Source organism: Tetrao urogallus, assembly GCF_951394365.1.
Source record: "Tetrao urogallus genome assembly, chromosome: Z".
Lineage (NCBI taxonomy): Eukaryota > Metazoa > Chordata > Aves > Galliformes > Phasianidae > Tetrao > Tetrao urogallus.
This window is the reverse complement of record NC_136816.1, coordinates 64174643-64318821: the sequence shown is the minus strand read 5'-3', so window position 1 is coordinate 64318821 and position 144179 is coordinate 64174643. Positions and strand designations below refer to the sequence as shown.

General features: G+C 39.8%; 4 protein-coding genes across 5 annotated transcripts; 1 reads left to right on the top strand and 3 right to left on the bottom strand.

Annotated features, from left to right (window-relative positions):
• Positions 1 to 23704: 23704 nt before the first annotated feature.
• On the bottom strand, positions 23705 to 52161 carry LMBRD2 (LMBR1 domain containing 2; the record flags this gene model as incomplete). Its single annotated transcript, XM_079548073.1, has 17 exons — positions 23705 to 23765; positions 24936 to 25065; positions 26423 to 26525; positions 28271 to 28317; positions 29163 to 29266; positions 31129 to 31226; positions 31838 to 31943; positions 32254 to 32387; positions 34070 to 34251; positions 41745 to 41928; positions 43775 to 43888; positions 44471 to 44545; positions 47540 to 47750; positions 48196 to 48363; positions 49365 to 49460; positions 51478 to 51557; positions 51988 to 52161. The coding sequence occupies 17 exons, from the start codon at positions 52159 to 52161 to the stop codon at positions 23705 to 23707; spliced, it is 2067 nt and encodes a 688-aa protein (XP_079404199.1).
• Positions 52162 to 55739: 3578 nt separating this feature from the next.
• SKP2 (S-phase kinase associated protein 2) lies at positions 55740 to 65478 on the top strand (the record flags this gene model as incomplete). Its single annotated transcript, XM_079548316.1, has 12 exons — positions 55740 to 55948; positions 56521 to 56935; positions 57095 to 57279; positions 57770 to 58023; positions 58876 to 58987; positions 59262 to 59405; positions 59992 to 60126; positions 61540 to 61638; positions 63156 to 63283; positions 63865 to 63916; positions 64506 to 64613; positions 65268 to 65478. 12 exons carry the CDS (start codon positions 55740 to 55742, stop codon positions 65476 to 65478), a joined length of 2052 nt encoding a protein of 683 aa, XP_079404442.1.
• Positions 65479 to 70184: 4706 nt separating this feature from the next.
• NADK2 (NAD kinase 2, mitochondrial) lies at positions 70185 to 83712 on the bottom strand (the record flags this gene model as incomplete). Of its 2 annotated transcripts, none has more annotated exons than XM_079549037.1 (9): positions 70185 to 70323; positions 72557 to 72680; positions 73326 to 73379; positions 73466 to 73521; positions 75102 to 75268; positions 77325 to 77407; positions 78292 to 78428; positions 82232 to 82315; positions 83642 to 83712. In XM_079549037.1, 9 exons carry the CDS (start codon positions 83710 to 83712, stop codon positions 70185 to 70187), a joined length of 915 nt encoding a protein of 304 aa, XP_079405163.1. The 2 variants fall into 2 exon arrangements, with proteins under 2 accessions (XP_079405163.1, XP_079405164.1); XM_079549038.1 differs by having other exon boundaries at positions 75102 to 75197; positions 77329 to 77407.
• A 24034-nt stretch (positions 83713 to 107746) lies between these two features.
• On the bottom strand, positions 107747 to 140228 carry RANBP3L (RAN binding protein 3 like; the record flags this gene model as incomplete). The annotated part of the gene is given in 17 exon segments (XM_079548315.1): positions 107747 to 107814; positions 107817 to 107854; positions 107856 to 107871; positions 108807 to 108996; positions 111872 to 112014; positions 112520 to 112640; positions 113884 to 114014; positions 117833 to 117923; positions 118986 to 119070; positions 122607 to 122710; positions 123123 to 123247; positions 123945 to 124016; positions 127215 to 127289; positions 128341 to 128418; positions 129040 to 129076; positions 129346 to 129404; positions 140021 to 140228. Coding segments are annotated over 17 exon segments (1641 nt in total).
• Positions 140229 to 144179: the final 3951 nt, after the last annotated feature.

Sequence of the window (144179 nt, the reverse complement as noted above, 5' to 3'; positions counted from 1 at the left end):
TGCACAACTGTTTATAGTGTGAGGATGGTTAGACCCTGGAACAGGCTTCCCAAGACAACAGGCACTGAATTGTCAGTCAGAGTTCAAGAAGTGTCTGATTTTTGGGAAGTCTCATATGGAGTAAGGAGTTGGACTCAATGAGTCTTCTGTGTCTCTTCCAACTGAAGATACTCTATGCATATATATGTATGTATATATATATATATATATAATTGCTCACAGTCACTGGGTTTGGATTTTGTGTGGTCCTGTGTGGAGCCAGGGGTTAGACTTGATCCTTGTGGGTCCATTCCAACTCAGTGATACTCTATATATAAGTATAAAGATGTAAACATGAGTCTGATCCATAGTAGCATGTCTGCCACTTCCTTATTTCTGTTGGCAGCTGCTTTAATGCTAAAGATAAATTTTCTAAGACTGTTAAAAGATCATTTTAAGAATTACTGTAAGAAAAGAGCTCCTGAATCATGGCATGGATTGAACATTCACAGCAATTCACATGCTCTCTCCTCTGCTTTCATTCTGCTTTCCATATATACTACTTCTTCCAAGAAATCCTCTCTTTGCAGCCTGTCCTGTGAAATAAAGAGCGAGTGCAATATGTGATCATGTCTGTGCTAGACACAAGTGACAAAATCTACGTTATTCAGCAGGAGCAGGATCTGACCGCTGTCTCTGAGAGGACAAGAGTTACAGAGCCTACACACAATTAAGCACTGCAGTGCAAAGCCGGAGGTGCAGGTTGTTTTTTCCCTTCTTTGCAACAGCATCACATTATTGCTGGAGATGGAGATAGAATAAAACACTTAACTGCAATAAGAGATCAAAACAGCACAACTCTAGAGGGATTTGTCACCAGTGACACTGCTCTCCAGAGGGCAGAAGCCTCTTCCCAATCTATTCTCCTCTGTTTCTTTTTTGTTTACTAACTCCAAGCAGCTCTTCCTGCAGGTTGATTTTAACCTATCTATCTCTCCCAATGCACTGAACAAGAGAACTGATGTATATATATAGCACAGTGTGTGCCAGGGGCACACTACAGGGCATTTACAGAATAACCACTGCAAAAACAGGTTTTTTTATTAACTGAGGCCCTCTTTTGGCTCTAACATAAAAGAGTTATGCAGAGGGTCAGGATTTTTTGACTGTGACAATTCACCATGTACCTTCCAAATGTGTTATGCATTAATAATCACAAATAAAACAAGAAAACATATTAACTGCAATTTTATATATTTATAATTCCAATACTTTCTGAGATCATCAGACATATCCCACTGTGAAATGAAAAAGAGTCTGGTTAACTTAATTAAATGCTGGACAGTCCTGTTTTGCCACAGCTTGGCTACAAGCAGTCACAGAACTGAGCATTGTTTGTTTCCACGGGCAATGTTGTGTTGTGCATGCTGAACTACAGTGACTGCATTTCCTAACAGAAATGAAACCTGATATATTGGGTTCAGAAAACCTCAGGTTGTTCAGCACCCAGATCCTCTTACATCCCTTTTGCACCTGTAGCTTACATCTGGAAAGAGCCAGATGTAACCAAAATGACATTATGGCTCTGTGCCACTCATTTACACATCATCCTTCAGCTGAGCCTAAGAGCTTTCTTGGAAAATTCAAGCCTTATTTTCCCCAAGAAACACCTAAGCATGGCAGATACAAAGCCACATTGATCTCTGGATTTCTGTCATTCTGAAAGTGCCTGTCCTGGCCAAAATCCCAAGTTGCACACTACACTTGAGAAAAGATATCAGAGTCTGGTGATCAACTTAAGCAGTTTAAACTAATTGCATGTGTTTGGAATTTTTTCTAACAATTTCATTACATTATTACAAACATGAAAATTGCACAACTATTTGGTGACTACCCAAACACGAAACAAAAAATTGGTTTTCCTACCCCAGCAACCCTTCTGTAGCAAGCTGCAGCCTCCCCTCTGCCTCTGCCCGATTCCAGAAGCATCCAGTTCCCTTCTGGCAAGTTTGGCATTGCTATTCTGTGCACACATGTATGTATCTCTATATATATAAAATAAATATATGATGTATATATATGATACATATAGATCTGTATGTAAAATAAGTTGCTCTTGGCTGAGACCCAAGCTCTGCAGATCAGAGAAATTCATAATGAGCCAGCAAACAGAATAGAAAACTTTTTACCTGCAATGCTATCTTGCACGTGGGATACCACTTGGGTTTTGGGGCTGTGAATGCAAGGAACCCCGGCTGCTCCCAGGCTCTCACCCAACAAGCAGAGGGCACACAGGTCCAGGCTCACGGTAGAGCTTCCTCATCCATCTCATTTTACTTGTTTACACTGCCAGTTCCCCCCCCATTTCCCCCCCCCTTTTTGGGAGGCCTGGAGTTTACCAGCCAGTCTCCAGGGTGATAGTGGTGCTGCAGCAGGCCCAACCTGCAATGACGCTGCTTCCCCAGACAATTGCTGGCACCCCTTTACTTAACCTGATTTTAAATGGAAACCTTCATCCTCGTCCCTGCCCAGTAGTGCTGAGCAGGGGCTATCCAAAGGCTACAAGGTTGCTTAGAGCACCTTTCCATTGAAGAAAGGCTGAGGCAGCTTGACTTGCTCAGCCTAGAGAAAAGTAGGCTCTGGGAGATCGCATTGCAGCTTTCCAATACTTAAAGGGAGCTTATAAACGAGACAGAGAGTGTCTTTTACCTGCTTTGATAGTGATAGGACAAAGGGGGGCAGTTTTAAGCTAAAATAGGGAAGATTTAGATTCGATATAAGAAGGAAAGTCCTTACTTGCAACCATGGGTGGGATTTGGGCTGGGCATGCTTGTGCTCTCTCCCTCCCAGAAGCACAGGACATATGCTAAGGGTGCTGGGGAGATGGTGAGGTTTTGGTGACGTTTCTCTGCTCCATGGCTGATAGGGATAAGAGACTTGCTGGTTCAGTCTTTCACTCAATGTATAATAGGAGAAAGCGATTAATAGTCTGGAAGTTGTGTTTTGATATACAGAAATTTCCGCTTTTTTTTTTTTTTTTTTTTTTTTTTCTGGTTAATTGCCATTTTGGGAAACCAGACAGTGGCAAGAGGCCTTGGGGAGACTGCACTCATATGCAGGAAGAAGCAAATTGCAAAAGGTTAAACACCCAGCTAATGAGGGACAATTTATCTCCATCTTGACACCACTATTAACAATCCTGCCTGCAAAAGGTCACCAGCATTATCAGCAACAAACTGTGGCAGCTGCAGAAAGAGCTAGTATCTTGATAGAATCCTTAGGGGTGACAAAGCCTGTGTGTTTCCTCCTGGTATTCCCGGAGTTCATGGCTGGGGCGTAGGGTGAGGGCAGCTGAGCATGAATGCATGAGAAATGGGGAGAGAGCCCTGTGCTGCCCACAGACCAGAGCGAATAAGAGCAGGAAATTATTTTAGGCCACTACTAGAGTAATAACATTTGCATCCTGGCAGGCTGCTTATCTTTCATCGACAGGTACTTCCTGGTACTGAACTACAGCTTGTGCAGGGCTTCTTGTGCTCTTTATATCTCCCATCTGGCAACTGGCAGTATATCAGTGCACAACCAGGAAACAATGCATGTTTAATCAGTCACCGATTCATAAACCATAACTCCTGGCAACATGTCAGCACAGCCTGCCCACACTGCAGGAAAAGCGGGGGCTCGGGATGGAATGTTCTCCTAGCAACAGCTTGATCTTTGCAAGGCAGCATCCTTACAGAGGCAAACAGTTCTCTGTGTGCAGAATTTGCAGTGCTCCCGGATGCCTGTGTATTAGCACAGCAAGGCAGCCTCTGAAACACTGAGGGGCAAGTTGACACATGGATACTTGGTTGTTTCTATTGGAAGTAATTTATGTGTCTGAGCACACACTGGCAGGTGTTCAGCCTACCTTCAGCGCACCTCTCTGAACATGGGCTATTCTGTTTAATGAGACAGGAATCTGTATCTGAATAATGATTAATTTGCTTTCAGATGTCTCAGATAGCGTCAGTCTGGGATTAGCTTTATATGCTAATATCTGCTTACGGAAAGCAAAGCTGTAAGCAGAGCACAGATGATTCAGAGTTTATCAGAAAGGAGATAAAGTTTTCACCAAAACTCTGGAATTGTTCCTCCTCTGAACACTTAACCATTTGGTTTTTGTTCACGCCTGTTCATGCCAACAGCCTGTTCAGTTCATTCTGTCCAGTTTCTGGCTGAAAATGCGATTGAATTCAGCAATCTAGCAATCTAATGTAGTTGTCAAAGAAGACAAATCTTGCTGATGTTCAGTTTCAAAAAATTCAAACTTCTTGTTGAATTTCAGGTGGAGGGAAGACATAAGAAATATACGATGTCTCAAAGAAAAGAGAAAAGGCCCTGCATATTTTGCCATAGTTAGTTTACCTGCAGTAGTGTTGTTTCTTAGTGTGAATGCACTGTACTGATCCGTGAATATTGGTGCCAAGAAGTTCTCCAGCAGTAAAGAGTATGAGGTATGAACACAAGTGTGTCCATTTGTACTCGGTAGGAGAGTCAGCACAGGGATTAATTTTCGTGACAAGCTTGGAAAAAAAAATAATTATGAAGTATCAGAATACTGTACACCAAAGATGACTATTTATATGGTATAGACATTGGGGATTTTTCCTGCCATTAAATTCAGAAAGTTTCACACACACCAAAAAATAAACCCTTATGGTAGATGAACTGCCATGGGAAAAGTATTCCTAAATGGGAATTCTAAATGGAAGCAAACTATAAACGTATTGAATTGAATTCCCAACTTATAAAATATTTTTACGTCCCAAAATGCTGTGTCCATGTGGTTGGCAGCTATTCAGCTCTGTAAGTTGTGCTCATGATTGCTCTCTGGAGCTGAGGCTATTGTGTGTGCTGTGATGATCAGCTTCCACTACTGCCTGCCTGCATGCTCTCCCATGGAACACATCCTCAGCATTTCTCACCCTTCCTGTATCTTACTCCACATCTACATCTCACTCTGGAGAAGCACAAGCAGATGATATAGTTTGCTGTTAAAGGCATGTGTTGCTTGACAACTTTTGTAAGGTGATTTGCAGAAAAGACAGTTGTTAGGAAATCTTGTATTCCTTCTACTAAAAATCTTTTCTCATCTGGAAATACAAATTCAGGGTATTTCAGCTCTTTGAGAAGCTCAGCAACTAATGTTTACTGAAAATAAATTATTGTTAGCCCACAGTATAAAACAATGAAAATTTAAATTTTAAAGCTTTTATGTAAAAAGTCAGTGTGTGCCCTGGTCCTCTGAGATGAGCAGCTGGTAAGTGGGATTGTGCAGGCAAGATTTGTCCTGGGGATAAAAAGTGCTAAGGAAATGGTTTCATTAGTTATACAGGAGAGAGCTGGGGCTTTTTTCTCTGGGCCTGGGCAAAGTGTCAGCTTGACACTGCAGACAGGTGAAGCTGCTTTAACTGCCAGTGAGAGAATGTTTCACTGGTCAGTCCGTGCAGCAGGTCTGACAGAACCTCTTCAGTCTGTGTGACACAATTTTTAAAATGACAGATAAGATGCACGTTTTTGTTGTTGTTCTCTGGAGCTTTCTCTCCAAGTGCTAGAGAGGTTTTGGTGCCAGCAGTATGTGGCTCAAATGCTTTTTCCCTTGACATGGCAGAACAAGTGGAAAAAAAACTTGCCTGGGGGAGTTCAAAAGTCTACTGGCCCAATATCTTAATCTGTAGAGTGGCCATGGTTGGGGTATAAGTATTGGGTATGGGAATATAGATCTCCTCCCCTGTCTGCCTTCCAGCTACAGGCATTTCTCAGTATCCTAAGCAGGAAGCCACATCTAAAGAACCATTCTCCATGAGCTTTATAGTCCCTCCTCGAGCTCATTAGTGCATTTATCCTTCATGGGAACCTTACAGCAATGAATACCACTCGTGATGAGTTGTCTCATCCTGCATGTTACTTCTGGTGTTGCAAGTAGTTATTATGATTTTATGGCATTCTCACTGAGGAATGAGGACTAGAAGGTGAGAGGGGACGCCGTTGAAGAAGTCCAGCAAAAAGCATCCCTGCCAGTAATCACAAGGCCAACCTTGTGATTACGTCTTTGAGACAGTTTGTTGGGATGAGTGGCCAGAGCCACTCATCAATGCTGAAAGACAGGTGTGAAGTGGCTCAAACACTTTCCATCTGAAAGGAGCACTGATGGCAGCCAACTCAAGTACCTACATAGAAATGATGCATACACACAAGAATAGAAGAAATTACAAATCTAAGTGCTCTCCTCATCTTCTTGTTTCTTCTTGACTGTGTGATATAGGAATCACAACTGTGCATTTGTAATATCAGCCTTTGTCATCAGAGTTGACTTTTCAAGGATTCTATTTTATAGTTTTGGTGGAATTAAATCTGCTTGATGTAAGCATTTCATAAGCCTCTAGTTGTCAGTTTTCCAGTAGAATAGTTCTGAGAATAGGTGGCATTCCCTGCCTTGTTAATGGACACACATAGGTGCCTTTGGCACTCCAAGGTGAGCCCAAGGGAGTTCAGTGCCCCCGAGGCAACAGTGAGGCTCTGCAGACATTCCTATTGTTCAGCAAAAATACGCAGTGTGCAACCACAGCATGGAGTACTGACCTAATGAAATGCAAAGATGCTTCTCTTTCTCCATTAGCTTTTGGTAAGCAACATTTAAAATAAAACAAAATACCTACCCTATTTTTTTTTTATTCTGATTTTTCATGGTACTCATAGTGAAATGAAATTTGCAGAATTCCCTGCAATAGCTGCACACAATCACAGTCCCTAAGAGACTGTGCTTTCTCCCACTCAGAAGTTTTTGAAATCATTTTAATGTTGTTTTCTGTGCTGTTGTCTCTCATTCTCTGATGATGGTACCAACAGATCTTACTTAAGAAGTTCTTTTTTCTTTTAAGTAAATGCATGTGAAGGAGCGTGCATACATCTACCTGCACCTGATTACTACTCCCTGGGTTTTACAAACCCTGAAACACAGAAATTGTAGTGCTTAGGGGATTTCATTACAAGCACAATTTTCTGATGACTTTGATACACGGAAGATTCAAGAACTCAGTCACTCCTTTGATTCCAGCCTGGTAGCATAGTAATAGTAGTAGGAAAGGTCCTGGAATATATTTGTGCAACAAATGCTTAACCAGACACCTGTGGGTATGATGTCGGAGTGAAAAAAAAATTAAAAAAATATTTTCTGCTCAAAGCTATATATCTCTAAAGCTTCTAAAATCCGTATCCTCCATTTCATTGGTAAACAGTCAACTACACAGAAATGGATAGCAAGGACATAGCGCATCATAGGAATGTAGAGGAGGACCTAAAACTGGAGAATGTCTCATCCCCAAAGAGGCAGGCAAGAAATGCAGGGGTGTGCAGCTGTGCTGCCCAGTAGCCTGCCATTACTTCAGCCAGCAGCATGACAGCTTTGTGCTGAGCTTGCAAAGCCCCAGGGAGAGCCCTACCAGCCTTGCACTGTCTGAACTTTCCTCCATCTTCCTGTAGCTCTGTGTTACTTTTTCCTATGACAGCAGTTTCTCCAACTGACCAGCTGCCTATGGCTAATCGGTTTGAAGAATTTTTATTTGTATATGGTACAAACACAGTTTAATACAGATGGCAGTAACAAGTAGTAGCTCTGTGTGTAATGAGAAACTTACTGCAGTCAGGAAAGAGAAATGCCAACCTGATACAACTGCAGAGGCCTTGATAATTAAGGATGTGGAATACAGCACAGAGCAGTCCAGGGATGTAATACTAACAGCTGGGGCATGACCCTGGCAATAGAAATTCCATGGCTCTCATCAGTGTCCAGAGAAATGCATACCTGGAACTGTACAAGGCTGGGTTTGGCTTATGGAGCATGCACTGAAAAGCCTTTAACATGTTTGAAATACACCGTACAAAATAAATTCATCTGTAACATGTACCTACAGATGAATGAAAATTAGGAAGGTTTAATTGCATGTTAGGAAGTGCACACAAATAATATGAGTTTGAGTGTGGAAAAAGCCAGCATCATCAACACCAGTTTTCCTAACAAGGACATAAAGAGCTGAAGATATTACAGTGTTGTGTTACTGCAGTTTGAAGATGCAGTTTATGACCCAGAGGAACAACTGAGGAGTGAGCATAATCCCAAGAATACTGAAAAAAATTAATAAGTGTGTTACATTATTAACTGTATTATTATTATTGGCACTTTTCCCTACACTGAAGTATTTTAACTTCAGTTTCTTCCTGTTTTTTTTTTTTTTTCTTCCTGCTTTCTTGCTTTTATGTAACAATTAGATCTGGAATATAGTCTCAGTTATACTCTCAATAAGTTCTTGGCTTTACTTATATGTATGCTCTTCTTCTTCACCTTCTTTGCCTTTTTTTTTTGTTGAGAAGAACAGAAGAAGGGAGAGACGAGTATGCAGGCTTCTTCAAAGCCAGCACAGGGACAGAAGGCGCAGTGTAACACCACTCTGGCTCTTTATGAGCTGTGTATCACTTTGCAGTTTGCAAGTTGCATTAGCAGGAAATTGTATTGTTACCTTTTTTGTGGTTGCACTCGCATCACTGTGATTGTACAGACCTGAGGTTTGTTTCAGCAGTGAGATTGTTTTGATGCGCTACCTTTTTGCATGTTTCCCTTAGAATAGGATGGTAGGGAGTGCTTCTTACCTGGGAGCTAGTCAGGTGATATCTCTCTCCAAATTCCTTCTTCTTTTACCAGACTGTCTGCAGAGAAATGTTTTTGTGTTTTCCCCTCTCTTGACTGCTGATCCGTGTTTAGCATAGAACTGTAGAATCATAGAATGGACTGAGTTGAAAGAGACCTTAAAGATCTGCCCTGGGCTGGTTGGCCTTCACCAGATCGGGCTGCCCGTGGCCCCATCCAACCCAGCCTCCAACACCTTCAGGGATGTAGCATCCACAGCTTCTCTGGGCAGCTGTGTCAGGGCCTCACCGCCCTCTGAGTAAGGAGTTTCATTATAATTTCTAATTCAAATCTCCTCTCATTTAGTTTAAAGTGATTCCCCACTGTCCTATTGCTATCAGACTGTGTAAACTGTTGATCTCCCTCCTGCTTACAAGTTCTCTTCAAGTACTGGCAGGCAACAGTGATGTCTCCCCAGAGCCCTCTCCAGGCTGAACAGGCACAGCTCTCTCAGTATTTCTTCTCAGAAGTGTTCCAGCCCACTGATCATCTTTGTGGCCATCCTGGACCTGACACAACAGCTCCACATCCTTCTAGGTTTGGGGGCCAATCTGGGTGCAGTACTGACAAGGGCAGAGCAGGGGAGACAGTCCCCTCCCTCTCCTTGGTGACACCCCTCTTTTGATACAGCCCAGGATACTGCTAGCCTTCTGGGCTGTAATCACATACTGCTGTCTTGCATGCAGCTTTTTGTCCACATATAATAAAGAGTGATTTTAAATAGAGGTGAATGTATTGGCTATGTCCAACAGATTTGGTACTGGTTATCCCAGCGTTCCTGCTCTGAATAGTGACACAGTTCCCAGGACATGTGCTGGAGAGACATCTGACAGGGGACAGCAGAGAGGTAGGCATGCCCAGGGCTGCAGAAATGGTAGCATGATCCCCAATGCTTTCCTAGATCTATAGGCCAAACAGTATTATTATGTTATATACATATTATATATATACATATTATATATATATTGTATATATACAAATTATATACAGTCTCTTCTTTATTTCAGACCTTCTCCACTAATCAAATCTTCATATCAAACCGTAGTGGAGCTCCTGCTGATTAGAGAAATGCAGCATCTGACACATGCATCTTAGACTGATGTAATAGGAGTATAGAGTTCTGTCACCACACTTTTCTCTGGTGTCTGTCACCTGGGCCATGTCTATATTCACAGGCTGATGCTCTCAACAGAGGTCTCTCTTAAAATCTCCATTATGAGATTATTGGTACTGTTTGGGACCCTGCTGCTATGCAAACTGCTAGCAGGACCAGAAAGCAGCATTTACACAGCATCAGGCCTAGAATATTGGAAAGTGCCTGCTTGTAAGCACTTGTAAAATAAATTTTCTGCCAGAAGACATGTTCTATTTAAAAATAAATTGGCCAAACCATCTCATGTGGAATTATGGTGTAAAATGTAGTTCAGTCATATGAATAGGCAATTGGACTACAAATACTGTGTTTCTGATATACTGTTCCTGCATTTCAATCCAGATAATGCTAAAAAGAATTTTTTAACGTTATCTACCCAGAAATTGCATAATCTGGCCTGTTTGTTATCTATGGGAGGAAGTCAATATCTTCTGATGGATGAAACCTCACAAGTTTTTGTACAGTCATGCGATCCAGATGTCACCCAAGATGGCTGTTTTGATGATGCCAACCAAAAAGAAAAAAAAAAGGTACCAAAAAGACATGACTCACACAGTAACAACAAACACTAAATATTTCTCAGAATAAATCATTACAAAAATAATGCAAATTATACACTGCTAATTTGCATACTGCTGTGCATATTATGCAAAGCATAGTAAAAGTGTATTTGGTCCAGCACCCATTCTCTCTTGCAAGGACACTGGCTGCAGTACAGCACCAGCATGGCGTGGAGCATCAGGAAAGAAGGTGGGAGCAGAGTCCAGAGGCTACTGATGTTGCTTACAGCAGTGTTTCAATATGAATGCCAAGTAAATACTCCCAACTGCTTTATCACCCCAGTGCCTAGTTGCCTGTAAAGAATATGATTGACCAAAGGAAAACGGGGCTATGAAGCCTTGAAAAACTCCCAGCTTACTTTCAAGGACTTGTGATGGCATGGCACAAGTTTGGGCCTATTCCTTAGTTAGGGACAAAATGGGTAACAAGGATTTGCTCTCTGCTAGAGGATCTTTCTGAGAGGTTTGATTCCTGTTACCAAGCTGCCCTGTCATTGTCCAAATCTGGGATCCAAATCAAAACAAATAGTGAACTGTTTGCCTCAGTGCTGTGAAAGACCAAGTGTTAAACTCTGCTGAACTCATTTGTGAACACAAGGTAAATTTTAGCCTCTGAAGAGTTCAAGGACAAAGGAAAGAAGACTGAATTAAAAGCAATATGTTAAAAATGTCCTGTTTTGGAAAAAAAAGAAAATTTAATATAATGTGGGTTAAAATAGAACCAGGTAACCAGGTACAAAGTACTCTGTTGTGCAGGACTACACCAGTGAACACACAAAAAATATTTTCAAGTCACACAGATAAGTTTGTGAAGGAAAGGGACGGTCTGCAAAGCTCATCAGCATCTCATCATCCCAGCTAGGATCTTCTTAAATTCTAGGCATTAGATACAGATGTAGGAGTGCAAAGTACTTTCTCTCTCCCCCATGGCATACCATTATTTAACATATTATTGCTAGGCAAAGCAAATGCGGCTTAGAATTAAGTACCGCAGACCCTTGTTTCAAGTCTAGGGATTTCACCAGTGGATCTTATTCTTAGAATAAAATACAAAATAATTCTAGGCACGACACTGAGAAGAGTCAGTGTAGCTCCCAATTCGTTACCAACACTTCAGTGTAGAACTAAGACACAAACTGAGTAATATGAAAACAGAAGAAAACACAAGACACACAACGCATTTCTCATGCAGATAGTCTTATGCTTTCACTACTTGAGGCTTTTTGGTTGGAACATCCCTGGACATCAGCATCAGAAATCCTTGGCTGGCATGGGTGAGGCATCAGTCACTGACCTTAATGATCAACTCCTCAGAAATCAGACAGTCCACTGGGGGAACTTGCAGAGGATATGAGCTTTCCTTTCCAAAGTTTACAAAACGCTTAAATTCATAGACTTTTTAGCCCTTACCCGGGGACTTTCCTAGTACAGAAGCTTCCTGGAAAGAGACATTGTGTTGAGTCAGGGGTTACTGATACATGGATGTTCTTGAACTGTTGCAGCTTGGATTGAAAACAAACTCTTTCTGCCTAACGCTAAGAACTCAGTCCAGCCCTTTGTTATCATGAGATAGGGAAGGGGATAAATTCTCTTAATGAATTCTGTTTCACTTGTCCCCAAAGCTTGTTCCAGAGTTGGCGTCAGGTCTGAGAGACTGCTCTGGCGCAGGCTCTTCAGTTGCTGAGAAAGATGAAGGTTCATCACACCAAGCTTGGGGATTTGATATGTTTGGACCTATAATGAAGAACAAGCTTCCTTATAAGTATTTTGTCTGGTGTAGGTAGATAGACTCTTAGATTTTACCTACCAGCATAATCTGTTCTGTAGAATTTTTAAAGACTGCTAGTGATTTCCTGGGAGGCAGAACTTCACCTTACTTGAATGATGAGGCTATTTCAGGCACTGCAATGCTTATCTCAGCTCTAGTCTCTTGAAAACCAACACATGGTTTCCTGTCAACATGAGCAAAGTGGTAAGCAGACCAAAAGAGTTTGCTGTGGGGCAGGATGGAAGTGGCAGCTTATAAGTGGGCATACATATAGCTGGCAAGAGCACTAATTAAACATACTTTTTCTATTTAAGGATGCTCTGAAAGTAAGCCAACCTTACAACTATGGATTTCAGTGGTAAAAAGGACTGAGGGATCATTTTAAAGTAGAACTAGTAGGGCTTGGCTTTGTTTTGTTCTTTTGTTTGTTTTCTTAAATACAGTCGATTACACACTTTCCAGAGGACTCACTGAAAAGTTAACCAAATTTGCTAATTTCTAAACCATAAAAATCTACAGAATTCATGATTTATAGATCTCAGAAAGAAATAGTAGTTAAAATGCTTAAAAACAATAGAACCCAGATAAACAGTTTTGCTCTTCGTTCCATACAAACTTGATTCAAGAAGTCTGAATTTTAAATCAATTGCTAAACCAACAATATACTTAAAGACTTCAATTACTTGAAAGAGAAATTTGGCATAACTCAGCTCGTGCTTTTAATACTTCCTGCTCTGATGTAGAAAAATCAAGTCTGAAATCTTCTGCATAGTTTTCTATTGACAGCACTTCACAAGACTGAATCGCCATACACATCCAGTGTGCCAGCATTTCACTGTCGCTTAACTGCGTACTTCTGGAGCCATGTAGAGTTTTGTGCCTCTCTGGTCACTAGCAATAAATAGGCTAAATCCAAAAACATCAGGAAAGAAGAAAAAGTCAAATTCAAAGAAAAGCTGACTCTACATATAGAGACCTCTAAAAACATATTTCATGTTCTTTGAATCCAACTAGGGTAATAGCTACTATTCTGTCCTAATTGCATGGCAGAAGTCAAAGCGACAGAGACCTTTGGGAATCTCAGAATACAAAGATACGAAGAAATAGCTCTGAAAAAATATTCTCAGGCTTATTGCTGAAAATGCCCTTCTGGAAGTGTATTAACTTTGATTCTCTACCTTCAGGCACCTGGAATTATCATCTGTTCCTATGGCTGATGAGCTCAAATTGTCACATGATAAAAATCAGAGCTGGGATTCCTCAGGATGGTCACAGAATGGTTGAAGTTGGAAGGGAGATCTGGAGGTCATATTGTAGAATAGTAGAATCACAGAATGGCTTGGGTTGGAAGGGACCTCAAAGATAATCAACTCCCTTGCTGTGGGCAGGGCTGTCAGCCTCTACATCAGAGGAACCCATCAAGCCTGCCCTTCAGTGCCTCCAAGGCATCCTCCACTTACCTGGGCAGCTTGTGCCAGTGCCTCACTGCTTTCCAAGTGAAGAATTTCTTACTAACATGTAACCTTAACCTCCCGTCTTTCAGTTTAAATACATCCTGCCTTGTCCTCTTATTATTTACCAGTGTAAAAAGTCGATTCCCATTCTGCTTGTAAGCTCCTTTCATGTATTGGAAGATCACAATGAGATCTCCCCAGGACTTTGTCTTCACCATGCTAAACAATCACAACTCCCTCAACCTTTTTTCACAGAAGAAGTGTTCCAGCCCTCTGATCATCAAAGGTCACATAGTTCAACTTCCTGCTAAAGCAGAAACATCAAGAACAGGTTACTCAAGTTTGACTAGCTAAATAACACCCTAGCTATACTATAACCAAAGGATTGGTTTAATATTTTCTGGTGCAGAGCCTTTCCCCACCCCCAAGCCCTCCCCTGACGCAGCTCCATGCCGTTCCCTCGGGCCCTGTCGCTGTCACACAGAGCAAAGCTCAGTGCTGCCCTCTGCTCCCTGTGAGGAGCTGCAGCCACCATGAGGCTCCCCTCAGTTCCTCTGCACCCAAACCTGCCCAAAACTCAGTGCTGGAGGCAAGGCCCCACAGCGCAAAGCAGAGGGGACCCTTCCCTCACCCACTGTCAGTGCTGGACCAGTCTGATGTAATCCCATTAGTGTAACCCTTTGAAACTGACCCATCGGCCAAGTGTTCACCCATTCCATTGGGTTTTTTGTCAAGCTGCATGCTGGGAATTTTGCCCAGAAGAATGCCATGAAAAATAGTATGGAAAGCTTTGCTGAAAGCTTTGCCAGAAAGCAGACCTACTTGCTTCTCTTGGTCAGCTAAGTGTGTAACCTTGTCATAAAAGGAGATTAAGTTCCTTAAACAGGACTTTCCCCTCCTGAACTCATGTTGGCTGCGACCAGTAACTGCTTTGTCTTCCAGGTGTTTTTCAGTAATTCCCAAAACAATCTCTGTAATTACACAAGGCACTGAAGTTAGACTGACAGGCCTGAAATATGTTCAAATACATTAATGTGTTCAGATAATCTCTGTAACAGCTCCCAAACAAATAACCACATAAGATATGGCCAGATCTGCTAGTCCTGTTCATTTTGATGGGATTAGAACCAAGTTTATATCTCCTACGGCACAGCAGTGTTGATCCTGATAATCTGCATAGGGGTGAACTCGTAACAGCACTGCATGTGCATTGGCTAGATACCTGTAAGAAAAACAAAATCCCCAGGGAGTTTGCACAGTACTGAACCCAATATGTGCCTTCACAGCTGCTCTGCAATTGCAGAACTATGTATTCTTAAACCTCAGGGGTCAGTTGTCAGTGTTGATATCAGACTTCATCTTGAAAATTCTAGATGAGGCTGTGAGCACAGAAAGTTGTAAGATTACAAGAAGACTAGGCACAGCTTACATGTTAGTCATCACCTCCTGCAGCTCCCGAAGGCCTTGCTATACCTCTGCCATTGCCTCCTCTGTCCTTTCTCTCTGGCCATGGTTCCCCTTGCCTCACTCCTTTCCACATGCAGAATGATACACTGTTTTTGTACCTTGTCGATCTCCATAGATCTAAAAACCAAAATCCTCCAAAGTAAAAAGCTTAGAGTTTTTACCATATTAATGCTAACGGAAGGAGCCTCTGAGGGGCAAAAAGGCATGCAGGTTTTCACAGAGAATGTCTAGACACAAGCCTGAGTTTTTCTGTTGTGCTGACTGAGCTATTCAAGTCCACACCTTTAACAAGATAAGCTATTTGCGTGGATGGAACTCAAGAGCTTTTCTTAGGTTTGTGGATAACCTGACAACAGCACCAATCCCTGACCTCTGGTTCTGAACTAAATCACTCTCTGCGACTTGCCAAGAAGAAAGGTTGTCTGTTCAGAGTCTGGTCCTCACCAACTCAAAAATACTCTTGAAAAAACTCAATGGCAACGGTGTCTAGTGAACAAAAGCGCAAGATAATACAAATGATAAGATGTATACAAAGAAGAAAGATCAAGATTTCCATCACAGCATGCAGAGCAGACTGAGTAGACACAGCATGGCACGGTGCAGGCAGAGAGAAGTGAAGTGATACTAAGTCACAATTCATACAATTCACTGCCAGTTCAATGCTATTTCAAAAGGCACTCACTGAGTACACTAGATAGGTGTATTATCAAACACTGAGAATTAAACAACAGAATCAATATTGCTCTGGGACCACAGAAAAATCTGACAATGAACACTGACAAGATAGAAGATCACTCTGCTACTCCTATCTCTTTCCCAGTCAACGGAGGTAATGTCAACCCCTGGAATGTAATAAATGAGATGAACTTCATTACTATCTTTTCTAACATCTTCATGCATAGTTCACTTGCTGCATTGTCCTGAACTCACATATACATAAAATGGTAAACAAAAAAGATTTAAAGAAATGTGATAGTGCAGCAACAAAGAGAGATAATGGGTGACAGTCCAGAGAGGATGTGACAGGAGAAGTCTTTACCAACAGTCGGAGCCATTCCTACTGCAGTGATCATAGAATCATAGAATCACCAAGGTTGGAAAAGACCTAAGAGATCATCCAGTCCAACCGTTCACCTATTCCCAATAGCTCCCACTAAACCATGTCCCTCAACACAACATCCAGCCTTTCCTTGAACACCCCCAGGCTCGGTGACTCCACCACCTCCCTGGGCAGTCCATTCCAGTGCCTGACCACCCTTTCTGAAAAGTAATACTTCCTAATGTCCAGCCTGAATCTCCCCTGCCGTAGCTTGAAGCCATTCCCTCTGGTCCTATCACTAATGACACGAGAGAAGAGGCCGACCCCCACCTCACTACAACCTCCCTTCAGGAAGTTATAGAGAGCAATGAGGTCTCTCCTGAGCCTCCTCTTCTCCAGGCTGAACATTCCCAGCTCCTTCAGCCTCTCCTCATAAGCCCTGTGTTCCAGACCCCTCACCAGCTTTGTTGCCCTCCTCTGAACACGTTCCAGGGCCTCAATATCTTTCTTGCAGTGAGGGGCCCAAAACTGGACACAGTACTCGAGGTGCGGCCTCACTAGTGCTGAATAGAGGGGAACAATCACCTCTCTGCTCCTGCTTGCAACACTGTTTTTGATGCAAGCCAGGATGCCATTGGCCTTCTTGGCCACCTGGGCACACTGTGGGCTCATGTTCAGCCGAGCATCAATCAATACCCCCAGGTCCATTTCCTCTACGCAGTCCTCCAGCCACACCGCCCCAAGCCTGTAGCGTCGCCTGGGGTTGTTGTGGCCGAAGTGCAGGACCCGGCATTTGGCCTTGTTGAAACTCATCCCACTGGCTTCAGCCCAGCTCTCCAGCCTGTCCAGATCCCTCTGTAGGGCCTCGCCACCCCCAGGCAGATCCACGCTTCCAGCCAATTTGGTGTTATCTGCGAACTTACTGAGGGTGCACTCGATGCCCTCATCGAGGTCATCAATAAAGATATTGAAGAGGACAGGCCCCAGCACCGACCCCTGGGGAACACCACTCGTGACCGGTCGCCAGCTGGATTTGACTCCATTCACCACCACTCTCTGTGCCCGGCCCTCCAGCCAGCTCTTCACCCAGCCAAAAGTGTACCCATCCCATAAGCCTCGGGCTGCCAGCTTCTGCAGGAAGATGGTAGACACTAGTCTTGATAGGCCAAAACATGTCCTGCAACTAACTTGAAACAGCAGCTATAGATTAAATGTAGGAGACAACTAATGAAATACAGCAGTCATCCTAAACTTAGTTGTTGCAAACATCCTGATGTGCTAATAAAATGAGTAATTGCTTGCTCCAGGATTTTTAAGTTAGTACTTCCAAGAGATAATTCTGTAGTGAATTGACAATTGATAATTCCCAAGTGAAATGACGTTTCATTAGAATGAAAAAATGAAACCTAAATACATATCCCGCCACTGTAGCTGTATATAACATTTTTAAAAATTATTATTATTTTTAGGAAGGACAGAAAAACGTGATAAACATGCAAGCAGCGGAAGAGATGAGAGTTAACTCTTCCCTTCACCTTTCTCCTCACAGGAAACAGTCTTTTGCTTGTCACTAACAGCTGCATATATCTAGGACTTCTGTTCCAGTGTGATGATGGAAAAGGATGGAGCCATGCCCTTTGCCCATCTTTTGTCCCCCAAAAGCACCAAGGACCCCAGTCAGCTTCAGGAACATACAGGCTCTTTGCAGCATTTCAGTACGCACTGTGGGAAGCTTACAGTCTCCCTGCACCCACAGAAGCATGATGAGCTGTCAGTAAAGGGACTAGACCAAAAGCGCTGGTCCATGCCTCAGCTCTGGGCTCTGACAATGATATGTCAAGGCATGCAGGCTTCTGAGCAATTTCCCTTTCTAACCTGCTTTAAAGATGTAAAAAAGGTGACCACTATGTGGTTGTATTGTCTCATTGAATAAACTCTCTATCTGGAAAGAAGAAATAGGTAGAATTTCTCTGAAAGGTCATTATCACAAATATTTCAGAGAAGTCTGAGTATCTAAAATACACCAAGAAAAAAAATGTATTGCAGAAATTATTTATTTCATGCCAACTTAAGTCATTGACTAGATATTTTAACATACATTTCAAAAATATATCCAGTACATCAATAATTTAAATACTACACAGGAAAATTTATAACTCAGTGAATTTTAAAACAATGTTTTATGCACACGTACTTGTATCATAAGGCAAGAGAAGCTAGTCTATCCATGAGCAGCACTCCTACAGCCTACTCTTGATATACACTGGAGAATAAACATCTTCTGTTACTACAGCCAGATTTGAAAATGATTTCCCTTGTCTTCCAGACACTTCCATAGAAATTTAAAGTGATCTCTTAAAGAAAATAATTCCTACAGTGACAGTTAAGATATCACACTTGAACTACTATAATTCACAGGAATGTCAAATATAACAACACTATCCTGAAGAAATAATTGAAGTCGCATATTATTATTGCCTCTCAATTACATCTAAAACACACGCACACAAAATTAAGCATGCTGAGGAATACATTCCAGTGCATTTTAATGGAGACAAAGAACATACGTGATTGGCATTACCACACAACTGAAACAGAAGATACCAAATGTAATGCAATATAATCAATGACAGCAATCTATATACTAGAAAGGGATCTAGTTCAAGGTGCTATTCTGCAAGGGATGCTGTGTTTCTGTCAACATAATCAAATGGTGTAGGAGTGTCTCAGCTTCAGATTAGACTACTTAATTAGAGGCACAGATAATATCAAAAGAACTGCTGTGAAACAGCATATTCCTGCAGAGTTTATTAGGGAAAAGGAACATAAAAATTTCAAAACATTTACAAGATACACCAGTAAGTTGCTCTGTAAAAAAATCGCTCATTTTCCGAATGCTAAAACAAAAATTAAAAGCTAGGAGACAATATACGCAATGAGTGGCATTTCTTTTAATTATACATATGGAAACAATTCTGTTATGAATAGGCAGATTTCCTTAAGAAGCCTCACAGAAAGTTTCCATTCATAAAATGATCTCTATTTGGTACTGTAAATCCCCTCAAACTGCAAGTAATTAGCAGCAGTAATGAAATTTGGAAGAAATAATGTATTTTTCATTAAACATTGACAATATTCTGAGATAAATTTAGTAAAGTGAGAATTATCATCATTACTGAAAATCACAGTAACCATTGGTAATATTTCATATCTAAAAATCACCATGATTGTTTTAAAATAGTAAGAATAAATATTGAACAGATAGCAGCTTTCCACCATTCCCTTTAATACTGCTAATGACAATTTATTTTACAAGTGCTTGATTGCAAAGCAGAGACATATTGTATACTGTGATTTTTCCAGTAGTGTAAGTTACAGTAGTTTAAAGTTTGTTGCCGTACTCATATGATAGAATATACCACAGTATGCCCAAATTGTCACTTGCTAACACAGACTAGAAGCTCAGGTTTTTTTGTATTCCCTCATAAAAAAATTCCTTACTTTACATCACTAAGTGCTGTGCCTTAACATGCAGAGAGGGCTCATTTCCCAGTATGTGTAAGTTAGCAGAACATGTACATGCTTAAATGCCTGAAAATACAGAACTACAGTTCTAGCAGGAACAGTAAGACTAGACTAGAGCTTTTTGCTATCTGTACTGTTTAAGAAATCCAGCACTGACAGTGTTAAAATAGTTACTGTTTTCACTCCCACTTCGTAAAGTTTGTGACAATTTACTTTTCACTGGTTTACAATCTTGGGTGGTTGCTTGGTGCAATTTCTAAGTGTAAGCGGTGCTCACAGCATAAGTAGTACACTTTGGCTGCTTGGTAATTCAAAAAGTGGAATTGTAAATAAAGATATAATTGACATTCTTTAGTTGCAAATAAACATGACTATATACCAACAGAATTAATAAACATTCTGTTTCCTAAAGCAAACTTTGCAAGCTCGTTTTACTTCAAATTATCAAATCTGGAGCATCAAATGTGCTGCAAGAAAAACATTAACATACATTACAATCACAGCTTAAACATGCCAAAGCTGGTTTTAGTTTATTTACTTATATTTCTTTTAATATAGGCTATTTTTAGAGTACAATTACAGTAGCAAAGAACTCAGTACAGATGCCACAGTCAGGCACTTACTTAACCCCCAGGCAAGTTCTGCATTATTTTTGTAAGCAGTAACTGAAGTAGTCTGCAGTGAGCTCAAATACACAGCAAATGTTGTGCAGGTACATAGCTTGGTTCTGTAATGTTCTTTTATTGTAACCAGTCATCTTTAGTTAAAAGCTTTTCATATTTAGTCATAGGAACTTACAATTACTTTTTGAAACACTAATTAGCTACAAATTGCACTTAGAGCAAGAGTAATAACTGTTAGTCAGTAATGAATACATGGATGAAACATCACACGGATGACATCACTTATCCATCTCCTTATTTAAACCTTTAGAATCCAGCTGGTATGTGACACTGGGGATCTCTAAGCACTATCCAGAGAGAGCTGTTGAGCTATTTTAAAGCCCTCATGTCTGTGGTTTCAAAAAGCAGCCATTAGTTACTCTACTACTCCACTGCAACATATGACAAAAGGTCAGAAGATTCCCATCTAAATGACCTCATAATTTCAATACTAGCAGATGGATTCCCACAGCAATTAATTTACAGTAAAATCCTCATATTACTGTATCCTGAGGAAAACACACAGATGTCTTATGTCACAAACTAGTTAGCTTTTGTATATAAAACCCTCAGCAAGTTTCAATTGTAAATTCGTTAGCAACCATTCCACAGATGTCTGAGCAACTGAAGGAAGTGGAGCTGTTTAATCTGGGGAAAAGGAGGCTGAGGGGAGACCTTATTGCTCTCTTCAAATATCTGCAAGGTGCTTACAGCGAGAGCAAGGCTGGTCTCTTCTCACTGGTGACAGGATGAGGGGCAATGGCCTCAAGTTGCACCAAGGGAGGTTTAGGTTGGATATCAGGAAAAACTTCTTTACAGAAAGGGTTGTTAAGCACTGGAATTGGCTCCCCAGAGAGGTGGTTGAGTCACCATCCCTGGATGTGTTTAAAAAGCATTTGGATGGGGTGCTCAGGGACATGATTTAGTGGTGGGTTGTTAGAGTTAGGGCAGTATGGTTAGGTTGTGGTTGGACTTGATGATCTTTTAAGGTCTTTTCCAACCTGAGCAATTCTATGATTCTATGTGTCTATGAATGCAGAAAAATCATGCCCTGAGAAGGCTGATTCAATACTCTGAAGTCAACAGCAGCTAGATAGGAGTACTTCACAAGAGCTCTGAAAAATAAACATTCCTTTCATGATTTTTCCATTAGCACTGAATTAGATCCCTTTGTAGTGACATTTCAAGAGTTAAATAAAGAACTTACACCTTATTTCATCCATGTATTTTTACAAATACAAATTACAAATAAACTTTTGGGCAATTAAATGACATATAAGCTATAAAAATAGAAATATAAAGTCTAGAAATGTTAATTGTTGATGGATGTCCAAAAAACATATACAACCTCTTTCAGATCAGGCTGGACTAATAATCGCATTTCTAAGATTATCTAATAAAAATTAAATATGTAACATCACAAAGTTGCTATAGAACAGTCTGCATCCAGAAACAAGTATCCTATTTTCTTGACTTTCATTCCCTGATACAGCCATACTGTATCATGCTGATCAAGCTTTTATAAGACATAAAATACTCAAACTAAAATGTGTCCTCTTACATGCAACACAGAAATTACATGAGCTTGGGTACATTTGAGCATGGCTGTAATTCAGTGTATTCACCTCAGAAGTGAGGGTTACTTTATGTCTGCCCTTTTATTTACATAATCATTTCTACACAAGCATTTTTCCTCCTTCATAACAGAAATATAGTATTTTAAAACAGGCAGATCAAATTAATAATATAAGATCAATATATTATAAATACCACTACTGTTAGAACATACAATGTACTAAATTGCAGGAGGTAGAGTTAGATCCCCATTAACAGTTACTTCAGAAAAAGACTACTTCTAAAAATTAGTAGAACATGTAGTTCATGAAAGTTTACTTTTCAGACTATCTCAGTCTCAGGTGCTTTAATGGATGCTTATCTTTTTAAGCATGATAAAGAATTAATGACGGAAGCATGTTCTCTTTCCATTTTCATCATCATTTAGAAATACGTAAAAAGAAAACTCCCAAGTGCAAGAGTATATGACAAATTCCCATAAAGCAGCATTTTAAGTTAATCGTATTTCCCAAGATATCATGTGTGATCACGTCTTTTACCTTATGATTACACTTGAAAGTTCATTTGACAAACTACAGTTAAAATGCATCTACACCAATTAAATTAAATAGAAGCATTTCTACATAGTTAATAATTGGCATTTTTGAATGGCATTTAAATGAATATGCATTTAATCTTTTTGCAACAATTTACTGCAAAAATACAGGCACCTTAAGAACTGATACATAATGCAAACAGGACATGTGGGATATTAAAAGTGTTCATCATTATCTAGCTGTGCTATGTATTTCCCTTCTTCTAAAGAAACACTCAAAAATTTTAAGCTGTGTCTGAAATCTATGCAAATAATTTTTTTCCAAATTTAACTCATTATTCACATTAGATTTCTTTTATGCTTTAAAAAAAACAAGAACCCAAAACATTAGTCTGTCAATATTTTTCAACAGTTAGAACTGTAAAAATCTTAAGCAAACATCATGCCTTTGATAACATTTCCTTGCTATTGCACATACATTCATACGACAGTGAAACCTTCATCCATATTCATCTAGTCACACACACAATCTAGAATTGCTTGGGTTGGACCGTAAGGACAATCCAACACACTGCCCAGGCACAGCTGCAACTCACTTGCCCAGGGCCCCATCCAGCCTGGCCTTGAACACTGGAAAAGAAAATATTACCTTTCTTGACAAATACATATTCTAAATTTCATTAGTTCTAAAACTAATGCCAGCAAGATTTGTGAAAACAGACTGCCATTCAGTCCTTCTGCTTATTTAGGGTCTGATCTAAAGACTACTGAAGCCAAAAGAAGACTAACTTAAATCTGTAAATTTTGGACTAGTCATAAATGTTTAGACAGAAAATTTAGTAAGTGTCCACTATTGTAATCAATATAACTGCATTTTGGATGCATCAAGATTTTCTCATAGCATCTTTTTCTATACAAAAAAAAAAAACCCTTCCAGAAAATGTTCATTCTGAAGCTTAATATTGTAATTCAAGTTGAGCCTTTTTTATGAAATCAATCTCTAGTAATTTAATTACTAGTTCTCTCCTTTTGGTCATTATAAAAACTCATATGGATGCACAATAACATCTAAAATAGAAGAAGAATATTCTTGTTGTAACTGGTAGAGTTATCATACAGATACATTTCCAAAATATAGCTGTTTCTTCATTTTTTTAATAAAACAAAAATGATCTTTTCTGGTTCAGCAATAACCATAAATACAATGTTTTCCAAGCAGCGAATAGGAAATAGATTGCCAATGATTTTTCTTTAGATTTAGATTAGACATCCTCAAATATTCTGCTTCGAGACATTGACAGATATCTTCCACCAGGCTGGTACCTGCAGAATGAATTTTAAACATGAAAAGATATCACAGAAAAAGAAGAAAGACCTATGAATGAAGACTTCAGATATCACATCTGCTTCAGAACAATTATATATGCCTACTTCCATTTTTGTAGACTGTTACTTATTTCAAACACTGTATAGAAGTAGAAAACAGAATTACACTAGGCTGCTTCCTATTTAAACTTTGTGCTAAAAAGAAACCCAAAAAGAACTCCAGAAGCCAAAAATTTTCCAAATGTGGTGACATTAGATTAGACAATTTAGTTGTCAGTATTAACAAGTATTACTGAATTAACCTGTCGAACCTGCCATCATCATTTAAAAACATTCTTTATATGTTTATGAACTGGCATTTATTTGCTGAAGTTACAGACAGAAGTCAACACAAACAATTTCAGATGGATTTGATATGCTAATTTAAACTGAAAAACATACAAATTGTAACTTTTTGTAGAAAAATTTTAAACAATTTGTCATAGCAAGGTTCTAATACATAGCTGTCTAGATTAAAAAAGCACCATTAAACATTTTACTTCTTTCCTGAATGCAAGTAGAACTTAGCAGCTAATAATATATCCCATTTCATGATGGATATTGGAAACACACACAATTCCTTATTATTCACATAGCTACACTGCTCAGCCTAAGACTTTGCCCAATAGGTTCAGATTTGAATTTACTTTACTAGTCTCAAGATCTGATGCACAGGTGCACTCCTGCAACTACTGATCCTATAATACTCAGTTTCATTTCCTTCAATCTTTACAGATTTTCTTTTATACAAAAAATAATAAGCTCTCTGAAGTCTTGTAGGAAATTGAGAAAAATAAAATACCTATACTGAGCATATGTAAGTCATTATTCTGTACTTTCACTACTGTGTTTATATGCATAGTTTCCAGATTATGCTAACACATAGATTTATGGTCATCTCAAACCTTACTCAGACATTTCTATAAAAACTGATAAAACCCAGTGGTTTCAATTGGGTTGAAAACACTTTTGATATCATCAGAGAGAAGGAAGAAAAAAAAAAGCGATGTAAGAAGCAAATACTGTTTATAAAGGTATTATACAAAATCATCTGACAAAGCTGTTACAAGACAGGAGATAAAAGCTATTAAAATTTTTAAATTGTAAGTAAAACAGAGGATTCCTCACCTTCCAGAGTCCGATTCAAGAGGGTCATCATTAATTGAGTCTGCATTAAAATCCAAAGGTTCTGCATCCTGAAGAAGTTCTATTCTATCTCTTTCAGTCCTACCATTTGTTCGAGTGTACTTTGACAGTGCTGAATAGGTAAAAAGCAGGAAAAAGATCCATTTAATTCTATAAACACATCCCACTGTGTGAAAATATCAAACTTAAAAGACCAGTATAATAATTTGCTAGTAACTCATCTAAAGCATAATCATGAATATTTAGAGTAAATTCAGTATTAAATAAAATCTGACTGTATGCTCAAAGTTTGGGTCTTTTTAGATTTTTTGTTCTTATTTATCTGCAGAACGACATAACTGCAACAAGCAGATGAGATCCATTTTGCAAAGAGTCACAGAAAATTAAAAGTTATACAGAAACATTATTTACAAATAAATAAATTCTTGCCATTCTTGACATTTTTAACCAAGACAGACAAAAACGCTACGTGCAAAATTTAGCTGGAATTTTTTAAGTTCTTCTGTTTGTTTTGAAATGGAAAAACTCATGAATGAATGAAATACAGCTGTTTGACATTTCACTGCCAGCTTCAGGCCAGTGTCTACAGCTTGTTTTGGGCCTAGTTAATAGCAGAATATAATTGAATACAATTTCAGTTAGTCTTTATCTGAATACTTTGGTTTCCTACTGGTTTCCACTCTTAAAAAGAGTGGCAGTAAGACCTACTTTATTTTTTATTGAAAGCACTTGTCTTGAATCTTCTCCTTTTTATTTTCTAAACTTTAATCACTTTTCCATCATTTCATTCAACCTGTCACATTTAGCTGTTTAGTTTCATTTCTCACCTGTTGTTAGCTTACAAGAGTACATGAAATACACACTGAAAGTTAGCAAAAGGACAAAAAAAATCAGTGGACAATAAGAGGTTTGTTTACTTTTAAACATTTTCAACTCAACATTATACTTCTTCTACAAGCAAATACTGCTGTACATGTAACAATCTAAATTGGCTAGTTTAATGTGTTATTAAATGACATGCATGCACTCATGTATATTCTGGCTTTATATTTGTAAGTCATTACTCCAACCCAAATCAGTTCATTTGCATGCAGAAGAGGTACATTCCAATATTTAAAATTTCCAACTGCAAGGTATACCTCAAATATAGTTTTGTGGGTTTTTTTGTTAACAACTGCTACTCTAGTTGTATGTCCCATGAGAAAATCAAGTAATTTAGACCAGCCAGAATCTCCAGCCTCAAAAAGTCAAAATGTAAAAGATGAGAAGAAACATGGCACTTGTCTTGAATGGTCAAGATAGCACTATTTCCTTCCAAAAGAAGGAAATGTATCAATATATGATCTGAGACAAAAAGGAAACTATTTACTTTTACTTACAGTCAGTATTGCACAGACAGGACATTAAAAACCTAAAAGCAAGCAAACAAAAAATTTCCACACAGCACAAAAAAGCCCCACACAACTTACGTCTATTAGTATTGGCCTCTGAGAAGCTGGATTCTTTTTGCTCTGTGTGGACAACCCTGTTTCTAGTGGAATCCTCTCTATTTCCATACCGTTCTTTCCATTCCTGGAAAAAGACAAAAAAAGAAAAACATGAACTGTCAGAAAAGTAACACAACTAAAGCACACACAGGATCAACAGATACTGCAGTCTAGAGCTAACCGGTCAACCTTGCCACACAGTGAAAGAAAATACTTTGAAAATGTTACTGCTTGATATCTTGATACAAGAAGAGTTCTTGTTTTGTTTTTAGCTCAGTGTTTATGTACCTTTACAAAACCAATTTCAGTAACTGCTCTTTAGAAGAAAAATACTCAGAGGAAACAAACTACATATTAAATCTACAAAGTTCTTCAACTGCTACAGTGCAAAGGCAGATGCTGGTTGTTTGGTTTGTATTTCCATCTAGTGGCAGAATGGTAGAATACCCAGACAAAAAAAGAAAAACAGTTATTGTTATACTTCTATCACATAATCTTTTAGCATTTAATAATTTTAATATGAAGAATTATGAAGTATTAAAGAAGAAAACCTGCTCTTCTTAGGAGACAAGTTCATGACACAGTAGAAATCTTTCCTATTGCATCTGTAACTTCCATATTGATCAGATTCTTATATGGATCCTTGATAAACTCAAAAGTTACTATGCTAATTTATGCCAACAGATCTTACAGTTCAAGCTGTAGAGAAAGTATTTATCATGATGTAACAAAAGAATACTCTTATATCCTCTAAAAGTTTCAAGAATATATGTGCTACAGTGTAAAATGCAAACTCAAAAAACAGTTTTTTTCATATTCATACTTTTTTCTATTTCAAAAATAGAAAATGAGTTTTCTATTGAAAATAAAATTGCTGATTTATGTCAGTTCATTTCAGTGTGTAACAAAGGTATGATGCACTGACTGGTACTAGGTTTTGTATTAAGGGAAAGCCTTAAAACTATGGGATGGAAGGTGCAGAGCAGAGCATCAGAAGAAAGGTTTTTGCAGTACTAGCTGTTAACAAGAATTGAAGGCAAGTATTCCTGAGCTTGAAGAATCCAGAGGTTTTAGACCCCGTATTATCCTAGCTTTCTGCAAATAATACTTTTCCTTTTGGCAGTTTATTTTTCACATGTACTCCTTAGATATCCTTTTTTTCTATACTGAATTTGAAGTCAAAAACAAAAGCTCCAATTAACTGAACTTGCTGAAGCGAAACTCTCTGAATTATGTTTCAAAAATTATTTGAAACAAAGATTCTGTTTGTTACTCAGTGGCAACAGTACTCATTCCTTCCTGCTTATTTTCTTTGAAGAAGGGAACTACATTAAATGTTTTCCCTGCTCAGAAGGAAAAAATTAATCTCTGCCAATTACTAGCAATGACTACACAAAACAGCAGGGTAAGTCTGGGAAGAGCACTCAGTCCCCATTCCAAGAGAACAACCCAACACTGCAAGTCTGTTATTTCAAGCAAATCAGCATCAACAGAAGAGACTGAGAACAAACTCTTCCAGATTATTCTGAATCTTGTAGGTCAGGACTGGTTATCTTGACCTATGTTTATAGCCATAATTGATTCTAAGAATAGAGTGAGTAACAAGAGAGTACAAGTAGTATCACCACAATAACCCTCTTATCTTTTAAAAAGAAAATATAAATTATCTTTTTTCCTCAGCCAGGACTATTCTACAAGACAAAACTGTTTCCATCTGTGATTGCAGGACTTTTTTCTTGTAAAAAGTTAGGCTGAATTAAATAACAATGGCCATCCCCAGTAGATTTATTATTATATTAACATTGTGATTACATAAAATAAATCTTTTACCCTTCTTCTGTTTTCACCTTCTTCCTGCCTTTGCCGTTTTCTTTTCTCTAGAAATAAAAAAAAAAGTCTGTAGCTAAATACAAGAACAATCACTTCTAACAGGTTTTTCTTAAACAAATGCAACGAAAAAAATAGCATTAACTACTGAGATTCTTACTGAAATAGTTGGTTAATACAATTAATTAAAGACATATGAAGTTCATTGTAATGGAATTTATCATTAAAATTAATTTATCATGTTGACAACGGCTGTCATCAGTGCTGAAATGCACCACTTACATGCTCACATCTACTCCTTTGGTCTCCTTAAACATTCAGCAAGCATCAGTGAATGCCAATGGGTGCCATTTTTTCACATGGAGGAATTCAATAACACACCTTTGCTTCATCTGCACTTCCATGTCACGTGCCATTTTGTCAGACTGCCCCTCTGCTGCCATCTCTCACACGGCAACAATATTTAACAGAAATATTGTCAGGAAGGCTCAACCTCGACTGCCATGAAACCAACATCCACCTCTGACATTATAGATCAACAAAATAAAATAGGAGGCATTACTTTCAGATCTCAGCCCCCCTAAGATATTATTGATATTACTACTAGTACTACTATAGATATTATTACTAAGATAGTCACGGCTTCAGAGTATCAGCACTTAACTAAATTGTAAAATTACCCACACTGAATGAGTAAAGTTGGTATTTTATTGCAGATGTCAACAAAGTCCAACAGTACTTACACAGCAACCTGTACTGTTAATCTGTTGTGTTTTGTGCAGTAGATTGCCACCTACAGTTCAAAAATTGAAAAGCTATGTCTTTTTATTTTTTTCACAGACATGGAAGAATTACTGTATTTTGTAGGATGATTAGGATATGGGATCTGAATTACCTCTTCGGATTAACTCTTTTCCTTCATCAATCAAATCAGAGGTCATTTCACTGTCCCCCATGAACTGCTGGAAACCCAAAAGATTCAAGCAACGAGTTCCTAAACTGGTAAAAGCAGAACGATAAGGAATTTCCCATATTAGTTTACAATGGGTAAATGGATACATTATATTGCAAAATGTAAAATAGACATTTCAGAAATACAGTAATTTAGGAACAATTAAAAAAACAAAAAACAAAACATGAAAAACAGAAAACAAATAATACTACCTGAGAAATCAGAAAATTCAAACCAGTGACAAGGTTCCTGAATGTAATTGAAAGGATGGAAGACCTCTGTTCAAGTAGTAGATAAAAATGCTTATAGTCTGAGAGTAGTACAAATTTAAAACAATTATTTGGTATCTTCTCAAATAGAATAGTAATTATGCCTATGTCTCCTCTTGACTCTCCTCTGCCAGAAGAAAATTACTGAAGATTACATGCAACAAGATTTCTGTTTTTGGAACAACAATTACAGGAAAGCTGCTTTCAACTCAGTTATTAGTCAGAAGAAACACCTGGCTTTTATTTATTTATTTATTTTTATTATTTTTTTTTTTCAGCTGTAGGAACACTTCTCATTTTGTACCCCATCAGACAGCAGTCAGAAAATAAACTTGCTCCACCTTTCATATAGGATTAAGCTAATGCTGAAATTGTATCCAGGAACTTTTTCAATTTACTACCAGAGCCTGCAACTACTGTTTTTTCATTTTTTTCTCTGTCTAAACCAGAACATTAATATTATGTCTAAATACAGCTTCACTTAAGGGGAAGATTTTTCCTGTCCTGTCTCAGCATTAAGACTGCTGGATTAAATAGCTTTATTTGATAAATTTTAATAAACATTCAATCCCATGTGTACTTGATTTTTGATAAGGTATTAGAGATCCCGCAAATCAGATTCTTCATTTTTTTTCTCCCCTTTCCTTTCCCTTTCATTACATTGTAACAGCAAAGAGAAAGATCATCAGAGACAAATTACACAAATCAGTTTTCTTTTCCTTTCTTGTTTGCTTAGGGGATTATTTTCTTCATAGAGTGGCTTGGGTTGGAAGGAACCTCAAGGATCATCAAGCTCCAAACCTCTTGCCACAAGGCAGGGCCACCAACCTCCATTTCTAATATTAGACCATTTAACCTGAAAGTAGGTAGGGAAAAACTAGGACTGTATTCTTGCTATCAGAGGATGCTCAAACTTTCTAGCATCAAACCACTTTCCCTAAAATTCTAAACATATACAGTGCTTCTAACTGAATAGCAGTGCAAGACTGAAGAAGCAAACAAACATGAAATCATATCTCTTAGAGTAGTCAGAAGCAGATGTTTTGAAATAAAACAAAAAGCAAGCACATAACAGTATTTCCTGTAATTATCTTTTCAGATTCCAGCAATCTGTGTTTAAGGGAGAAAGATCCAGTGATTTAAAACACCAGCTAGTCTAGTAACCACTGGATTAAATAAGGAAAACAGCTTTCTTTTACAGATTTTAATTAAACATTCAGTTCCACATATGTTTGTTGCAAGTCTGCTGGAACATTCATTATCTAGAGGTTTTGCAAATCTGTGTATCAGAAAACTGCTGAAAATATAGCTTCCTCACAGTAATTTTAATTTCATTTGGCATAACGTATGTTTCTGTGGGCTTCAAAGTTTGAACAGAAAAGAACCCAAAATCTGATTAATGAATGTTTGGTGGAAAATGGAATTAGTATTAAAGAAAATCAAGAAGTTAGGAGTTCATACAAAGGATATTCTTAAAATGAATACTTTTAACACAAATAAATCTAAAACTATTTCATTATTTTTCGCATTTCTGTTAATATGTCACATCTCATCATCTGGAAATGAGTCTTTTCCTAAGTGATAAAATTGAAATTATTAATATAAAGAAATGCAGAGAATGAGTCTTGCCCATTACTTACCTAAAGTACGTGGCAATGCAGAGAATGACAACAAGCATTGGGTAATATATGTAGAATCCATCTGCAATGAAGGACAGCACTTTCATTGATCCCATTATCTGGAAAACAGAACCAGAAGAGCAAGAAGCTCTGATGATACCCAGGAAAGATTTTGCTACCTCATTCTTTCCAGTTCACAACACATAAATACACAATTCTTAGGTTACATATACATAGGTATTATCATCACACATCTAATTCTTGTCATCTCACCTAATCCAAATTCAGTACAAATTTATTGTGTTTCATCTGGTGTTGAAGTACAAGAAAAGGAGACTATTTGCTAAGAATAAAGGTAGACATTACTTGCTGTCAGAAACTATTTATTCAGTAGAACCAAATTCAGCAATTTTCAGCAGCCAGTAAGGTTGGCTCCTAATCCATAAAGATACCCCATGCACAGAAGCCAGTGGGAGCTAACGCTCTTAAGAAGAGAAGCCTGCACTCTTCAGCAATCTATACTTTTCTAGGACAAAGGACAAAACATTTGGTTGACAACTTCACTGTAGCCAGCAATCATTACCAAACTCCTGCTCTATAACTCTTTCTACCCTGTTTAACGTAAGTGCAAAAATACAAATATCTGAACCTTACTATAAAAATTATCACAAAGCATTTTCTTCTTCTCTAAATCATGACAAAGCCCCAATGCCTTATTTCCTGTACTTACTGATGTGTAAGCAGTTGGCTGAGCATCTCTGTGAGAGATTGTTGCATCCATATGGGTCAAGCCCAAAAAATTCAAGCATAATGGTGGAGTGAGACGGCAAAATAACCTGAATAAATGCAAGAGGTAACAAACAGCATTTAAAACAATTTATTGCACCAAAAATATTAAGAAATCATATCAAGGAGTATGGCTTTCATGGCCAGGTTGGAAGGGGCTTTATGCAACTGACGGACATGAAGGCAATCCTTCCCAAGGCAGTGGTCTTGAACTATAAGGGCCCTCCTAACCCAAACCATTTTATGACACAATTCAAACATATATATGAATATAAATGAAAGAATATAAATAAAAGCTTAATGGACATTTTCAATAGATTATTTGACATGAAATTTGCAAAATACGTGCCACATACTCACATGCCACTGAAAAGGAGACTGTATGCATCTGTTTGATGATGTGAAGCTAAGTAGTAATAGTTAAATACGCGGATTCTGAAGACAGTGGAGTAAACACAGATACTGAGGAAAAAGATGGTAAGAAAGCAGGCCATCTACAAAAGAGGGAAAAAAATACTTATTTGAATATAGAACTATCCTGGTTTGGCCTGGGACAGTATTAATTTTCCTCCTAGTAGATGGTATGGTGCTGTATTTTGGATTTAAAATAACACCGATAATACACCCATGCTTTAGCTGTTGCTGAACAATTCATTACACTGTCAACATATTACCCTATATTACCTCATCAGCAAGGAGCAAGGGGTGCACAAGGTGCTAACAGAGGACAGAACCAGGACACGTGATCCAAACTACATAAAGAGACACCTTATACCATACAAAACCAGGCTGAACAGTAAAACAGGATTGGGATTTGGTTAGAGTGGCTGCCGCTGCCTGGGGACTGGCTGGGCGCTGGTCAGCAGGTGCAGCACTTATTTTGTTTATTCTTTTTGTTATCATAATAAAAATCATAAAATCTTATTTTTAGTTCTGTTATTTTCCTTTTCTTTCTTTTTCTTCTTTCTTCTTACACTGCGCTTATATAAAGCTGCAAGTTCTTGTGCTATTCAATTTTCTCCCCTATTCTGCTACATGGAAGCAATGAATGAACAGCTGTGTGGTGTTTAACTGCTTGCCAGGTTAAAACACAAGAACTCTACTAAAGGTATTAATGTGTTAACACAATCTGTATATGCAACAGATTGAATGCAGAGTAATTTTTCATTCTGAAATTGGGCAATAAAATCAGTGCCAATACTAGGAAAAAAAAACCTCCATAAACTTGTGTTGAACTATACCTGAAACATTCTGAACTTCATGTAAGTTATATCATAATTGACACTAGAAACACATATTCTACTTTTTTGTAACATAAATGGCATTGATTTAAGTATCTTGATAATTACAATGAATCATTTAACATCTTCTTCCTTTAAAAAGCATTAAGAACAGGTGTTTTGAGTTCAACCCAATTTATTAGTATACTGCAGCTTCTTCCGCTCATCTGCTTTACTGTTCCCAAGACAAGGGGAAATGGTTTTGAGGGAGGGAAGATTTAAGTTGAATGTCATGGGAAGTTCTTTACAGAGAGAGTGGTGAGGTGCTGGAACAGGCTGCCCAGAGAGGCTGTGGATGTCCCGTCCATGGAGGTCCCGTCCATGGAGGTGTTCAAAGCCAGATTGGATGGGGCCCTGGGCAGCCTGGCCTAGTATTAAATGGGGAGGTTGGTGGCCCTGCCTGTGGCAGGGGGGTTGGAGATTCATGATCCTTGAGGTCCCTTCCAACCCTGGCCACTCTGTGATTCTGTGATAACTTTCTGCAGTCATATTCTAGCCCCATCATAGAGGACTGGATTTCTGGCCAGCAGTGGATTCCTACTTAGGAAAAAGAGGTCATATAAATGGTCGATTAGATGGTAGGTCTAATATAAATGGTCAACCATATAAATGGTCGATTAGATGGTAGGTCTAAATATTTAGGCTCCAAGCTAATGTTTCATGAATTATTCTACATGTGGTATTCAGATCGAACGACTTTCTCTCTGTAACAGAGAGGTAAAAGGCAGACCTCCCTCACAAAATCAAAGTCTGGTACAATGTATTGTACAGAGCTTCTGAAAGCTTGTAACAGAAACTTAAAGCTTGTTACAGAAACTTAAAGTCAATTTCATCTACTATTACTGTAAAAACAATCTAGTTTAAAGCTTTCTGTTGAGTGATGATCTCGAACTTACCTCTATGTATATATAATTGTATGTCTTTTCTGCGAGCTGTATGAATACTGCAAATAGTGATAAAACCGGCCTTGTGCTGAAAAACGTGCATTCCGACCACACGACAATTACAGAGAATGTGGCCAAAACAACTGCAAGAACCCTGTAAAACCATGGTCGTAGAAGACACTCCCAGTACCACTCTGAAAAACAAATACACATACAACTCTCCTGAGTTAATGAAAATTAGACAACCAGAAATGGAACTCCTGTAGGAAAACAAAAAAACTATTAATAACTTACTGCATGAATAACCTTAAAATCAAGGCTAAATCTTTGGAGCTGCACATTCGAATTCTGAGATTTAATGATGCCTAGAGATCTGCCTCAGCCCTAGAGAATCATATGCACCAGCTGTGGAAAACAGAATGGATTTGGGTTGCAAATATTGCAAAATTATTCACAAGAACTATTAGAGGGAGCAGAACTGGATTCTCCACTTTCAGCCCACTTTTTATTTGTTTGCTCTTATATTACTCTACTTCCAACAAAGCTTAGACTGTAAAATTGTACTAAGAAATAAATGACTGATATTATACATCAAATTAGAAGTTAATATATGACAAGAAGACACTTTCTAAAAAACTGCACAAGCAACAATATTTCTAATTATCAGTATAGGACAGACAAAGAGCTCTTTCCCTGTGCATTACTACAAGAGCTGCAATATCCCAGCAATATTCCAGAAATGTAAAAGATGGCTACAATTCCATAATTTGAAATTTCAAATTTTTCTTCATTTAAAATTTCAAAATATTTCAGTTGCTATTAAAGCATGCTACTGCTATTAAATTTGTAAAAAGTTTAAACCGAGAGTCAAGTGCATAACTCAATGCCTGATGAATCTTTCATTAAACAAGCATTTCAAATGCACATTTTGGAGAGTTTCCCTCTACTCTAACCAAACATCTCCGTATGTCACGGTTTTGTGATTTTTGGTTTTCAGTATTCCACATCATAACATCATGTGGGGCACTGGGAGTTTAACTGTTAATGCTCAAGCCCTGGGTACCTGCCCAAAAGAGAAGAACTATATTCCCCAGGGGACTTTGCGGTCAGGGAGAGGAGATTTAACTCCTGGCAAGGTCACCTGATGTGTTCTTTTTCTTCTGCTCTTGGTCGTGGGTGCTGCTCTCGTCTCCCTGCTTCTCAACGGGACTGCGCATCTCACCTCAGTGTTATGGTGAGGCCTATCCACCTTTCGGACATTCTCTCTCTCATTATATTTGATTTATTAGCTTCAATTCTAATTATATTGTATTGTGGTGCGTTATCTTGCATTCCAATAGCATATTCAGTAAATTAGTTTGTTTCTCCTCAGATCGTTGCCGCTGTTTTTAATTATTTTGGGGTCTCCTGTTCCCTTTTCTGGAGGCGCGGAGTTCTGCGAAATCCCTCCGCCCCACTGGTCACGGAACCGGGCCGAACCAGCCCTTAAACCGTTGACATTCTTGGTGGAGAATGCGGGCAGAAGTTGCTTTTTAGCTTTTTAGAACGAATTGCTCTCTGCTCTCGGAGAGCTTCATTGGGAAAGTTTATCTTTTCCACAGGTGCTCACTGAAAACTTGACCTTGAAAGTCCAGGCGGACTGCCAATATTCTGGGATATTTCTAAACTTTGAGCACTGCTATCTTGTTCTGTAAAGAGAAAAAAAGAATTCCACTTTCTATTTTAAACCTGTTTGCAGAGGGAGCTGCTAATTTCACAGGACTTGGGATTTTTAAGCAGGCTCCCAGTCTCTCCTTTGGATCCTTTATGCAGTTTTTGAATGCTCACCTGATCGCAATGTTAATCTCCCTGAATTTACTGTTCGTCATTTCAGTCAGTTTTTGTATTTATTGTATTTTGAGGAAGACTTCCCCAAAACCAGAGAATACTGAGTGGCAGGGAGTATGGAGAGGCTTGGGAGAGACTTTAGACAGATGGACATCTTCGGTGCCATAGAACTTTACTCCTGAACACCTGAAAGACCCTTAGAGCTTAAACATTTATTTGAGACAGGAATGTTGCAGCTCAGGCAGATCTGAGGAGGCACAAATGATTTGGGGCCTGGTTAATGCTTATCAGGCCTTATTCAATAGTTTCCCAGAGAGGGAGAGAGTTTTTGAAATTGAGAGAGTGTGTCTGAGAGCTGAAAGGGAGAGTCTCAGGGAGACAGTACAAAATGAGAGAGTCTCCAGGCTGAAAAGGAGAGTTTCCAGGAGAGACTCCAAGCAGAGAGGGAGAATCTCCAGGCTGAGCGAGAGAGTCTCCTAGTTGAGAAACAGAGTCTCCAAATCCAAAGAGAGAGTCTCCAAGCCAAGACAGAGAATCTCCGGGTTGAGAGAAGGAATCTCCAATCTCGAAAGATGCCTTCGAATCTGAGCGAGACTCCCTTCAATCTGAACTCGACACCCTCCAATCTGAATTGAATACTCTCATAATCGAACAAGACAGACTCCAGGCAGAACTAGAGGGTGAGAGCATCAGAACTGATCAACCTGATCAACCACAGGAAGCACCACAATTGATGTCAGTTGCCCCTGTAAGAGGACAGAAAATGAAATGAATCTTGACTCAGTTAGAACAGAAGAAAGAGGAGGAAAGAGGTCCAGAGGAGTGGCTCCGAGATCCAGGAGAAGCACTCCTGAGTCCAGGAGAGGGGCCCTCAGTAAGACCATGGTCACCAACGCCTACGAGGGCAACAAGAAGTCCTGAAAGAGTAAGAGGTGAGCAAGATATTGTTACCATTGTTGATCAATCTCTGAAAATGAATGAAATTTGAAGTCTGAGAGAAGACTTTTCATGTCACCCACATGAGCCTATTGTCACCTGGTTACTTCGATGCTGGGACAATGGGGCCAACAGTGTGTGGCTAGATAGCAGAGAAGCTCGCCACCTGGGTGGCATTGCTAGGGACTCAGCCATTGACAGAGGCATTAGTACATGCCAGAACCAGGCCTTCACCCTCTGGAAGAGGATGTTGTTAGCTGTGAAAGAAGGATACCCCTTTGAAGACAATCTGATGCCTGAGAAAAAGAAATGGACTAATATAGAAAAAGGTACCCGTTATTTGAGAGAATATGCTGCAGTGGAAACGCTGCATAGCCCTGATTTCATTCCTGATGAGCCAGACCAAGAGCATAATCCTAACAGAATCAGGTGTACACCAAACATGTAGCATGCATTCACAAAGACTGCACAAGAAAGCTACGCCAGTACATTTGCAGCTATGTATGGCAGAGGGGAAAGAAGACCCCTTATAAATGAGTTGGTTAATAAACTTCAAGACTTTGAGTTACATTTAAGCCCTATGCAAGCTTGTGTTTCAGACATTGTAAGGGTAGCTGAAAAGCTGAACAGAATGGAGAGCAAACAAGAAGACATAACAGTCTACCATGCCTAATGCTGATGGATCCATGGTGGTAACACATACATCCAATGGGGACCAGAATTCGCAAAACAACCTACTGGAAGGGCTGATCAACTTGGTTTCCTCCCAACTGGTGTCATCCAATGTCTCAGCTATCAAAAGAAGACGTCCTCCAGCTCGAGCAAGTGACAACAGTAAGACAATGTCACGTTTTGCCTTGTGGCATTACCTACATGACCATGGAGAAGATGTGAAGAAGTGGCATAAACAACCTACTCCTGCACTTCAAGCACAGGTAAAAGAATTACAAGACAAATCAACCACCAAGGTGAACTTCTCCAAAAAGGTGATTGCTCCAGTTGCTGCAGACAACAGAGGTAACAAATAGAGGGGCTCTCAGCCAGGGCGGGGGGAAAGGGATAATAAAATTTATTGGACTGTGTGGATTAGATGGCCTGGCATATCAAAACTACAGAAATATAAGGCCCTGGTGGACACTGATACTCAGTGCACTCCAATGCCCTCGAATCACCAAGGGATAGAATAAATTTATATTATGGGGTGACTGGGGGTTTGGGAACTGACTATGGGTTTGGGAGCTGACTATGTGGGAGGCCGAAATCAGCCTCATAGTAAAGATTGGCAAAAGCACCCTATTGTGACTGGCCCAGGGGCTCCATGTATACTTGGTATTGATTACCTCAGAAGGGGGTACTTTAAGGATCCCAAGGGGTATTGATGGGCCTTTGGAATAACTGCTGTAGACACAGAAGGTGATAAGCAGTTTTCTGTTTTGCCTGGCCTGTCAGAAGATCCGTCTGTTGTGGAGTTGCTACGAGTGAAAGAGCAACAGGTACAAATTGCTACAAAAACGGTGCACAGACAGCAGTACCGCACCAACAGGGATTCTTTGCTCCCCATTCATAAGTTGATTCGTCAACTGGAGAGTCAGGGAGTGATCAGCAAAACTCACTCACCTTTTAACAGTCCCATATGACCAGTGCATAAAGCCAGTGGAATGGAGGCTGACAGTGGACTACCGTGGCCTGAATGAAGTCACACCCCCACTGAGTGCTGATGTGCCAGACATGTTAGAACTCCAGTATGAACTGGAGTCAAAAGCAGCCAAACGATATGCCACCACTGAGATTGCTAATGCCTTTTTCTCCATTCCTTTGGCCAAAGAATCTAGGCTACAGTTTGCTTTCACCTGGAGGGGAATCCAGTACACCTAGAATCATTTGCCCCAGGGGTGGAAACATAGCCCAATCATTTGCCATGGGCTGATCCAAGCTGCACTGGAACAGGGAAGTGCTTCTGAGCACAGTATATTGATGACATTACTGTGTGGGGCAATACAGCAAAGGAAGTTTTTGAGAAAGGAGAGCAAATAATCCAGATCCTTCTCCGTGCTGGTTTCGCTATTAAGTGAAGCAAAGTGAAAGGACCTGCCCAGGAAATTCAGTTCCTAGGTATAAAGTGGCAAGATGGATGTCATCACATCCCAACGGCTGTGATCAACAAAATCACTGCCATGTCTCCACCCACTAACAAGAAAGAGACACAATCTCTTCTGGGCGTAGTGGCTTTCTGGACAATGCATGTTCCAAACTACAGCCTCATTGTAAGCCCCTTTTATCAGATGACACAAATGAAGAACGATTTTGTGTGGGGTCCTGCGCAGCAACAGGCTTTCGAGCAGATTAAACAGGAGATTAAACTGTGCCATGGCCAGTATGGATAGAACAGGGTGTAAAGAACATCCTCTACACTGCTGCTGGAGAGAAAGGTCCTACTTGGAGTTTGTGGCAGAGTCTCAGGAGAGACCTGAGGCCGACTCCTGGGATTTTGGAGTCGGATGTACAGAGGATTTGAGGAGTGCTACACTCCAACTGAGAAGGAGATCTTAGCCACATATGAGGGGGTTCGGGCTGCTTCCGAAGTAGTCGGTACTGAAACACAGCTCCTTCTGGCACCTCAGCTGCCAGTGCTGAACTGAATGTTCAAGGGAAAGGGTCCCTCCACCCATCATGCTACTGATGCCACTTGGAGTAAGTGGATTGCACTGATTACACAACGAGATTGGATGGGGAACCTCAGCTGTCCAGGAATCCTAGAGGTCATCATGGACTGGCCTGAAGGTAAAAAGTTTGGAGCATCACAGGAGAAGAAGTATTACATGCTAAAGAGGCACGCAATGAACTACAGAATGAACTACCAGAAAATGAAAAGAAATATGCCCTGTCCACTGATAGATTGTGTCATATTGCAGGGAAGCATCGCAGATGGAAAGCTGCTGTGTGGAGCCCCACACAACAAGCTGCAGAGGCCACTGAAGGGAAAGGAGAATCAAGCCAATTTGCAGAGGTAAAGGCTGTCCAACTGGCCTTAGATGTTGCTGAGTGCGAGAGGTGGCCAATGCTCTATCTTTACACTGACTCATGGATGGTGGCAAATGCCTTATGGGGGTGGTTACAGCAGTGGGAGCAAAATAACTGGCAAAGAAGGGGTAAACCTATTTGGGCTGCTGAACTGTGGAAAGACATTGCTGCCCGAATAAAGAATATGGTTGTAAAGGTGCGCCATGTTGATGCTCATGTGCCCAAGAGTCGGGCTAATGACAAACAGCAAAATAACCATCAGGTAGACAAAGCTGCCAAAATTAATGTGGCTCAAATAGACCTGGATGGCAGAACAAGGGTGAATTATTTCTAGTCCGGTGCGCACATGAGACCCTCCAGTCATCAAGGAAGAGATGCAACATACAGATGGGCTAGAGACTGAGGGGTGGACTTAAATATGGATGCTATTGCACAGGTTATCCTTGATTGTGACACATGCCACAGTTAAACAAGCCAAGAAGATGAAACCTCTATGTGGGGAAGGACAATGGAAAAAGTATAAATATGGGGAAGCATGGCAGGTTGATTATATCACCTTGCCACGATCTCACAATGGTAAGCATTATGTGCTTACCATGGTGGAGGCAATCACTAGGTGGCTTGAAATATATGCAGTACCCCATGCTACTGCCTAAAACACCATATTAGGTCTCGAGAAACAAGTCCTGTTGTGACTGTGGCACTCCAGAAAAAATTGAGTCAGATAATGGGACTCATTTCAAAAATTCTCTTGTAAATACCTGGGCCAAAGATCATGGCATTGAGTGGATTTATCATATCCCCTATCATGCACCAGCTTCTGGTAAAATTGAATGCTACAATGGGTTGTTAATAAACCATGTTGAAAGCAACGGTTTGCTTTAAACATTGGGAGAAGCATTTGGCAGAAGCCACCTGGTTGGTCAATACTAGAGGATCGATCAACCACGATGATCCCGCTAGCTCTCTACATACCGTCAAGGGAGATGAGGTCCCTGTAGTACATGTAAAGAACATGTTGGGAAAAGCAGTTTGGGTCTTTCCAGTTTCTGGGAAGGGCAAACTTCTCCGTGGAACTGTTTTTGCCCAGGGACCTGGATCCCCTTGGTAGGTGATGCAGAAAAACGGGGATGTTCAGGGTGTATCACAAGAGAATTTGATGTAGGGGGAGTCTTGTCCATAATTCCATGTATAACCATAGGTTTGTGTGTGTGTGTGTTTAATATTTGGTAATTATTGTTTGTTTGTATATATTAAGCATGATGTAGTGATGTAGAATAATGGGTGGAATGCCATGGTTTTGTGATTTTTTGGTTTTCAGTATTCCACATCATAACATCATGTGGGGCACTGGGAGTTTAACTGTTAATGCTCAAGCCCTGGTTACCTGCCCAAAAGAGAAGAACTATATTCCCCAGGGGACTTTGCGGTCAGGGAGAGGAGATTTAACTCCTGGCAAGGTCACCTGATGTGCTTGCTTTTTCTTCTGCTCTTGGTCGTGGGTTCTGCTCCCGTCTCCTTGCTTCTCAACGGGACTGCGCATCTCACCTCAGTGTTATGGTGAGGCCTATCCACCTTTCGGACATTCTCTCTCTCATTATATTTGATTTATTAGCTTCAATTCTAATTATATTGTATTGTGGTGTGTTATCTTGCATTCCAATAGCATATTTAGTAAATTAGTTTGTTTCTCCTCAGATCACTGCCGCTGTTTTTGATTATTTTGGGGTCTCCTGTTCCCTCTTCTGGAGGCACGGAGTTCTGCGAAATCCCTCCGCCCTGCTTGTCATGGAACCGGGCCGAACCAGCCCTTAAACCAGTGACATCATATAAAACCAGCTGTTCTCACACAACATTACCAGTTACTCCTTTATATATTCAAAATCTGGATAACAGCACTTACCAATTGTTGGTGTGTAGAAATACTGAATAATTTTATTCTCTGGTTCCTGGGACTGAAAAGTATGAACAAACTGTCGAGTTGCGCTAGTCTCATTTTTTGCCACATCTTCCAGGTAAAAGGCTTGTTCTAGAAGAATTTGCCACTGGACCTGCGTACGACGATGCCTTTGTACTGAATAAATCACCTACCATAAATTCCAAGAAATTATGGTTACAACATATCATTCCAAGAAATGAGAGAAAAGCTTTGCAGAAATCCCTTAAAAATTTCCACATTACAAAACTGCTAAGATTAATTCCATACAACCACAAAGGCAGACAGCAAACTCTCTTAATAGGTAAACAGGAATAAGGAAAGAAACAACACATTCCTGGGTATTGCTGTACTTTCATAAAAATCAATCTGTATCATTATCAAGCCTACTTTTTCCAACATAGCTTCTTATTTTTGCGAATCAGCAAATACCATGCTTTTCTATAACACACTGCCAATAAGTCATTCCAAGGCCCCAAATATCATCAATCATCTAGCTAACCAAAATATCATCAAGTTATCTTACAGTTCTTACATAACCAGAAAATACATTTGGATCACTTGAGATATTGAACTTCTATACTTTCTTTCTCTATGAAAAGTCATTAAGTAGCATTGCTAAACACACTACAGCAGGCATGCCCAACCTGTGGCCCATCCCAGCTCACAATGCATCCCATCCCACTCCTGATGTAAAAACAGCAGCTCTTCCCCACAGAGCAGCCCCAGGCATGCAGCCATCACTCAGCAACAGCCAAACAGTCAGTGTGCTATCAACACTGTCAACTGAAAGCAGGGCACAGGGAAGACAGTGCTGTGCAGTTCTGACTGAGTTGATGGCAAATAATTGTATGCATATTGATACAGTGGCTAAACACAGGACTCTGAAAAGAGATGAATAAGCAGGTGCTTTCTGTTGTGACAAAGGAATTTGAAAATAGAATCACAGAATCCTTTGAGTTGGAGGGGACCTTTAAAAGCCAAATCCCCTGTACTGAACAGGGATATGCACAGCTATATCAGGAGCTCACAACCTGGTCCAGCCTGGCCTTGCATGTTTCCAGGGACAAGGCATCCACCACATCTCTAGGCAACCCGTTCCAGTGCTTCACTACCCTCACTATAAAAGATTTTTTTCTTAACACCCAACTTAAATCTACCCTCTTCAAGTTAGAAATCATTTCCCATTGTCCTATTGCAACAGATCCTGCTAAGGAGTCTGTCCCCTTTTTCTTACAGCTGCCCTATAGATACTAAAAGGTCACTACCAGCAATCTGATGCCTTCTCCATATTGTAATGCCCCAGCTCTCTCAGCCTGTCCTCACAGAGAAAGTGTTCCATCCTTGGGGTCATTTTTGCATCCATCCTCTGAACACACTCTAGCAGGTCCATGTTTTTCCTAGGCTGAGGATTCCACATCTGGATTCAGTACTTCAGGTAAGGCCTCCCTAGCACAGAGTAGATGGCACCTCCCTCATTCTGCTGGCCATTTTTCTTTTGATGCAACCCAGAATATTGTTGGTTTTCTAGGCTGTGAGGGAACGTTGCTGGTTCATGTCCAGAGTGGTGCAACGGTGAATGTGAGCACAGTCAGTTGGTGGGTAGTGTTTCAGGAGTGGTGACAGTGGGTCAGATTGTTATGTGGCGTGCAGGCTCTTGTTAATTGCTGGCAAAAATGCACAGCTAATGATAGCGACAGTGTTGAAAAACACTGTTTTGTAGCTCAGAATTTGGTCTATCAAATAGTGTTATTGTGCTCTTCGTATCTGTTACTGTTTCCACGGAAATGAATCAGAGGCACTACTATTGGAGCAAACTATGTATATGCCACCCAAGACAATTTCTATTCACTAAATGTGGCCAGGCAAGCAAAAAAGCTGGACAATCATGCACTACAGTAAGCTACTTGGGTAAAATACTTTGAAAAAAATATTTGATTTGTATTTATTCTCATTACATTAGAATAAATTGCACATTCCCTCATTTATTAATATACCTGCTTGTGAAGTTTGACCAAACTTTTTTCACTTGGATAACTGTTCTGTCTTTCATCAAAATCCTCATAATCATCCATGTTCCTACCCATTCTTTCCTGGTACTCAGTAGGACACTGGAAAGAAAAGAAAAATAACGTTTTTTTTATATGTTTTTCAATGTTATGAACATTTCATGCAACTGAGAAGCTCACTCTAACTACAGATCTTTCCTTCTGATACTAACATTTATTTACTACTGTTAGAAGAAATATATTTTCCTTCTGAAAAAAGATCAGTTTGACATTGTTAACCAAAAAGATAAGCACTGAAAACTATTTCTCAAGAACATACTTTGTGTTTTGCAAAAATTCAGAATAAGGCATACAGTGGGAAAACACAGCGTTTTCTACATACCTCATTATACTTCAGGAAAAAAAAGGTATTATTGTATGTGATCAACTGTTACAAATTCTGCTCATAACGTACTACATATCTCAAAACACATCAGATAATTACATTCATCACAGTAACTCATTCCGTACAGAATTCAAACTCCAAAGCTGGTCTGAAAACCACAAGGTGCCAATTAGAAAATTCAAGTTAAAGAGAAAATAAGATGCAAGCATTGAGTAGGTGTTGGAAGTACTCCATCCTCCTCCCCTCACCATGAACCAGCTGAAGATAGTTAAAGAAGAGCAAATTAATGTATTTATTACCTTTTTCAGTATTGTGTCAACACATTTTCTCAAAGGGTGATTATACTTGATACTCTCACTTACTTTACGAACTTCCTGTCGAGAAAAAAAATACAGAGTTGTTTAGTTCAAGTAGATGAAGTTTTACAGGAAAAGACAAGAATTCCTTCCCTACCAATGAAAACAGTAACCATCAGAGCCTATGACCAGCAAAACTGAATGAGTTTTTTACTCATTTTCATCATAGAGCTGTTACTGAAGGAATTAAGACTTCACTGCTATGTTATGTTGAATCATCACAGAAGTTACTAGCCTCTCCTGCAGCTCCTCTGAGTATTACTTCCAAGCCACAGTATTACAACAGTACAGCAGGAAACAGCATTTCCGTTCTGTTACTACAACACGTTAGGAAATACTGCTTCCTCACACAAGCAACAGTAATGTCTCTCTCACAAGAAAATCTTGGAAAAAACATTGATCTATCTATTTTGTATTCGAAGAGCACAGAGTGGTCCTGCAAATCCAACTTGGTACCTCCAAAGATCCTGAAGTAACTTAAGACTGCTGCCCACCAATGCAGATGAGCTCAATAAAGAGGCTAAAGTTGAGACATTCTGGGCTGTAGCAACCATGCCCCAGCTGAGCTCTTCAAAGTCAGGACCCTGAACTTCAGGAGAGCAAACTCCAGTTCAAGGAACTGTTGGATGAGCTCCCCTGCAAAACTGTTCATAGGCACATAGGAACAAAACCAAGCTGGCAGCTCTTCACAGACACCCTTCTGATAGCAAAAGAGCTCTCCATTCCCCACCTTAAGAAACCAAGAACAAGAGGCAGGGAACTGGCACGGCTAACCAAGAACCTGCTCCTTAGACTGAGGGAAAAGAAAAACTGTACAGATAGCAGAAGCAAGGAAATGTGGCCTGGGAAGAATACATGGACATTATCCAGGTATGGTACCAGGAAAGCAAAGGTACAGATGAAACTGATCTTAGAGAAGAATGTGAAAAACAACAAGAAGGGATTCTACAGGTACATTTTTCAGAAGAGAAAAGCAAGAGGAGACTGCCTGTGATAAATCAAAAGGGAGAACCAGCAACAGCAGTTAAAGAGAAGGTTTAGGTACTCATAGAGTTCTTTGCCTCAGCCTTCACTGGTAGTCAGACTTCTCATGCTGCTCACATCCCTGAACCTGGAGGTGGGGGTTGAGGGAGCAAAATCCCTCCCAGTAAGTACAAGATTATCCAATGAATTGCCTACTGAATGTGTACAAGCCTTCAGGGACCAATGACATTAAGCCCAGGGCCTTTAAAGAACTCACTGATGTGGTTACCAAGCCATTCTCCATCATACTTAAACAGTTCTGGCTGTCACGCGAAGTCTCCAGAGAAACAGAAACATTACTCCATTCTTAAGAAAGTAAAAAACGAAGACCTAAGGAACTACAGGATTGTGAATGCTAACCCAATACCTGGGAAAGGCATGAGGCAGATCCTGCTGAAAGCTGTGTTAAAGTATCTGTGAGACAAGGAGGTGAACCAAGATAATCAGCATGGCTTCACCAATTACAGATCATGCCTGACAAATCTGGCAGACATGGGAGACAGCATCAGCAGAGAAAAGGAAGAACAAGTGATGTCATCTGCCTGGATTTCCACAAGACCTTTGACATCTTCCCAGACCACACTGTTATCTCTAAGTCAGAGAGATGTGGATTTGAACGGTGGATTCTTCAGTGGATAAAGAATTGTTTGGATGTTTGCAGACAAAGGCTTTACGCTTAGACAGAGGCCAGTGACAAGAGATGTCCACCATGGCTCTGCCTTATGACCAATGCCATTTAACATCTTTATCAACAACCTAGTCAAGGGGATCAAGTGCACCCTCAGCAAGCTTGTGGTATGGCTGACATTACAGAATAAATGATGTCATCCAAAGGAACCTGAACAAACTCAAGAAGGGGGCTGACATGAACATAATAAGGTTCAACAAGGCCCAGTGCAAGGTACTGCATTTGGATTGTGGCACCCAGATGTGCACAACCTGGAGAAGTCGCTGAGAGCAGCCTTGCAGAAAAGGATTCAGATTATGGTGGATGAAAAACTTTATGCAAGCCAGCAGTGTATGCTTGCAGCTCAGAAGGTCAACTGTAACCTGGGCTGCATCTAACAAGGAATGACCAGCAGGTGGAGGTGATTGCCCCCCTCCACTCTTCCCTTGTGAGGACCCACCTGCAGTATTGTGTCCAGGTCTGCAGCCTCCAGCACAAGAAAGACGTGGAGCTATTGAAACAAGTAAAGACGAGGCCACAGAGAAGATCAGAAGGCTACAGTACCTCTATTATGAAGAAAGACTAGGCTTGCTCAGCCTGGAGAAGAAAAGGCACAAGGAAGACCACACTATGGCCTTCCAATACTTAAAATATATACTTGTAAACAAGAGCCAGACCAGTTTTTTGTCTGATAGTGATACTTTGGAATGGTTTTACATCTAGCTTAGATGTTAGGAACAAATTCTTTACCCAGAAAATAAAAGAACAGGTTGCCTTGACACACTGTGAATGCCCCATCCCTGGAGGGGATGGCATTCAAACTGAATAAGGTTGTGGGAAGCCTGATCTAGTGACTGACAGCCCTGATTACATCACGTGGGTTAGAACCAGAACCCAAGCAAGTCTATGACTCCAAAACATATTGAAAGACGAGCACAAAAGCATACACAACATAGTATCAAGAACACTAGCAAAACACCCATACACCACATTTTCTGGATTGCTATTCATTAGTCACCAACATTACTCCGAAAAGGTCAATAAATAATAATAAAAAAAAGAACAAACAAACAGAAAAAAACCTAACAAATAATGACTAGCAGGTTGCCATGAGATAAATATTCTTCTAGTTAGCAAACTACTTCCCTTCTGATACTTATATAGGATGTAGTGTCATCAAGAGGCACACTATGATGATCTTAAACTACAGATACCTCATAGTAAGTACTTGCATTTTCTTGCCACAAATGCCTAATATCAAGAAATTCAATGACAGACAGACAATAACCTTCAGTTACTTCGTGGCATAACTAGCTGCTTACCTCCATAATATCCTCCAAATTCTCCTCTGCATCTGCTTTTTCAGTCATCAGTTTGGCAGCTTTGAAATAGGTCTTCATGAGAAGATAACCCCTCTTAGCCCCATTCCAGTGAGAACGGGGAATTTCCACCAGACCATAGCCCAACAGCAACACAAGAAGAAAGAGACCCCATGTGTTTGCAGCAGCTATCCCAATAGTCTGAAGTTGATTCCTAAGGAAAACAAAGACCACAACCAAAAAAGCAAAGTCAACAAGATATAATCCTCCATCCCACCTGCAAGAAAGTAACCTTGGAGTCTCTGTGCACAAACAAGGCTTTCAAATTTACAGAAACAAACTCTGTAACTGTTGCCTAGGCCCAATCCATTATTTAGTTGGGATTTAAACCTATCATGATTTTAACATCTACCACATTTCCAGAAGTGGCAAAAGTTATTTTGGGCATGCCTTTCCTGGAGGGAGATAAAATATTCTTCCTCAAAGGAATATGTACCTAACAATATAAAGTTAGCAAACTTAATAAAAGTGAGGTCATAACACCACATCAGGAGACTTTGTAAGAAACAGTTTCAGAACTCAGGATTTGTAGTCAGTCACATAAGCTGACAGCATCTAGGCAGTGTACAACATTACAATACTTACAATATTATTCTTACCATTGTAAATTAAACTTTGGGTTTACAGCAACATATATTAAAAATGCTCCAAAAATCAGCAGATAAGTGCCATAATATATTGCATTCTCAATCAGTGCAGTTTTAATCTTTCCAGTAATGGAGAACCCTCCTGACCTAGCATACGATTGCATGAAAGGTAGCAGAATCCTATGAAGAATGCAAACAAAAGCAAAACAGATCAGCTGATCAAAAAAAAATATACACATACACATACATACATATGCACATATAATAGTCTATCAGAAGCAAGACATTGACACAAAGGTGTTCAAAGTTTCTGACAAGATGAGCTAATGAAGTTCTTATTCCAGATAAATTGGTCTGAGGGCAAATCTTTAAAAACAAGTTGTAGATAAAAGCAATGGTTAGCTTTACTAGGAAAAAACTCCTTATCAAGAGCTCGCTACTGATCTTGATTTTCATGACTGAAAAAAAGAAGTAGATATTTAAGAATGTGTTGGTCACTGATTATGTATAATCTAAACCAAAATCACTATCAGTTTGAAGTAGATATATTTATAGTTTTTTACTATATAATTTAATAAAATCAAATAATTTACATTAAAATTACCCAACTTATTCATTTGATGTTATGTTGTCTAAAATGCAATCTTTTCAGACAATCCCCCCACAAAAATCTGTAAGTTGGTCAGTTTCAGATACGAATGTGAACTACAGATAAAAGGCTGCCACCTGAAGAGAGGCACAAAAAAAAATACATGATACAGTATTTAGAGAAATATCTCAGTTTCAGCTGAGATAGAGTTGTTTTTCTTCATAGTGTCTGTTGTGACGCTATGCTTTGTTTAGGAGAACAACGTTGATAATACATCAATGTTTCAGCTGCTGCTGACCAGTGCTTTACAGAGGCAAGGAAATTTTGTCATAGCTATTACTCTTTTTTCTTTTCTTTACCTTATCGTAGTAAATAGTTTCTATGTCAACCCACAAGTTACACTTTTTTTCCCCCGATTCTCTCCCCCATCCCACTGGGAAGCGAGGGTAGTGAGCAAACAACCACCTTTCAGGTTAAACCACAAAAGAAATTTCGTTGATAGCTTTGCAAAATGATGATATTGCGAGTGCTACAACATAACACTTATAAATTGGACGCGTATAACACTGTCATATTCCTTGGCTTAACTTACCATGTTAAAAATTGTGATGTCCAGTATACAACACGCCAGAAAATTGGCATAATTCCATTAGGGATGTAACTCCATGGTTTGAAACATTTTTGCTTGCTGTAATAACATACAGAAACTTATTAGCAGTTGTTTAGTCAAAAGTCTTGAATTATTTTTTTTTCCCCTCTTTAAATTCCACTATCTAGAAAGGATTTTGGAAAAAGCAAAAGAAATAACACATTATTTTTTAACTACTCAACCATCAACCATACCAGAAGAGAATAAACTGAAGTATATTTAGTATTTGACTCATTAAAAATAACATATTTGGACAAGGCGGCTTAATTTAAAAAGAGCCTGCTCAAAGAGACATTTTAATAAGCAATTCAAGGCTTTATTTTTTCTTTTTGCACTTCCTTCATAAAAAGAAAAGCATTTAACTTCAGTTTGCACCGTAGATTTTTCAGAAGTATCCAGGGAGCATACCACCTCAATATACTAAGAAGACCATTTAGTGGCAAGAAAGTATATTAGTTGTTTCTCCTATAAACCAACTCAGCTTAGTTGCATCTCATAAACTGATTTTGTTGTACCTTTCAACAGTTCAACACTTTCAACAGTACCTCAACAACAAAGGTAATGTTTGCTTCAGGACACAAACAGAAAAAAAGACTCTGGAACCTTTTTGACAGAGCAGAACAAATGGCATAGTGCTCATCTACACCAAGATACTTGTGGTGTTATTTTCCACACTTGTCTGAGCAATAAAATAATGGTGAGTCAAGGGGCAACTCCACCAGTTCAATAGGAGTATCTGTTGAGAAATAATTGATGTTTTCCAGAATGAAACCAGTTAAACCTGTGCTGTGAGGTGGTTTTTTTCCTCTATGTACAGTCTAAATATTTTCAGAACTATCAAATTAAGATAGTATGACACTCGGTGTGACTAGAGGTTTCAAACAAAATTTTAAGATCTGATTAATACTAACACGATCTAGCCAACTAAGTTAATATTTCTGTTTTATAGTCTCAAGTCATATACTGTATAACAGTTGTCAGCATATTCTGGAATTACAGGCAAGTCACAAGGCTATTAAATAGTTTTCACATTGTGTATTTACCTAAATATACTTAATCAACATACACTGAATAGTCTAAAACAAAAGGTAAAAAGTTGTGTTACTAGGTCTAGAATTTTACAGTGTATCCATAAATAACAATATCCCGGCAGTCTCTACTTTTGGAAAACAAATCTGGCATTACATTGCACATAATGGACGCCTTAAATGTAACTACACTGCACATATCTGCAAGATGTGGAACTAGCCAACAGAGGCAGAGGAGACACAGAAAGAGTCAACATACATCCACGTTTCCCATCTTTTATTGATTATTTCCTTCCTGCCAGAAGAGAGCACGTGAGCAGTTTCAGATTACTGATTTTCTTTCATTTTTTTCCCTCAGGGAGGACATGAGGAAAAACTTAATTACCACAAGGGTGGTCAAACACTGGAAAAGGCTTTCTAGTGAGGTGTTCAATGCTGCGTACCTGTCAGTGTTGAAGAGGCATTTGGACAATGCCCTCAGTAATATGCTTTGACTTCTGGTTAGCCCTGAAGTGATCAGACAGCTGCACTCATCTTTGAAGATCATCTGAACTATTCCTATATCCCACTGATCTACTCTATTCTAACTTCAATTATTATATATGCACAATTATAATAACCCTTACGTATGCTCCCTGAATATAAAACAAGTCTATTAATCTCTACATTCATGATTTATAGAATTAGATTTTCATATCCAAAGCCTTAAAATTATGGAGCATTCATCAAAGCATTTCCTGGTAGATAACCAAAGTTATTAAAAAAAAAAAACTTACTTCTATCAGTTTAACAACAGCAGAAATCTATTATGAAATTGAAAGCATCAATAGGAATATTTAGGTAATTAATTAGAACTAGAGTTATTACAAATAAATGCCTACCAATAGATGCAGATACAACTTTCTTCGCCTCTTCTCTCACTCTCCTACACGCTTCCAGTCTTCAAATGTCACATCAAACAGGTAATACTTACATAAAGGAAGCCATGAAATATTTCTTTAAGAAAAGCCTATTTGAAGAAGACTTACCTTGGAGCAAGAGTAACAAAAGAGCCATTGGTTTCTGCAGGGCTGGAGTTAACAGCAAGCTTGCATCGATTATAAATTGTCTATAAGAATTTTTTATCGGGAAAAAAGTACAACATGTAATTAAAAAACAAGTCCCATTTTAAACACATTTCCTTTCCTCTGAATTTACATTTGGGAGCAATTAAAGTAATAAACACTCAACATGCAATCTGCATGCAGGCAAAGAAAGTAAAACGGAAGTGCTTTTATGCTGCTGAAATAGTTTTAAAAATTGCTATAAACAAAAAGAATTCTAAACGATGTGAAAGATTTGTTGTCTTATAAGAGCAACAAAATTAACTGTAACAGAGAAGTTGTCATGCAAAAACTGATGTGCTAAGTTTAAAAAGATACTATTAGAGAACCTTATTTGCTGTTTTAAATATAGTACTCTGCAAATACGAATTTAAAAACAAAAATACAAATGCCTCATTTTACCTAACAGAGTGGAAAATCTTACAAACTTCTTACCGTACTGACATCCAAAGGCAGTATAAATACAATTAGAAAGCAGAGATACCAAGCCAGTAATGTTGCAATGATCACCAGCCTATGCTGTTTCCTGAAGTCTCCATATCGATGAAGTAGGAATAAGGCCAGAAAAAAGACAAACACAATCTCAAGGCCCAACGCTGCACCACTCATTATTGAAGGTTCACTCCAGACACACAGCAGAGCTCACATAAGAAGGCTGATTAGAACTGCAAGACAAGACGTTATTTAATTACATTAAAATCTCTGAAAGATATTTAGGCAGAAAAGTTTTCAATATACATTTTTGAACTTTATAACAGGTTTTTCTGATGTCATTCAAAAAGAATGAAGATTTTTCAGTAAGATGCTTTGAACTCTTCTGCATCTTCATGGTCCAGAAGATCCTGAAATCATTTTTTTGTCTGCGAATAAGACTATGTAAGACTATAACTTTTACGATAACTATAAATTAAAAAAAAAAAAAAAACTCTTTTGTTCTTCATCCAGAATAATTCAAGTAATTTTAACAAAGGAGAGGTTTAAACTTAAATGTTTCCAAAAAGCTACTCAGAAACTTCTATTTAATGGCCTGTTAATCAACTATGCATTTAAATTCTCTACTCTAGAGTTAATAGAGCATAAAAATACAGCGAAGCTACTTGCAAGCTACTCTTCTAAATTTCATAGGAGGGAATGTGTTAGCTAGCTAATTCACCTTCCTACTTTTCTTCTGCTCTTCTTCAGAAGAACACAGGTCTCCATTCACTATTAGAGTTACTATATTTTCCTTTCTGGGATGACTTACTGTTACAGTCAGTTACTGTTACTGCTAAAAATTCTTAGAAAGCTTGTCCTCTCTCAGGCATGCTACTAAGCAAAAGACCAGTGAGCTGCACAAATCTGCTAAGAGAAAGTGTCACCACCTTGTTATATGGTTAGTAAAATAGTTTCTGATTTTTAACACTTCATCCATTTAAATATATATATATATATATATATATATATATATATATATATATATATATATATATATATATATATATATATATGTTTACCCTGCTCAGACCAACTTGCTTTTTCCACTAAAGTTACCATTTTATTTGTTTCGATTCAACTGAAAGACCTTTTGACATCATTTCCTCACTGTTCTATTTTAAGTGTTTTTAATTGTCACTGAAATCCAGGGATTTAAAAGAAATGCTACTATTAAATTTCCCTCAATTTACTCAAATTCTGTTCAAGTAAACTGTTTCTTCTACTAATTCCACAGTACACAGCTAAAATATGTTATAAGATCTCTACGCACTGAAAAATGCTTTATTACTAGTAAAGAATTTCAAAGTTTGTGATGCCACAGTACTTCCTTTAGGAAGTCCTTTGGGACACATACAACAGTTATTCCCTGAATTTTCCCTGAAGATTTGTTTACCCCACTTTGCTCCTTTTGCATTTAATTTCTAAATACTGAAAGCAGTCCACTTACTTCATGTCAGCTGTTATACACAAAGCACCCCACATTCTGAAAATGGGTTGAATTACCTTCTTGTATTTTATGAAAGATGTACTTTCTATATTCGCTTACTATATTGTCTGTTTTTTAAGAGGTTTATTAAGTAATTGGTAATTTTATCAAATCAAAACACCCTCCTGCTATCTGCCTGTACTGCATTTTGGACAGCTAATTTGTAATTCATGAATCCAAGGCATCTAATCTACTTCTCGACAGTACAATAGAATACATAGAATGAACTATTCTCATTTCCTCAGAAAACAAAGTCTTTCACATTCATAGTATAATAGCAAATTCCACTAAAAACACAGCCTCTTCACTCAAAGCCCAATTTTATTAAGGCAGAGCTATGTGACATATGCAGCTTTGGATGCCCATCATAGCCACACCTGATGCTATGTAATTAAAATTATACATCATACCCTCCATGAGTCATACCTATAGAACTTTTTACTACAGTCACACCTAAGGAGCAGAAATCTGTATAGAAGGTGAAAACTTTCTGTGTAAGATGCTGCACTCAGTTCCTAACCAGAGATTTCAAAAAGGTTACAAGTGTGTATACAACTCACTAAAATAAAGATGGAATTGAACTTAGCACAGCTTCAACTCACTTTCAAAGATTTTGTTCAAAAATGTTAGACAGAAAACAGAAAAAATTAGTAGTTCTAGGGAGAAAAAAAACCCAAATAAAAAAAAAAAGTCTTAAAAAGAGAGAAACAACACATCTCTTATTGTGAACAAAATCTTCTTATGAGGACAGCCACATCTGGGTCTCTTGGTAACAGAATGAAGACATAGAATATATTACTGAAAGACATGCTTACCTGTGGGAAACCGCACTTGCCTCTGAAGCTGGCTGTTAGCTCACAGAAAGATAAGATACTTGCCCACAATCCTGTTTCTCAACTATTAGCACTCCCCAGAATGAGCTGGCTAAAATTCCTGAACCCTCAGAAAATTTTCTCCTGTCATCAGCGAACTACTTCAAAAGAGCTCTCTCTGCTCCAATGTTTCTGTTAAACAATTACAAGAAGTAACAAGCTTATTAACTGAAGAGTATCTATTGACATTCCATCACTTTAGAAAAAAACACCTACAACTTTCTGTAATTTAGATCCAAAGCTGTTTTGTTTTAGACGCGGGCTTTAAAACCATATATTCTGAAGCTTATGAATGGAAGAATCTGAGTAGCCCCACACAGGGCAAGAGCTTCAAAATTCCTGCAGGAAATCTTCTAAGGTCCAAACACAACTAAGGACTTAGCAAGAACCCTGTAAGGGTCAGTTCATACTTTAATAACCTTGAAGACTCCCTACCATCATGTCTTAAGTTACCTTGCCAGCCTGGAGTCTATCCAAGTGCAGGGATACTTACATTACAAATGAACTAACTGCTCACTCAGCCTGGCACAGAAATTATGTGTTAATATATGAAATAGCAGAAAACCAACCATGCTGCTTCTAAAAGATTCTAAATAGCTCTCAATTTTATAGCAAAGGTATTCCAAAACAGGGCTAAAAATAGCAGGGCACATCTGTGAAGAAAGGCCCAGCAGGGAAATTAATGAATTGTGAAAGGGATGCTGTAAAGAACAACATCGAAGACAGCCAAAGCATGCTGAAAAAAACATCTGTGCAGCAGCACCTCCCAATTCAAGCTGAATCCAAGCTCTGGAGCACAGGTAAGAAGAAAGCTGCCACCTCCAGCACACTATTAATGGTGAGTTCCACGGTGAGCTCCTGCCTTTCTGTCAAACCAATATCAACCAACGTCACCAATATAAGTGCTTAACTCTAAGCTTTAGAAACATTCATCTTTAAAAAAATAAAGTGGACTATCTCACATTTCAGAAATACTAAAAGGAAGAGAACGTAACACTGAAAAGCAATCCCTTCAGACACTTTCATACTCAGCTCTGCTCAGTCTGCTGATTTTCTTTTTTTGTTACCTCCCAAGTTCTGTAGTACACACTGACCCTTGCACCACAGGGATCAGATAAGCAGATGACAGATGAAGAGCTTCTTAGCACAGACAAAACTACCTACAGAAAGAAACTGGCCTTCAGCTGCCCACAAGAGCTGATCAGTGCAGTTACCCTACTGCACCATTTAAAAGAAATAATCTCTGAAATGAGCCAACAGATGCAATCTGCATAGCTTTGCTCTTCTAAGAAACAGTGATCAAACCACACACCAACCAGTATTTTATTAATGCCTGCAATTTCAATTATCTTGGAATGTACAGAATTACAGAATATCCTGAGTTGGAGGGATCCAAGACGATCATCGAGGTCAGCCCCTGGCTACATACACAACCACCTAAAAACCAGACCATATGTCTGAGAGTGTTGTCCAAACACTTCCTGAACTCAATCAAGCCTCTGTGTCTCAACTACTGCCCTACAGAACCTGTTCCTCTCCAGGAAGAGAGCTTACAAGCAAGAAGGTGACAAACTTTTTACATGCTCCAATAGTGACAGGACAAGGGGGAATGGCTCTAAACTAGAAGAGAACAGATTTGGGTTAGACATTAGGAGAAGATCCCTTGCTCAGAGGGCAGTGAGGCACTGGCACTGCTGCCCAGAGAGCTGTCATGCCCCATGCCTGGAGGTGCTCAAGGCTGGTTTGGATGGGGCTCTGTGCAGCCTGAGCTGGTGGGAGCAACCAGCCCACTGGCGGGGTTGAGCTTTAACATCCCTTCCAACCCCTGCCAATCTACGATTCTAAAATAATGTATGTAAACAAGGTTTAAAACTAAACATTTAATCTTTGCATATAATACTCTGGAAATAATAACACATCAGAGAGAACAGACTGTGGGGAGGCACCAAGATGTACGACATGAAAGCTGCGTAGCTGCAGGATGAACCCAGAAGAACAGAACCTGCGACGCAGGCTGCCTGGGGGATGCTCACACAGAACAGGTGTCACTGAGGAGGTCTTCACGTGGTTACAACCAGAACGCCGCAGTGAGACGGACAGACTGTTTGAAAAATCAGAACTGAAATTACAATGAAGCCTTATTTACCCCTCCGCTCGCGGCTGTGCCCGGCCGGGCCCCTCGTGCCACGCGTCGCGCTGCCGCGGGCACGACCCTGCCCGCGATAGGAGGCTCCGAGCAGCCGAGGCCGGATTCAACACGGCGCCGAAGCAACGACCGCCGCCCTGTGACACAGCCCGGAGCGCCGCGGGGGCCGCGGCGGAAGATAAAGCACACGAAAATGGGCGCAAAGCCGAAAAACGAGCGTCGGATCCCCGCTTCCTCAGCGCCGGGCGGAGCCCAGGCCCGCCGGCCGCCCGCAGCCCAGTGACGGGAACCGCGGTCGGGCCGGGCCGTCCGCGCCCCCCGCCGTGCCGCGCCCCTCCCCGGCCGCGACTCGGCGCTGCGGCCCGCGCCGCCCCTCACCGCGCTCAGCAGGCACTCCCCCGCACGGCCCGGCCGCCTTCCATGCTCGCTGCCGCCTCTCCCCCGCGCGAGGCCTTAAATCGCCGCGCACGCAGCTCCGCCCGGCTCCTTCCGTGCCGCGGGGCCCGGCGCCGCTGACATTTCCTCTCCGGCGTCGCCTCCGTCGTCACCGCCTCGGCTTGGGAGGCGGGCGCGGGACGAGGCGGGGCGAACTACGGCTCCCGGCAGAGCTCGCGGCGGGCGTCGAGTGGCTTCCGGTCGGCTGGGCCTAGCGGGCGCGCGGCGGACGGCGCAGGGCTGGCGGGCGCGGGGCTCGGCGGACGCTACGCGGAGCACGGGTCTCCCGCCCAGGCATCCGCCGCTATGCTCAGGTATAGGCGCCCTCGCGGAGGGCGGAGGGCGCACATATATCCTCGCGGAGGATATATGCGGAGTATCGGCCCTCGCGGGGAGGCCGCAGATCAACCGGGAGGAGGGCTGGGGGCAGCGCGCGGGGCTCCGCGGCTGTGGGGGCGGCGGGAGGCAACGCGCGTGCCTCTGCGAGCGGCGCTCTGCGCTGAGGGCGCGAGAGCCGTGCGGGCCGCTGAGGCGCGCGGCGCTCCCTCACGCCGCCCGGGTGGGCGCTGAGGGAGGGCTGAGGGACCGCCCCGCTCCTCTGGGAAGGGGGGAACTGGGGTTAAAATTAAACTTTTTAGCTGGGATTGTTGCCCTACTTGAGGGTACGGGTTGTTAGCGAGACCTGCTCCCTGCCAGGCGGCTCTCTGCCGCCTTTCTGTACTCCGCGTCGGCCTCCAGAGAACGTGGCGATGGCCTCGCAGAACGCGGGTTTCCCTGAATCCCGTAATCCCTCAATCCGTGCAGAAAACATCTCCAGGAGATCCCCTCCTCTGGCAGCAATGTCTCCGCTGGCTTCAGCTGGGATTGGGACTCCAGCAAGACCTCGGAGTTCCTCTCGGGCATGGGGGTGTCGGTGCTGAAGAAGGACAAGCTGGGCAACGAGAATACCCCTCAGGAGCCGCTGCTGCCGGCCTGCACGCCCCACAAGCGGCTGAAAGTGAAGGAGAAAGAGTTCGTCATTGTGCGCAGGCCTCGGCTGCTCCGGGAGACAGAGCCAGGTATTGGCAGGCGGCCCTGCTTTCGTTTACCCTGCTAAATTAGTAGGAACTATTGCTGCAGCCATTCCCAACATAATTTTGAAACCCAAGGACTTGAATTTTTTATACAGGAATCTCAGAATTGAGAAACCAGGCCCTTCAGACCACGAGAATCCAGATGCGCATCTCTTGCAGGGTGCCAGGGGGCAGCCACTCACTCCATTGGGGTTGCTGTGTTAATGCGTGCAAGGGTCCCTGTTTAAAAACTGCAGGAAAGGTGCAGCAGGGACTCTGGGCTGGCAGGGGAAGGATTCAGTCCTCAGAGCAGCAGCAATACCCTTAGACACTTCTTTTAAATGAATGAGCTCTGGGTTGTAGGCAGCTGTTCTGGAGCTCCAACATTTTTTTCTGGGCAGACAGAAACACTAGGTAACTGTGTACCTGTTTGTGAGAATTTTGGGTCGCACACATTCTTAAATACTTCCTGAGAGATGTTTTGAAGAGCACTTCGCATTACCCACTTTTCTCTGTGTACCTCCCTTTGGGCCCCTTTTGGAGGTGTAAGGTATGTGGCAAGAATGGGCATTTCATCAGGGGAGTATAGAGACAAGAAATCCTAAGATGTCCTTCTAGACCTGTTTTTCCCTTCCTTCTTTTGGGGAAGCATACATGCCTTAGAATACAAATGAAATAGCTGAGATGTTCTCATTTCCTGAAGTATATTTTTTAAAATGAAGAGATGAAAGAGGAATGAGTAGTATGTAGAGTCCAGGGACAGACTGTAGTTGTCCTTCTGGCAACCAAAGTGAATAAGGCATCAGTAGGCAAAAATGAGCCAGCTTTAACTAGAGCATGCTCACTCTTTCCTTAAAGGAGTTTCTTGGGATGAACTTCCAGATGAACTTCTATTGGCAATCTTTGCATATTTGCCCCTGAACGACTTGTTGAAAGTTTCCATGATTTGCAAGAGGTGGCATCGTCTGTCGTAAGTATTGCTTCTTGTCAGTTAATGCTAAGAACTTTGCTTCCATAGGTTGATAAATGATTTGGTTTTCATCTTGCATGTTCAAGTGTAATTCAGTCTGTTATGTGAGTTGTAAGTACGCGTAGTCTCAAAAGACAGCTGAACTATTTTAACATTATTAAATTGTACTAAATGGCTTTTCTTGCTCTCAATCTTTTGTGAGTCTGGAAAGTTTCTGTAGTTGTACACAAAGATATGTCTTTTCCTTGCTAATGAGTAAAATTCTTCTCCCTAGATTTGATGAATCTCTCTGGCAGACTCTTGATCTGACTTGTAGAAGTCTGCTGCCAGGAGTTATTGGACAGTTGCTACCTGCAGGTGTTATTGTGTTCCGCTGCCCAAGATCTTGTATTGGGAACCCGCTGTTTAAAACCACAAAGTAAGGCTTTCACTGTGTACCGAGTTATTGGAGTCTCAAATTTTCAGTGTTTTTCTCTGTTTTTTTTTGTTTGTTTGTTTGGTTTTGTTTTTGTTTTTTAACAGCTTCACCAGTTTGTCATCTCTGTGGAGTGTGGAATAGCTGATGAGTGGTGAGGCACGTGTTGAAATAAGATCTGTATTCATCCGTCAGTTATTAAGAAATAAGCTAATATATTTGGGAGTATACTTCCAGGACCGTCATGTTCTTGCAAGTTATTTCTTTTAGAACCAGGAAATACGAGCCTCATCAGCATTTTTATGTGTGAACCTCAAGAAACCTGTGTAACTCTAGCAGGATAGACTTGCAGCTATTCTGATAAATCCTCTTAAGTATCTGAAACATAGAACTCCTGAAGTTTTGGCTGGTAGGTTATTGGTACGGCCAGCAAGCTTGATAATACATACAGTATGCAGCTGATATTGAGAAATACAACTCCTCTCTGTAAGCTTTGCACACTTGTACAGTATTGCATATATTTATGGTATATGAAATTTGTAGTTGCTTTTTGGTGCAGTTTCACTAACCACTCTTTCTCATCTCTTAGACCTCTCCGGGTTCAACATATGGATTTGTCAAATTGCACAGTATCTGTTGCAGATCTCCAGAGTATTCTTTGTCGTTGTGAGAGACTGGAGAACCTCAGCTTGGAGGGACTAGTGCTTTCTGATGATATCATCAAGTGAGTGAAATGTTTGGGGATATTTTATAAGTAACTTACATTTAGTGCCATTCTTTTGTGCAGGCTAGGGTCAGAATACAGTTGGAGTTGTCTCTTGTAGGAGTTGTTTGAAAAGGCCTGCCCTAGTCATTTAATGGATTTAGCTGGCAGGCTATGTGAGCTGCCTCTTTCCTATCTGTCCAAGAGACCAGATGGGGAAGAAACACTGGTCTAGAAGAGTTGTTGGGGTTTTTTTGTTTGTTCGTTTGTTTCCTTTTTCTCAGAGTACTTATCTCTGTGGGGGTTGTGTCCCTTCACTGTTCCTACATGTGAGCTGCAGAGCTACTTTTCCAATTTCTGTGCTCCCCGGACATGTTCACATTTAGTGTATATATTCTTTTATATTTTAAGGAGTTCCAGCAACTTTTCTACCAGATGCTCTGTGTGCTTCTGCACCATTTCTCATTTCTTTGCTGACCTTCAGTGAAAAAGGTATCTGAAAAATTAGACTCTGTCAAGCACATGAACTGTTCTGTTAAACAGGAAAAACACTAATGGGTGTGCGGTCAAACTCCAGCTCAGTAACATCAGATGATTATGGAGGTGCTAGGAACCAGGCTAGATGGCTAGTGCTATGGGTGATCTGCTTTCTGCTCTTGAGTTTCCTGATGCTTTTCTCATATAAGGAAAAAAGAGTGCAAATAAACCAGTATTGTTTGGCTTGTGATGCCAAATGAAAATTGTTTACAAATTAGGCAACAATTAATGAACTTAATTGCCCTGTGTACAAATATAGTGGTTGTAAGGGGAATGCTGTTTGGAAATGTGTGTGTGTGTTTTTTTTATTTTATTTATTTTCCTCCTTAACTAACCTCTGCCTCGCAGAGAAGATTTCCAAAATGAGATGATTGAATCATATAATCATTTGAGTTTGAAGGGACCCTTAGTGGCCGTCTAGTCCAAGTGCTCTGCAGTGGACGGGGACATCTACAGCTAGACCAGTGTGCTCTGAGCTGTCTTCAGCCTGATCTTGAATGCCTGGAAGCACAGGGCATCCACCACCTCTCTGGGCAATCTCTTCCAATGCTTCACTAATAAGTGCTGTAGTGAGACTGTTTAGTCTTTTGTAGAGATGCAATGATCTTGAATAGGTCATGGTGTTTGTTCAAATAACCAGGAGAGGGCTGGTTATAAATACGCAAGCATATCAGGAACATTGTGTAAATAGGCAAGTGTCCTTTATCAAACTGTGCCGTGATGCAGCAAGAAGTTGAGATCCTTAGTGACTCTTTTAATAGAGTCTGTTTTCTAAAGATGCAGTGCTGCACATTCAACAAATAATTCTGTGTCTGGAACCTTCACTTTTAAACGTTATCATGTGTCTTAGCGATAAAAGCAATGTTCCAACATTTTATCTTTTTTTCTTTTCTACAGGAGCATTGCTAACAACCCCAGTTTGATACGACTAAATCTTTGTGGGTGCTCAGGGTTTTCTGCAGAAGCTTTGGAGCTGATGTTAAGCAAATGTTCTATGTAAGACAAAAATAGTTTTTGCTATTCCTACTTACTGTTAACTCCTGAGAGGAATTGTCCTTTTTATTTTTTGATAGGCATTCTAATTGTGTTTGTCTGTCAGTATGTTTCTTATGAGGCTTATTATGTTCCCCAATGCTTAACTGTTGGTTATTACTTGAATAATTATATAATTTCTTTCCATCAAGCTGTTTCCTTCTTTAATAGCAAAGAGGTACTTCAGTAATTATTTGTAAGTTGCTTTAGTCATCATCCTTAAAGGAAGTCTTGGTTGGTTCAAAACTCATCTACATCCACTTGGTTAGCTAGTATATTTGATTTTCTTAATGAAAGCACTATGTAATTCTCACAGTGTGAAAGCATACAAGTTTGTTTGAGGAAGATACCATCTGAATGTGGAGTACAGGAGTTCCCTATGCAGTCAGAGAACAGTATGAATGGCAGAAAATGTTATGCCCTTCCATCCATGGTAGAACAGTTCTGCAGTTTTTGAAGCACTGGTTCAGATTAACAGGTCTAGTGATTAAACCATCTGCTGTCAGAAGTCACTGAGTTGAGCTTCAGTAGCTCTGGGATTTACACCCCAATCTTTTTGCTGAATTCTTGTGAGATGTTGGACAATCTTCTTAATTTGTTTCTGCACAGTAATATTTTTAATCAAACTGCAGTAGACCAGTGGACAGACAAAACCTTAATCTTGCTCTGGATAGTTAATGCTTACAGCTGCTGGATCGGATTACTTGGATGCTGAGCTTCTTAAAGAAAGGCAGTATCTGTAGAATGCACAGTGCATAAAGATCAGGTCTGCCATCTGATTAAAAAAATGGTATTTTTGATTTTACGTAATGATTGACAGCTGAAGGCTCTAGTCAAGCAGTTTACTATGCCTTTATCCTCTGATTACATCTCTAGCAGCTGTACACAAAACAGTACTATGACTGGTGATACGCTATTGGCTGCTGAGCTTGTAGTTGAGGTAAGGTCACAAAACTGACCAGTGCATATATAAAACTGTAGGTATTTTATGATAACAGTGCAATTGGTCACCTGAACAATGCTAATAAGTGCTAATAAGCAAAAGGTTTGTGTTTCTACCTCTTAATGTAAGATCTGGTCAGTGGGAACAGGTTCACATCACCAACCAAATACAAGATGAAAAGAAGTATCTCCCCTTGACCATTTAACTTCCTACAATAATCATAAATTATTTTGATTGAAAGTGATCTTGGGAAGATGCTTAGGCCCTTTGCCTACAGCAGGTTCTAATTTCAGCACTGGTTAGGACTTTGTCTAGTTGAGTCTTGAAAACTTCTGCAGACAGATTTCTCACAGCCTATCTGGGCAGCCTGCTCCAGAGCTTAATTATTGAGAAATTTGTATTAATGAATACAAGAACTTTGGTAGTAGATGTACCACAGTTTGAGTTCTTATATATATCTAATGCAGTTGATACTCCTAAGGCAAAAACATCTATTTCAGTTATTCTTCCAAACCATTCTTTCTTTGTTTGTGTGTAGGTTGGAAGAGCTGAACTTGTCCTGGTGTGACTTCACAGCCACTCATGTCAAAACAGCAGTTAGTCACATTACTTCAAAAGTAACCCAGCTGAACTTAAGTGGATACAGACAGAACCTACAAATATCAGGTAAATATCAGCATGGAAAATATTTATTCCACTAAGAAATGAAGCAGCAGGCTTTGTATTTACTTCTGACTGGTGTCCACTCTAAGTATTAGAAATACTGTGTGCTAAGACTGATTTTTATGCTCTGTAAAGAGCATAATGTTTGTACTGTCAGAAGATCCTACTAATTTCTCCAGCTTAGCCTTGAGGAATGAAATAATTTGTCTTCTCAATTTAAAAATAGGTAGAACTAATTTCATCTTCACTTGAAAGGTATAGCCTTCGCTTTTGAACTAATTCCCTCAAGCAGGGGAATAGATCTCGTGTTAACTATGAATAATCTTTTCTGATATCGTATATTGGAAAGAAGCTTAGTTTTTGGAACATTCTTTAGATAAGGCTTCTGCTGTTGTGTCTGCTGAAAAGGTCATTCAAAAAAAGAATAGACATAATAACTACTTAGATTCTGCCCCAATGTAATATCCTACAGATATTACAGATCCTACAGTTAATTTGGAAGGCAAATAATATCAGTATGAGTGGTGTTGAAAGCATGTATGTCTTTATAACTGAAAGGTGGGCTGACTGTGACCTCTTTACAGATGTTAAAACGCTGGTGGAAAGATGTCCTTTCCTTGTGCACTTAGATCTAAGGTAAGAACTCCTGTGCAGGTAGTCCTTAAGTCCTTATGGTTCAGGGGATTGGTAATGATACTGCTCTGCAGTAACCATACAGCAGTAATCAGTAGTTGAGTAGGACTGCACAGCCAAAAGTTGCTTCCCAAGTTAAATTTAGAAAAGAATTACTATCTGTTTTGACTTAATCTGGAATAAGTAACTAACTTAAAAATTTCTTTTTTACTTCAGAGTAAATAGTATGCACATAAATGATTTGTTAACTAATAAATGGTAGCAGTCAACAGATAAAATAAAAGGAAGCATACGGGCTTATGGTACCCTAGTGAGAATATCTTTCAGCTCTCCTACTACATGGCCACAGAACTGTTTTGATTTCTGCTGCAGAAAATCTACTTGCAGAGAATTTTTGCTTCATTTGCCCTTCAGTGAAAATCAAAACTTGTCACACACGTTAGAAATGGGTTACTTCTGTATCGAGCAAGAAGTACTGTAATGGCAGGAAAACAAGTGGATGTTTTACTTCTCAGCTTGAATTTTAGAGATATCAAATTTACTTCTGTTTTATAATCAAAAGATAACTTCTAATTAATATGCTCTCATACAGCGACAGTGTGATGTTGAAGCCGGAGTGTTTCCAATATTTTCATCAGCTCGTCTTTCTGCAACATCTCTGTCTCAGCCGATGCTACCAAATATCACCTGCTGCCTTAGTGTAAGTAATCCCTAAATGGCTTTGGTTTACTAATTCAGAGGATAAATAATTTTAAACATGCTTTGTTTTGGGCTTAAGAACTGCAAGTACTGTTTTGATAAACATACTGGTACAAAGTAGGAGTAAAATAATGTGGTGACTAGGTTGTGAACCTTTAAGAATACAAACTGGAACCAAAGGTATCTGAGTAATGTTTCAGTCTGTAGTTGTTGAGCAGCACGTTCTACATGTGCCTCATGTCTCTGTTTAAAGGCATTACTTTGAGGTTCTAGTCCTGTCAGTGACAGTGTCAGCATTAGGTTTTTAATTGTGCAGCAATTAATAACTTGCTTTCAGAAACGTTAACAGAGTGGATGGTATTTGCTGACCAGTGTAAGAATCTCTATATACCTTTCCTTTCTGTGCACCTGCATCGGTTATTGGTTGGCACTGAAACACAGCTTTGAGCTTATTTGCTCAAAGGCATTTTTTTTTCCTGCCTTTCATTATTACAACTATTCAGCTCTATCCTGTTTTGCATCTGAAATAGTGTGCCCTCAAGAAAAAAAAAACTTTAGCCTAAAAAATTCAGTAAAAGTACGTTTAGCTAGTTCGGGTATAGACTGCAAAAATGCTTTCAGTGTAATGATTAACTTCTCACTGCTCTCTTTCTAGAGAACTTGGTGAAATTCCAACATTAAAGACTCTTCAGGTATTTGGAATAGTGACTGATAGCTCCCTACAGTTCCTCAAGGAGACGCTTCCTGACATGAAGATCAATTGTTCACATTTTACAACTATTGCAAGGCCAACTGTTGGCAGTAAAAAGAACCATGAAATTTGGGGTATCAAATGCAGATTGTCACTGAGAAACCTTAGTGGCTAGTGATCTTGTACGATGGATGCCATGAATGCACCATGTAGTGAAGCTCCTTGAGAAGCAGAATGTCAGAGCACATCTAATCATAGTTCTGTTTTTTAAAGTATTGTATCTTGGTCTTATGCCATAATGTAGTTCTATAAATATGTTTATTCTCTTTAAAAAAAGCCTTTAGAAATCTGATGATCTGTAAGCAATTGTAGAAACTTTTTGTTTTAGGAGAGCTACTTCAAAAAAAAAATATTGTGAAACAATCACTGTAATGGAACTGTTACAGCCTTTATTAACTGCTGCAGGTTTTGATGCAGCTATGATTGTTCTTAGGCATTGTAAAAGTGCTTTTGATTAAATCTTCCAGCTCTGCAACTCCTGGAAAAATCAGTGGAGGTACTAGATGGCTTAGTTTTCTGCTGGTCTGAAGTTTACAGAAATCAAATAATGCTATCAAAATCATTAAAATTATTAACTGAGTGATGTGTATACTAAGATGTGAAGCTACCCTGTTTGGGAGAGTGAGTCTGAATTCACTGAACATGGAAACAGTAAAGGAGCATTGGAACGGAGGAAAGCACTTAAGAGCTCAATACTGTACAAACAAGAAGCAATACAAATGAGCTGCTGTGAAGTTTTTCTTCAAGACTTCATGTTGCTTTTCCTTGCTTAAGTGAACTTAAATTAGGGATGAAATCTCAAAACTTCTTTCATAGGGTCTTTCAGCTGCATTTAGTATATTGAAAAAAAGTTGCAGGAGTGAGTATCTTGGTTCCAGAACTCAGAGCAGCAACAAAAACTGGGGCTGCACTGTAGGGATTTTGAGAGGAACTCCTTTGGTGCTATTAAGAGAGATCCATTTCTCTTTTAGCTTAAGTTTCTAGTATCATTTAACTTCCTGTATCTTTTAACACTAATAGGAAAAGCTAACATTGTCACAGGAAAAGCTAAATAACTAACCAAAAACAAACAAACAAACAAAAAAACAACCAAACTAAGACTAGGGAGAAGTAATGAGCCCCCCACCTCTTGGGGAAGAGATGTGGCTCAGTCCACTCCCAGTCCTGCTGTGGGCTAGGCATGTTCCAGGGATAAGGGTAAGTGTTAGTATCTCTTTTAGCACAAAACTTGCAAGCAGTGAGCAACAGTAGGGGATATACCATTGTTGTGGTAAATAGGCTGTTGCATAGGCATAGTGTCTTCCAAAGTCAGTCCAAAGATAAAAAGCTTAGTAATAAGTACACAGCAAAGTAGTGTGGAAAATTGCTTGTTTGCAGTTTTAGTTTTCATGCCTTAAATTACTTTAAAAGTTTACTTCAAGATGAAAGGTGTATCTATTTGTAATTCTTCTCTCTCTGTATAATGTAACCCCATAAAACTTGTTTTGCATTTAATAAAAAGCTAAGGAATCGCTATATTGTACTAATGATTTGCCACCACCATTTTTGCGTGACTAAAAAAGCAGAAACTTGTGCAATCAGTGTCTTGCCAACTGTGATTTAGATGACAGGGTATCATAATGTCATGCTTAGTAAATGAAAGGAAGGTGAGCACAATAAACACACACATCACATATGCATTATATATATATATTTAAGTTGAAATCAGGCCTGGGACAACTTCAAGCATCTATTAAACTTTTAATTTTATTACATAATGTAGAAATTTAAAAAAAAAAAAAAAAGCAAAGACAACCTGTTTAGTTTAGCAGAACACAAGTGTAGACTGGCACTAAAAGATGACACCATGGATTTTATTTGATTCAGCAGGTAGAAGAGTTCAGTGCCAGTCCAGGCCAAATAAATCAGTGTTATACCAATACTCAGCCCTGTCACAGAACATTGTCTACAAGGTAAGTTGTCTCTACTGCTTTCCTTTATAACAAAGGATTTTGCAATTCTTTAATAGAAAAGGTAGCTGCTTACTGATTATCTATTATAGATCTCTAACCCATCCTTGTTATTTAAATCAAGCATTCACCAGTAAATGCTATAACAGAAGTGCAATTAAAATACAGACAAAACCAGTAGAGGCCACTCATGAGTAGGTCAGGTTTACGGTTTGCTAAGTAACAGTCAGGAACTTAACGGCAAAATGTAAACCCTAAATCAGATTATACTTTGGGTACACAGGACTTGAAAACATTGTGTTTTAGTCTCAACATTCAGAGTAAGAGTACTTTTATCAGGAACACAACCGACTCAGGCTAATCTTTAAAACATTACAGCACAAATGTCTCTGAATAAGTAGCATATAGGTTCCTTGCCAGAAAATTTTACTTATGCAGCTAAACTGAGTAACTAAATAAGATTTTAATCTCAGAGTTGTTGGTAAAGTCCTAGGAAATCATAAATTAATGTTACTGGCATTGCTTTTTGAATCTTAACACCAAGTGGATGAGTATCCTGGACAAAAGGCACGTAGGGCCGTCTATAACTGGCTATGAAGGGATTATGAGTAACCTTATTCTGTGTGGCCAATGTTTTAAAGTCTTGCATCTTTACATTTAGATAAATTCTGCAAACTACTTTAGATATTAAGAGCTTTGCTCTTTATATAGTTCTGAAAGAATATTTGGCTGTTTTGCTTTTCCTCCTCTGCTCTATAGTCCAGATAACTCAAGATCAGGTGAATAAATTGGTCTACAGCACACTTAAAGGTGAAACGTGCACAACACAGTGATAGCTTATTTTTAACAAGTTCCATAGATACCAGGTTTTTCTTAGAACTGAAACCCATTTCTAAATTCTGTTTCTAACTGAATAGAAAAACTAACACAGTGTAAAGGAAAAATCCTTCATACACTTCCTACAGCTATAAAAGTTTATATTTTGTGATTGGCAATAAATACATTGATTGGCCACACTGGAGAACATCCCCATTAAAACTGAGAACATCTATTACAGAAGTCTCTTCATTCAAAAGTAGTTTGAAAAAACTCACTTTTGGAAATACATTTTTCCTAGTAGACAGGAAAAAAACTTTTTTTCAAGTCATGTGTCAGAAGAGTTCCTGCTGTAGAAATCTTCATTTTGTCAAATTCTGCCCTCTGATCTATGCATTAATCAGCACAGATTTTCAAAGGCAAAGTTCACAGTTTCTCTAAAACAGTATCTACAAAGTCACCTCCTCTTCTACAACCAGTTTTTTATAGCATACATAATCAGAGGCACATAAAACTATATTTGTTGTCAATTCAGTACCAGTTAGAATTCAGCATAAATTTTGTGGGGAAATTAACAGGGTAACATGTAAGTATTATTTGCACTCTAACTACAAGGGCTGCTCCAAAAGTAATGTCTCCTCTTTTATTACATTGGCCTGTTATGTCACAAGCAGATGTTGATGGTATGGCAGTATAGGAGGAACCTTCCCACCAATATTCCACTACATATTGTTGCCACGTGACAGATGGCAGCAGAGGGCAGTCTGACAAAATGGCACCTGACATGGAAGTGCAGATGAAGCAAAGGTTTGCAACTGAACTCCTTCATGTGCAAAAAGTGGCACCCACTGACATTCAATGACACTTCCTGAATGTTCAAGGAGAACAAACAATGGATGTGAGCACAACATGGTGAGTGGTATGTTTTAGCAGTGGCTGCAACAGTGGGTCATCATGCTGTGGTGCAGTTTTATGAGCAAGCCTGCATTCACTGCTGATCAGTAGTGGTGACTGTTGAGAAACAGTATTTTGTAGCTGAGAATTTGCTCGATCAAGAAGTGTTACTGTGCTCCTTACACCATTGTTGTTTCCACAGAAAGAAGCAGGAAGCATTCCTTTCACAGCAGCCTACATAGTAGGACTCAGCTGAGCGCATTTCATTATTCTGCAGTTGTAAAGAAACTCAGAAACTAAAACTTCAAATCATTCAACTTAAGGTCCGTATCTTTCTTTATGATAACTGCACACACTGTGAGTGGACATCTGCAAGCCATATACTCCATTCAATGAGGAACTGTCTTAAGCACATTTTCTGTAGTTTCATATTCATAGCAAAGGGCTCAATAAAAGCCTTAAGTTTCAAGTCTCCCTCTACTCAAAGAGCAAAGGAAGGAGCTACCTCACTGAAAATATGAAAGAGCTGGAAATTAAACCAGGCTTTCACTTTTGATACAAATCTACAAAGTAGAAAAAAAAAACTGGATGAGCCAAGAAATTTGTCATGAATCATATGAAACTACAAAGTTGTAAAATTTCTGAAAAGCATACAAAAGATTTGTGTTTTTATTACATCAACATTAGCAGTTACCAAAATCTATATATCCTTGCACCAAATCTCTAGATTTTGACAGTCAGATTTTCTACAAAAGTGGATGTATGAAGATATTTATTTTTTTTAACCAGTTCCACACTTATTAAAAAACTGTACATCTGAATATTGAGTGCTACTGACTTAGTATTTAAACCCATCTACCTATGGTTCAAAAAGATATTCTTTCACATTTGCCATACAGGTTAAAAAATGTCAATCTGCACTGAACTTAGAGGTAAGACTTCAGATACATTTCTTATACACCAGATGCAAAAAGAGCATAAATAGGCTTCCAAGATATCCCCAACCCAAGGAATGAAAAGCACCTCAGTTTTTCTCCAATTTCTCTTACAACCAAAAAAAAAGCCAACTTCCAACTTAATGCAGCATTATGATGTGCTGTCCTTCTCCAGGAGTTCTCTCTCTGGATCCAGAATTGCTTCAGCAGAAGACACTAGGGTCCTTTCATTCTTCGAACAGAACAGTGCACAGTGCATCCTCCGTATCAATCAGTATTGAAGCTATTGCGCCATCATTGAACTCAAATGATGTTCCTCCATCTATAACCATACATGCATCCCAACAGCGAGAACGGACACAGACTCTGCCAACAAAAAAATAGAACAGTTTAGAAGTGAGATGGTTCACAGAAGCACTTACCTGAACAAAGAGACTGTCTCTTGAATGTTTCTTTGCAGGATCAGTAATGCTGAATCATACAGGAGCATACGTAATAATATCACAGCAGAGAGAATTAGAGGACCTATTTAAAGGAAGGCTGTTACTCCAAAAGTCTGAGGACTCTTATAATGCTACACCTGAAAATGAAACTGGAGTTCAGTGCATTTTTAAACAAAGCTACTGATGATCCCATTTAATAAAGGTTTGCCTAATCTTTCACAGAAAAGAAATCTTACATAATTAGCATGATTTCAGTATCTTGGCTTTGAAGTTAAATGGAACATGCATTTACAACTAGCAGTATCTCAAATACTTTGGATATTACTGTATTCTGTTGTGCTGTATGAATCGTTGACAGAAAAGATAAAGTCATTTCAAACACAAGGCTGAAGGTCAGAATGCTTGCCACACAATTTCAGTAGTTATGGCAGCAATTTCCTTTTAATAATAAGAGTGTGACCAGTATGTTGTCTGGTTAACAGAAAAATTTTAAGGCAGCTCTTCTACAGCTGGTCCAGACAGAATAAAGCTACTAACCATCTTCTTCACTTATAAGTGAAATTAACATCTGTCAAGATTTCTTCTTTCAAATGTATAGCAAATTAGAATGCTCTTTAATATTGTTCTCAACAATTATTATTATTTATCTTAATATTGCTAGATGGGATCCAGGAGTGATTTCAGAAAAGCTGCAAGACTGCAGTCTTACATAGATGTGCCTGACTGTTCCACAAACAGGCCTTGGTCTAAACATGTTCTGATCTCCAAGATTTAATTGGCAATTACTCCAGTGACTTAAATCTTCATGAAGATCATCTTTCACAAAGATAAAAAAACTTGGAAGGAGGGCCCAAATGTCAAGCCAGTCTCTGCCAAGTCTGAAGCCTGGAGCCACATTACCCCGTTTCACTTTAGACAGTTAAAGTATCTCAAAAAAGAGAAAGAATAGCAATAGCAAGATTTTTAGCACAGAGCAAAAGACAAACCATGAGAGGCAGCAAAAACTACTTCAAGGAAAAAAAAAATGGACAGATACCCCTCTCAGAGGTATGTAGACATTTTTTACTGCAGGAGAGTTTCTATAGTATATCCTATCCCTGTTGACAGGACAGGAATTGATCTTGTAGCACTTACAGATGAAAATTCAGTTATTTATTTCTATTTTGAACTCTTCTTGTACCATCTCTCTAGGTTTATTCAACCTGGAAACCTCACAGATCAAAATTACTAAGAAGCAGTAAACATTTAAGACATTATAATCTTACTACGTCATAAAATGTTGCAACACAGCTGTGGCTCAAAAGGAGAATTCAAGTCTCCAAAGTCAGACCCCTTTGTTTTGACATAAAAGGTTGAATTAACATTTGGTTGATATTGACACACTGTATTGTTCTCAGCATAGTTACTCTAAACATACAATAACAGTTGCATATGTTTTTATTTACTTAACTATAGTGAGTTCCATAAAAAGTGCTCCATGTTAAAATGACTAAATTACAGAACAATTTAGTTTGGAAGGGATCTAGGCCACAGCCTTCAACTCAAAGCAGGCCTTACTTCAAAGATAGATTATGCTGCTTTCAGTCTTGCCTTCTCAAGTTTGGACTATTCCAAGAATACTACCAGCAGTCTCTCATCAGCCCATTCTACTGCCAGACCATTCTCAGTGAAAAATATTTCCTTATCAGAATTCTATAACATATAGGTCACGACTGTTGCCTCGTACCCTTCTGCTCTGAAGAGTCTTTCTGCTCTATAACTTGAACTGTATTCCCCCACTTAGTCTCGTCTTCTTCAGGCTCAGCATGACCTCCTTCCCATATGTGCCATGAGTTTCAGCCCCATAATACTCTTAGAGATCCATTCCTGAACTCACTCCAGTTTGTCAATGCCTGTCTTATAGTGAGGGCAATGGCATGTGCGCAGAACTGAGCACAGTGTGATTCTTTTATTCTGTAGGATTGTGTGTGGCTCAGATGTCATGAAAGCATAATGCAGCTTGGAAACCTCTTCTTCCTGTTCTTACCAGAACTATACTCAAGCCACTGAGAACACAAACCGGCAGTTGAAACACTTTAAGGAAAACTCTTGTGTTACCTACATACAGAAAATACAGAATGTAGAGATCTTCAGTAGCTGCTACGGTCAACACTTACTTTGAAGAGAAGCCACGCTGCCGACTGCTAGAGAAAACTCTGTTTACAATAGGTTCTCGGATGCTGAAAAACATCTTTGGTTCTTCTGGACTATAAAGCAGGGATTCATTGTAATCATTTGTTACTGTAAATAGAAATCAGCCATTAGTTTTTGTAGATAGAATTTTTCAGAAAAACACATTCGTCCAGGAAAGAACAGCTTCCCTATTTGGAGATATAATATTGAGACTTTTGAGACTTGCCAGATGTTTAACAGCCTTCACCTTTCAGGTGATTCTACAAGGCTTAAGTTCTATTCCATGACTTACATTCACTAATTTCTTCAACTGAGTAAGTATTTAATCTTTCAAATCTTAGGACAACTGAAATTCTCATGAAGATCTACACATTCTAAAGTCTAAATTACTGCTTTCATTTCAAGTCAGAGGTTTTTCCATCAAATTCATGTAAATAATATTTCTGAAAAAGATTAAAGAGGAAAAACTTCTTTACCTTGATGGTAATAGACCACAGGATCAAGCAGACAGGTTGTGGAGTCCCGTTCTCTGGAACAACACAGCTGCATGCTTTCCTATGCAATCTGCTCTACAGAACCTGCATTAGCATGGGAGTTGAACTATGCGATCTGCAGACCTCCCTTCTAACAGCTACAATTCTCTGATTCAGTAACATTGCGAGAGCACTAAAACAGCTGAAGTGGTGCTGAGAATATAAAAATGAACTCGTCAACATTTATGGTATCTTAATAAATCTTGCCTTTTTCACTAACCTTTTTGTACTAGTTCTGTGTTCAGTGGCATATTCAAACTTCCATGCTTTTTAGCTGTTGGAACAAGATTAAGAAGAGCACCTATTAGAGAAGAGTATCTTTGTGTGAACTGAGCCAGTGATGCCAGGCTGTTCACTCACCGATATTAAGAATCTCTTCAACAGCTTGATGTGCTACCTTGTTAATATTATAGGACCTAAACAGAAAAGTAGAAGTCTTGTTTGGTAAGCAATAAAATTAAAGGGAACAAACAAAAACCCCAAGTACCTTGCATACGGATTAAAAGTAGGTTTCAGACAATGGAAAAATTAAGAATGCTGTTAAGCATAGGCGGACAGCAGTTCTCCTCCTGGGACCAGATTCAAAAACTGACTGCTGCCTCTGTGCAGAGGTACTATGAACATGTCAGTTGCCTAGTTCTCAGTGCAGCTTACAATTCTCAGTCCAGGTCTTTTGTTATGGCTGTAAAACACCTTAAAATGCAACAGACATCCACATAACACACTACAGAAATGCCATGGGTGTTTTTCCAACAGTATTCCTCTTACACTTACTACCAATCTACAAACCTGAACAAATGCTGAGAAGAAATTGAGATGCATGGTTGTTCTCTCTCCTAACCAGTTAACCTGGCAGCTAAAGAAGTACTTGGACGTTTAAATTTAAACGCCTTGCATATTGAGGAGCTCTGAAATCTCAACAAGACCCCTAAACCAGACACCAGTTACAGCAAAGAAAACAGGAATCCTGGAATCCTCTGCTGAGATTGCTCAATAGAAAACAGGCAAATGAAATGCATAAGAACAGCTTTTGAACTATATGTTCCCAAAGTACCAAACACTAGGAGAGTTCTCCTAACAATCTGCCAGTTTCATTCTTGGCAGCCTCCAGGACAAAGTTATGCTGACTGAATACAAGATTCTGAGTTACAGTGAATATTTAAGCCCAGTAACCATGGGTACAGCATGAATATTCATTTTTCCAATTTCATTAAAAGCTTCAGTTTTAGTCCACCTTAGCTTGCCAGAAAAATCCAGCTTGTACAACCTTAAATGATAAGGATAGCCCATTTCCAAATCTTTCCCACTGTACAGAAAATTAAATTGATCAGATTTGCATGTAACACTACAGATTGTTTAAACTGCTGCTAAGGAAATCTACTCCTGTGATCAGTACAGCTCTCCTTGGATATATGCTTCTTCATCTAAGAAGAATATTTTGGCAAAAAAAAAAAAAAAAAAAAAAAAAAAAAAAAAAGTGCCTTTTCAGTTAAGTTTGAAAGAGACTTGGAAATCCAATAATGAAAAAATAGATGTGCCAGACAACACTTAAGTACAAGTCTTCCCATTGCTATTAAAGCTTCAGTCTTCATAAATGTTTTCCTGAGCTTCTTAATCTAAGCAGTTTAATTTTAACCAACGAGACTTCAGAGAAACCCACTGCACAGAGCAGGATCTCTCCCTCAACATTCCCAACCTCTCCTCTCTAAGGGCATACAAACTTTCGAGCAAAATTTCAGGTAAGCTTTTGTCACAATTCCTCAGCTCCTCATCCTTTCTATTCTTCTCACCATATCCATAAGGAAGAAATTCTCCTCTCAAACATCCAAAACAGCTTCATGCTATGTCTAACAGTGAGACTATTTAGACATAACTGATACACATTGATTATTCATAGCTCAACAGAGTCATAATATGGACAATATGCTTCAGCAAAGTAAGTCAGTCTACTTTATCTGAAACAATATTTTGTGTCAAAGCAGCAGCATGTACTTACCATGCTTTTGATCCTGTTCCTGTGCACACATTGAGCCCTGAACTCTTCTGCTTTTCCCAAGGACCATCATCAACTGATATCTCATAATAGGAGGCCCTATGAAGCGAGAATTTAAAACTGGGTTTGCAGGACTTAAAGTTCTCCCTGAATAAGACAGAACACACAGCCTTATCAGGCACATAAAAATTTACAGAGGATATTTTCAAATCTGGATGACAATTTCACAGGTTTTGTTGAGTACTTCAATTTGGTGGCCACTTTTCACTCAGTTTTATAGCAGTTGTTATAATGGACAAAAGCAATTTGCAGCATGAAGTTCTAGACAGTTTTCCTCGCAACCACTTTTAATATTCAATTCCATGTGAAGAACTCTGGATCATTTGGCAGTGACTTTGCATACGAGCAGGGTTTGCTGTACTCAGAAATGAAACTGCAAATACATTACCTTTCTCGTATAATTGTTGAATTACTGCATAAATTCTTATGCTGTGACTGGGTCTCAAAATTACAACAGGGAACACTAAGAGTAAATAATAGCATGGCTTCAAGCTGAATTCATGATCACTTCAGTAATTAAAAACCCACTGTGATTCTTCACAGACAGCTTGCTTTTTTTTTTTTTTTTTTTTTTTAAACTGCATTCAGCAGGTTTTTGAGTTTCTCCTCAAGACAAATTCTTCCTAAAACTCAGGTGTTCAAGTCGTGGGGCACAATCATCACTGGTATTATGATGTATCAGAGGATTCATGTAGCACGGTATTATTGATGTATCAGAGGATTCCTCATCTTAGGCCTATCACAACCAATCTCTCTCCATAAGCTTCAGAACTTCCAGTCATATTTAAGAACAGTTGTTGATGCCTAAAAGAAATAGTACGATACAGCCCTCAGATAAATAGATAACCCCTTGTAAACACATCCCATTCACTGTGTTCACATGACTGAACTTCTTAATAAAAGAAGTTTACTGAGCTTCTAGTGATTGATGTTTTGATTTGGACAAACTAAAAATACAAAGCTTGTAATACTTTCTTGTTTTCTCAACTGACATTTTGAAGATGCACTAGTACTTTGTCTTCTTATGCAGCATTTCAGCCTTAAAAATAAAAATTTATTTGAGCCTTAAAAATTAGACCCATCTGTGTGACATCATTACTGAAAGTCTTCAAGTCCTATTAACACAAGATTTATTACTAGAGATTTGTTCCTACAGGTATTGTGTTCTTCACTGCCTCTCAAAAATACTGAACTAAGGAACATAGTGTATTTATGACATTCAGATGTAGAGGGCTATTGTAAAGTGTTGGAAAGCATCTTTGTGTTCCTCTATCGTTGTACATTAAGTAAACGTTTTAGAATCTTGATAAAATTATATTTGATTAGTAGACAGCAATATATGTATCTGTTTGAGACTAATTCCTTCTGCCAGTCTGAGGCTGCAGTCCAGATGGAAGATAAAGCACTCATGGAACATTTATACTGTTTCCAGCAGCAATCACAGTGTCCCAGGCACTGTACAAACACAAGAAGATGTTACACACTAAAGTTTAAAAAAAAATACAGAATAAAATACAAGTAAAAGTTTGGTGAAGCACTGACTGAGGATCATGTTTTAACTCCTTCCTCAAAGCCCCATTCATATTCCCCATATCCTTCTTGTTATTGTTTGGCTAACAGAAATGCATTTATCTTCAGATAGGACAATCAAGAAGGTACATCGCATAATGCAGTACCATTATGTGATACAAACTGTCTTCTTAGAACAAGGACATTTTCCTGCAATAACAAGGCTTCAGCCAAATGCAGGGCTTCTAAATACAGAGGCAGGGAAAGAAGATATTATTAGTATTTCAGTTTGGTCATGCTAGGCTCATGAAGAGTAGACAATTCAAAGTCATCTTCTGAAATCTTCAGTTCACGGTAAAGACAGTAACTGAAAGTATATGATTACATAATAGCTAGCCAAGAAAGTAACAGACAAGAACAGAGGAGAGAATGGCCAAACTGGAGAATGGAAAAACAGATGCTTACAGCACTGCACTTTGCACTTAATTTCTGAATACACGCTTCATAACCAGCAGCAATCCAACCTACTGGATTCTAGATTGATAAACTAGAGCAGAAATTTGACAGCAAAAACATCATAAGTGATAGCCCACTACAGAGTTATGAAAAGAAATGATGCCAGTTGAGCCCCACTGCAACAACAACAAAAAATTACACATACCTGGATGAAAGAGATTCCCCAATGAAGACTTCATTGAGTGCTCTTACTGGTAAAAGATGTGGACCAGAAACATCAGATCCTGCAGATATTGAAAAGAATCATGTTAAATCATGGCTCCAAAGCCTAGATTTTCAAAAATAATCCATGATTCATTGGAAGACACACTTTACTGCCCATGTTTGATATTAAATGTTGGTTCTCAATGTCCAATTTTCATTTCAAGGACTTTTTCATCAGTTTAGTCTGTACCTAGTTATTGTCCTTTAGTGGAAAGTACAAGTAGTTGAACCAAGGTCAGAAAACCAATGCCACATGTTTTCAGACACTGCTTTGCCTGAGAACCAATGGGCAACCAGACTGATTATCTCCTTTTCTAGTCACTGACAGTGACTTAATAAATATTTTAGATTAAGTTCTAAGAATTAGAAGTTACATCAAAGGTAGTTTAAAGGAATTAATGAGTATTTCATAATGAACAGGATTTCTCAGTGAAGAAATACAGGACTGGATAAATGAGGCTCTTGAATTCTCAGTCCAGCATAAAGAAAACAATGGAAGGTGTTTAATGACCTAGGAATTACCCAAGAAGACATTGTCACTTGTCTTTTTTCATTTGCTTGCAGACAGACTGACAGCTTGTTTTTCAATTGTGAGGTAATCTACCTCAAATTTAGTAGAAGTAATGCAGAGATGCTTTCAGTGTGGACCTGCTGAATTCATGGTAAACTGTTCCTATGGTAACGCCAAGTAATCCTAAGAGACACCACTTAACAAACATAGAAGACAATCATACTCCCATCTAAAAAACCCAGAGCCTGAACCTTGAGCTAACAAGTATCACCACTTCCCACTTTTCAAACACAGTGACCACACTTCAAATATTTCAGTTCTTACAAATCTATGCCTCCTATTCAAAGTTATCATAGCAAAGTGATTACATTCTTGTCACAGACTTTAACCTACTTTGATCCTGGAATCTTTCATTTATATGAGCTCTGCTGTGTTGTTCTTGGCTCAGCTGCTGTTCATGTAAATCTACAGGGACAGGGTTAATACCAGTTCCTTCCAGGTACAGTCGGATTCTTTGTCGCCACTGCCACCTTAGGGAGGGGAAAAGTTTTTATCAGTATCCAAAATACTCATTACAGAATTAGCTAAGATCAGAGAGTCTTGAAGATACAAGGGTTGTACCCGTTCATTCACAAAGCAGAGCATCTTACAATTAAAGGCTAAATACAAGGTCACATTACAAGTTTTATAGCTTCCATATCACTTCTCTACTTATGAAGTTAATCATATCAAAATGTTAATACTTTACCCTCACCAAATTGCCAGCTAATGTTTTTTCTATGTGTAAAATAAGATGACACTGACCAAAATATGTCTTCAAAAGTTACATTATGCAGAATCACGCAGAATCACAGGTGTCAGAAAGGACCTTGAGATCATTAAGTCCAACCCCCTGCTAAAGCAAATACCCTACAATAGATCACAGAGGTAGGCATCCAGACAGGTCTTAAGTATCTCCCATACAAGAAGACTCCACAGCCTCTCTGGGCAGCCTGCTCCAGTGTTCCATCACCCTTCCCATAAAGAAGTTCTTCCACAAGTTTGTATGGAACTTCCTATGTACAAGTTTCAGGCCTTTGCTCCTTGTTCTATTGCTACACACCACTGAGAAGATTCTGACGTGATGCATTTGTCTCCCATCTCCCTTTAGATACTTACAAACATTTATCAGATCCCCTCTGACTTCTTTTCCCCAGGGTGAACAGACCCAGGTTACTCAGTCTTTCCTCATACGGGAAATGCTCCAAGGCCTCAAACATTTTTTGTGGCCCTCTGCTGGACTCCTGCTAGAAGATCCCTGTCTTTTTCCACTGGGAGCCTAGAACTGGACACAGTATTCTGGCCATGCTCATTTTAATCCACCCCAGGATCCCACCAGGCTTTATGGCCCTAAGGGCACACTACTGGCTCATGGCCAACCTGTTGTCCACCAGGACCCCCAGGTGCTTCTCTGTAGGGCTCCTCTCTTAATTAGTACTGATGCATGTGGTTATTCCTCCCCAGGTGCAAGACCTTACACACTTTCGTTAAACCTCATCAGGTTTCTTCCAGCCAATCCAAATAGAAAGACTACTTTCAATTAAGAAAGAAAAAAAATTATAGAACTGGACTATTACATCCCTATTCTGAGATCCTGTTACGCTGTTTACCATCACAAAACAAAGATGGTCTGATATAGCTTGTTCTTTATAAATCAATTGGATTGGTTGTTACATGGAACAAGGCAAATGCTAACAGATTTCTTCAAATAAAGTGACTTCCACATAGTTCAAGGATAAGGATTAAAAAAAAAAAAATCCTCTCTTTCCAGTCTCCAACATATATACATCACCATCCTAATAGTACTCTGAGCCATCAGAAGTTCTTTCAGACAAGTTGATCCAGGTATCCACCTAGCACAAAATTTCCTTCCAAATGAGTGTAGGGATGCCATTCAGAGGGACCTCAACAAGCTTGAAAGGTGGGCCTGGCTGAACCTGATGAGGTTCTACACAGCAAAGCGCAAGGTTTTGCACTTGGGCCAGAGGAATGCCAGGCATCCATGTAGACTGGAAGGAGCAGTTCTGGAGAGCAGCCCTGCAGAGAAGGACCTGGGGGTCCTGATGGATGAAAAACTGAACATGAGCCAGCAGTGTGCTCTTGCAGCTCAGAAAGCAAATGGTATCTGGGCTCCATCAGAAAAGGGGTGGACAGCAGGGACAGGGAAGTGATTGTCCTGCTCTACTCTGCTCTTGTGAGGCCCTATCTGGAATACTGTGTCCAGGTCTAGGGCCCCCAGTACAAGAAAGAGAGAGAGAGGGTCCAGAGGAGAGCCACAGAGATGATCCGCGGACTGGAGCACCTCCCCTATGAAGACAGGCTGAGGGAGCTGGGCTTGTTCAGCCTGGATAAAAGAAGGCTGCAGGGTGACCTCATTGCAGCCTTTCAGTACCTAAAGGAAGCCTGCAAACAGGAGGGGAATCAACTCTTTGAAAGGGTAGATAACTGCAGGACAAGGGGAAATGGTTTTAAGTTGAGGGAGGAAAGATTGAGGTTGGATGTCACGGGAAGTTCTTTACAAGAGAGTGGTGAGGTGCTGGAACAGGCTGCCCAGAGAGGTTGTGGATGCCACGTCCCTGGAGGTGTTCAAGGCCAGGTTGGATGGGGCCCGGGGCAGCCTGGTGTAGTATTAAATGTGGAGGTTGGTGGCCCTGCCTGTGGCAGGGGGGTAGGAGATTCGTGATCCTTGATGTCCCTTCCAACCCTGGCCATTCTGTGATCCTGTGATTCCTTAAGCTTAAATAAATCAGAGAACAACCACTCAAGTCCTTGCTTAGGAATATCAGTTTTCAAACTTAATCTGAAGCAATAATCAGAAAGATATTTTGTGTTTTGCCCTGGTGAGGCTTTAGTCCTGTTAGAGCAACAACAGGAGCAAAACAATGAAAATTTCAAGATGGCATCCAATAAAATGTTACAAGTGGCTAGAGTAGCAAGGGACTTTAACAGCTTTAACAAAACTACTTACCAAGATGGAAAGTTAAAAGCTTCTGCTTTCTAAGCCTGAGGACATTTGATTTGAAAAGTATCTTTTCATTTAGTAACAACTACTGAAACTCCTTTAGTTAGGTATAATCAAACCTGATGGCTATATTCACCTCATTCTAGAATTTTTCATGGCACAAATGCAAGAATGCTTCAAGCTACAAATTAAGTATTCTAAAAGTACAACAAAAAACAACTGCAATATATTATAATGTGAATGACTTGCTTCTGTTTGATTGCTTGCCATCACAGAATTATTTCTGGAATGTTAACACACCACATGACACAGTGTGGCCTGGTTCAGTCTAGTTCAGTGATAAGGGGGTGAAGGGACCCACAGACCCACACCCTGGAAAAGGAAGCAGAGGGAGGGAAGGAAAAAAAAAAAAGGTAGGGAGATGGGCCTAACAGGGAAAACAGTGGCAACAAGCTAAGAGGAAAAAAACCCTTTGTTTTCTAAATATAACAGTGGAATGTGACATAATATAATACAGTAGGATTGGAATTGAAACTAATAAATCAAATAAAGAGTTTCCAAAACTGAAGCCCTACTCTAATGCTATAGGCAAGACGGCTAGGGAGCAAAGAGGGCAGTCCGGCAACTGACAGTGCACTGAGTGATGCTTTGATGTGGAATACCAATCAAAAATCATAAAACCAGGACACCACAGAACCATGTCTTTTGTTTTAAATAGGAGACTGTGAAAAACTGTACCCTAGTTTGTCCTTTAAAATTCAAATTGCTTCCTCCTTAGTTCAAGTGAATTTAATTATTTTGAGAATATATAGTATTGAAAGCATCGAGCAACCTTTATGATAAAGAAAAGCTTTCCCTAAGACTACTCAAGTAACAAAATTTAAGTCACTGTACCTTAATCAGCAAAACCATCTACATCAAACTGACCACTTCCTAACCATGTAGGCTTCATCAGCTTCTATTAGCATCACCAGGCACTGTACTATGTAAAAGTGTACACTGTACACTGTTAGAATGCTCCTAAGTGTTGAAATATATAAAGCAAACACATCCGTCATTTGCTAAGTCAGAAAAGAAAATCAATTGGTGAAGGTCATACCAAATGCCTTTTTTTCCAGGAACCAGCAGCCAACTTTATCCTTTACAGTTCAGCACCACTCGGAACCACATGTTTTTCAATACAGTAAACATTTACACAGAATTAATAATTTGAACCATTACAATTTTACTAAGCATCACTTCTTCCTTACAGATCACACATTATTAAGCATTATCCAAACAATGTATTGTAAAACACACAAACAAAACAAAACAAAAATCACCAAATCATACCTGAACTCACCACGATAAAGCTTCTGTAGTGCTTCAGGAAATGAGTGTGTATACCTCACAGGCAAGCACAGGTGACCCTCCGATCTGGAAGCAAAAGAGAATAAAGGCACTGGAAAATGACAGTATACCAATATCTGATGCCTTTAAAAAAAAAAAAAAAAAAAAGCCTTTTGTTACACAAAGCAAAGCTAGACTTTTTACTTTTACAAGCCCATAGTATTAAAAGTACATCAGCAACCACACCCATCTTCCACCTCCTGTAGCATACACAAGAGGTGAGGATCTTATTTCCATATTTCTCCTAACAATGGGCTGCTCAGCTAGCAATCCTGCAATAATGTATACATTCCAAGAGTTCTTGTCACTGCAGTTCTAGGCAAGGAATTTAAAGTTAAAAACTTTGCCAGTTAGGAACAATATTTAACACAAGTTGGTGATACAAGACAGGCAGGTGACAGGCCTAAGATTAAATGAATGGCACATCCAAGCCAGAAAGCTAAACACTGTTTCATGAGTGGTACTTGATAACTTGAAGCAAGTTATTTGAACCCTGTTACTTAGACTTGATACTGTAGAAAATATATTAACAGATTTGAAAAATGTTTAAGAGAAACAAGGTATGGAGATTATTACAATATTTTATCACTGCTTTCTTATCTATCTACTATTATTATATATTTAATATTATATTATTATAATATTAATTTTAATATTATTAATATTATATTAATATAATTAACATAATTGATTTAATATTATTATATTAATATAATTAATATTATTACTATTTAATTGGTTATACCAGAAGCAAAAATCTAAATCTTAGTGAATTCTGAGTTTTTATCTGCCACCCGTTTGAAGGGTATTCCCACTGAGCAGTACCAATACACTGGATCCACCTGCCCAAAGCAATCTTACTGCTACGTGGAGTTTATAGAGGACAACTAAATGCCAGTAAGTGATTGAGAAGGCAACATCTTCCAAGGATGCTTCCCTTTAAGTAAGTGTTCAGGTACCACATTGAGTTGCTTTTGTTATCTAAGTCTCCTTTCCGTTCAGTACTCTATACCACAACCTCCAGCACCAAGCTTGTTGTCAGTAACACAAGTCACCAAACTCTAAGCACTTGTACATTTGTATGAAAGCACTGAATACAGTAATGCTTATCCAATACGCTGTAGTCCTCTCAGATGAGAGGGGACAACCCTTTCTGGAAACTTTTATAATGAAACTTTTTATAATATATAATAAAAAAATTATAATAATAATAAAGTTAACTTGATACCTACAATCAAGTACAATAGACATATATGTTGCTAAATGCCATGGGCATGCCACATGCATCATGAAAATAGATGCACATTATGCCTGATATTAAATGGAGCACTGCTTCCCCAAATGTGTTTTTACCTTTCAGGATCAGTATTTACTCCAATAACTGGTTTAAATTTATCAAAGACCTTACTGGCTGCTAACAGCATTGTACCATCACCTACAGAAAAACGAGAAGATGTTAGTTTCACTTTTCCTTCTAATCCAAATAGTCTCACATGTTTTGTAGCACATATCACCCTTAACCATCTATCTGTATTTACAGCCAATCAGCTAAGGGGTACACACAGACACACACACACACACACACACACCAAAAAAAGGACCAGAAAACTACTAATATTTTTAAAGCAAAACACCACCAACAAAATTCAAGATAACAAATGTGACTGGAAGAAGTTAGAAAAGAGATTTATGGAGGTTTCTATATACTTATTACCTACTAAGATTAATCATTTGGAAAATAATGCTAAACAAAATCTCAGAAGCCAGAAAACAATATCAGATTTTACAGTGATTCCTATCAAAGCAACAGCTCTAGTTTCATATCAGAAGGCATAATTTAAACATCTTATTTGGCTCCACATATCCATGTTTGGAAAAAAGTCTCGCATTAAATTGAGAAGGTAAATTGAGAATAAGCCTTTAAGTGCCACTGTTTCTTCAGATGTTAATATAGTTCCCTGTCAAACAGAAGAACAATTCTAATCCAAATCAGTCTTTACAACAAGATAGGAGCTCTGAAAATCTTTGATGTGCCAACTTCTCTCATAACTATGAGGGATGTTGCCACAGTCAAGCTGGCAGAGGAAACATTAACCCCTCATTTTAGTATTAAACTTTGAAGATTTGACTGAAATCTACAGCAGTATTATTGAGGTGTTTGTGGTATAAACACATCCCATAAAACCTATTTTGAGTACTAAGGGCAAAATGGACAGAAGACAAATGCAAGGCAGTGTTCAGGTACTGCCACAAATGCTTGAACATTACGTCAGAGCTCAGCAACACACAGTAGATTTTGCAGCAATTTATAAAAGCAAAACTGAATGACCAGCTGCAATCCAGTGTTAAAAGGAATCAATCAGGATAGCTGCTCTGTTGGTTCATTTAGAAAGCTCTAAGCAGTGGCAGAAGCGGCTCAGAAATTGCATACCTCTATCTATCCAAATAGATACGTCTGTCAGTCACTGGAATTAAATGTGAAAGAAAGAAAGAAAGAGTTTGGGAAGGGAAGGAAATGGCAGTTTGTTAGTCTCCACCTCACATTTCTCAAAAACAGAGTGAGGTAAAGGGCTACACATAATCACAGAAAAGTATTTTATCCTCTTCAGTAGATAGCAATAGAAAAGTCAACAATTTACACCATTTTACAAAAGACAACACTAAACATATCCAAAGTGGCCACGCGTTGCCTTTTATTTCCTACTGCCACATCTTTAGATACTGGAGAATTTGTTTTCAAGGTATGAATATCTCCAGATGCTTCATACTCTGCAAATTTTATTTGAAAAATGCATCTATGAAAACATAATGAAATACTTCATTTTCATAAAATCATACCTCCTGCAGATATAACAGCATCTGCCCATCGAACTGTCTCTTCATTATATTCTCGACGTTTAACAAGACGGACTTCTATCTTCTCACTCCTGAAAAGTGCAGAAAAAAGCCAGAATGTGTGCTATATCTTTTACTGTCACATCCTTCTGGAAAACTAGCATGTAGCTATGGACTAATTAAACTGTTATTTGGCTTAGAAGCATTTTATGCCCACACAAATGCTTTCTATCTTTTCCATCTGTTTTCAAGATAATCATTTTATGTGCTAGTTAACCAAACTGAACTAGTTCACATGTTTCAGGAATGACCGTCCATCCATATCATCCTGTTCTCAATATTCTTTTACTAAGACTTGTCATACAAAGCTTTTTTAACTGTTTTTTCCTGTTTATTTCGCACACCTATGTACAGTTGCAAGTTCTGAAATTCTCAGCATCCATGTATTCTTACCGTAAACTGTCTACAACATGCTCCACATTTTTTGTATGAATGCGATGCCGCTCTAATAGACCAGCGTAATTAGATCCCTTCAAGGCAAGCTGTAAGACAGAAAATGGAACAGTTAATCAAGAGCACTTACTGTAGCGACTAATGTAAACAGAAGCTACATAAAACTTACTTTATCTCATTATAAATATACATGTTTTTGTAAATGTTCCTTTGGTTACATCTCTGTATAAATCCCAGCCAGCTTGTGCTCACCAATTAAAGTAATTACACTGTCACAGTAATCAACCTCCAGGGCTGCACACAGTCATGCAAACAAACATGGTACACTGACCTCTATGCCACTGCAGACACTTCTCTAAATTCATGCATTTAAGATTCTGGGTAAATCTACATAAAACAGTTTTAGTAATATCCTCCTCCAGCATGTGATGAAAGCACTGAAATAGTTAGCTACTTACCTAAACTTCGTGCTAACCATAAGAGGACAACAGAAAAAGCAACACGAATGCTTAATTAAAACAGGTATCTCCAAAAGACTTATAGCATTAACCTTCAAACCGCATTTGAGTCAAAATGGAAGACTGCCAAATGGTAACAAAGGTAGCACTTCCCCTGCATCAAAAACAAAGCAAAACTTAAGGTAAAGCCACCTACTGCCTTCAATATTGGCCCTTGGTTCACTGACCAAATTTTTCAAAACTGTATCAGTAACAAGACAAACTGTAGTCAGCAATTGCATTCTATCACCATTCTTCTTGGAAGCAAAATAATTAAAATAATCTCAGGACACTCTTCAGACTGTGCGAACATTTGAAGTTCATATAGGTAAGACCTGAATGAGCAGGCCGGTAAGACCACTGCCTCATTACCCGATACTTTGTTTTTTTTGAACGAGCTTCCATTCAAATAATTCAGTCACTGCCTCTCTATATGTATTCTCCACCTCATTATTTAGTCTGTTCATTTGCTGCTGGTATGCCAAACACACGTCTGTATGCAGATTAAGCTGAATTTGGAAGTAAAAAAGGAAAAAAAGATGCTGTTAAGCGAAAGGAGTTAGTAACTACCTTGCTAATGAAAAAGATCCTGCTTGGAGCAGTAGGCTAGACTAGATCACTAGACTAGATCACCTCTTAAGATCGCCTCTTACGCTTCCATCTAACCTGAAGTATTTTAAGATGATATGCTGTCACCATTTCCCCTTCTCACTCTGCAGAGCAGAAAAAAATTCCTCCTTGAGTTTGTGTAGAGAAATTTGTCTGTGCCAGAAGCTTTGAAAAGGCATTTCCAGCTATTCATTTCTGTGCTTTTATACAAGGCTGCACTGCCTTCCAAGAACAAGCAGTGCCAGACAGCTGAATCTAATCCCATTTTCATATAGATTCCCATACCACAGAACTTGACAGCAAAGGAGAAAGGACAGGCAAAACATGACAATCACAGCTAACTGCAGTTCAATATCCAACAAACACAATCTTTATTTGACTGATAAAAATTGTCATGAAGAAATCCAACCATAAGCCACACACAAAGTGCTGAAAAAATTATACAAAAGAATGGAATTGGCTGTTCTGGAATTGCATCTTCATTCTGCTTAGTGGGTTTAGAATCAATGATTGAAACCTAGTAGAAATGAAATCCTCAGCTGGTTTTACAGCTGGGATGAGGAAGCCTTCTCCAATAGCAAGGGCTCCTAGGCTTTGCCTGGATGGCATCAACAGCACTACAGACAGCCAGTGTGGGCAGCTGCCAGCTGTGCTTGGTCATAAGCAAAGAAACCTGAAAACACCTTCACTGATCTTCCAGGTCATTGTGCTTGCTAGCACCACTTTGCTGGGGTGCAGGGTGTTAAGTCCCATGAATTGCCTTGGGTCTCCTCCCCACCTACAATGCTTACACATTCCAATTGACTCTCTGCACAAGAACTCATGGTGCCGCTCTGAGGAGCAAAGAGGTCCAGATATGGGCAGGGGGAAAATCACAATGCTGCAGACAGATACAGCACTAATCACTGCTGGGCTAGTTCTCAAACTTATAGAATCCATCTGGAGTGGAAAGGAGAAAAGAAAAATGTATGTATTTTCTACCCACAGACCCCTTAGCACCAGAGGTCTGATTTGCTAAAATTTGGATTTTCAATCATACTTTCTGGAGCACTAACTGACCTTGTTTTACAACCAAAAAGAAATCGAAAGCAAATAAATGCTACACTCAAAAAATCTACAGGGTTACAAGGTCAGGGCTCCCATTCACATCTCCTCTGGAAATGTACACTGTGAATAAAACACAGTCACCAAATCAGTGCCTGACTAGCAGACACTTATTGCAGCATATGTTTTTCAGACTGCTGATTTCACAGATTATTTACTTCCACACATGAAATACAAACTCCATCTTGCAATTTTATTTACCTTATTCATTTGCCAGATTTGCCAGCAAATGATCTTTCAGCTTAGTCCAAGAAAGCTTCTGCCTCAGAACAATGAGCAAGAAATGAATCTCTGCATGATTATTGATGTTAGACAGCTATTCTACCTAAAATTTTCTTTCTAGACACATGGTGCCTTGCATTGGATTTGAGATGAGTATACAATTGATCACACTTCAATATGTTAGCTGTTGGTGAGCAGCACTTACACAGTGCCAGAGAGGTTTCAGCTTCTCCCCTGCTGGTGAGGGGCTGGGTGTGCACAAGGAGCTGGAAGGGTCAGAACCAAGATAGCTGACCTGAACCAAGAGGTCACGGCATCACACTGAACAATAAATGTTTGGGTAAAGAAGAAGGAAGGTCAGGTATTGGAGAGATGGTCTTTGTCTTCCTGACACACCACTACATGTGCTTAGCCCTGCTGTCCTGGCACCTGATTGCTGATTAGGAACAGCCAATAAATTATTCCTCACTGTGCTTTGCTTCTGCGTGCAAGGCTTCTGCTTTGCGTGGCGAACTGTCTTCATCTTAACCAGGAATTCAAGCACTTTTACCTCCCTCATCCTGTTTTACATCCTGAACAAGTGGCCCTGTGCTGAGCTGTCTGATAGTGTAACACCACAACACAACCTCCTGCTTGATCATTTTTAAAGAAAGCCTGATTTTTCATAGAGCACCTTTAGCAGCCATTTAGACAGGAGACAGTTGCTGGAGGCTGCCTTCCTTCTCCAGCCTTCAGCCTGACCCCATGGGGCCTGAGCTGCACAGCCACTGCCCCAGGGCCTCACAGGCCCCATGCGACAGCACTGCACTGACAGGCCAAGTGCCACACAGCTGGCAGCACCAGGACTCCTGCTGCTGTCCACATGTATTTTAGAATCCTGCTTCTGTGTACGTGAGTTACTATCCTTGCAATACAGAAGGGGGAAAAGAAAAGCTAAAGTTTTACTGATGTTTCCTAAGCTAACCATGTAGGATTGTAGAAAAGTAAACATGAATGTTGTCCAGTGCAAAGCCATGAACTGATCATCTTCTACATTTTATCCTAAAACCTTAAGATTAACAGTAGCTTTTCAGATGCACATAATGTACCTATTTATACTGTAAGGCTTATTCAGAATTTGCAACACTGACAAAGTCTTAAGTTGCTACTGCAGCAGGATGGAGGCAATGCCTTAGTGACCTCTGCTCATTTTAAGACCCTTTAGGAGTCAAACTAGGAACAATCGCACAGACTTCCACAACAAACCTCCCCCCTCACACACAAGAAGCAAAAGAACAGATTACTAGTTTCCTACCTATCCAACTTCTGTAGAAAGAATCACCAAACAGATTGAGAATGCAGCAGCTGAACACACAAGCTTTAATTTTAGCTTTAAGATAAAGGTGTTATAATCACTATAGATAAAGTCTAACAACTATTTCTAAGCAAAGCACAGTGTTATTAAAAGCCTTGTATTCTCAAAAATTTTCTCTAGATTAATATAATCTCCCAAGTCAGATAGCACTCTTGCTTAAAAAAGAAACAATTGATTTTGATGACACTATGGAAAATTGTCCCTTCTTTTTCCAGACCTAGAAACAGCTTTGAATGTAGCATGCACTTCAGGCAGTACACACTTCTTAGTTCCCTTGACCAGTAAGGAACACTGACTCAAAATCTGCTTAGAGACCAAAGTCTGAGTCTAAAATTGCACGCAAATCATCTTCCTATGCTCTTATGTTAAATACTAGACAAATTAATGTGTTGTGTTAAAAACAAATTCATTTTCATCAGCAGTAAGGAAGACATGGAGCTTACCCATTTCTCCTCACCTGTATGTAAAAGTCTGACAACATATTTAAGCTTTCCTATTTTCTACTATAGGAAGTTCTACTATATTTGTAGATAAAGAGGGAATGAACGACAGCTCAGTTTCCAGGCTTTAGAGAACAATGGGCAAAAGACAAGAAGACAAAGACTGAGCACTTATTTGTGGTAGAACCCGCCTAGTAGAAATGTCCATTCCTTAGACTTTGGGATCATGCCACAAAAAAAAAGGGTCTGCTCAAGACACAGCTCTAAATCTCTGGGGCTTCTTCAACCTTGGCTGGAATCAACAGGGGCTTCAGCTCTCTGCTTTCATACAGTAGGTGTCTGGGTCTGAGGATGACAACAGACATCATGGTGTCAGATCATGACCACCTTCAGCTTCTGTCAGATGAAGACCAATTACCCAGACAACAAACAGTGACCACTCACAAGTTTCAGCTGCTGTATTTATTTTACCAATGATCCTGCCTTCATGGGATTCACCAGGCCTCAGCCTTTTCAAATTTCTTAAAGCTGAAGCATGTTCTCCTACTTGCTTCTGTACTACATATGCCAAATTTATCCAAGCTGACCCTCTATGCTTTTGTTAGAGAAAAAGAAGAAGATTGTGTAGTCATCAAATTTAGAAAAAAAATGAGTCCAATTTACATCTTCATTGAAGAAGACCAGGCTCACTGAATGGATGTTTTGTCTGATTAGGCTATGGCTGAAGCTTTTGATAGCAATATGACAGGCTTCAGCAGAGTCATGCCTGCAATATGAGAGCATGAACCCATCCGGGGTCACTCAGACCAAGCAGATTGACCTAACAAGAGTCCTGAAGCCCTCTCTGAAGCAAAGCCACCAGTTTGACTGAGATACTGAGGTCCTGGATGAATTTACAACACACTGACTTAATTTAAAAGTGCAATTCACCAACTCAACATCTTGCTTACAGAATGACTTTAGTAATGACCATTTCCCTTAGCTGAAGTAGCAAAGAAACACATAGTTGTCCAAAATGAAGCCCTGCTGAGAATCCACAAGACCCGGGCTCAAGGTTTAAGTTTCCTACAAAGCTTTAAACATGAACTGAGTTTTCCATTTCAAAGTACCACTGAGTTGCAGGCATTAAGCCCAGTTCCTTCTTTCTTGTCCAAGTCTGGGACATGTGTAACTACACAAACTGTTCCCAGCGTCTGGCCTTTATGCATGCTGTGTTTCTATTAGTTCTGTATGTAATTTCCCATGCTGTACCTTAGTGGGCTGCAGTAGCGAGGAAGCATTTTGTTTACACCTCCCAAACCTTTTCTCCCAGCAGTATAGACCCCTCACTTTTGTAAGTGCAGCCTTCCAAATGCTGCCTTTGTATCTGCCATGGAGTGACAATGATGAAGCATTTTGCGTTCCATTACTTCTCTGGCAGATGACAGACTATTTCTTCACCTGGTAAATAAAACAGGCAAAATCACTTTCCCAAAGCTTTAAAGAAATGCTGCTCTGAGGGTGAGAATTTTATCTGCAAGTGAACAAAAATAGAAATACCACAAACTGCTTACTAGTTCTTCATTTACCACATTAAAGCACTGTTACTTTAACCACAACTGAGGAATCCATATAGTGGGTTTGCAACCTAATCCAGAACAAGTTGTTGTGTTGACTATAAACAAATCAGGAATTTCTTTCTGCAGTTGCAGGCTTCCAGAAACCCAGCACAATGCAAGCAATCCAAGTAGACACTAACATAACAATGACATAAATCACAACTACTTAAAGGCTCCGCCCCCCCTTCAAAAAAAAGCCTTTCTCAGCTGTATTAAGCATTAAATTACAAGCCAGTTGACATTTAATTTAAACACACCAAAACACCATACATTCATGTTTATTTGCCATATACAATCTAAGTATACATGAATGAGGTGCAGGAAAAACAAACACACACTACGGAAGAAGAAACAATGTTCCAGCCATTTGTTTCAGTCATTTCCAGACTCTTCACAAGACCAAATGACAACCCTGAAGGCATTTTATTCTGTAATGTAGCAACTGAACTTACTGAACACTGAGACACAAATGCCAAGTCTGGAAAGTAAAGGTAAGTAAAAAAAACACTGTGACTGTGATTTGAACTGCAGTTACACACACCACAATGCTTCCAGCAGAGCAGCTCAAACTTTTCTCACAAAAAGTGTCCTAGTTTATATAACCTTGGCGTACTGTAATCCATCTCTTGATTCCATGATGCTTCAAATTCAGTACACAGTATTCTTTTTTTTTCTTTTCAAGGCGAGGCAGTAAACTACAGTTCTGCCAGTTTTCAAAACCTCTTTATGCACTCCCTAGAAGTGAATCTGCTGGAATAGTTCACATTACAGAACATGCAACCAGAGATGTCTAGTCTGAATTCATCCGAATAAAGAAAAGCTTCACAGCACCACCTCAATGTTGTTAATTAAGTCCTCATCCTACCTTCATACACCACACATCTGGATCCACACAATATACGGGCTGATATGCACTCTAACACTGTTTTTTAGAATGTCTCAAGTTCTAAAAAGAAAATATGGGGGGGCTTTGTGTTTTTCAAAAAGACTGAGATTTCATTCGAAAATCATAATTTTGTTAACTCTTCAGTTTGCATGTTAGTTTTCCCTTTGTGCTCCCTGCCTTGTATCTATAAAAACCCTAGTGTTAAAAATATCTGAGTGGCATTTTCTGAATAGAATTCTAGTGGATCAAGGGCATTTTGAGTGAAAAGCAGATTTCAAACAGAAGTCTAAAGAACAAAAAGCCTGTCTAGTTGCTAAGAATACCTTGTGAGTAGTGGTATGACACCCAGAAACCAGAACTTCTGGTAGTTAGGAAAATAAATTTAGAGGTAAGGTCACAAAAAAAAAAAAAAAAAAAAAAAAAAAAAAAAATCTTTTTGCTATTTGATGTAAAAGAAGCAATGAGGTTTTTCTGTAATATAAGAAAAAAAATCCTTATCCAGTGAAAGCTAATAGTGCATTTTCCTTAAGAGATGACCGTCTAAGCAGCACTGAAACTTTAATGCACAGATTAGTAACAGCTGGTGCTGCAAGCATCTGAACTCTAGGGATGCACCCAGTTCCTCTCCACTTCTATGATTTTCCTTTTGGTGCACAAGAACTCACAAGCTCCAGCTGAGGCTTTTGTACTGCTGGGGGAAACTTCCTTCTGGACCAGCCCTGCTTAGCATTATTTTGGTGCCCTATATTAACACTGAGCTCAAACTGTGCCTCATTCAGAGGCAGCAATACCCAGAATACTCCTTCTCTACCCATCTGCCAATTTTCAAGATATCTAAATAAACACTTTTTTGAGATGACCATCTCAGCCAACTTGCTGCAGTGTTCCAAAATTTCAATTCTTTCCTTTCTCTCCCCACTCCAAAGACAGACACCTAAAACAGTCACAGCAGAGCATCAACTGTGGTCCGCATTAAATCACCTTCCTACAATCAAAAAAAACACAACCGTAACTTTTCACTGGACGACATTTTCAAAAGTAGTTAAACTGAATCTGATGTGTGTTTGGACAGCTAATTTTGTTTATCTTCCCTAGATACCTTCCAGCAGTGACAGACAAATCAGTAGTTATGTGTCAACCGCTTTGTAAAACTGAAAGAAAATAAATAAATAGGGCTGAGGAAGTTATCTAGTACTGGAACTGAGAGTTCTCAAGTTTATGTAAGGAAGACAGCAATGCTTGCCTGCCCAAAAGTTTTCTGGGAAGAAAATAAAGGTTCCAAAGTGGCACTGAAATTCTAGCAGCAATAGCAGCCTTCACTATTAGCTGACTGGATCAGTCGTTATAGTAACCATCAACCTTTAGACACCAAGCAGAGGAAATTCAGAGCGCTGTAATTCTTGCTTCTTTCCTATCTTTTCTATCGCCCTACTTCCCTTCCCTGTCTCCCTGATTAGGATTTGTAATAAACTGGTTGGACTAACATATGAACCATTGTTTCTTAATCTCACGCCGGGGATACAGATATTAAAAGAACCTCATCTCCCTCCTGTAAATTGGAGCAAGACATAAGCAAACTATGTGTAGGGGCTTGCAAAATGATCAGGACTTTTACTGAACTTCCAGCCAATAAGTGCAAGTGTTAGAAATACTAAAGTCTCTTAAGATCTCATGAGAGCAAACAAAACATCTCCTGTGTGATATGACGCACAAATCTTGCTAATGCAGAAAGTGCTGGATTACTTAAGGGCATTTTTCTTCCAAGGTATCAGAAGATATTTTTTATTTTATTTTTCATCATCTTTTACATGTATTTGACTTCCTTTCTAAGCTTTTAAAGACTCTGAAATCCTCTCCTGCATAGTGGCATTCACAGCACTTAACTATCCTTTCCAGAACCATTCAGAAATAGGATGTGAATGACAAGTCAGACGTGAACAGGCACAGTTCTCAACAGACTCATTTTTCAGTGCGCAGAGCATCTGCCACGGGATATAGGAACACAACCTCTTGCATGACGTACATGCAGAGATGCACTGAAAGCTTTAATCTTTCAGAGTTCTCCTAAATACTTTCAGTGTTTACTCTCTATGCATGTCTCCCCCATCTGTTCTATTTTTCTGCTGGCTGGACTATTTCTTCACCTCTCCCTGTTTGCAGTAAGAAAGAATTAAGGAATTCTGAACTTGCCACTTTGACTCTGCAACCTTTAACACTGCCTGTGCAGTACAGCTCACTTGGTGCACCCACAAAATGGGCCACAGCTCCCAGGTGCTTGCATTTCCCATTAGAAGTGTTGGCAAACCAGCTTCTATACCAAGGTAGCATGCTATTCAGTGTATGTTATAATTTATATAGCATATCATGTATATGATGCACACTGATTTACATTTTTTCATGTATATTAAAATACATCAATGATTTAGAGCCTCCGTGAATACAGAACAATTTAATTGTTTGTGTAATCTATTTAATTTGAAGCTCAAAGGCATGCACAAGTGTGTCTTCTGCATTAGGCGATTCACTGTTTTTTCTGTCTTCATGCAAAAACACACCAAGTGCAACACCTAAATTTGGGCCTGCTTTCTTGCTGCAGCAATCAAGCACAACTGCTTAGGCCTGTAACAAGTGCTTCCTACATACATTCATGCTTTTTGCCATCATCTCATCGCCCACAGGCTTTCAACCCAGCCCAGATGCTCACTCTGCTCCCTGTCTCAACTCTCCATGTGACTGAGCTTCTGCACTACTCACATCTGCATTAGGGTATGGCCTTCATGATGAACCAAACCCCAACCCTGCATACCCCCAGTGGGACACCCTGTCCATGTGTCTGGCTTCTGTTTCTCAGAGACCAGCAGCCCGGGGACCAGCTCCTGCAGCCTACGCCAGAAGGAGATGCAGGAAGCAGCATGACTAATTCAGAACAAAAAGCACTGAGTTCCAAGACTATCCATAGCAGGAAAAACATTTTGCAGATTCACAGGAGAGCTGGTAAGACTCTCCTGAATCCTCATCTAATGCATTTGCTGAGCCTACTGCTAGTCCAGAAATCAAGGAAAAGAATACGAGACCTGATTCCCAGCAGACAGTAAATAGAGGCATTTTTGCAGAAAGCCTAAATAAATACTGATGAACACATATTTGGGCAAGTTAGACTTTGGCTACATAGAGATAATGAGTTCTGTTGCTGCAATTCCTCACGTGGAGGTATTCTAAGGGGGAAGCCAGACGTAAAAAGGCACTGTTCACAGTCTGGAAAATTAGTATTCCTGAGATTTTCTCCAAAAGTACACTGAAGATTTTTGTGCAACTACTGCAACAAAGCACTGTGCATTTGGGATTACTTTTCTTTAAGAGATCTTCAGCTGACACAGGCTATTGATCCCCAGGTCTTGGTCTTACCTGCACAAAACCAGTTAGGGAAAGGTGAAACAAGCAGTTTTGTTCCTCCTGGGTTCAGCTGCACGCTGAGGAACTAAGCTGATTCTCTATACTTCTCAGCAATAAAAGTTCCCTTGAGAGAAGCTTAACTGCACGCCAACAGAGGAGCAGTCTTGATGTGAGCTGGGTGAGATGCCGCTTCTCTGCAGCTCTGGTGGAACAGGGAGACACTCAGCAGCACTGACCTGCACGCAGTGACAGTATAAATGCGGGCAGGTGGTTCCTTGTGGCACCACGTGAAGTTCGATCACGTAAAGAGATTTACGCAACACGCAGTATGCACAGACCAGAATTCCACAGGAGGTGGACAGCTGCCTGAATACCCAGAAAAATGGTTAAAAAGGAAAATGTTGAAAAACGGCAAGAGCTCTCTTTCTTCAGATACTGTACTTCTGAAGGCAACACAAATACATCACCTGTCCCTCCTACAAAAATGAAACCCCTCTGCAAGTTTCAGCCCAGCCAAGACTGCAAGTCCAAAGCAACGGTTTGGAGCGACGATGGACACAGCAGGAAGGTGCTGCCCTTGGCGTGCCTTCCCCACCAACCACCTGCCTTTGCACCGATCCCATAAAGAACGAAGAAAAAGGCATCTCCAAAAGCAGCAGCAGCAGGACAGACAGGTGCGCGCTGGAGATCCGACTGTTTGGCTGGAGTTCTTAGGTAACGAAAGACAAATCGAGGAAGCAAAGCAGAGCTAAAAGAGTGGGAGGGAACGCGACCAAGTCCTCTCCAGGTGTCGGAGGGATTTTCGCAACGCAGCGCTTCCCTCCGCCTGCACCTCCGCACATGCAGCCTTCTCGCTGCGCGCCGCAAGGGAAAACAAGAGCGGTGTTCTCTGATCTCGAACAGCCCGGCACAAACCCGGGCACCCCCGGCCCCCGATAACAGCCCCGGCCCGAGGCCGCGCCGCTCTCCCGGCCCGACGGCGGCTCCCGGCCCCGCTCACCAGCTGCTTCAGGTCCTCCTCGCACAGCCCCGCGTAGCGGTACCGCTGCTGCTCGAACTCGTAGCGCGTCGTCTTCACCACTACCGCCACGCGCTCCGGCCGGAATCCGCCACCCGCCGCCCCCGGGCCCCCGCAGCTTCGTCGCCGCGGCCACCATGGCCCGGTCCCGGCCGCGCTCGGCCCGGGGGAGGCGAGGAGACGCCGACGGGCTCCCCCGAGCAGCGGCAGCCCTATCGGGGCGGAGGTGACTCCCGCCGCCCGGCCGGCGAGGCAAAGGTAGCGCCGCGGGACGGACATGGTCCGACCTCGCCCCACGTCTTCTCAACACCGGAGGCGCGAGGGCGCAGCGCTGCCCGGTGGCTCCCGCCCCGGCTCTAAGGCGGCCCCCGCGCCCGTGCAGAGAGCGGCACACATGGCGCGTCCGCCACGCCCCCCGTCCGCCGCGCGCGCGCAGCCACAACCTCCGCCAATCAGGAAACGTGGGGCGGGGCGGGGCGCTGCTCCTGGGCTGGGTCCCGCGCACGGCGCGCGTGCGCTCTTGCTGATCAAAGGAGGGGTGGGGGCGAGCGCGGGGCGAATGGTTTCCCGTCCGAGCCTTGGGGCCCGGGCTGCGCATGCGCTGGGCGGACGGCTGCGTCTCCCGCGTCCCTGTCTTTGGTGGGCGGGACGCAGCTCCGGGCACGTAGGCTGCGGTGCGGGATGTGCGCGGGAGCGCGGGGTGAGCCGATCCGCGTGGCTGCCGATCCGCGTGGCTGCCCCTGCTGCACCCCGCGCGGCCTTCTACGCAGCCCCTTTTTTTGTGCTCACAGAACAAAATTAAGTAAAATAAAGTAAAATAAAGCTGTTAGCGTCCTCTTTTAGGTCGTGCGCGCTCGGTGCTTAGCCAGGATTTGGGCGTCCCGGGGCTGACCTTGGCGAGTGAGGCTGACTTCGTGGCTCCTGACAGTCAGGAGGGGAGGACTTGGAAAGTTGGAAAAACCAGTATAAGCCCTTTGTTGAGGAGTGCTTAACACGGCGTCCTGTGAGGATCGGGTGAGAGCCGCGCCTTTTATTCGTGACGCGGGTGTGCGTGCTTTGCGAGCCCAGCAGGAACGTCATCGATGCGCAGCTGCTTTCTCATATTGAGAGCCACCTGGAACTGCTGGCGTTTGGGTTTGCTTTTTTTTTTTCCTTCTTTTTTTCCCTACCATTATGAATATCTGTCCTATCAAGAATTCTGTTTCGCACTCGCAGTACATCTACACCAAATGCTTTGCTTACGCACTTACCCAACTTCTTGTTCTGTGCCTGCGCTTGCCCTAGGGAAGCAGCAGCAGCTGTTTACCTGTGAATGCAGCACTCTTCTAAGGGACTTTTAACTGGGAGCCTTAGGAAATGAGACGGCTGAAGGCATTCGGCTGCTCCCCGCTATCCTGCAGCAGTACAAAATCTGGTCTGTACTGACAGGCAGAAGGATTTTCTGTCTACTGATTAGCTTAGCCTTGAAAGACACTACCACAAACCAGCTTATCAGGAGAGTAATTAAACATAACTAATCCCCAGAAAATGCCTCATTCTGTATAACCATTAATTTTTGGATCATACAAAGTGGTAGAACATGCGGCAATATGAGATTTTGAAATGTTGTAGCTCAGTCCTGCAAGATACCTATCTTATAGCTCATTTAACTACTCTTCCAGGATTCTGTGCTTCTCACAGTACCTATTTATATTGAACTGCTTTGATCATTGTGTACAAATCAGCTTCAGTCGCTATGTCAGGCTTGAATGCAGAGCACTATTTTACTCTGTGGCCATACTGCTATCATGATAAGGTCTTTTGGATTGAGGCCTACAGCAAATATCATAGGTGCATACATTATCAGAACATGTGTTTTAAATTGTAAATTCAAGATGTCTTAAGATCTAAACCTCCTGGAAGAAGAGCTGAGGCACAGAAAATGAAGTGATTCATCCGTGACTCCCAAGAGGAAGTCTCAGGCAGAACCATAGAAAAAAAGTTTAAACTTCCCACAGCACATACACTGCTTTGTGCAACATTACTTTGTAAATAGGCCTACTTGCAGAACATTCAATAAATACTGTTCTTAAAAAGGAGAGACTGACCTTCTACATGGGTAGCTAGTGACAGGACAAGGGGGAAGTTTAGGTTAGATGTTAGAAGGAAATTCTTCATTCGGAGGGCAGTGCTGCCCAAAGTGCTATGGGTGCTCCATGTCTGAAGGTGTTCAAGGCCAGTTGGATGGGCCCTAGGCAGCCTGAGCTGGTGGGGAGCAACCAGCCCATGGAAGCAGTCTCTAGTATTAAGTCTTATAAAATCCATGTAGAGAAAAAAAGAGGACGCTCCTCCCTCCTTGTCTCTTTTGTGCAGACTCGGTAACATTAAAAGCAGTATCAGATGTGCTAAAGGTTTTCCCTGTATTCATTCATTCATTAAATCATTCATACATTTAGTCATCCAACAGAAACATTACTAGACTCTTAATTTGTCAGCAGTAATTAAGAGGTCACTAAAGATGATGACATTAAAGAAAAAAAAGGGTGCTGAAATTAAGGAAAAGATAAAATGCAAGGAGACTTGACATTACGGATTTTTTTTTTCCTTTTTTTTTTTTTTAAGAGTATGGAATAAGTCATTAACGCTATCCTGTCCAAGTAAATTTTTCCAACAAGTCATAATCTTAATGGAAGGTATCTGCATCCGTATCCTTTTATTAGAAATTTTTAATTTTCCCTCCTTGTGATAATTATTCCTCTACTCATTCCTAAGAATTTCAAGCTCTGCATCCTCTATATATACAAATTAATCACAGATTTGTCAGAAAATTTGCATCTAGAATGTATGTTCTTTAAATAAATAAATTTAGAATACTTTTCATCTGAAAAAGCACAGAAGAAGTTGCTCCCTGAACAGCAAAATTAGTGATCTCTAACTTCATGTAGATTTGTGCCACGTGAAAGGTCCCTATGCCACTTATCAAGGCATAGGAACCACATTCCACCCTTCCATGGTTTTACTCTCTTCCCTCCCTCTTCAGAGCCAGGAATGCAACATCCAGGACCACAGAATATAACAAGCTTATTGAGAAGCAGTTTCTTCAAAGCATACGTGTATCTGATTTTTGTCACCCAACAAACGCAAATTTTCATGAAAAACAGATATCACACCTCTCAACAAATTCTTCCAAATTCAACATTTGGCTCGAAGTGGTTCTGACAGAGAGATGGATGAGGTACATGATTATTTGAATCTTTTTTTTTTCTTAGGAAAACAGGCTGAAGTGCTATGGAAGGAACAGTTTGTAGGAAGCACTAACTTTCACACGCAGTAAGACAAATGGATAGAAATAAAAGCTTAAGAAAATCTGTTTATTGTTTGGACATAGAAATGGTTACTCCTGCTGTCATAAAATGATAAATGTTACATCTTCAAAACCAAGTTAATACATTACATACCAGCACACCTTTAGTCTTAAGAAACACAAAAATTTAGTGCAATGAGACTAAATAAAATAAATAATGGATTAGGATCGCAAGAGTGAAACTTCTTACCTCATACATGTCTGCACATATATGTATTTATATGTCTTCTACTACCACACTCTCCACCTTCCTCAGAGTATTCAAACATCTCTTTACCTCCACAGCTTGTAGGAAGTGTAGCTTCATTTTTAAGTGTGTGTGTGTTTGAGCAAATGTGTGTATACTGGTGTGTGAATGTATAATACAATCTTGGGAAAAGGCAGCTCAGAGAGGTTTTTTTTTTATTATTTGTGAACAATCATAAGCTTTGCAACTTTCACTGTGGCAGTACATTACAAAGTTTTGAAGTCCTCTGTAAAAATTCTGGTGCGTATACTGCGGTAGAATTTAGAAGTTGTGGGACTTTATGATGACACTCTGATGCTTAAAATCAGTTATATGGATGGCTTTGATTACCGGGGCAGACTTTGAAATCAAACTCTACATTCAGTGCACAACCAGTTGAGCTTCAGGGCAAAGTTCTCCCCCTGACCTGTTGCTAAATACATAAGATTGCTGTTTTTTAACAACTGGAGAAGTTTTTGTAACATGGAGCTTTGTTCCTGAGTTACAGCAATGAAATATGAAGGTCAGTAATGGAAATGCTGTAGTGCTCAGGAGCAAGGCTGTCACAGAAGGACACAGTGTACAGCTGTTCTAGAAAGAAATTTTCGTTATCAGCAAATTGAAGGGTGAAAAACCGTTCCAGTACTATTGAAGGGTGAAAAACCGTTCCAGTACTTCTAGAAACAGATGCTCCATTGCAAAGGCAAAAATCCAGTTCCATTTAAACTTGCTCTCATCCAGAAGTCAGAGAAGTGCTAATTTTGTCAGGCTGTGTAAGATTCAAGTAATCCAGATGCTAGTTCAGCTTCACCTGGGCTCTAATCTTGAGAATATAGAAAGAAGCTGGAATTCTTCCAACTTTATACATATGTTCAGACGGGAGACTAAATTGTAACTTGACTCTTCAGGTATGATGCAGCTTTTAAGGCTGATAAACATTAACAACTTTCTTAATTAAAAGGACTTAAGATACTTCAGACCTTTTTTTTTTTTTCTTTTTTCTTTTTTTTTTTTCCCACCTCTGAGAATGATCAGGAATTAATGTTTTGTAGCCAACAATATACAAGGCAAAAGAAGTCTGTAGCAGAGTGACCACAGACATACACTTTCTGTACCTGTTAACAGAAAGAATAGAAAGCACAGAGCATTAAATGGTGCCTGTGCAGTGCATGGGCTTGTGAAGGGTCTGGAAAGTCTTAATTCACAGGTGGCATTTGAAGAACTGACCTTCCAGTTTACCATGAGATTGGCTAGGTAGTGAGCTAGTTGTGGAATCACTTCTACAAGGAGTGTTTGAGTTGTTAGTGCTGTTTGGATTATTGCACATATTTGACTAATGTATTAATCTCATGCTGTTTAGGGATAACTGTGGCTAATAGGAAAGCAGAAACAATCTTAGACAATCTCAAAAATGTAAGATAGATTATATGCAGATCTCTACTTATAATGTCTATGTCTATTTATTTTTATGTATCTAACAGACAGTTAAGAGTGCAAGTGCTTGTTCTGTGCAAGCAAGAAAATGTTCGTAATTGCAAACAGATTCACTTTTAGATTGTAATGCTCAGACATCCCTTGGAACTTCTGCTTACAGTTCTTCATGATGTAGTTGTATGGATGTAAGAGCAGAACCTAGTTCTTTGCCCTTTAACAAAACTTTCTGGTGACTACTCCACATGTTAGAAACAAAAAACAACAACAAAATTCGATTTCTGTAGGCCTTTGTCATGTTGAACTGCCACTGACCATTCTGCTTGCATGTACTTACAAACAGGATTCCCTATAAAAGTCCTTACTTTAATAATGCATCTAAGTATATTTAATTTTAAAATCTGAATCTCTTTTAACAGTTCTTGAACACTGGAAGCCATCATGTTATTCTCATCTCAGTGCAAAGCAAGCTGACTGGAACCCTCAACTTGCATCTCAAGTTCCTTCCCAATGTATTGAACATAAACTGTTTATAAAATTAATCTTTGCTTAGAAGTCATAAAACAAAATTCTTCTGATTTCCTTCTTCCAGGTCCTGATGCATCTCCAGCATGTTGAGAAGCTGAGTCCTCAGTAGTCTGCTGTAAACTGTGGTACATTTCATGAGCAGACTACAGGCTGCCTGCGGTTCCATCTAGAATGATCTGAAACAGATTTAAAAAAAAACCATTTCTTTAAATTTGAATGTATTCACATTTTGAAGCAAACTGGCATTTCATAATACCAAAGCAGTGGGTTAAAGTTTGGATACAATCAATTCCTGGTTTAGATAAATATCTAACCAGATAACACAGGATTATTCACAAATATTTGAGCATGTGAATAGTGAATGAAGCCTGTGACTCCCCATGTCAATAAAGATGAACACATGAGCACTTAAGGATATAAGGTATCCAGACAGGACACTGTTTCTGGGATGCAAAACAACTTGTCCTCTAAGGGGAACATTGACTTAAGTAATTTGATGTTAACATCAAATACATAATTTGATGTTAACAGTAGATGTCAGTAAACTGCGAGAAATACAACATATCTTCAAGTAACTTTATGGTCATGATAAAATATCCAAGGGTGGTTCTGGTGAGTAATCTAGAATGCAAAACCTGCAAAAGTGTATATAGTTGATGGGTAACATCATTCCCTCAGTATCTGCTGAAAAATTTCTGCTATCACCTGGCCACCTCTAAAGAGTTACTAAAATTTTTAAACCTTTTACAGGTGAACTGAAAAAGCCTTGTATTTGTCAGAATATGAAATCTGAATCTTCCTCTTCCATCCCCTCTCATCCCTCCAAAACTTTTCCTGATACATCAGCTTTTAAAGCCAATCAGATGTCTATCTCTCTCTCTTTTTTAATTTTTCTTTGAGGCATTACTGATTTTCATTGCAAAGAATAAAGAAGCCTGAACTTCCAACCTCCCCTCCACCCCCCCCCCCCAAAAAAAAATTCAGACTTAATTCCTGTAGTTTTTGAAATCACTAACAAATGTGTGTGTGTGCGATTGTGCTTGAATCTTTAACACTGGATAAGAATTTGAATTGACAAGAAATGTCAAACAAAGATAGCAGGAGTTCCTACAGTGTTGCTCAATATTAGTTTCTTTAAAAAGCTTTTTTAAGAAATTTACTTTAAAAAGCAACTGCAACAGCAACAATACTCTCATAACAGAGATCTTATGTCTTGATAAACAACAGGAAATGACAGAGTCCTAATGAAGCCAATACAGGAGATATGTGTACAGTGGACTAGAAAATTTCTCTGTGATAAAACAAAACCTAAAGCATTTCCATAACATGATACTGTTCTGCTCTCAGCATCACTAGTCTCCAAAATCTGTGATGGGTTCTTGGTGGATCCACACAGGACACATTATGTCTCCAATTTAGTTTTCTCTTAAGGCTTATGGTTATGTATGGGTAGAATTCTTGGGACCTACATAGTCCTGGACATCGACAACTTTGAATTCACTCTAATAACTTCTAAAAGAAAATTCCATACCAGGTAAGAGAATGCACTTCAATAAAACTAGAGGATCACTCAATCAGAATGAACTTTGAAGCAAACATGAAAGAGTTAATGGTGAGACATAACTCATAAAGCATTCATTTGCCTACTGATAACTGTCACCTTTGTCCCTCACAATCCTGAAGTGTTATAATAGCGTTTTGGATTTAGAAAAAACTGCCATTATTTGAGAGGTATAAAACTTTTTTTTTTTTTTTTTTTTTTTTTTTTTCCCCACAAGGAAATATGGAAGTTTCTCATTTTACAGACCTTCTAGTATTTCTGATATTTACAGATGTAAACAAAACATTATTTCTTTGAAGAAAGGACAGAAATCTCCTTAAAGGCCATAAAACCTCTTAAAATGATCAGAAGCAAAAATATTCTCAGGAACATCTTATTTATTTAGGAGCCTAAGTAATGACTTCTGATCATCTTTTGCTAATGGTAAGCTTAGGTATTGTGGTTCTAAATAACAGATCCATATTCTTGCTGGTTGACTTTGTGAGCCTGACATAGATACCTCTTTTGTTTGTGATCAGTGGAAAGATGAAAGCATCTTGCAAAAGATTCAGAGCCTAAATTACAGAACCACCTATTCCAAAACTATATGTGGAACTTATGTGTATTAGTAGAGGAATTCATTACTCCCAAGTGCTGAAATTGTGACAGCCTGTAGTCAAAGGACTTAAAAAACAGCTGTTCACAATCTGCACAGACTGAATCTGCACAGATACCTGACATAGGTCTGCCAGCATATAGGAAAACCACAAGCAGATGTTTGAGATCTATAAGCCAAGGCAGAGGAGGAAATGGCAATGGTTTGCACATTACTTTACTCATTGCAGCACACATATTGGGTACTAGTTCCTCCTTATCCACAGGGTTTGGGTCCACCTTCTTGCCTACAATGACCAATCTCCCTTACCCAGCTATTCTCTACACGTGGGTAAGGAACATTCTCCATTCTGTCTGTAGAAGCAGATACATCATACAGCAGAGAATATGAAGTTTACAAATGCCAAGAGAAGAAAAACAAGAAAGGAGAGTCATACAATTGATAGCAGTGGTATTCCCCTCAGAAAGGAACACTCTAATTCTGATTATTTGCATATTATCCTACCAGCTTTTCTCATCATTTTATTTGTTAAATCATTTAGTGAGAACATTTTTCCCATTACCATAAAGAATTCTGCTGATCTCTTCTCAGCTAGATATTACAAAGACAATTTGAGGCAAATGTAGTGAAATATTGAGCAGGCAAGTTATATAAAGGGAAGGAGAAATTTGCCTAACTTTTGTCAGTCTAGAAGTTTGCCATCTATTCTAAATTCATCTCCTCAGCTCACTTTGTAGTTAGTGGGAAAAATAAACACTTCTAAGAGAGTGATTAATGCCAACCATTCTCAAAAATTGATTGAAGTTGGATGAACTGTTCTGTTTCTCTCCATTCAAATTTAAACACCATTTTGTTGCTGAAAGTATCTGAGTTGTAATTAGTGAAATATAAGGTAATAAAAATATCAGAAAAATCAGGTTACTATTTACAGATCTTATGAAAACAATATCTTTACTTGAAAGTGATACAATTCAGAACAGTTGTCTATACTGAATAGTAGAAATACTTCTCCTACCTTTTACAGAGTCCTTATAAAGGGTTAATGTTCTGAGGACAGTACAGTGAAGAACTGCATGTAGGAAAATTTATTGCAAGCATATAGCATCACCTTGCTGTTCACGAACACTTCACTAATATAAATTCTACTTGCTTTTATTCAATCTTTTACATCAAAAATAACTTTGATTATTTTTTTCCATGTCTTTTACACTGTCATGAAATATATATTATAATCTAGGGAACAATGTAACTTCAGCTTAACACAGAGATGCCTGTATTAAGAAAAGAGAGAACTGTCTTTGCTTTTTTTTGAGACAAAGCAGGTAGAACATAATAAAATAAAATAAAAATAAAATCTAAGCATATTTTTTAATCTGATTTCCTGTAATGAAGCAGTCACTGAAAAGCTATGCGTCTCACAGTAGCCTAAACTAAAGATTGGATATTAAAAATCTTTCTCCTCAGAAGAACTGGTCATGCATTGGAACAAGCTGCCCAGAGAAGTGGTGGAGTTACCGTCCCTGGAGGCACTTAAGGAAATGGCAGATCTGATACCTAAGGACACGATTTGGCGGGCAATATTGGAAGTAGGTGGATGGTTGGACTGGGTGATCTTAGAGATTCTTTCCAACCTTAGTGATTCTACAATTCTAAAGGAGAGACAATCCCTGGAAATGAATGAAACATCATTCATACTTAAATGAAAATGAAAATGTAGGCTCTTTATCAAATGTTCTTAAATATGCAGGATCTGATTTCTTGCATCCAAATACACATTTCTCCTTTAGAATTTAAAACTGACCTCACCTTATTTAAAAATCTATGACTACAATCTCCTGTTTTGGAAATGGAAGTTCTAGGGACAGACACATGTAAGATGTGAATGTCTACACAGAAAGTGGGGCTTGGATACCACTGACTGAAATTTATGCAAAATTAAAACCTTGTGGCTCTGAGAATAATAGAAGAGATAAGCAGGGAATGATAGAAGTCATCCAAAAAGCATTTGAAAGGGATTGCTAAAACTGCTGACAGGAATTGTTTGAACACAAATAAAAGACAGAAGCTTAAACTAAAGGGCTTGACACTCACGAGCACCTGACAGTCGTATTTCAGAATCTGTTTGCTGGATGCCATTCGAATATTTGTATCACAAATCTCTGCAAATCAAAGTAAATATTTAACTAGTAAATCTGTGCTCCCAAACTGCTTTTATATTCCCTTTCACCTCTTTCTTTTCTTTCTTCTTCTTTTTTTTTTTTTTCCCCCTGAAACAACAAAGAGTTCTTATCACAGTAATCCTTGGAAAGGAATCAAACTCCATCCACAGTTTTCAAGTTACCTGAATCTTTGCAAAGTCAATAGAGATTATTTAGGAATTAATGAGGGAATGTTTGATTAGCTGGAAGCAGTACAGGCAGTCTTCAAAGGAAAAAAAATTCCATTTCCTAAACAGAATGAAGGTATTTGTGAGAAAATTTTGTGTGAGAGCATCATACATTGCTTAGGGCACTGAATGCTACTGAAGTGTATTTCAATAACAACTGATCATGGGAACAAGACTATATGCTGCGATCTGTCAAACGGGGAAAAAAGGCTTGCGTGTTTTCCTTAAGCAAACAGTTACTCATAGCTGTTGGTTGTACATGACTTATTTCTGTTGAATACTTCTTAAAAAGAAGTGAGTATAAGGACAGTATGTTACTTAAAGAGGGAAGCAAATTCTAGGAGCAACAACTCAGACCTTCCTGCTTTAGTCCTACAAGAAAGAGAGTTCAATTGGTAGCTTCTGTACTCATAGTGGCAGTTTGGCACAAGTGAGTAAATTTCCTCCAGAAATGTGTCTTGTGTTTCTTCCAAGACAGAAGAGCTTTTAGGCCTTTCATTTTCTAGAGCAGCATTAAGTCAGTTTGTCCCTTACGTCCTGTTTTAGCTACATTCCTTACTTTGAAGAGCCTACATTCTTATTATGTTAAAAAAAACTGCCAAAACAGCTGGCATGGCTGGCATGTAAATCTTGAACCAGGAGTCTCTTAGAGAAGTAGTTATTAGAACCAATCAAAAATCAGTGCTTTAAACAAAGTTAACTAGAACAAAGTAAATATTGTTTCAATAAACACACAGTGCTTGAAGGCATTAATAACTAGCTACTTGATGATGCATATGGACTCAACTTCTACTCATTCATGTAAGAAGTATCTCAGTGCCTCCAGTCATATCTACTGAAATGTACTAAAGATTTCAGATAAAGGTTGACAACATTAAAATTCCTTAACTCTCAGCTTTTTTTTCCAAAAAAATATTCCACTGCTACAAAGCAAACAGGTATTAGCACTGATCACTAGTGATGTTCTCCAGGGCTCATTTCAAGAGCCACTCCTGTTCAACACTGATGATGCAAGACTGGAATGCATCCCCAGCACATTTGTCAATGCACAAAAACTGAGAGGTGCTGCTGGCTGCCTGGAGGGATGAGGCCCTGTGGAAGGATCTAGATAGCACTGGGCAGTCAGTGACACCATGGAGTTTAACAGGAAAATTCTGGGTACTGCACTTGGGAACAAGCAGTGCAAGACACGGGCAGGGATGGGAGACAAATCGCTGGAGAGCAGCTCAGCAGGAAGGAACTTAGAGATTCTGGGGACAGCAGCTCAGCATGAGCCAGCAGTGTGACTGGGCAGCCAAGAGAGCAAACTGCCCTGTGGGGTGCTCTGAACACAGCACAGCTAGCCAATAAAAAGCTGTCATTTTCCAACTATTCTTTTGTTGGAGCAGCCTCACCTTGAATATTGTGTGCTGTTCTGGGCACCACAATACAAAAGGAATGTTAAAGTCCTTGAAAGAGTCCAGAGAAGGTCAACAAGGGTAGAGAACAAATCTCATGAGGAGTGGTTAAGGACATTTAGATTGTCCTATCTGGAGAAGAGGAGGTCATGCGGCAACCTCATTGCTCTCTATAGCTCCCTGAGGAGGGGAAGCAGAGAGAGATGCTGGGCTCTGCTCCTGGAAACTGATGACAGGATGGGAATGGCACAACGCTGCACCAGAGCATTGGACATGAAGAAAAATGGCTTCCTGAAGAACAGACTTCCTAGCAATCCCCACTCCTGTCAGTGTCTAAGAATTGTTTAGATAATGCCCTCAGTTATGTGCTTTAACTAGCCCTGAAGAGCTCGCACAACTGGGCTTGGTGATCTTTGTAGATCCATTCTAACCAAACTGTTCTATCTACCACTTATCTAGTAAAATCTAGCATCATAATAGCAGTCAGCTGCAAGGAGTTACTCTCATCTACTTAGCAAAGAGTATCTATAACATAAATTTTGATTAAAGTTACAGTCCACATGAAAAAAAGTACAATTTTATTACTTAGAAGGAAAAAAAACTTGTAGGAATTACAGCATCCTTGGGAAAAATTCTGCTTACCGGATCCACTGCTGCTCACTTGAGTTATTTTTTCATCATCTTCGTCACTGTCACAGTTTAATAGATGAAAAGCTGTCTCTGACTCTGTGTCTATTTGATTAGCATCTGATTCTTGCTCAGCACAGCTTCGCAATGCCACAAGGCGGTGATGTATTGCTGCATACAAATATCCAGCATCTTTTGATCTTGCCTGCAGAAAATAAGATTTAGAGTCAAAATTAACTAAGAAACTTTATTTTTACAGAGAGGCTGAGAAGTTTTCAAAAGCAATAAAATAACTTTATTTTGATTGTGTTTGTTTTGTTTTGTTTTTTAATCAAAATAATGTATATAAGATTCACAGTAATCTATTTCTGAGAATAGATTTAAACACAAAGGATGTCAGATTCCCTTCAGCGGTTGAAAATTTAAAATATATTGATTATTTTATCTATAATTACATGAAAAAAAAAACCTTAAAAATTATCTGCCCTGAAGAATGGCTGTACTGAATATATCATACTCCAGACAATTCCTAAATATATTTCTAGAACTAATAAAGCATTTGAATAGTAATATATGTGTTTGCATTTTGATTTATAAAAGAAATAAAACTTTTAAAACCTAACCACAAAAAAATATAGATTACATTTATTAACCTTAAAAATATAATGAACTGTGCTGCAATTTTTAAATCAAGAAAGGACGTGAAAACCAGACAGGGCCCCATTTTGCCAGTATATAAAACTTTAGAGCAGCCATGTCCTGACTACTATGTTCTACTCTGGTTATCATATCTCAAGCACAGAATTAAAGATGGTACAGAGAAGGACACTCAGAATGATAAAGGCGTTGGAACTGGCTGGCCAGGGAAGTGGTGGAGTAACCAGTCCTGAAGGGGTTCAATTGTAGATGTGACACTGAGGGTTTAGTTTGATGAGAAATCAGCTATAGGACACTAGCTGTTTCATTGATAACTGTACAGGCAGCTTCCTGCAGGTTTTGCCACACTCATACAGCTGTACCTTGGCTTCTCAATACATGTCTGTTTTTATTGTTTAGAACTGTCAGGACGAATCTTATTAATGTTTACATATCTATACACTAGAAAACTGCATCACATCTGGAAATCTAGGACATTTCTAATGTGCACGTGCAGACTGGCTACACAGCACAGTCAGAGTTAGTCAATCACTGTTAGAAAGTGACAGGCTTACAGTGCTTTCATAAACACTGCATGCATGTATTTTGCTTGTGTGTTAAATGTGACACCTCCTGTAAGCAGCAGTTTTCTTGCCCAAGAGGTTGAACCAGAAAGGATCTAGTAGGGAACATCATACCTTTATGTGGTAATTACTTGCAAATAAGTCCACCACATTTTCATGCTCCACTTACCAGCTCCAGCTAGAGAAAACCAGTATTCCCAAGACTGCTGTCTTATGTAAAGCCACATTACAAAATCTGTGTTCTTTCTCAACTCTAAAATAGAGGTCCTAGACCAGATGGATCATCACAGAATCACAGAATGGTTGAGGTTGGAAGGAATCTCTGGAAGCCACATGGTCCAACACCAAACTCAAGCAGGGACATGCAGTAGGTTGCCCAGGACTATGTCTACATGGGCATTGAACATCTCCAAAAATAAGAATTCACTGTCTCTTTGGGAAACCTGTGCCAATGCTCCATTGCCCACACAGTACAGAAGTGCTTGCGGATGTTCAGAAGGAGCCTCTTTTGTTCTAGTTTGTGCCAACTGCTTCTTGCCCTGGAACTGGGTGATACTGAAAAAAGACTGGTTGCATCTTCTTTGTATTCCTCCTAGAGTTATCATAGACATTGATGTGATACCCATAAATCTCCTGATCACCAGGCTGAGCAGTCCCAGCTCTCTCAGCCTCTCCTCGCAGGAGAGATGCTGCAGTCCTCTTGTCATATTAGTGGCACTACTCTAGACTTTATAGCTCCATGTCTCTGAGTACTGGGGACGCTGTACTGAACATAGGACTCCAGGTACGGCCTCACCAGCAGTGATTACAGGAGGACAGAGAGGATCACCTCTCTTGACCTGGTGATACTGTGCCTAACACCAACCAAGAATACATTTAGCCTTCTGATAAGAAAGGGCATATTGCTGACTCTTGTTTTTAGTCCACTGGAACACTTAGGTCTTTTTCTGCAAAGCTGCTTTCCAGATGAAGAGCCCCCAGCTCATAGTGATATGTTAGACTGTTCCTCCTCAGTTGTAGGACTCTGTACTTCATTAGGCTCAGCTGAGCTCTGCAGTCTGTTCAGATCCCTCTGGATGGCTGCATGACCCTCTGGCGAGTCAGCCACTTCCCCAGTTTTATGATATTTATGGATTTACAAAGAGGGAACTCTATCCCATTGTTCAGGTCATTAATGAAGATGTGATACAGAGCTGGACCCAGTACTGAATCCTGGGGTTACTGGCCTCCACCTAGATAGACCACTAAACAACTACCCTTCAGGCCCAGCCATTTAGTCAGTTTTCAGCCATCCTCACTGTCTGCTCCTCCAGCCCATGCTTAAGTAGCTCACCTGTGAAGATCTTACAAGGGACATTATTAAAGGCAGAGACCTTACTGAAGTGCAGGAACACAACATCCACTGCTCTCCCTTCATCCATCAGGCTGGTCATATAATTAGAGAAGTCTGTTGGTCAAGCATGAGAAGTGTGCAAGCACTGTGTCCAGAATCACAGCAGAAAGCTGCTGCCTTGTTCCTAGGTGACTTATGAATGCATGACTACCTGTGTAGAAATTCTTACTAGGTTGCCTCTCTAAGAAACAGTAAGTGATGCATGCCATACTATGGAACAACACCGATTCAGTGGTATGTGAACCAGAATCAAGAAGTGTCTCTCCTGAGGTAATATCACATCTTCATACCTTTTTTGAATGATGGGATAACACTGCTAACTCATTTCATAACAAAAGCCATACAAAGCCTAAGCTAATCATAGCTTAACAAGACATAGAACGCTAATTGCTAAAACCATAGCCCCAGCAAGTCTTCAGAAATCTAGATGAGGTGGGGATTTGGGTGGGATTTTCTCTCTTGATTACCTGAATTAGAAATACTTGAACAGAGTGGTCCTCTTGATCTGTTGCTGTGAAACACAGGCTTTTACTGTTTGCTCTTTTTAACACCATCTGACCCCAGAGTCTGGTGTTGAGAATCAGTCTCAAGCTGCCTTGATTTCGCATAACTAAAATAAGAAGGTTCATACATAAGTGATTGGAACTGTCTTCCTTTTTATTAGCAGTTTCTCCCAGCACTTCCATGCAACTAACATTTTCAAAATACATTAATTTCTTTAATAAATCTGAAAATAATCTACTGAAACTATAACGCATTACAAAAATGACAGCACAGGAAAAACAGCATTCCAGAAGTGTCTTGAAACAGTGCTGATGCACAAACTGTCAGACCGGTAGCTAATTTGGGGATACTTTCCAGCAAAAAGACACAGAACCTCACAACATGAGTATGTGGGCATACACAAGCCATATGAAACACACAGAGGCAAGGAAGTGCCTCAGTTTGTAACAAAGCCAACTCCATCAGGTAAGGATATAAAGATTCACAGCAGCTTGATTTAAATAAAATTAGCTACTCAGTTTTAAATGATTAGAGAGAAACTGATTCCAGTCAGGAAAAGTACAAGTTAATCAGTCCTTTGTGTATGTGTTACTTTGTTATTTAATTCTTACTCAGCCTCGATTGCAACATGCCACATTTATTGCTGGAAGTGTCATTAAGCCTCAGGGATCCTCTGCCTTTTTCAATCCAAGTTAAAGAAAGTTTATTAAATAGGAAGAGCTTGCAGTTAATCTGAAAAAGAAACACATGATGGAAATTGTGATCCACTGTTAACTTTATTGGTTTTAAAACTTTATGCTTTTAAATTTTCTGATGTGGCTTTGAATACATATGTACGCATGGATACAGGATAGATAAATAGATACACTGACATTTTTACATAAGGACTCCCTAATTTGTGCTAAACTTTAAGTTATTCTTTGAAAACAATCAACGTGAATTTGTGGCCAGCAGGAGCAGGGCAGTAATCATCCCTCTGTACTCAGCACTGGTGAGGTCACACCTCAAGTACCTTGCTCAGTTTTGGGCCCTTCACTACAAAAAAAAAAAAAAAACAAAACATTGAGGCCCTGGAACGTGTCCAGAGAAGGGCAATGAAGCTAGGAGGGGTCTGGAGCACAAGTCTTATGAGGAGTGGCTGAGGGAGCTGGGATTGTTCAGTCTGGAGAAGAGGAGGCTCAGGGGAGACCTCATTGCACTCTACAACTTCCTGAAGGGAGGCTGTGGTGAGGAGGGGTTTGGCCTCTTCTCCCAGGCAACAAACAGGACTCGAGGAGATGGCCACAAGTTTGTCAGAGGAGGTTTAAGATCAGACATAAGGAAAAACTTTTTCTCTCCGAAAGTGGTCAGGCACTGGAATGGCTGCCCGGGGAGGTGGTGGAGTCGCCGTCCCTGGCAGTGTTCAAGAGGAGTCTGGACGAGGAGCTGTGAGATATGGTTCAGTTTGTGGTAGCATGGTAATGGGAGGATGGTTGGACTACATGATCTTGTAGGTTGTTTCCAACCTTGTGATTCTATGATTCTATGAATTCTAATTTACTTTTACAATTATTTAATCTTCATTAATTCTTCATCTGTGATATCCACTGACAGGTTAATGCATTGCAAGTGCTATAATAGCATATTCCCTCATTCACTGAAAAAGTTATGTACTTGTTTATAAAGGCGATTATTAAATGACACATTCTTTCCCCAAAAATGTTTTGTCATTAAAAAAAGCTTTACTCAAATTACTTCTAATTTTGATGTTTCAGTTACAATAGCATATGGATATAGTATGAAAAAGAAAATTTAAGACAAGAAAAAAAAAAAGCAGAAATGTATCTTAAAAAAACTTAAAATTTAAAACATATAGTGATGTTATGATTGCTTCAGAAGTAAATTCTATAAATACAGTAAAATTTAGTAAATTCGGATTTAGACATTCTTTTCATCAACAAAACTGCTGACAATCAGGGCGTTATGAAATACATACCTGTAATACATTGTGTTCTTCTTCTTCTCCAGTTATAACTTCAACTTTATCTAACAGAATTTTCTCCCCTGGCTTGGAAATATGAGCAGCTGCTGACTCAGTCTGTGTTGCATTCCTCAACAAAGCTGTTTCTGTAGGGAAAGAAAGAAGGAAATCTTTATTTCTATAGAATGAGTATTTTTAGCATGTATGGTGGCCTGTGAATTCGGTACTCCCTGTGGCAATGTCATTTAGTGTTATTCCACTTTTGTCCAACTAGAAGGAAAAAAAGCTGGAATACTGCAAAATGTCTCAGATATTCATGACCACTGTGAATTGAATGGAGCTCTCTTGAAGATGCAGTGATCTGCCCCAAGGGACAAGTTGCAGAAACAAGCCCTGAACAATTAGAAATTGATTTTCCAGATAAAAGTGGTTTCTAATAATGCTCAGGAGATTAACATATAATGAAAGGCATATTTCCCAATTGATGCATGTATTATACATGTTCTCTATGTTGTTTTTTTTCCTTTTGATTTGAAAGAATGTATCTGCAAAAGAAGATCCTATAATCCTACCATTAGTAGAGAAGAGTGCAAAGATGGCTAAAGATGGGGACCCATTTGGGATTCCCTTACAGCTAAGGTTTCTGTGTCTTGCCTAGCAGAAAAGCTGCCCAAAAAATTCACAAATAACCCCTGAAATCTGTCTTTACAGAAATTTCAGCCCTACTATTCAGTTACAAATGAATACGAACAGCAGATAGTTTAAAACCATAGCTCAGAAATGCATTCTGAAAGTTACTCACTAACCTCACTGCACTTTTTCAAGTATCAAACATAGCAGTTAAACTACCTTTTCCTGTGTAACTTAGGTAATTCATTTTGAAGTCAGTCTAGTTCAGATCTTATATACCAAACTGCAGCTGCTTTCTGCTGCAGCACTCATTTGTCATCCTGATCCATTACTGAGAGAGGTCTGCTGCTTATTGCTCACATCAAGGAGGAAAGAGCAGCTGCCAGAAGAGAGCTGGGGGAAGAGGTGGGGAAGAGAGGTTGTCACACCTTGTACATCCCACTGACTACTACCTGCTGTTGCTGTTTCACACAGGGACAAGTGGTACAGCTATGAGCAGCATGAATATCAAGAGGGACTAAAGGAGCTGGGAGCAGGAGTGAAGGACTTAGGAGCACAGGTAGTTTTCTTATCAGTCCTCCCAGTTAGGGGAATGGGGAGAGAAAGCACTGATAAAATAAAAAAAACAAAAAAACAACAAAAAAACAATATGTGGTTAAAGGAGAGGTGTCATGAACAAGGCTTCAGTTACTTAAGCCACAGAAGCTTTGAGACACCATCCCCAGGTTAGAGTTAAAGGGAATGCAGGGGAAGGAGATGTTGTAGTGAAGATCTGCTATAGGCCACTGATCCAGAAAGACTGAGAAGCTTTACATTCAAAAAACAGGATACTCTCACAGGGAATTTTACCCTCCCTGATGTATCTTGTAAGGATGACACAGCAGAGCACCAGCTGTGCTGATGATAACGTCCTCTTCCAAATGGTACAGGAACCCACAAGAAAAGGTGCCATGCTGGTCCTTGTCCTCACCAACAAAGAGGGGCTGGTGATGACATGAAGCTCAAGAGCAGTCTTGGCTGAAGTGACCATGAGTGGAGTTAAAAAGATCCTTAGAGTATAAAAGAGGGTGCACAGCAAGCTTGCTGCTCTAGACTTCAGGAGAGCAGACTTTGACCTCTTCAGGAAACTGCTTGGCAGGGTGACATGGGATAAAGGCCTGGAGGGAAGAAGGGCTCAAGAAAGCTGGTCAGTATTCAAGGACCTTCTCTTTCAAGCCCAGAGGAGTGCATCCCAAGAAAGAGGAAAGCAGGCTAGAATGCCAGGAGGCCTCTGTGGACAAACAAGTAGCTCCTGGACTCATTTTGGTGCAAAGAGAAAATCTATATGGAGTATAGGCAGGAACAAAATACCTGGGAGAACTGCAAAGAAGTTGTCCAAGCAGCCAGAGATAGGTTAAGAAAGCTAAAATCCAAGTAGAATTAATCTAGCCAAGGACTTAAAAGGGAACAAGAAGTTGTTCTATAGGTATATCAGTGATAAAAGGAAGGCTAGGGAAGATGTAAGCCCTCTCTGGGAGGAAACCAGAGACTTAGTTACAAGGGATACGGAGAAGGCTGAAGTGCTTATTGACTTCTTTGTCTCAGACTGGAAGGAATGGAGTGGTGAGCAGGACTAGGGAAGTAATACTTCCCCTGTCCTCGGCACTGGTGAGGCCTCACCTCAAGTACTGTGTTCAATTTTGGGAACCTCAGTACACAAAGGACATTGACATGCTGGACCAGGTCCAGCAAGGGCAACAAGGCTTGTGAAGGGCTTGGAGAATGTGTCCTATGAGGAGAGACTGGGGGTGTTCAGTCTGGGAAAAAAGGAGGCTGAGGGGAGACCTTATTTCTCAAATACATGAAAGGAACTTACAGTGAGAGTGGGGCTGGTCTTTTCTCACTGGTGACAGGGTGAGGTGAAATGGCCTCAAGTTGTGCCAGGGGAGGTTTAGGTTGGATATCAGGAAAAACTTCTTTACAGAAAGGGTTGTTAAGCACTGGAATAGGCTCCCCAGAGAGGTGGTTGAGTCACCATCCCTGGATGTGTTTAAAAACTGTTTGGATGGGGTGCTCAGGGACATGATTTAGCGGAGGGTGGTTAGTTAGGGCAGTATGGTTAGGTTGTGGTTGGACTTGATGATCTTTAAGGTCTTTTCCAACCTGAGTGATTTTCTGATTCTATGACTGCACCAGCAAGGGCTCTAACCATGCTGCCCAAGTTGCAGAAAGGAAGGTAAGAAGTTGGAGAAAGAAGATCTGCCCTCTGTAAGTGAAGGCCACATTCAACATAATATAAAGAAACTGAAGATGCACAAGTCCATGGGCCCTAACGAGATCCATCCATGGCTTCTGAGGGAACTGGTGGATAGCTGCTTGGCAGTTTCGTCGTAATTGAAAGGTCATGGCAGTTTGGTGGAGCTCCCACTGACTGGAAAAGAGGAAACATAGCCCCCAAAGGAAAAAAACATCCAGGGAACTACAGGCCAGCCAGTCTCATCTCTGTGCAGATCATGGAGTAGATTCTCCTGAAGGCCCTACTACAGCACGTGGAAAATAAAGATGAGGTGATTGGAGGTAATAAGCATGGCTTCACCAAGGGCAAATCATGCCTAGCAAACTTGGTGGCCTTTTATAATGGAGTTACAGGCATCAATGGATAAAGGAAGAGCAACTGACATCATCTACCTGGATTGTAGATTGACATTGTCCGGAATGACATCCCAGTCACTAAACTGGAAAAAAATGGATCTGATGGATGGATCACTCGCTGGATAACAAATTACCTGGGTGGTGGCACTCAGAGGGTTGCAGTGGATGGCTCAGTCTCCAAGTGGACACTGGTCGTGATGAGAGGCGTTCCTCAATAATTGGTGCTGGGACCAGTGCTATTCAACATCCTCATAGGCAACATAGACAGTGGGATTGAGTGCACCCTCAGCAAGCTTGCAGATGACACCAAACTGAGTGGTGTGGTTGACACACTAGAGGGAAGGGATGCTATCCAGAGGGATCTGGACAGGCTTGAGAGGTGGACCCATACCAACCTCATGAAGTTCAACAGGACTAAGCACAAGGTCCTGCATTTGGGTGGGGACAATCCCAAGCACACATACAGATGAGGGGAAAGTCTAAAGCACAAGAATTGGAACTTAATGGTCCCTTCCAACTCAAACCATTCTATGATTGTATGATTCTAAACACAGACTTCACATGCAAGTACATAATGGTATTCTGGAGATTGGACATGCCAGTAACATTTGAAAACTACTTAGCACAATTCATTTGACACCGTCAAACACACTCAAACATGCAGTATGAAGACTAATTGTACTTTTTTGCTGAGTACGCTTACTTGTTACATGAAAAGATTCTATATAAAGTGATGTTATTTCTCTTTTGTATGCATCAACTTCATTGCATGACACAGAATGCTTTTCAGGGCTCTAGAAAAAAAAAGAAGGGAAAGTAAGATTTCATATTTATATAAAGAGGCTATATTACTTCTTATCAGACAGAACACTGAACCTTTTACTGAAAAGCAGGGAGAAGATTTGGAATTGTAATACATTATGAGTAAAACAACATAGATTATACAATTTTATTCTTCATTGGAAGTAATTTTATTGTCATAAAATCAGTACATCATCCTGCCAAGAATTATGGCTTTTTTGTAAGGATCCAGGACTAAGCTTTAAACACGTAAGTCTATCAGTGGATTTAAGTTACAGCTAATTTCTAATTTCATACTTAAACCCCAGAATGGCTCAAAACTTCCAGACACCACACATTTAATATCAGAGGAATTAAAACTTTCAGTCTTTCAGTTTTTCAGATTAAGCTTCTTATCCATGTTTTAAATTAACACTAATGACTTCCTACAATACTGTGACTAAACTATCTTACATATGAATCTTTGTCAGAAGCTGCAAACCAGCCCTTCAGTTCTCAATCTTTTTCCCTGGCAGATATGCATATTTTTTTCACTGTACTCTTACTAGAAAGTGAATTTTAATTCCACCCTGAGTGGTATAGTCCTCAGCAGGATTTAATTCATTAAGCTGTTTGATGGCATGCACAATATATCTTAACATGGACAGTATCTATGGTGAGTGTTAAATATTGTCTTCTGTCCAAGAGTATTCAACTGAACTTCTCCCAGTTCTTAATGGACGGGTAGAAACTATATGAGTGGTAAAGGACACATTCATTTTTCTGCTATTGTTGCTGTTGTGCTTTGCATGGAATGTTTAAGCAACTGTTTTACAAGTCAAAAATTTAGCAAAAGAAAAATGCATACTGTTATTTGTAATTAGAGTATTTATGTTGAATGGAAAAACAGGGATGCCTACCCCTCCTACAGAAAATAGTTATTTTCTCTTCAACAGCCATTGCAATCTGTATACTCATATCTTAAAAAGAACAGAAAGAGCTAAAAAGAATCAATCTCTGAAAAAAACATACATTCACACACACACAAAGAGTGTGCCAGAATTTACAGATCTTACCACAACTCTCTCAACCATATTTTCTCCAAACACAAAACCAGAATTGCTGCTGCTTAGAACACTTCTGTCTTCTAACAACTGACTTCTGTGGGAACAAAATAAAGATGTGATTTAGAACTATTTAAAGAACACGATGTCTTTAAATAAAACAAGCATATTACTTGGTAAAGAATGTAAATAAGTTCATATGTTTACTCTACCACATCTTATATTATTACAGACAAACAAAGAAATGACCTCTTAAGCAATCAGATAAATACTGCAAAAACATAAAGGTTTCACAGAAAAGTAGTATTGTAGAATCACAGAATCACAGAACAGTTTGAGTTGGAAGGGACCTTTAAAGATCATCTATTTCCAACCCCCATGTTATTGGCAGGGACATCTTCCACTAGGCCACCATGCTCGAAGCATGGATATTGGATGTTAGGAAACATTTCTTCTCTGAAAGAGTGGTCAGACACTGGAATGGGCTGCCCAGGGAGCTGGTGGAGGCACCATCCCTAGAGGTGCTCAGGAAATGTTTGGATGCAGTATTAAGGAACGTGGCTTAGTGGGGACATATTGGTGTAGGTGAATGGTTGGACTGGACGATCTTGGAAGGCTTTTCCAACCTTGATAATTCTGTGATTTTATGATCTGAGTTTACAACTAAGTTTCTGTGTTCACAATGGCAGCGTGCTTGAAATCTCTTCAAGTAGGATGAAGGAATTCTTCAGTACAAACTGTGTCTATCTAGCACTTAGGAAAAAAAATATTCCTATTTTTATCCCATATTTGATGTGCTGCTAGACAAAGGAAAAATAAGAAACAAAAATCAGAAAATCAGACTTTTTGCAGCCTTAAAATCTTTCATACATGTTTTTCACCATTAAAGGGGAATCTGAAGTGTGTTTAAGCTAAATTTCTTATCTTTTAGTAAAGAAAATTCTCCAGTATATTTCACTGAATTGCAATCAATATCTATCCTAAGATTTCATCTGATATTTCCAGGTTGCTGCACCAGCAAATCAGTAAGGACAGCATTCCAGAAGAGCTAAAAAAACTGAAGCCAGAGTATTGTCTCAAACAAATAATGGGAAATGGATTTTGGGTGTTTTGAGAAATTTAAGAAAAAAAATATCAGTGCAGGATTTTTCTAGTTGTCATCATTAAATTGGAAATACCAGCCTGAGGGACTCGTTAAAATCTTAATATCCTCACTTTGCTGCAGGGCAAGAAAATGTGCCAGGAATGACATTGCCATGGAGATGCAAAACAGAGGCACTGAATTCAGGGAATTACCACGAACAAAGAATAGAAGGAGAAACTTGGAGAGGACCCTGGAGAGATAGAAGCAGATCTAGGTACTCGGCCGATCCTTCTCGATGTCCAAAAAGTTGATAGTTCTAATGCTGGCTCTGACCCCCTGCAGGTTTTCAAGCAAATCATTGTGAAAACTGAATACATCATCAGAAGCCTGCATTTTCCCAGCATTGTATTTGTCACTTAAGAAATGATTTCCTTTTTTAATAATATTTTCCTTAATTCTTTTAATAGTTTTAAGTTGTCATAATTAATAACAATCATTTTAATATTTTTAATGTAATTACTGATTTCATAATCAGACTCAAGAAAACAAATTGCTCTATGCTTCAGCTAGTTCAGGAAACTGAACTGTTGGAAATAGAACTTGGGCAGCCACACCAACTATGGAGGACAAAAAAACCATTTTCATTCATCACTCTAAAGAATAGCATTACATATAGAACAAGCAGAAGAAGAAAGACAGAACAGGACATCCTCAGATTGAGTCTCCTTCCTTTTTTTTTTTTTTTTTTTTTTTTTTTTTTTTTTTAATGTATCTTCACCATGATTAATAATTAAACTGACAAGATTTTTTACTTTGTAATCTGCAGGCCTTGGCTGCATTGGTTGTTACTCTTTAGCATGCATATGGAATTAAATAGAGTTGTTTGTTTGAATATCTGTCAAGTTACCTGTGAGAAAAGAGCTATGCCAGAAAAAGATTCCAATGAAGTATTTTAAAGAAACAAGCACTTTACACAGATCAGAAGAAAGGTACTAGTACCCCTCTGTAATGCTGGAAGAACAGAAAGCACCTGGCCATTTTTAAATGAATATTCAGCTTGGCAATTAACTTAACATTTTACCACAGTTCTGATACATTAAACTAATCAGGCACCAAGCAGATGAGAAAAGCCTTTTAAAAATGAAAGGAAAATTAACACTGTAAGAACTTTCAAGTCCTGCAACTGGTCAGTACTGAAACACAGCAAAGCATTTCTCTATTCATCTGTTTCAGAAGAGACAGCCACTCAGTTGTCCTTTCCTAGACACTGTGCAGGTGTCAGAGGGTAAGTGGATTTGGAATATTGGTATCAATTGATCTGAAGGTGGCAGTGTCTTCCTTTAGCTTTTACTATCATTCTGAATCTCCTAAAATCCAGTATGTTGTGTGGCTCCATCTTGTCCTCACAGGGTTTCATCACAGCATTAACTGTGATTGACAAGGGGAGGTTGACTCTTCCAAAATCACCATTGTGCATCTCTGCTTTAGTAATGCTTTTCTTATCAATAAAGATTAAGAATCTAAGTTGTCTGTGCATATAAAATCCCTCATCTTCTCTGAAGTCCCAAGTTCGTATGGGAGGGAGAAAGAATGCAATATCAAAAATATACTGGCTGTGGCCTTAGCAATTAAATCATAGAATCATAGAATTGCTCAGGTTGGAAAAGACCGTACAGAACATCAAGTCCAACCACAACCTAACCGTACTACCCTAACAATTTTGAGATGTTCTTCTCTCATCAGTAACTCACTTCAGGTATATTCCTGATACTCACAACTTCCAAGTAAAAAACTGTCATACACCATTAGCAAGCATTATTAATACAAAATAACCTGTCTGCACTGAACTAGTTAATCACAGAAAGGCCATTAGTATTTTCATGAGCTAGACTTCAGAGAAAGATGAGTAAATCAAAGGTCCCTTTTCACACTGATATCATTTTTTTCTGTTATCCAGGGAGGTGATGATCCCAATCCAAAGAAGTCAGCTTCTTCATGCAGAAATTCAGAAGTTCATCCTGGACAACCCATGTCTGCACAAAGATGCTACTCCACTGCAGTCATCACAGCTAGTCACTCAGGCCACAAATTCTTGTATGTGTACAGATGTAGCATACCCGCTGCTTTATTCATTGATGGTACTGCATGCTTTTCTTCATGAGTTCTGTGTCTGATATACTTACATATTTTGGCAAATCATCAGTTTATGAAATGGGGCAGCTATGTCATCACAACAGAACTCTCCAAAGAAACACAAACATGACTGTAAACATTCAAAACCAAGATACATTTTGAACTGACAAAGCTACGTGAGATACTGAACCAAAACAGTTTCTGGTTTTGCTAATGAGAAATGAACTGTTTCCTGGCAGGATTCCATTCCCTACAGCATACGGAACTCATGTCAGCATCCACAAATCCTGGCACCACACACAAATACCAGCGTGTACATTGTGGATTTGGACAGCATAGGTTTAGACATGCAGGACAAAAAGGCAGGCCATACACTAAGTAACCAAATGGTGTACAAATACAATAATCAAACTTACCGTGCTGTTTCAGAGCTAGAAATATTCACAGTAATAGATGACTTCACTGCTGCTTTGGAGCCTGCTGAATTCTCAGATGAGGAATAAGAGTTGTCTTCAGATAACTAGAAATAAAATAATAAAACTGGATGAATTAATCAATCCAAGCTTATTTTCTGTTATAAAAATGTTTGCAAGAAATCCAGAGTCACTGAGGTTGATGTATGTGGAAACTGGTAAAGGCTTCTTCCTGCTGTACACTCAGTCAGCAGAAAAGATACAGAAAATCCCAAACTCCATTTGCCCACTCCAATATTGAAAGTTGCATTAGACTGCAAAGAAGACATGTTTTTTTAAAACAGCACTGGTTTAGCAGTTTCCACTGATTCCCCTAAAACTGACAGAGGAACTTCCTTGAAAATCATGCAGTGGAATACTGAACTGCTTTAGAACAGCTCCACGCTTTTGTTTTGTTTTGGTTTACGTTTGACTGAGCTCCAAACATATTTTTGTCAGTAAAATTACTTTTCTCCTTACCTGAATATGTGCTTGTTTCTTAGTCACTAGAGATACTGCAGGATTTTCAGGACAGGTCAGGGCTTGTGGAGGTTGTAAAATGGCAGGCCTAATAACATTCCACAGCTGACTTTCTGACAAGGATCCTTGCAAAATACAAAGACAAAATATTTAAACCGAGACATTTTCTCCACGTTTAGTTAATACCTATGTGTTTTGTTTCATTAACTGAAAGCTTCAAAGTTTATTTAAATTACTTCTATTGTTACTCTTTCCTTAGTACATATTCTTAAAAATCTTAATTCCTCTAAAACACACAACTTTGCAGGTGTTACTGCACCGTTACCCTATTAGGATAGAAGGGTAATGCACTACATGTATATAAATATTTAAACACAAGATATTTAAAACCTAAATGTATGTTTGGACCTAAATATATTATACATATACATATATTACATATTTAGGTCCAAACAAATCAATGCTGCCTTCCAGCATTTCATATTTAATCATGCACTGGCCAATGCAGACACCAAGAAGGTACTTCATTGCCTTCTCAAAGAGTGGAGTTTTATCCCTATTCAGTCGTGTATTAGAAATGTGGAATTTCACTATTCAAGATTACATTCTTTCCATTGAGGAATTAAATAGTCAAAGCAGAATCTCAGACCAGAGCTCAGGGAACCACCAAATAAATCACCATCAAATAAATAAATCATTAGCTTCATAAAGGCAATTAGCATATCACTCAGCTTACAGTACAGCTGTCAATTTTATCTTTTCTGAATCTGTTAACAATGTATTTTCGGAGCTACAGTGAATGAATACTGCAATGACAATTACCTTCTTTTGTACTTCCCATGTCAATGTTTTGTCGAAGAAGAGCTGAGGTCATGAATATGTTGCTCTTCTTTGCTATGAATAAGGAATTTAAACTTGATTAACAAATAATGATAAGCTTTAAACGATTCATCAACGTTTGTGCAAGTCCTCCCCACTTTGGTAGTGTCTAAGCAATATCCTAACTTATCCATCTGAACAACTCTTACTGACTTACGCACAGCAAGTAGCATGGGTTTTCTGGTTCTGCCAGAGACTAAAGTCTTTTGAACATTAACAGATGCATTAATCTCTGAAAATATTCAGCTTTGAAAACCAGGTGCTGCTAGTAAGCAAAGCTGTTGAAATGGCAACACTATCTGGTTCCATCTAATGATTTTCTCAGATGAGTAAATGACATCTGAGAACATGGGAAGAGATTAATATACCCTGCCCTTGTTCTTACAAAAAGGATTTTGTAATTTACTACAATGATGGCATTGTACTAGTGGTATTTTCACCATTTTTACAAAGACAAAAAATAGCAACCAGAAACATGTCAGTAATAGCAACCACATATCATATCCAGTAAATGTACACAAGTGATAGATACTCTACACATGATCACTGCTTTTTAATCGCAGGAAGAATGTCATTTGTTACTGTAACACTATCCTTGTAAGACTGTTTATAATTCCCTCATGCCAAAATCTGTCAAAGACCTGCTCCTGACAGGACAGACTAGGATTTCAGTCCACTCTGTCTTCTACAGTATAAAGGAGTGAGAGAATGTTCGTAATGTCACTAGTCAGATCAAAGACAGGCTCCTGGGACAAAAAAATGATGCTTGTACAGGAGCAACAACTATTAAATTAAAGCAAGCAAACTAAATAATTTAATTACTTTAACTCCACTTTGGTTTTTCAGTTACTATTTCTACCAACACAATAAAACGTCTATTGGCAACTCATTCAAAGATTCCTCCCTATTGTGGGATTCCCTAAAACCAAATGCAAAAAACATTTCTTCTATTGAGCCGCCAACTCTCCTAACATATTTCATTCTTCTATCCAAATAACAGCCTAGCTCAATCATGTTGCTCTTCAAAAAGGAAGTCTTAAGGGCGCAGGAGCAGGCAGTCCCCCTGAGCTGAAAAATGAGCCGGCGGGGAAGAAGACCGGCGTGGATGAATAGGGAGCTATTCCTGAGGCTCCGGGAGAAAAAGAGAATCTACCGCCTGTGGAAAGAGGGACAGGCCACTCAAAATGAATACAGGGAAGTTGTTAGGATGTGTAGAGGTGAAATCAGAAAGGCAAAAGCCCAGCTTGAATTTAACCTAGCTGCTGGTGTGAAAAGGAATAAGAAACTCTTTTATAAATACATTAACAGTAAGAGGAGGACAAAGGAGAATATCCACTCTTTGCTGGATGAGGCTGGGAATGTGACCACTGAGGATAAGGAAAAGGCGGAGGTTCTGAATGCCTTCTTTACGTCTGTCTTTAAAAGTCAGACCAGTTATCCTCAGGATACCCCTCTCTCTGACCTGGTAATCTCGGCTGGGGAGCACACTAACCCCCCTGTGATTCTGGAAGAAACAGTCAGAGACCTACTGCTCCAGCTGGACTGTCACAAGTCGATGGGGCCAGATGAGATCCACCCGAGAGTGCTGAGGGAACTGGCGGAGGTGATAGCCGAGCCGCTTTCCATCATCTGTCAGCGCTCCTTGTTGACTGGTGAGGTCCCAGATGACTGGAGGCTTGCCAATGTGACTCCCATTTATAAGAAAGGTCGTAAGGAGGATCCGGGGAACTACAGGCCTGTCAGCCTGACCTCGGTGCCAGGGAAGGTTATGGAGCAGATCGTCTTGAGGGAGATCATGAGGCATGTGCAGGGTGACCGGGGGATCAGGCCTAGCCAGCATGGGTTCATGAAGGGCAGGTCCTGTTTGACCAACCTGATCTCCTTCTATGATCTAGTGACCCATCTGGTGGATGAAGGAAAGGCTGTTGATGTGGTCTACCTAGACTTCAGCAAAGCCTTTGACACTGTCTCCCACAGCATTCTCCTGCAGAAGCTGGCAGTCAGAGGCTTGGACGGGTACACTCTTGGCTGGGTAAGGAGCTGGCTGGAGGGCCGGGCGCAGAGAGTGGTGGTGAATGGAGTCAAATCCAGCTGGCGACCGGTCGTGAGTGGTGTTCCCCAGGGGTCGGTGCTGGGGCCTGTCCTCTTCAATATCTTTATTGATGACCTCGATGAGGGCATCGAGTGCACCCTCAGTAAATTCGCAGATGACACCAAATTGGCTGGAAGCGTGGATCTGCCTGGGGGTAGCGACGCCCTACAGAGGGATCTGGACAGGCTGGAGAGCTGGGCTGGAGCCAATGGGATGAGTTTCAACAAGGCCAAATGCCGGGTCCTGCACTTCCGCCACAACAACCCCAGGCGACGCTACAGGCTTGGGGCGGTGTGGCTGGAGGACTGCGTAGAGGAAATGGACCTGGGGGTATTGATTGATGCTCGGCTGAACATGAGCCCACAGTGTGCCCAGGTGGCCAAGAAGGCCAATGGCATCCTGGCTTGCATCAAAAACAGTGTTGCAAGCAGGAGCAGAGAGGTGATTGTTCCCCTATATTCAGCACTCGTCAGGCCGCACCTCGAGTACTGTGTCCAGTTTTGGGCCCCTCACTGCAAGAAAGATATTGAGGCCCTGGAACGTGTTCAAAGAAGGGCAACGAAGCTGGTGAGGGGTCTGGAACACAGGGCTTATGAGGAGAGGCTGAAGGAGCTGGGAATGTTCAGCCTGGAGAAGAGGAGGCTCAGGGGAGACCTTATTGCTCTCTATAACTTCCTGAAGGGAGGTTGTAGTGAGCTGGGGGTCGGCCTCTTCTCTCGTGTCATTAGTGATAGGACCAGGGGGAATGGTTTCAAGCTACGCCAGGGGAAATTCGGGCTGGACATGAGGAAGTATTACTTTTCAGAAAGGGTGGTCAGGCACTGGAATGGACTGCCCAGGGAGGTGGTGGAATCACCGACCCTGGGGGTGTTCAAGGAAAGACTGGATGTTGCGTTGAGGGACATGGTTTAGTAGGAGCTATTGGGAATAGGTGAACGGTTGGACTGGGTGATCTTTTAGGTCTTTTCCAACCTTAGTGATTCTATGATTCTATGATTCTATGATTCTATGTTCAGCTCTGTCCTTGTTCTGTAGGAAGGCAGTTCTGTACACCTCTTGATTTTAGGTAATGTATGCTTTGCTGTGTAAATATATATTGTTGTCATTTTTTTTCCACTTACCTGTCTGGGAGGGAGGGAACCTAGGAAGAACGGTAAAGGAAGATGATCTTCTTCTTTTCTCAGCAAGCGTTGTATCTGAAAGAATAATAAACTGAAATTAATATTATTTGGAACAAAACAAGATTAATTTAAAGTTAGACAGATAATTTATTCTGCTTAATTGACGGCAGAATAAATTATTTTCTGCTATCTACTGCTTTCTGAAGGATACTACTAGGTTATGTTGATACTGCTGAACTGAAGACATCTCTGAGGCCAAGTAGCACAGCCTGGTTCAGATCAACTGCTTACATCTAGCCTACTCTACAGTGGTTTTGTCTCGGAGATCATCAGTTGGTGAGGTTCAAAACAGAAGCAGGGAGTTAAGATATCAGTTAGTATTTGGACAACCAAGAGAACTAAGCTTGGTTTTGCATCCTACTTCATATTTTGATGCAGACATACTCTAAAATTTCTACCCTATGTATTTTTTGTACATGATCTCAGTGTAATTTTTAGTGTGAACCCAACTTATGTTATCTTAAATCCTTTTAGTTATGTTCAGGTTTGTCACAGAACTAAACGAAAATATCATTCATACATAGTAATATATAAATACTAAAGCAACCTCCTGGTCACACTCCCAGGTTAAATAAATACTATAAAAAAGTGACCAGTCCTACTGCTTAACACAGTGACTTGTGTGCACTTCTTCTGGACATCATAGAAGAAAAACACAGTCCTCAAAGGAAGTTTGAGGTCACCTGTCAGTTAGATGAAAAGAGAAGTCCTTCTGAAAATTACTTCATATTTTCAGGAATTGCCCAAGGAACAAAAATCTCTTCCACAATCATGGCATCTCATTCCTGTCTAGCCCTCTTTTTCTACTGACTGTTTGAGCTCATGAAGGAAACTTATGAAATATATACATTTTTAAGTGTTTATGTAATATTATGTTAATACAGCAAAATAATGTATTTTCACTTTGAGAAGCACTTATTAAAAATTACCATGAAAGCTAACATAAATGTTAGCATGTTTCTACCATGCGAAAACAATTCTTGGACGGAAAAACTCCTTCACTTCTTTAGCAGACAAGAGTACAAAACTACAGTTATTACAACATGACAGGACTCAAATGGCATACCTATGTTAGATTCTGAGCCAGACTTCTGGAAAACACAAGATGATGATCTTGCACGTTTTTTGGAAGAATAGATGAAATCTAGAGAAAAGCAAACATAATTTCCTGCACGGATTGATTGGCAGGTGATTTCAGCACAGTGTTATGATAAAGAATCAAGACCTGAACATAATAAATTCTAGGAATGATTTACAGAACAGTCTTAAAACTATATAGAAAAGCAAAACAGGGTCTTGGCATCTCTGTCAGCACTTGGCAGGAAGCCCTAGGGAGTTTTCTGCTAATTTCAGGGGACCTAAAATTAAGTCATTGCAATTAGATCATGGCCCACAGGCTTGGAAGGCACTAAAAATGATAAGCTGCTTTATATTATAGCTTCAAGAAATAGAAAAGGGCAGTTCAGAGCAAATATAGCTGATGAATATACTTGGACTCTCTTTAGGGCTTCTTTTAGTCTGACTTACTGATGAACATGAGAGGTAAGATGCCAAGAGCAATTCTTGAGGTAAGACAGGAACATACATATTGGGATATAGAAGGTGGCTCAACATCCCATGTAATCTTAGACTACTAACAGGCATTTGTCCCAGCTCATACAAAATAAAGTTCTATACACACTTTTCAGTTCCAAACTGTCTTTCCAGTCAGATCCTATGAATATATCAGTGTATTATTATACCATTTCAGTGATGTGGTTATTACCATTTTCAGCTTTGCAAACTGGATCTTCAGCAGGCCGCTGGAAAAAAAAATATAAGTGAGGAAAGGTCAAGGAGAATAGAGCAGCCATTTTCTAGAGCAGGTCACAAAGTATATCAGTCCAACATATGTGTATTAAAACCAATCTCATTTCTACTTTTCTCTTTTCCTTGTTCTATTTTACTCTCAGTTACTGCAAGCCTTATCCTGGGCTAAAATCTTTTATTACTACTAGAATCATTGTCTATACAATCTTCATTTCCAGTATTCTTTTATCAGTGATGCAAAACAGAAGTTAAAAGTTTTTACCTTCAAAGGGTGGGCCTTCTTTCCAAACACAAATGTTGGCTGGGCAAGCACTGATCTCTCTGGAAAGGAGACATTTTTAAATAACAATCTCATAACAGAGATTCATCTTATCAACCAAAGTTCGTAAAGTGCTATGCAGTAATGAGCAAGACTGTCTCTCTTTGTTAGAGATGAAGAAAAGCCACAATGATGTAAGCAATGTCCATAGCTAAAAATAAAAGAGTTAGTCCCTCAAATCCCAGGATGAGTTTTACCTAACTGAAGGCCACAGGATTTGGCTTTGATATTTTTATGCCTCTTTTAGTTAAGAAGAAAGACTTGCCTTTAGCCTTTACAAACAACATGTCTGATTTTGTAGTGTAAGCAAACTTTAAATTCCATCTGGATACCAGTAAGTTTTAGGGGACTACATAATAGTAATGACATACTGGTTTTTAGATCTCACTGAGTAGTAAGCTTGGAAATTACATGTTCTCTTCCCCTCATGTCCTGTGCAAAGTTCGTGCTTATGCCCCTATGAAGTTAAAAACCATGCTCCCTTTATTTTTGATGGATGTAAATTTGGACCATCTCTCCAATCATTTTAATCCTGAATCTGTGTACAAAGAGCCTAACAACTTCTGCTCCTCTTCAGAGTAATATTCACTTACTCCCACTCATGCTGCGTGACTCTTCTCTTGTTCCTTAGAACAAGAATTAGAAAGCATCTTTCCTCTTTCCAAATTGCTTTCTCATATTTGTTTCTTACGATATCAGAGTATCTATTTTGAAATCACAGAACAGAAATGGTCCTCAGGAGAGACATCCAGTTTCTCTGGTACATCATCTACACCTGTGTCATTCTGACAACTGAATGCCTAACACCTAACATGTTCCTGAAACCCTGTCATAAAGGAGACTTTACAGCCTTCCCAGTCAATGTTCAGTTATACACACTGGACATGGAAAATGATTCATGTCAGAACTATCAACAGAAATTTTCCCTAATGTCAAGTCTGACATTTTTCTTCTTGCATTTAAGCATATTCTCTGTGGACTGGGAAACAATGTGTTCCTTCTTCAAAGCATTCAGAGGTATCTTTAAAGTCTCAATTCACTTTTATCCTCTCCTATGAATCCACGAATCACTCGCTGGATAACAAATTACCTGGGTGGTGGCACTCAGAGGGTTGCAGTGGATGGCTCAGTCTCCAAGTGGACACTGGTTGTGATGAGAGGCGTTCCTCAATAATTGGTGCTGGGACCAGTGCTATTCAACATCCTCATAGGCAACATAGACAGTGGGATTGAGTGCACCCTCAGCAAGCTTGCAGATGACACCAAGCTGAGTGGTGTGGTTGACACACTAGAGGGAAGGGATGCTATCTAGAGGGATCTGGACAGGTTTGAGAGGTGGACCCATAGCAACCTCATGAAGTTCAACAGGACTAAGCACAAGGTCCTGCATTTGGGTGGGGACAATCCCAAGCACATATACAGGCTGGGCAGAGAATGGCTTGAGGGAAGCCCTGAGGAGAAGGATTTGGGAGTGTCGGTTAATGAAAGATTCAGCATGAGCTGGCAATGTGTGCTTGCAGCCCACAAGGCCAACTGTATTCAGGGCTCAATCAAGAGAAGTGTGACCAGCAGGTTGAGGGAGGTGATTCTGCCACCCTACTCTGCTCTCCTGAGACCCCACCTGGAGTACTGCATCCAGTTCTGGGGTCCCCAGCACAAGAAGGACATGGAGCTGTTGGATGGGGTCCAGAGGACAGTCACAAAGATGATCAGAGGGCTGGAGCACCTCCCTAATGAAGACAGGTTGAGAGAGTTGGGGCTCTTCAGTCTGGAGAAGAGAAGGCTCCAAGGGGATCTTAGAGTGGCTTTCCAGTACCTGAAGGAAGCCTACAGGAGAGCTGGGGAGGGACTTTTAATAAGGGCAGACTGCAACAGGATGAGGGGAAAACGCTTTAAACTGGAAGAGGGAGTAGATTTAGACTAGAAATTAGGAAGAAATTCTTTACTCCGGGGGTACAGGAACAGGTTGTGGATACCCCTACCCTGGAAGCATTCAATGCCAGGGAGGCGTTGCTGCCTATAGCAGGGAACTGAAACTAGATGATCTTAAAAGTCCCTTCCAACCCAAACCACTCTATGATTCTATGTGTTTATCAAATAGAATACAGGAAACACATCTGCTTCTGAAACAACACAAAATCCAGCATGTTGAGCCATAAAATGCTTATGTACACATTTATGCATGATGCTCCCTTAATTCAGTATATATACATATAAAGAAACTATGTTCAGCAATCAGCATGAAAACAGAGTAACATAGCAGAAAGGGGACCATACTCAGATCACAATGAGCATGCAGAGACTGAACTAAAATATCACTGTACTAGAAGGTTTGAAAAATACATGCACTCAGTGTTTGATTGTTTTCGTAACTTTGAGACACATCATTTTTGTCCAATTCATAATGCTGATACTAAGAATGACTCAGAATACATTGCATGCTGTGGTTTGGTACGGTTGTTTGTTGAGCTCCCTCTCCATTTCTTTCATAATTTCCATCCTGGTCTTCATATTATTTTCCAGATTATAACTGTGATACTTCTTACTGTGACAAATGTGCAGCAGGGAGAAGAGGCATACATTCCTGTCCTGTGCTTAAAGAAGAAGGAAGAACTGCATTTCTGGTTCTCAGGAAAATGCAGGAATCTGAGATGAAAATGATCCGAGAAGGAGAGCAAGGAAACAGGTTCACCCTGCCTATTCTTTATGCATTAGGGAAGAGGATGTCTCATGTTAGTTTTAATACATGAGTACAACACAGAATTATAGTATAACAAAATGGCATGCATGGGAAGGGACACCAATGATCGTCAAGTTCCAACCCCCTGCCACAGGCAGGACTAACCAACCTCCAGACTTTGTACTAGAACAGGTTGCCCAGAGCTCCATCCTACCTGGGCTTGAACAACTCCAGTGATGGAGAATCACAGCCTCTCCAAGCAGCCTGTTCCCTGTGAAAAACTTCCCTCAATATCCAATCTCAACTTCCCTCCTTGAGCTTAAAACCATTCCCCCCTGTTCTATCATTGTTTACCCATGTAAAAAGTTGATTCCTCCCCTATTTATAATCCCCTTTTAAATACTGGAAGGCTTCAATAATTTCTCCTCACAGCTTTCTCTTCTGAATGGATGAAGAAGCCCAGTTTCCTCAGCCTGTCTTTGTAGGGGAGATGCTCCAGACCTCTGGTCATCTTTAGATTGTTTAGATTGTTTAGCTCCATATCTTTCCTGTATTGTGGGTCCCGACATAGAAACATACAAAGTCGTAGAGTCCAAATGCTACTCTCATGCATAACTGTATGTTTTTAGGCTCACAAACTTAACTATGAACAAAACACACTATCTTGATATCAGTTTTTTAAAGGATTACTAAACTGTTAACAACTGTTAACACAGAAGAGTTAATATCACTAAATAATTATATTTTCAAATACTGACAAAAATTACAAAAAAGGTAAACATTGTTAAAACAAATGCTGCATGTAATCTGGGGCAAACAGCATGACACTTTACTGATAGCCAGTGATCTATAGGTACAGCAGTAACACCTAATACTTTTGCTACTACTGAAGTTAATTTTGCAGTTATGTTCATGCAAATGACTGAATTTAGCAAACATGGTAGGCTTTGTGGTCTGATTTGTCCTTTTTAGGGAAAGCAGAAAAAAAAAAAAACCCACATTGTTCAACTCCCAAAATGATAATTCTCTGTCACCAGAAGTTAAAGAAAATTTCTGTAATTCACTTGCAGCTGGTGGTCCATGGCAGGACATGAGATGGAGTAATTCCAATTCTATTCACTAGGGGGGAGTGGCTCACATAAACAATAGTATTTCAATGGAAAGGAGGAAAAAAAGAAAGAAAAAAAAGAAGAAAGAAAAAAAACTTGTACTCCTTTCAAACAAAGGAAAAACAAAAAAGAAATCAAGCATGATTAGAGAATCTTCCTATTCTTCACATTCCTCTCGAAATTAGTAATATTTATAAAAGTACATTTGCTTCTCCAAAGCACGGAACTAGCAAAGAGTAAACTGCTGTGAAAAATGAAGTGACCTTCTTCCTCAGTTAATTTTTGTTGGAACTAAAAGGCTCTTCACAGGAATTGGGAAAGTTCACTCCAATTTAAACAACATCAAAATTCCAGTAACAGTTTAAAACACAGAAGTTACTGAAGAAAAATTCACAACTGCTTCATTACCAACACAGAAATGTGTAGCCAGAATATAACAGTACCTCCTAAAGAAAAATACACATATTTTGACACAGTAGTAAATATAAAAGGTATTTCCCATCAAGTATTTTGGAGACAAAGGGAAAGCTTTCTTGGTCAGAGTATATTTAGTAAGAGGTTGCTGATGCTGGTACAGTTACCATAGTTAAGGTTCCAATCTGCACCCACCAAGAAAATCTTTTTGTAATTCCAGAAAAGCTTCCATATAGTTCATTAGTTAGATCCTCAATCAGGCCATTTACATCAGTTTTTACTTTACATCAGTTTCCCATTGCATTTTAACCTCAGTTAGCTAAATACAAAATATCCACAGCTGATCTGCAGTGACAAGTCAACGCAGAATTACTTGTGGATCTAATACACAACAGAATCAAAGAGTTACAGCAATTATGTCACCATGCTAATTTTAACACTGGCAAGCAACTCTGTGTTTTTCTTCTTGCTTTTCTGTGTTAAGGCTGCTGCTCCCAGGGCTGGCAGCAGTGTGCTGGGAGAAGGAGAAGCCCTTTTGCAGCCTCCTCTCCTGGCAGTGGTTGGGAGCACCCAGCCAGGCAGGGCCTGGCCCTGTCTCAGGATAAGGCAGCAGCAGCCAAGACTCCATGCAGGCAGACACGGGGAGGGAAAATGAGGTGGTCTGAAGCAACCATTCCTCCTCCTAATCAACAGGACACGGTCGGACCAGGCTGGCTACTACCTGGTTAACACTGGGTTGCTCTGGTCCTCAGTGGCTTGGTTACTCTAGGTACTTCTTGGGCTGCTGAAAAAGTTACCAGAAAAAAATGCCAAATGGGCTGCCCCTGGCTGCTGGGACTGGAATAAGCCACCAGTCTCAGCCAAGAGTCCAGACGCAGGACATGCCAGCCTGCCTATGAATAATCACACTGGGCTCTCTTCTCGTCACTACAGTTCCCCTACGATAGCTGAATTAGAAAAGCCTTGGCCTAATATTTTCTGCATCTGAAGTACAAAATACTCCCATGCCTGGAAGATGCATTAGAAATGCCCAGGTCCCGTATTTAAGATTTTACCTGGCTCCGGGATCTTGTGCCTCACAAAAAGAAAACATGCTTTGACCTGAGCCCCTACACACAGGGCACGCAGCTCTCAGGGCTGGTGCCTGCCCTGCACCCAGTGCTGTAGTCCCTGCCTCGTGTTTCTGCTCAGTGCTGTGCCTTAGCACAAACCTGCAGGTGATCCGTAAATCACACTAGTTCATAAGCTCTGATGAAAATTGCACTTCTAAAGTTGGTTTGCATGAAAATGCAAGGATGCATTTTGGGAAAGATGAACATTGGCTGCTGTCTAAGTCTAGGAAGCACTAGTCAGTATGGCATGCCAGAAATAGCATTAAAAATGCTTTCACCAACTTTGTGTGCATACCATGAGCCAGCATTATTCATGTGTAGGAGTCATTCAGCCTTTACTGCGACTACACTCCTCACTTCTATTGCTTTCACTTTTGTCCTCTTAAAGGTGTAGAAGCTTCACACGCACAAAAAGCAGGACACTAACAGCTTTGGCAATTTTAGTGTTATTATTATTGTCGTTTCATGTTGCACAGAGAACACAAAAATGATGCGTCACCTCTGAGACCTAAAGACACTATGGAGAGGATCCAAACGCTACTCTTCCCAATTTTCAGGCAAGGAAAATCCTGAACTCCTGTGTCAGAAGTAGCTGTGGCTTTATCCCTCTCAGAGCAAATAGAAAAACAAACAAACAAACAAACACCTTCATGAGAATAAAAATACATTTGTGCTCTCAATAGAAAATTCTTATTTCTGGCTTTTTTAAGAGGTTTTGTTTTGTTTTGTTTTTTTAATGCCATTTGATGAGTTAGGTGGCAGGATTCTCTGGTCTTTACTGTTTCTTTCAAGCTTTTCATACCAAGAATTTCTTTAAATGCCTAATATCAATCCACTAGACTTATCCTGAGCTTTTACTATTCCCTGAACTTTACATATTACTTTCATAGCATAAAAAGTAACCAATCCTGCAGGTATTTCAGGTTAACTTAACTACAGAACTGAATTTGTTGAATGCAAAGCCTGAAAAACAGAGTAGCTCGTAACTCCCAACACAGGTGTAACACTGATGACAAAAACTAAATCCTAAAAAATTCTATTATCTCCTTGTATTTTAAGTGAAAATAACAACGTGTACCTCTTTTGGTTTTGTAACAATTCCATTTGGACTCCATTGGAAAACTTTTATTCTAAAACAGAAACTACAATTCTACTTTATCCAGTTGAAAGAAAAAAAAAAAAAAGAAATTCTTAATCAAAGATTATTTTCTCAAATTATATCTGAGTAATGTCACTTCCAGTACCTGATGGACAAAATCTTTAACTTTGTCCAGCTTCTGCTCACAACTTACTAAGTGTTATGCAGCACACAAGAACCACTGCATTCAAATCTCTTATCAGACTAGCATGCTATCATACTGGGAGATAAGGTTACAGCACACCACGAGCAAGTCTCTCCACTCTGATACACCATATCATTAATATCCTTAGTGCTATTTATTATTACTGTAACTTGCAAATTTAAAAGTGGAAATCTTCCTTCATTTTGATGCTACATCATAGATTGCTGGCTTCAAAGAAACAGAACACAAACAGCACATTCTTCCATGTACGTTGTACCCAACATTACTATTTTTCTTGTTTCACTACAACTTAACTAAGCAGGAACATGTAACTGGGGAAGAAGTTTAGAAGAAAAGTAGGTTTAATGTGTTTTGAGTTTTTTATTGCCAGATGTAATTTCACATTACCGAAATGCTAAGAAAAAACCCACCAAGGCCTCTGCCATTTACAAACACAAGATTGTTCAGAGCATTTACTTGAAATAAACACAAAATTAAAATATTTTTTCTGGTATTTTGTAGCAACATGAACAAAAAGAAGCCTAACAGTGACCTCGCTTATAAGTAGAAGATGTGGATTGAGAAATTAGCATAGTTCCAGTCAAGAAAACGGAAATATTTTACTATACCCACTGATGGTCTGTCCATTACCATACTACCTCATGGAACATCAAATTTACACTGTATACTGATATGATAAGAATCTCTAAAAGCACCGAAAATGACCTATACTTTAGATAATACATATGCAGTGTCAAGAAGAAAATAAATACATATAGAGAAAATATGCAGTAGAATAAATTAAGAAAATAGTCTTTGTGATCCACGCTCAAACTCATGTTTAAGTATATTTACTATTATTAAACTATTTCTGATAGAAGAAGATGTCTTCTTCCAGAGATGGATGATTTCATCTAAGAGGAGTTAAAAAAATAGTAAAACTTTCTGACTAAGAAGGATTTGCCAAAGCTGCTACAGAACCGTGGTTTCTGTTTTACAAATACTCCCTGAGCTTTGCAAGATAAAACGGAATCACTTCACAGCCAAGTGAGAGCGCAACGAGGCTGGCAGCCAAAACCTCAGGTCCCTCAGTGACCTCACTGTATAAAAAGCTTCCCTGTGCCAAAAATCAAGTAAGGAAGATGACACGAGGCAAAACAGTGATGTCCTAGAACAGTGCTATAGGCTGACATTTCACCTACCTTAACACGTACAGAAAAAGCTTCTACAGATTTCCTTCACTGACTCTGAATGTCATGTCTACGTAACTGCTGAGCAGCCGAGAGCTCCCATGGAATGCACAGCCATGGTTGTTCTGCACCTCCGGAAAAACTGGGTCACTTCTTCAAAGATGTAAATATGGACCAGGAAATCTACTTTTAGATTCCCCATTACTATCCTTCACAATTCTGGGTTCTGTTTGTAAAGTATATTCATTGCTTTCTAGAACAACTTGCTTAAAAATTAAGATCATTTCTTTCCACAGTTAAAATCAGCTGTAATGCCAAGACAGGATTTTAAAAATAAATACATTGATTTTTCTTTTTTTTTGCTACAACATTTTGAGACAAGATTGATTAATTTATTTACATCTAAATCTATTATAGCTATATGCTGATTGTTGTGTTCTTCATGTTTGTTCAAATCAGGAACTGCTAGAAACAACTTCAGAAAATAGAATAAGGTTATAAATCAAGTCAGTCTAATCCAGCCAAATCTCCACTACTAATCAGAAGAATTTTGCAAATGTAGAGGTAGAAGAGACCTTGTAATATATACATACCCTTTTATTACTGTACAGGCAACAAGCTTTCATGCTTAACATCTTTGTAACGCTTCCAACCTGTAAGCTAAATGAACTTTTTCTATCGGAATACTCTCCTACTGAAGAAAGACAATAAATCAACAAATTTGCAACAAGCTTCTCATTTTGTAAAAATTTTAATAGAAAATATTCCCAATGTCTGGTCCAAAACCATACCAAAGTGACATACTGGAATAAATAGTTTCAGCATTACTGAAATAAAGTAGTTCAAATGCATGGAGAAGAAATTTTGGATAAATACTTTTGTTTTTTGAAAACTTACACTTGAGAATTAGATTTCTTTTTTGTATATGACAGACATTTGTCTGTCTGTGCTACAGACATGACTGCCTTTCAGTGGCAAATGAGGAGATCACTGAAGACAGCCCTGCACGCTATTCAAACACCTTGTTTTAAATATAAAGTGTACGTGTGTTGCTTATCTTGGGCTCAGATAGACTCCTGTACATACAGCTTGGGAACTGATAAACAACCTCACACATTCCTGTTTGGATCAGCAGCGTGTACATTGTCAAAGAAGTGCTTTCTGTTTTTCTCACACTCAGAAAGGGGAAAGGAAATCTTCACCTAACTGACCATTGCACAATAAAACTTCCGGGAAAGAAGTGGAAGGACAATCCAGTCTACTATACTGCTAAGACTCTTGCACATTCATTGTCATACTAACAGTTTATAATTCCCATAAATAATTTCAGTGTCAGTGAGAGCAATTATGGAAGCGAGAATGCTTCATCTAGGCAAAGCTGTACAGAATTGGGCCCTAACACTTGAAGGCTTTTCCAACTTCTCTTCAGTCACTTTTCCAAATGTTGCAGAATCTTAAGTACAGTTTTCTTGATTAGTGTGGAAAGGATTCCTTCACCCAAACAATTCCACTTATGACTCCTAGCTTCAGCATGGGTTTGCAGCATACAGTATAAGATTTGAAAAATAAAATATTTTGCTTGTGTCATAGAAACTCAGCTGACAGCCTGCAAAAGCTTTTATAAACACAGTGTATGTAGCACCTATCCATTTCTGTACAGGGAAAACATAAACAGGCATTTAAACAACTCCAAGCACACAAATTAGAAATACCTTCCCCCAACAGTATTTAATATAATTTCTATGAAAAATGAAAACTCAGCTTTATTTCAAACATCTGAGTGAAGGAAATATTTTGGGAGCCTTATCACTTCCACATAATTCTTGCAGTACTGCAATACCTGAACTGTGCCAAGGCATATAACCAAAAACTGTTCGTTAAACATTTCCAACAGCCCGGTGCTCAACATTTTTAATATATTACAAAAGCCTCTAAAATGGTAACTGCAAGGATAACAAAAGCGATTGCCAAATAAAGCTTTACCACTTTCAAGGCACTACACCATTATTAATTTTCACAAATCCTTATGAAGTAGCATAGAAGTTGTTGCAGAAATTGAATTGCATAGAGTATGGCTGTGACACAGTCCTTCATTTTAGGCATATAAATAAATGGCAGAATGTGTGCTCAAATCTAAGCACAGACTAGAAGGGACAGTTCACTGCTTAATTATCCCAAGCATGATGAAGTAAATCAATTGCAGCACCATGTTGAGACCTTGAAGGAAGACGCTTCTTCCTGCTGACTTTGCTCATTCATTAATCTGCACAGTTAAAAACGATTGGTAGCATCCCCCTTTTGCATCTCCTGCAAAGCATGCTAAATGCTAGTACTTGTTTCTAGAAGCATAATCTTCACAAATATTGTCACTACAGTACCATCTGAATCACTTTTGATTCTCTGTCCTCCTCACTACCCAGATGACACAGGGTTTTGCTGTTCATCCCCAAGGCAGGACCACAGCTCTCAAGGCACAATGCATCAGTGCAGGGCTCGGGACATGAGTGCTGTTCCCCCTGCTGTCAGGCCTACCACTTTGGAAGGCTAGAGTTGAAGCGGCACACCTAGAAACACAGAGGAACCGCTTTGGGGTGCTATAGAGGCAAAACCCTAGTCATACACCATCTTTTTCTCAAATTCAATGCAACTTGAAGATTTCTGTCACACTGCAAACTTGCAGTAAAGAAACTACTGCCAGCCAAGCTCTGCTTTGCATCACCAATCCCACGGCCATCAGACAGGCACACTGTGCTGTCACTGCCCCATTCCCCAGCAATCCCCGCGCTGTGGGCACACAGCAAACACACCAATATTAGCCAACGAGACATACCTGTACAGTGCTCCTCCGCAGTGCTGTGCATTGTCTGTGCCTGCAGGCCTGCAGCTGGGGGCATAGCCTGGGGATCTCTGATTCTGGGGAGACCACGTTTAACCTTCCCAAAGCACTGGGATCTGGTTGCAGCATCACAGCCCGCACAGTGCTGTGCATCTGTGTAAGAAACATTCTCTAGGCAAGCTGAAATTTCTTGGTTTCTCATTATGACGGCCTCAAAAGCACCTCTGTAAATAGACGTGTAATCACATATATATGTTTACATATCTATAAGCCTCAGCTGTGTCTCCGAATTTAGCCGCATTAACTCCTCCCTAGGCGATAGTCCCCCCAGCACCAAACAGCCGCCCTCCAGGAGGCACCGCCTCACTGCATGTAGCGCCGGCTCCGGGTGCCGGCGGGCAGTGCGGGCGGTCGGCGCGGCGCCGGCAGCTCGAGGCAGCTCATAGCGGGGGTGGGCCTTTGGGAGGGGATATGTAAAGCCCGGCGGATTAACATAATCGGGCGGGGAGGCGGCCGGAGCGCGGCTTGTTCAGGCGTGGCCCGAAGGGGCTGGGGCCGGCGGCGCTGCAGCCCGCGCCTCGTACTGCCGCCGCTGCCGTGTTAACACATACCGAACGCAGTGTCAACAGAAAAGGTATTACGGTTTCCACCTCACGCTCTGCAGCTCGTTGATAAAGCCTAGACGTGCAGCTCACGTTGGTCACTTCAGTGCTAACAGCCCCAGATTCTTCTGCTCAAGCGGTAGCAATCTCAGGCTGCTAGGCAGCACGCCTAGTGTTATGCTGCCTATGATCTAAGAAGGTAGGAATTTACTTAAAAGTTTAGCAGAACTGTGCTTCTAGGCTTCCTTCTCAGCACAGCCCTATCTAATGCTTCACAGAAGAGCATGCAAAGATGCCCATTGTCCAAGAGCAGGCAGCTCTTCATCATTTGTCTTCACCATAACCTCAGTTGGTGCTGGCATAAATCTCATAGTGTGCCACCTTACTCCTCCTGATGGAATCACAAAATATCATTATCTGGATGGGACCTGCAAGGATTGCTGACCCAACTCACAGATCCACACAGCACCACTCATAACCAAACCCAATGACCAGCGTCCCAAGGCTCTGTGAGCTGCAGCAGCTCAGTGCCATGCCCATTGCCCTGGGCAGGCTGTTCCATGCCCACCGCCCTCAGGAGCAGAGCCTTTCCCCACCCCCGGCCCTCCCCTGGCACAGCTCCGTGCCATTCCCTTGAGCCCTATGGCTGTCACACAGAGCAGAGATCAGTGCTGCTCTCTTCTCTCTGTGAGGAGCTGCAGCCGCCATCAGGCCTCCCCTCACCTCCTTTGCTCTGGGCTGAACCAACCATGTGCCCTGAGCCACACCCCACACATCATCCCCTGTGGACTCTCCACCATCTTTGTAGCCCTCTTTTGGACACTCTCTGATAGTTTTATACCTTTTTGTACTGCGGTGCACAATGCTGCACACAGTGCCCAAGATGAGTTCGCACACACAGTGCAGCATGGGACAATCGCTTTCCTCAGTCGGGTGAGATGATATGCTGGATGCGCTCCAGAACATGGTTGGCCGTCCTGGCTACCTATGCATGCTGTTGACTCATGCTCAGCTTGCTGTCAACCTGCATCACGTTGACCTCAACCTTAACTGTTAGTACTATGTGATTGGGTGAACTCAAATTAGTTGACCAGTCTCTGCCTAAACTTTGCCAAATCCTTGACTCAGATGTATCACGTCAAAGAGTTCCAGACTCATCATCATACTGTGCAAAGGTCTGTTACCATATTTTATTTTTGAGCAAGAGCAAGAATTCCAATTCTTTGGAATTCTCTTTGAGTTCCAGTAAGTCAATAAAATTGAAAATTAGGGCACTGTATTTAGATATCAAAATTAGTATTATTTTTAAAAAATATATAAAAAGTTCTCATTCTTAAGATGAGGAGATTGATATCTCTTTTAAAAGATCCATAAAAGTGATGGAAGTCACCAGCAACTTACTGTTGTCTAATACTGTACTGAGACTGATCCAGTGGCTCCCTGTGGGGTATCATTTGGGATTCTGTTCTGATTTATGTGTAATCAGCCTTCCCCGTGGCAACATATTACTGTGAAACTCATTTAAGACACTTAAATAAATACTGTATTAAATGAATATATTTTACACCAAGTGTGGCTAAGTAAAATGACAGTTTGAGTTTAGAGGTGTGTGAAATGAAATGTGTTTCTATTAAACATGAGTTTGGTTAAAACCCTAATAAGCCTGACTGTTCAGAAAACGTGGACCAACAGGCAGATCATGGCTGAACTTTAAAGACCAGACTGTCCCAGTAGTCAGGTTGTTTTCCTCATAGATGATCCACTCTGGACCTCTTGCTTATAGTTACATTTTTCTACTTAGATCTGAAAAATCAAATCAATTCAATACCCAAATTTCACTTAGATTTTCCTGACTTCCACTTTACTAATTTAATATAGAAATTGTGCATTGCTCAAGGCTAGCTTAATTTTTGGCCCATACTTGTTCAAAATGATTACAGGTTCTGTTTTGATTAAACTCAAATTACATTAAAATGTAGTAACAGTGCAGTAGTAGCTTTTCATGGTCTCACATTTAATTGTCAGTACATTTGTTAGTGTATTTTGAGGCAGTGAACTCAAATACATCAGGATATTTCATAATGTAAAATAAAACAATTTACAGAGTATTTAAAAAGAAAATTTAGTGTTTAAGTTTATTCCTAAGAACCACAGTAAATTCAAACATGCAACCATAAAATTATAAGTGCCTACATGACAAGAAATACTCCAAATCCTCCAAAAACAAGCCCTGAATATTTCAACTTCATTTGCTTTTCATGTTTCCATTGGCTTAACATGAATTACACCTGGGTGCTTCCCACAGTGTGAATAGTCGTAATTAATGTCTCCTTAACTCTGCCATTTTTCTTTTTTACTCAGTAATGCTTGATTTGGCCTTGCCTTATAAGCACATTTTGTTTCAAATGCAAGTTATCTATGTTTCAGCCTCTGTCCAAGTCCACTTTAGTAGAAGAGTGCTTTATTTACAGAAGTCTTATTTGTGCCAGTAAAATTAAACATTCAGAAAAAAAATGTTAAGGGCCCTAGTCCTTCCTGCCAAGGGATGTAGTGGAAGCAGAGTAAGGAGGAAGAGTAAAGCATACAGAGTACTGGGACAGGTGCTACTTCCCATCACAGTGGGACATGGCAGCGCGGACTCTGCGGGATGCCTGCACTTCCCTCCGACCCTGCCCACTGCCGTCCCAGTTGCACATAACTAGCACTGCTGTTGGACAAACATGGATTCTGGTTTGGATCAGTGACAGGAATGCCTTCAGCACCGGTGGACTGAATGGTTACAAAGAACACTTGATTTTTAATGGTGAACACTGTAGGTTATAAACACTGCACGCTACTCTTTTGTGCATGGAATTACTAATGTACAGACATTACTGAAGGAAAACATAAGAAGAATGGCCACTTCAGTCACATAATTATCAAATGTCCTGAGTCAGCATGCACAAAATGCCAGCTCTGACAGAAATAGTCATCTGAAATTAGTCCCTCTGGCAAAACATCGGTCAATAGACAAAGATATTCAAAATTTCTATGATTCCATGCAATAGATTTTATAGAATACTTTTGAGATAATTGAATGTTCCTAACTGAAAACTGCTAGAGAATGAGAAGGTATTCTGGGGAAGCACCACACCAGCTTGTTTTGTTCTGAGCCTTGGCATTCATTGCAGGCCACTGCTGAAGACAGGATACTGTGATCCACACTTGAATCACCATTACTGCATCCCTGAGTTAATCACGTTTTCATTTTCACTGTAGAATTCCTTCAAATAGTAAAATTTTTAATAAATTACAAGATAGGTGAGTGTTGGACATCATCTGAATCTGCTAGAAAAAGCAAAATAAGCTGGAAATCAAGAAGTGCACATATCCTGTGTTACTGACATTTCATTTATCACAATGTGAATTAATGTATCCCTGCATGGGAACTGCTGAGTCACGGCCTGAACCTCTGATTGATCACTGAGGCGAGCCATGAGTCAGCCAGAGGAGCACAGCTGAAGGGAATTCACCTGTGCTGCCGGAAGGGGTGGAGCCAGGCTGCACCCCTC